Source organism: Rhipicephalus microplus, chromosome 5 (genome assembly GCF_043290135.1).
Source record: "Rhipicephalus microplus isolate Deutch F79 chromosome 5, USDA_Rmic, whole genome shotgun sequence".
In the NCBI taxonomy this organism is placed as follows: Eukaryota; Metazoa; Arthropoda; class Arachnida; order Ixodida; family Ixodidae; genus Rhipicephalus; species Rhipicephalus microplus.
Window position 1 is genome coordinate 129,832,911 of NC_134704.1, and position 144,179 is coordinate 129,977,089.

General features: G+C 45.2%; 2 protein-coding genes and 1 long non-coding RNA gene across 3 annotated transcripts; all 3 read left to right on the forward strand.

The window, feature by feature from the left end:
• The first annotated feature begins 4,964 nt into the window (after positions 1-4,964).
• On the forward strand, positions 4,965-9,394 carry LOC142817380 (uncharacterized). Its single transcript, XR_012895198.1, has 3 exons — positions 4,965-5,009; positions 6,307-6,411; positions 9,320-9,394. It is a non-coding gene; the product is annotated as an uncharacterized LOC142817380 (long non-coding RNA).
• Positions 9,395-19,986: 10,592 nt separating this feature from the next.
• LOC119173719 (uncharacterized) lies at positions 19,987-71,148 on the forward strand. Its single transcript, XM_075895942.1, has 3 exons — positions 19,987-20,489; positions 32,860-33,234; positions 70,808-71,148. Exons 1-3 carry the CDS (start codon positions 20,382-20,384, stop codon positions 70,907-70,909), a joined length of 585 nt encoding a protein of 194 aa, XP_075752057.1. The 5' UTR covers positions 19,987-20,381; the 3' UTR covers positions 70,910-71,148.
• A 59,054-nt stretch (positions 71,149-130,202) lies between these two features.
• Positions 130,203-140,166, forward strand: LOC119174234 (cuticle protein 16.8). Its single transcript, XM_037425063.2, has 3 exons — positions 130,203-130,385; positions 135,732-135,788; positions 138,345-140,166. The coding sequence occupies exons 1-3, from the start codon at positions 130,383-130,385 to the stop codon at positions 138,609-138,611; spliced, it is 327 nt and encodes a 108-aa protein (XP_037280960.1). The 5' UTR covers positions 130,203-130,382; the 3' UTR covers positions 138,612-140,166.
• Positions 140,167-144,179: the final 4,013 nt, after the last annotated feature.

Here is a 144,179-nt window from a genome sequence, read left to right on the forward strand (position 1 = left end):
GCTTCGTCGTTATCACTATAATCATTGGGCAGAAGAAGAAGACGACAAGGGCAAGGAGCAGCTGCCCTGGTCCTGCTCTTCTGCAGGAAGATCCAAACTGCCCTTCCAGCTCCCTATCCCGTCCAAGTGTCTGGCTTCGATTACGCGTAGCAGAACGCAGGCTGCCGGATACCCAGGTATTCCTTCTGCTCCGCTGACCTGTGGTTTGTCAACCACCGCACGAAGCGATGAACACCCCGGTACGCCGTACTCGCATCGCCATGGTCGTCACGTGCTGCTGTCTCGTAAGTACCGCCTGTGAGCCGTCAAAGTGTCATGAACCAGGACTTTAAAGCTTCGATTTCATTCTCTAATATAACCTGTACAACGGCTAAAACATTGGCGAGAATGCTGTAGGCCCGTGTGCTCAGATTTTGGTGCACGTTGAAGAACCCCAGGTGGTCGAAATTTCCGGAGCCCTCCACTACGGCGTCTCTCATAATCATATGGTGGTTTTGGGGCGTCAAACCCCACATATCAATCATTCAATCAATCGGCTAAAACGAAATGTCGTGTTAATACTTGATGACGCTTCTAACAATACAACCGAGTGTGCTCGCAACATAATATTATAAAAAATAAAAAACCACAGGTCCCGCATACCTTGGGGATTGATGTTATGTGAAGCATGCGGAGGGAAGGTGACCTTGCACTTTTTTTATTGAGCGACACGCTATTTAAAGACCCTGAGTATATGTACAATTGTTGCACGCAGAGGTGAATGTTGAAGTGTCGCAGATGTTTATATAGCCCATTGTTTGCCCTTGCGCAATGATGCCAGCAGGAACATGAGTGTTAGCAACACCAGGAGCGATAAGCTGATATGACGCGCTGGTGCTCGTGAGGATGAACACTGCTACATAAATCACCTTCAGCGGATAGCACCTAAGTAATATTGACGTCAACCCGATGGGACGGCTGCATCATATGAGTACATGTGTAATGTTGATTAAATTGGATAGTCAGAACTACAACCAGGATTGACGTTTCATGAACATTAGGGTCTATTCGAAAAGTAGTTGTGAAACATGGCGTGGTTCAGTGGTAGAATACTTGATTACCATATTTAATGCGGGGGTTCGATTCCTACTGGGCAGCTATCCAGTGAAATTGTCGGGTCAACGCTGCTGAACTCTCTTGCATTAAACTACCTATGTGTGTTCTCGCCGTTCGTGGATACATACTAAACGTCCATCACCTCTAGAGTATACCCACATACCAGTGATGCATACCCGCCCTCGGGTATGTGCCACTGTCAGGCGGAAAGTGTTTGACGACGCACGCGACGAGATTGTGACATTATTCGTCTGCTGACCATTGCGTAATATTCGTCAAACCAACTTGCCCTTCCATACCTATTTCGGTTCACGCCAAGTTAAGGGAGTGATCACGACAGCACCCAGACATAAGCGGGTATATAGATAGATAGATAGATAGATAGATAGATAGATAGATAGATAGATAGATAGATAGATAGATAGATAGATAGATAGATAGATAGATAGATAGATAGATAGATAGATAGATAGATAGATAGATAGATAGATAGATAGATAGATAGATAGATAGATAGATAGATAGATAGATAGATAGATAGATAGATAGATAGATAGATAGATAGATAGATAGATAGATAGATAGATAGATAGATAGATAGATAGATAGATAGATAGATAGATAGATAGATAGATAGATAGATAGATAGATATGGGTGGATGGATGGATGGATGGATGGATGGATGCCAAAAGTGATAACACGCAAAGAAGTGCTTCGCATTTTAAAAAGCAGAACCAAGGCTGAAGCGTTACTTTGTTATCCTTTCAAAGGTGCAGTATGGCTTTGCTTGACACATGCTCTTTAGCGAAGTACGCTTTTCATATTTACTCGGAGCCCGTGGCTCCTATTGGTGAGGGTGAGGATGAAGGCAAGAGCCTTTTAACCTATCTCGGCGTCCCGTAAAGTCACTTTGCATCACTGAAATTCTTCGTAACGCCTACCCACCAGTTTCAGACACTTAACGCAGAATAGCACACGAGCATAGTGTATTGAAGTCATGACAAGCAGCGCTCCGCTATATATATAGAGTCAGCAAGGACCACAGGTAGAATGGTTGTTTGTGGTATACCGTTGTCATGTGTCAAAAACAACCTAACTATCACCGCCCTCCCCTTCCTACCAGCAACCGCGCTCTCCAAGTATCGCGTTTCAATATTCTTGCCCTGTACTTTTGTCCCTTTTACATAATCTAGTTTTCATGAACAAAAAAAATCAACTGTCACAAACACTCTACTATTCAGAGAAAACGTTGTATTCCTCTTCGCTAGCTTGCTAACTTCGCACTCGCTAGTTTGCTTCTGTTGTTGCCCCCGCGATTCAGGCATGCATTTGGACGTAAAGCTGTGGTGGCATGCCACGCTGTCGTCTGTCTCAGTGATCGTCAGTGTACAGAGGCACCTTGTACAGAAATTGCGCTCTGCGAGGACTTACAGTTTGCTCACTGAGAAGTCACACGCATCTAACGCAGTGTCAGTGTTGTGGAAGCAACGAACACGATCCCACGAATGTCTCGTTGATAAAAGAGCACCAAGTCTGCCTCTCGCATTCAATTAAGCGAGCATTTCTCGGCTTAAGAAGGGAAATAGAGCTTCATACTCATACCGATAATATTTAGGCATATTTTTCAACACGGCTTCTCAGCAGTTTTTTGGTGCGCTTATGAAAACCTCGGTTCGTTGTATGTGCGCCAATTAGGCCAATGCAATTTCACTTTGAATGAATATTTTGTCGCAAACCATGTTAACATCAGGTACTTTGTGATGAAACCAAGGCCTACCTAAGTATTCCGACTCTATAAGTTCTGAGTCACGCTGGTAACGGTCACCGGGTACAAAGAAGCGTAGAAGCGAAGACATCGGTGAAAGCAGGTACAGCAGTTCTCGAGAACAAACAAGCTGATAAAACACGCTAAGAATTAAGCCTTTGTTGGTTTTTGCAGGGCTGGAACTGCCTCTGCCTCATCCTGCGCTCTCAGCCATGGAGCCGAGAAACCTTCGGCGTAGCTGAGAAGTCAGGTAAGCATCAATGCGTACACATGGGAAGTATATAGAAAAACCAAATATATTAGCGCATTCAATATCGGCTGCAGGTGGCACCGTTAATTATCGCACCCGAAATGTTTTACGTTAAATTCATTACCTCTATACTAACAACGCTTGAGTTGTATATTGTATATCTAACATCAAGACATTCATAAACGTCTGAGTAATGAAACAGTTTTATTGTGGAGTTTAACATTGAGCAGTATTATAATAGTGATAACGATCATAACAACTAGGTACAAGCTAAATAAATAAGACATTGAAATACTTAACTCGCCCAAATCGTAGGCTCTTGTACGTATAGCTGTAATCAACGTTGTACGGTTAAGCGTTTTGAAGAAGTATACTCACGTGACATAAGACGCGTCAGCAATTTTGTCACAGTCCACTTTTTTGTTACTTATAGAGTAGTGTATTTCTACCCTCCAATTGCGATGATTGTGTTAAGGTACATCTTGTTTGCTAATAAGGCTTCCATAAAGGGGAAACATGAAACTGTTCGTCCGTAACTGCTCACGTATTTGCGCAGATAGTTGAATTTTTTATTCAATATATTCTTTGCTGAAAAAAAAAATGGTGCATTTCACTCATCGACAGATTTGGTGAGTGTCAATGTTATCATTGACTTTGTGTACGCCACCAACGCGGCCAGCGACATTCTCCTGATATGGGTCATTTACTACGTAAGTGTCAAAATATTTCTGTCCCATAGGTCATGTAGATGAAATAGTGTTGTTCTTATGCTTGCATGTTCTCTCTCAATGTAATGTTTGGCACCGCGCCGGGAATATCACATGCGTTGTAAAATCTATGCCAACATGCAGTTGCCGGCACACCAGTTGCTTCGCTTGCATGCCGTCTTTGCGTGCTGTTTAGGGCCCAACTTGCAGAGCTTTGCTCTTGCCTGCTGTTAGTGTTTGGCCTGCTGTTGTCTTGTAGTCCGCCATTGGCTGCTCACTCACTTTGCTCATTTTCTTTTGGTCACTGACAACGTTTATGAAGCTCGCTTATTTTTTTTACCCGCCATCACATCCGTATACCTTGTCTTCGTTGAATATGATTTGCTTCGCACGTATAGCGAAGATTAATTAAGCGAACTATAGACTTGATGGAGTAAACAAATTACAGTGAGTTTACCACTTACAACAACAGTTAAGGTCACCGTTAGAGCATGTAGTTGAGTGTTTATTTTTTTTTGTACCAGTGACATTATTTCCCGCGGTTGCGCTACCCAAGATAATGTTTCGTAATATACGGTGATCTGGCTTACTGGTGCCTTATCGCCCTTTCATTTAGAATGGACAAGTTCACTGCAATAAGTTTAATGACATCCCTAAAGTCATTCGACATTTAGGAGGTGTATGCAATATCACTAGCTTGGGAAGAAATACTTTAGTTTGATGAATATTTTAATTTGGTGACCTACTTTGTTATTAATCACTCATCACTGTGCACAGAAATTTATCGCCTACATCTGTTGATCTACTGTGCTCAGAAATTTTATGCTTTTCTTTCTTTGTCTTGCTAGATTACGCCGATGAAAAAGGCTGTTTCATTAATCGGGAAAACTTCCGAACTGTCTTGCCGTACACTGGATAACGAAATTTGGCACATCGTAAGCGTTAGTGACGGAATACTGGGAGAATAAATGACTAGCGGAAATGTCGCAGTTCTTTCTCTGAAAGCCGATGTCATCTTACATGTAGTATGTCTGCAAATTCAGCACATATCGATAGTGTGAAAGCATAGACTGTCTTCTTTTAAGGCTGAGTCGAGAGTGTTTATGATATTTATATAGTAACAATAAACATAAACTTATTTGCTCGTAGTATGCCTGTCAACGCAAGGCGGATGCCATCACCGACTCTCAGGTAAGTCATTCATAACTGTCATCTAGCAACCAGTCAAGGACGTCAGACATTTATGGGGGGAGTGGGGTCTGAAATATACATTATGTATATTTGTGTATCTTATATATGTATGTGCGTATACGCATACATATACAAATTATGAAAGCAAGATTCAAAAATTTTCTAGGGCATTTGATTCCCCTAACCCCCCCTTGGCTGCACACACGCAAGCAGTCGTACACTTTCGCGAGTTTTGCAGCAAGCCAGAGGGGTCCCCTTAGCTTTGTTTTGTTTTTCAGCAGCTAAGGCATTGACACGTTTTGATGGCATTCTAGAAACAGCCCTGTCGTTTCAAGATGTCTCAGCGGTTTCAAAGCACGAACCATGAGATTGAGGGATGAAATAAATGTGGCAAAAACAATAAATGTTTGACCGCAATCATATGGTGGTTTTGGGACGTTAAACCCCACAAATCAATCAAATGTTTGACCGCCAACTGCCATAAGTTCTTTCTAAGGTAGATATTCGCAAGCTCTATCCATTTATGCTTGAGTACCCCAGGCAGACATGGGAGTAGTGCTGGAAGTTATGTAAGAGATGACCCAATGTCGGGCTCATACGAAATTACGCTTTTATTTCTTTTAACACTTTTTAACAGGCACATTGCGCAGAACAAAAAAGCAATCTAGCATACCCCTATACGTGTATATTCCAGTGCTTTTACATACTTGGCGTCTACACGCATGTCATGTCAGCCGTTTTATTTTACTTGACTGAAGAAGCATCTTACCACGCTGTGGTAAGATGCTCTGCTAGCAGACGCTCTGCTATTGCATCGTCTTCAGCATCAGCATATATTCCCAACGCTGTACAGCTGTAGATGGACCCAGTTTACGCTGTAATAACAATTAACGTTGTGTTTTTAACGTGCTCGTAATAAAGCAGTTGTCTCATCCCCTGCATCATCCAGCCGTCGTTTTATACATTATTCTCTTGCAGCAGTCATCGTATACACATTCGCAACGGACACACAAAAGCTAATTCTGCATGGACATCTCGGCCAGTGTAGTAATCATTTTCGAAAACCCGGACGATGCAGGGTAGCCAACTCTCTGCAAAGTAACATTGTTTCCCTGCTGTGCTTGTGTCAATGCGCTATCCTTTTTTTCGTTTTTTTTCTTTTTTTCGCATGCTTGTAGGCAATTAAGTAGGAGATGCCGCACAAAAAACGAATGTGTGGCTCGTAAACTTTAAATCACTGGCACTTGTACAATTTCGTGAACTAACGTACACTGATGTACACACTTGTTTTGCGCAGCTGGTTAGAGGCGTTCTGAAGCTGTTCATCGCGTGGAACAGCTTCTCTGTGTTCCTCCTCTGGTGTTTGTCCTGCATAACTACAGTGCAGACCACTTTCCCACAAGTGAGTGTGACAGCGTGTTGTGGAAATGTGAATAACTGAGCAGCTTTAGCTGTTGCGTCGAAATATTTAACAAGCTCGGCCTATCGGCTCAGAGCACCTTTCTCTGAGTGTCGTAAATTTTAGCGTTAAATGTCTTTTCACTATTGAGGGCTCCATTTTTTTACAATATTTTAGTTTTCAAACTAATGGTTACGTCTTCATGTATAATGAAAGAGCTGAGCAAACGTTAGAACGAAGGAATCCACGTTATATCAGAGGACATTGAAGAAGCCCACGTTGGTGCCTCAAAAACAACCTTGACCACCGCTTAAAGGGAGACTAAAATGAAATATATCAATTTCGGCAGATAAATTATAATTTCAAGGTTATATTGTCACTGACATCGCTATGACATGTGTGTTATTTGAAAAGACCACGATTGTCAAAGTTTCATTATCCTTAATTTCTCGCTGGAAGTTAAGTGAACGTCACAGTGATGTCATGAATTTCCGTCTCTCTGGGCATGTTGGTCATATTAGCTCAGCGAATTTTTCGAAACTTATTATTTTAACACTTTGGCTCTCGTAAAAGACAATGTGATCTATTTTCACCGACAAACAATTGCGTTGGGCTTAACAGTCGTCAAATTTTAGACAGCTAATGCAGGAACTTCCAAGGCGCCATTGCCCCCTTTCTATTCTGTTTGTGCGTTTTATTTCTTACCAAGCATCCCCTCGCGTGATGAGTGTTTCATTTTGTTCAGTTTTAATTTATTATACACCTCAGGGCCAGAGGGATTACAGAAGGGGAGTGGCACTTTGACATAAAAAAAACGAGAAAAAGAAAAAAACGTAACAATAAATTCAACAAAACAAAAAGTAAAACAAAACGCATATGAAACAAGGAGCGAAACGTCAACTTACATGTGTTTAGAAAAATCCTGAGTATACAAAATTAGCTACGAAATCACGAAACTGTTCATGACAACGTCCGCGAGAAGGTCATTTCAATCGCGAGAGGTTTCTGACAGAAATGAATGATAAACGTGCGCAGTATTACATAAAGCGAGTCCGACTTTATGACAATGGTCTGTGCTATGGGACACTCAAGATGGCTCAGGGATGAGGCGATTGCGTAGTGGAGGGTGATGATACGTTCTATGGAACAAGGCCATGCGCGTGACACTTTTCTGCACTACGATAATGCCGGAGGGAAAGGTCTGATTTCATGGAAGTTATACTGGCGGTGCGGCTGTAGTTAGAGTGAATAAAACGTGCGGAGTTATTTTGGACCATTTCTAGAGCAGAAATAAGATTAGCTTGGGTGGGATCCCATATCAGTGTAAAATATACTTCAGTTTCGTTCAAATTAGTGTTTTATAATGAAGGATCGAGTTTCAAAAAGGAGGAACGTGATAAAAATAATTTCAGTATTGTGCAATGGTAGTCCCTCACTAGAAACAGCGTTATTAGGAGTGGAGGCTTCTCAGTTTTTCCTTGCTCCGGGTAGTGCGAACAGGCATCGTGATCACCGTGAACCTACGCGAACTCTTCGTCTTCTGAACTCTTCTTTCACTCATATAACAAGTGCGCCAATTTGTGCGGCGTCGAATGCAAAAATATGACGAGCAAGTCTGTTAACCTGACTAAAACACGTGCCATCATGTAACAACTACCGTGACGGCACTGAAATCGCTTAATCACGTAGCAACTACTCAGGTGACCAATAGTCACGTAACATCAGGTAATAATTATTCCCATGATCTAAAATGATGTAACATCACATACCATCTAATCACGTGACACAAAAACATAACAGCAAGCTAATACAATCGTGTTACATCACGTAACTGATCGTGGTACCCAAAATTTTGTAACATGACTCACCATCTTGTAACCAAATCACGTGACGTTTGTAACGTTACTGAACTCGGGCAACATCTCGTAATATATAGCTAATCACAAGCCCTGTTCCCGGCATAAACCACGTGACCTCTAGTCACGTTACTTTTTCCTACTAAAAACCACGTAACATACAGTAACGTACAACTAACACTAGGTTGTGTAACCGGTAGTCAAGTCACATGTAGAGATAAGTCTAGTCATATTTAGTACATGCCAACAGGAAGTTAGAATGTCTATCAAAAGCTTCACACTATTAGCAAAACTTCGGTTGAACACTAGCTGCCGTGATGGTTCCAGCCTTGTGCCACTAGTGCAAGTGGCGCACTGTTTTATCGTTCACTTTGGTTTCCCTTTAATTACAGTTCGGCGCAGAGGGACAAGATTTGGCTCGATTAAGCCAAGAAGAGAGCTGTCTTGACTGCTTACCTGCAGTTCACGGGATCAAATTTCAGCCGCGGCGGGCCCATTTTTCATGGAAGCAGAAATTCTCGAGGCCTGTGTGATTATATTTAGGTGGATCTTTAAGAACCCCAGGTGCCCTAAATGTCTGCAACCCTCCACTACGGTGTCTCATTATCATATGATGGTTTTCGAACGCTTAACCCCACAATTATTAAGAAGAGAGCTGTACGTGTGACTGCCATCCTGAGATGTAACACTTCGCTTTTGGGGGACCGTGTTCGAAAGTTTTGAGAGTTCGATAGTATTGCGAGGCTTCCTAGAGTTTTGAGGATACCACTGAAATTCGCTCAGTTTCTTGAGGGGAGTATTTTTTGAAGAATCTTTTAACGTTGGCCTACGTTAGACAATAGTGAAATGCGCATCAAGCCACTTAGTCATGAACGCGCAACAAAACATCACTTATTCTACTGAAGGTAAGAAATGCAGGGCCATCTACTTATGTTCTATTCGATATTTTTTAGTTTACTTTAATTTCCCTAAAGCCGATATTGTTTTCTTTATCATAAACATGTAGATAGTGAATACGCTTGATATATATGAAGATATCGTCCTGTTTTCAGCAGGTTCCACTTTACGCTCGAAGGGATAGCGTAAACGAATCAACTGAAGTCAACATCACGCCACGTGCCCTGATAGGCTCAGAGGTAAGTTAAACTATACAGGAAATTGTGCCTTGACTTAAGCACCTCTTTCAAAAAGCGTCCTGGACACTCCTTTCAGAAGGCAACAGAAATGAAAGCAATAAAACAGATTAGTGACCTTAAAACTGCAACCTAATGATGAACCAAAAGCCCATTTTGCTGTCCTCGTTCAAACTAGGATTTCAATAAGTGCTCTGCACATTTCGTTTTTCACTACTGCATAAGTAAAGCTTGCGTGCTGTCGGAAGCAATGGCGATGCAACAGCGCTAGAGTTCTAACATCAATCGGCGGTTGTGACAGCTATTCATGAAATACTAGGAAGAACTCTCATTAGTTCACCCATATAATAAACTCTCAATGTTCATTATGAACTTTATTCCGAGAGAGATTGTAGAGTTTTCTAGGCGGTTCCGAAGTATTTGCGCCATTAATTTGGAAAAGGCTAGTATAGGAACTCCGTCCTTCCGTAGGCACTCGCAACAAGGCGCCTATCGTGGCGGTGGCATTTCAATAGACGCATAATGCTATTAATCCCCGTGTGGTGCTGAAATTTTGGTGCGCGTAAAAGCGCCAAAATTAATCTGGAATCGTCACTATGGCGTGCCTTATACTCATATCATGCTCTTTAGCACATAAATCCCGAGCAATATCATTAATGAAATAAAAACCAGCTGTAATAGTGCCCCACTACATAGCCTTTAACAGATGCCACCCCTAATTTTCGCCTCCATTCTTGGCTCCGAGTTACGTAAAAATCTTTCGTTTCTCCACGGGCAAACACAAAAATGAACACAAAATAAACTTACTATAAGCACGCAGATTGAACGCAATGTCACGTATAAACTACGTTAACCTTTAGTTGGATAATGCTGCTGATGTGTACATGGGATACTGAAGTCTCTAACTCTTCGACCTGTAACTGTCGGCTATCTGAGCCATCCATAAGAACGAGGAAAATATGTGATTGTTCACGAGGGATGCATGATTGAGAGTTGCATTTACGAAAAGCTATAGACACACATGGAAATGCAGTTGAACCTTCTTCGCACCTCTTGTAAGGCAATGCCCCCCCCCCCCCCGCATCCTTATTTCGTTAGTGTGTAACCTGAGCACGGGTGCTGACTCCCCAGCTCATCTTTATATATCATACTTTATTGCAATGCTTTATTGGTAAGGGGCTCTGAAAAAGGCTTCTAAAAAAACGTATCCAACCCTGAGCCAATAACGCAGTGATACATTCCCGGCACTTCAGTTCTCTCTTTCCGGGCCACTCCGTGGTTTGAGAGCGCATCAACGGACTCGCTTCATTTACTAATCCAGGAAACGACACGTCCTCTACACGGGCCTATACTGAGCGGCCCATCGTCTTCATTAAAGTTAACTACATATGCAATATCAGCACTTGTCGCACCTCCTGCTATCACTTTGAGGCATCCCTCTCAATAGAACAGTGTAGGGATATTTGCTCTTATCACAAATTACACTGCTATCTTCCTTTCAGACTCGAGGAGGCTTGCACTTTTGGACTCCGCTGGCTGTCTTTACAGCAGTAGCTCTCGTCAGAGTAAGTTTTGGTTTCTTGGCATGAGTTTTTCATTTTAGAGCACAGCTGTTAGGTGCACTTTCCTGTATTCAGTGGTGTCGGCCTTGTAGTAACAGGTGGAGGGAACGAGGACGAAAGAGAGTGTGAAGTTGGAGCACAGAGCCGGCTAAATTGTCAAAACATGGGCGAGGCATTTGTCGTGCATTCGGCGTAGTCAGAAGAACGGTGATGACCCCGAAGGTTCTTGAGGAAAATTTATTGAAGGCCATCCACATCCCTTCAGAAAGTAATTCTTTACTGACTCTCCCAAGTATATTTAGGATGTACTACACTGACTATGTTCACCTGTAATAAATAAGGTGCCCTGTATCCTGTGTCGCCGTCAGTGCAAAGTTCATTACTTATGCCTACACTCTAGAGTCCCAAGTCATAACAGAGTGGAACGAGAACATTTCGTAAATGCTTTATTGGAACTACCTGATACGGCAATGATTTAGGCACGAAGGTGCATGGTATACACTTATTATCTGTCCGTGGGATGAGGGAGTCGGTTGTTACTGAATGGAGGAGTGAGCTTTACTGCTGCAACGCTATGTAACAGCAGCGTTACCTTGGTGATGTCTACGAGATGACGCATGAGAGTAGTGTAGTAACAATGGTCTCCGAAACTTACACGAGTACCAGACCGAGACCAGTTGCTCACGTCTCTCAACTGACAGCCCCTTCGAAATAATTGAATTACATAGTCACAATCTATTTGGCAAACATCTTTGCACAGGTCGCCATACTGATGTACTGTTTCGTGGGCTACCTGAGCCTGCTTTCTGAGGCCACCACTGACAGCGTCTTCGATTCGCCCGTGGATATCATTCCGAGCTCGACCGCTTCTCTGTCGTCTGTGCCACGCACGCCATCCGTGCGCACTCGAGGGGAACGCGGGACTCCCTCAAAAATGTCACCCCAGCCATCGACTTCGCACGCATCTATCACGAAGATTAGCGATGCACAGTGAGCTCACAGCGCTACTACAGTTTTCATAGCGTGCCGTGACATTTTACCTGTAGACGCAGCCATTGGTTGTGTTGTACAGACCACCGTTCAATATCCTGTTTAGATGCGAGAAAGAAAAAAAAATACAGCGAAACTCAGGACGAGGACGCAGAAGAGGCTCATTAATTCACTAACCGCCACCGGACTTGTAAATACTTTACTGACACACCCTCATATATTCGAACACCCTATCCCACGCACGCGCACAACTTATAGAGTTCGGGGGGGGGGGGGGGGTCATCTGCCTCATAATTAGTCAGTACCTGAAAGCAGCAAACGCTTTTTACATCTGAATGTGCTTTTTCTGCGTCCTTGTCCAGACTTCGCTGTTGTTTTTTTCGTATTTTAATATGAACCAACCGGCTCAACTTTTGAGTATCGTGCAACGAATCAGAGTTGTGTTCGCCGTTTTATGTGCGATAACCCGCAGTACCGGCTTGTTTGTTTTTATTTTTTAACATTTTCTTTAAGCAACGAACAACAGAATCCCTTCAAGGTGTTTGCGTGGCCAGATAAGTATTTCAAAACTTCCAAAAGAGCATCATTACTTACAAAGCCTGTGTTCTCGAATGAATGAATGAATGACATGTTAAGGCGATGTTAGGGTCGATTCCGAGTAGAGTATCAACTTTTTGTTGGGAGTGGATTGGTAATTATGGCCCTTGTTTTCTGAAGTTTAGAGCAACGCAATGTTACCACATTCTTAGGGTCCACTATTTCCACACGATTTTCATATGCACGTTAGAACACTCTGGTTTGTCATCGCGCCCATGTGGAGAATGATCGTACAATTAGTTCGAAAAAAGCTATATCTTGTATTTTAAGTTTCTCAACACAGGCTGCTCGTCATGCTCGGGCTTCCATTTGTGTTTTTCGCCGTGCAGGACCACCACGCACTTCGACACCACAATGCCTAGCAAGCCTCGACGAAAGACGAAGCGAGGGGTTGCAGCTGCACCCACTCTGAGCTCGCTCAGCGAAGGGGTGGTGCTAACGGTGGTGCCCAGCCCGGTCTTCAAGAGGCCTTCCTACATCTGCTCAGTGTCGCCTCCGAACATACGGCACTCGCGGCAGGACGACGACACACCGTCGACAGGCATGCCGGGAAGCTTCGACGCTATTCAGGCGGCTACTATAGCGTCCATCTTTGGACACGCACCCTGGAGGCTCGGCGGAGGGCGCCTGCCAACACGCGCGGTTCCGACCCCCGATTCGGCCGGGAACCACTTGCAAACTGACGCTGCCAATACGAAATCCGTCGAACCACCACCGGCGCCTATCGGCGAACTGAGAAGAAACGCGTCCCGCGATAGGCCACGCACACACTCGGAAAACGACGTCGCTACGAAGCCGACCGCAATCGAAGCGCCTTTACCGTCGCCTGCCGGTGAGGCGGCCATGGCCGCGAAGCCATCCCGCGAAAGCGCGGCGAAGAAGCACAAGCAGCGTCGCAAGGGCAAACGCTTTGCTTTCGGCAGCCAATCGTGGCGTGGCCATTGCCGCAAACTCAAAGCTACTCCAACGTCCTCTACGCCCAACATATCCCCCATCAGAAAGAAGTGCAGTGACAAGGATATTGCTCCTCCCGGTGAGCTGCCGGTCGCTGTGGACGACCCACGACACCGTGTTGGCGATGACGATGACCTCGACAGCAGCAGTCCTACTCCCGAGAGCGCCACCTCGGTTTATGAAAGCAGCGAGTTGGGCTCGATGGCTGGTAGCTGCAGGCGCGCAACTTCGCCTTTAGTGACTTTCGTTTTTCGCACCCCTCCGTCTACGGTGATAACGACGCCGGAGAATGCTACCAAATCGACCGCTGTCACCGAACATGTGCGCGGGTGTTTCAATGTTGTGCTGCCTGTTGTGGAGAAGAGAGAACAAGCAGTGCAGACCGACATATGTTAGAAGGCCTTAAACACATATGAACTTTGTTTAATTCTAGTGCAGTTACGAATTATAGTCTGATAGTGTATTTTCTAACGAGCTTTTGCTTTTGAATGGGTGCAAATTTTATTTCCTGAATATATCACACTTCTGAAGCGTCCCGCATGCTTCTTAAAGGGGCTTTGGTTGTCTTTCATCGCTTTGCACTCATTCCAATAGGAGAAAAAAATCGAAACATATAGTAAAGCAGAGCATAAGTCTTCATTGGATGCTCTTTACCTTCTCGGGCTCAAAGCCACCTGCTTTATCTTCGCAGTGCCAGGTATTGGCTCCTCAGCTTCCACAATGTCACTGTTTTAGAGAAATTTCCTGCTGAGGTGTACTTTTCGCTCTTTCAAGAAGTGACCAGGTTTTGGGGTGCAGGCTTGAAACGGCCGCAGTCACCACTCGTTTTCTTCTCTACCCCATAGCACATGGCGAGACCTCTGCTTACTGCAACTTTAGTCCTACCACCAGAGCCGAAACCAATCGCTTCTTTCTGAATTGCCCGAACAAACCTAAGCCCTCGTGGCAAGGGTCGGAACAAGCGATCAAAGGCTGTTCTGCGCAGCTGGCAAGTGGCGCTACGGCTCCTTTTCCATCTCTCTCGTCCTATGAATTGATCCTCTCCCCATCCCTGACTTTTCGCTTAATGCTCCCTGGTGCAATATCGCTCACACTGCCAGCCGTGTATTTAATTGCGAGCCTCCTAGTTCTTTTTTTCCGCTTTGCGTCCACGCTCTTCCTATACAAATACCTGACCACCTTCCCAGCCCATCTACTCTCCTTCGTTTTCCTAAGCCTCTCCTCAAATCTAATTTTGCTGTGAGCTTCCCTTTGAACAAAGCCTGTCCATCTCATATCCCCCTTTACAGCCTCGTTCGTCGTCTTCCAGTGGGCGCCCAAAGCGAGGTGTTTCACAATCTTTTGATTTACATCCATTCCTGATTGCACCTTGAACTTCATGCACACAACTGAGCTCCCAAATGTAAGCCCCGGAACCATCACGCATTTCCACAGACCTCGAAACACTTCGTACCTAAGGTATCCTCATAACGCTCTGAGCTTTATTATTGCAGCTTTGCCATTTCATTTTGCTACCGATGTTTTTTTTCCTGTACCTATATATATATAAATATATATATATATATATATATATATATATATATATATATATATATATATATATATATATATATATATATATATATATATATATATATATATATATATATATATATATATATATATATATATATATATATATATATATCCTTTATTTACCCATACTCCGAGGTACTTGTACTCGCTTAGCCTGTGTATTTCTTGGCCCTGTATTAGACCACCCAGTATTCATGATCAATGAATAACATGAATCAATACACATTTCGTTGCAATAAATTCTAGTCTTAGAGCCCCGCCTTCCGCATATATCTGCTAGCTGCTATCGTCTTCGTCCGCAAATAGGACAATATCGTCTGCATAAACTTAGATCTGGAAGATTCTTCTCAACCATTGCGCCTGCCTGTTTGTGTGACAGAATAAACACAATGTTACCTTCTAGCACATTTTCCATCCTCATCATGCACAGCATGAATAACAGTAGGGACAAAGGACATCCCTGTGAGTCCCTTGCTGATTTCGACGCTGACATTGTCACTCATATTTCTTCCCATTCCATGCAAGCTGTATTTTCTCGGTATATTTCTCTCAAAAGTTGTACACAGTCGTCATCTATGACCACTTCCTTCAATATCTCACAAAATTTCCTGATTAACGTTGTCATACGCCCCAATGATGTCCAGATAAGCTACGTATAAGGGCCTGTTTTCTTTTTTTAAATATTTCTATACACTTAGTAAGAACAAACAGGTTATCGTCTTAATCGTCTACTCTACTTTTCCGCCAAGTGCCTGCTATTTCCTTTTCCTGTAAGCACTTTTCTACGGATTTCAGCAGTGCTCCTTTAGCGATATGTCCTAGTTCGTTAATGTAGCTGACGGGAACCCTATCTAAGCCCGGACTGATGCGCTTAGTATTATTTCAATCGGCCTTTTTCTAATTCAAATTTTCACGCACTACTTCTTCCTCGGTTGCACCTAATTTCGTACTTTACTCTCCGGGGAAATCCCCTGGGTGACCTTTTTATTTGTGAACGCGCTCATGCGTACAGCGCCCCTTGAGGCATACTTAGTGAACCGATTTCCGCGGACACTTTTCACACCTCCCCATTCTATAAGCCACCCTGACCTTTGCGCTGCATCCGTGATTGGCCCACATTTCACCAAGTGACCTCGGTGGAAGGGTAGACCGTGCAAGTGCGTAATAGGTCATGTAATGACGTCATAACAAAATGTGACAGTCTGTGACGTCTTCATGACGTCACATTTTGGCCACTTAAAAGGGTACTGTCGCAAAATTTCTGGGCCGAGATAGCCTAGTGGGACATGGATTCGCTTGAACATGCCTATATCATTTTTTAAAATATCAAGAGCGAACATAGCTTCTAAGGTATTTTAGAGCACTTCTGAAGTTCAAATTCTGAAGCTACTGACACTATCAAAAAATATGGGGGTCGCCTTCCCTCACGTCCCCATGCTGCAGTCAATGAAACAAGTTATGATGACATATCATAGCCGCATTGTTTTTTGTCGCGTTTGTTCCCGGTCTATACTTCTCGGAGCTTGTCGTGAGTACGTAGCCGCCGCGCACGCACAGAAAGTTTTGCATTTGGTGACGCTGCAGTCCCATTTATTATTCGAGAGGACCTCTTGATGCGGACCGTGCAGAAGTGTTGCACAGCCTGACAGTGCTATGTGCTGACATAGTCGACAGCTGCCCACGCTAGGTAGACGTGACGCAACGTTTCTAGAACCAGACTGTCTAGAACTAGGTAAGTTGCAAAACTGAGCGTTGTTGCGCGGCGCCGCCGCTGTCAGCGACAAATATAGCGCTGCTGTCGCACCCGGATTCACCCACCACATGCTCGCTCCTGTCACTCCCGTTACCTTCCCTGGCTGGGAATGTTGCCGCGCGTCACGCCACTATTCGTGGAGGCTGCTTTCAGCATGAATAGTTTTGCACGTCACCGTGCCCTATTGTGATCTGTATGTGTTGCGTGACATCATACCAACATGCTGCATCCCCAGCTGTACGAGTGGCTACAGGAATTCGGACACACCACGACATTTTTTTGTTTGCCCCGCGTGACCTAAGCAGCGAAGGGCTTGGGATCACGTTATTTCACGTGCGTATAAGAAACTGTCCAACACATCATGAGCGTGTAATATGCACTTTCCCGAGGAAGACATCATGAAGACTTTGACCCACGTCATCGGTGGTACGAAGCTACAAATCGCCAGGGGAAAGTTGGACCTCGTCGAATGAAGCGTTCCAAAGTTAGTATTCCCGAATTCGCCCGCTTACCAATTTCGAAGTCCACGACAAAGAAGCGAAAGCTGCCCGTTAGTGAGCAGAACCATGTTGGTGAGCAAGTAGAAGCAGGTATAGGAAGAAGTCATGACTTGTGTATATTGCCATTCATGAAGTCATTGGTTAATAATTTTTCAAGAGTTACAAATGAATTTACAAGGTGTTGCCTGAGACTTAAGTATTGTGCAGTCTGTGCGCATCACACATGTAAATATAATACTTGAAAATATTTTTCACTGCGTTGCATGTGCAAATAAACGTAACTTTTTTCAAAAAAGTGGAAGTGCATTATGTCACGAGATATTGCGCCACATATGTACAATTGTTTTTGAAGCTAGAAAACACAATCAGAAGATGGGACACGGGACATTGTGTGATAGTGTTTTGGCGCCTAAAGATAAATTGCGAATGAACCCCAACTAGCAACTAATGGACATACTCGTCTATGTTATGCTATCAAGCACCGTTTATCCTTGGCAGTTCAGAAAGCCATGATTATTTATACTGTATTTGCTTTACACCGCTAAAGATTACACACCATTACGTTGCTGTGGCAGCACAATGAAAAATAGCGATATTTTACTGTTGTCAAAGCTCTTTCTGAACGGCCGCTCCAGCGTCTTGCCACGGCAACTACGCGTTTTCGTCTGCTAGCGAAAGCTTGTTGCACTGACAGTGCCACTAAACCGAAAGCTGTCCCGTCGCCGCGTGACCGCGTCACAGATCGGTTGACGCGGGAAGTTCTTCAACTTACGAACATTGTCATTTTTGAAGCTCTTTTGAACCGAAACCGAAACAACAAATTTAAACCACAGTTAAACAATAACGAGAAGTTTGTAATTAATTATCTGGCAAGCGCAGCAGCAAACAATGTTTCTAGTGATGACTACTATAAGCCACCAGCAACATAGTTTGGCAAAAAAGTGCGAGGCCAACGTTTTTGTACAGTGTCTAGAAATATACTGCTTAGTGTGCTGAGCGTGGGCTCGGAGATGGCCCCGCAGCTGATGACTGCCGGCAGCACCCGCATGTGCGCTGCTGTGCGAGTGAGGGCATCTGCGTTCAATCCTTGCGCTCCGCAAGCGCTACGAAGCCTGCAGGAGGCCGAGCCACGCGAGGCCAACTATTATTTTTCTGCATTTTCGGACGGTTCTTTTACATTATGCTTTATTGTACAGGAACTACTCGACTGCTTTCACAGTACTGACGCTTTGCAATACCAAATGAAGATCATTTCGTGGCATACATTTCGCCATCCACTACTGCCCGCAAAAAAAAAAAAAAAAAAGGACGCAGATCCCACGTAACTTGCGAATCAATGCTATGCAAGGTGACTCTGTTGTACTTTTTTATTAAGAGAAACATTATGAAGTGGCGCTAAAAATACGCAAGAAATTGGATAGTCAACACTGGAACCAGCTTTGGCGTTTCACGAACATTTGGCTCTTCTTGCAAAGTATTTTGAAGACCCTAAGTTAAGGGGGCCGGTGATCGTGAGGGCACCCAGACGTAGGCGATTCGATAGTCATATAGATAGATAGATAGATAGATAGATAGATAGATAGATAGATAGATAGATAGATAGATAGACAGATAGATAGATAGATAGATAGATAGATAGCTAGCTAGCTAGATAGATAGATAGATAGATAGATAGATAGATAGATAGATAGATAGATAGATAGATAGATAGATAGATAGATAGATAGATAGATAGATAGATAGATAGATAGATAGATAGATAGATAGATAGATAGATAGATAGATGCTCAAAGTGATTGCAGTACGCAAAGAAATTAATTTTTAAAACCATTGACAGTATAACCTCCGGAGTTATTTTTTGAAATGTGCTTTGTTTTTGAGAGCAAGAACTATCACAGAAGCCCCGAAAACCTTTACCTCTTAGCCTACATTCCATTAGGATTCAAGTGAAAACAAAGAATGATAACATGCCAATGAATAATCTGACACTCACCGTATACGATACTCAAAACGTTGTTGGAAAAGGAGTCCGACGTTGACATTGGAGAAGAACTGTTTGAATGAGATTCGAAAGGGTATTTTCGATTTTTTAGATAAATATTAATATTTGAAATTTTGCCTAAATGGCGATTTCATTCCCGACACCGTTCACCCTAATCCGAAAAGATAGTTTGGTGTAGTCACTCTCAGGATGCTTTTCTCACACGACAGCCTTCGGATTCAGCCTTCTGTCTGCCCTCTTGATCCTGCTTTTTCATTTAGGAAACCGTGCTGGATCCGTTAGTGCGGGGAACAAGGCACCTTTTCCTTGTTTGACCGACAACTTCTTTGACACAGCGGCACAATACACTTCCTTTCTTTGCAGTGCCGCTTAGCTTCTAACATCTCAGAGTGTTGCAGTGTACATATGGCGCCGTCGAACTTCACAGTAAATCAGATGGCAACTGTCACACACTGATTTTGAACGTGGCGAAGCTCCAGCAGTAAAAGGACGAGAGGAATTTCGCGCGTTCGTGCACCCTCTCGACACGCAGCGTCGCTTGTGGCATCTGAGTGCAGTCATCACATGCGCGGCCACCCTGGCCCACCCACTCTCGTTCGGAATCAAGGATACATAAAAGTTTTATGTATCCTCCTTGTTCGGAATGCGCGCGCTCAGCACACTAGGCAGTATATTTCTAGACACTGTAGTTTTTGTGTCAGCAACCTTCTAAGCTATAATTTTTTAAACCTTGTTCATGCCGACGGCGTCGGTGGTCAGCTTCCGTGTTTTTGAGGCACTTAAGGCTTTCCGCCTTAATAAAGATAAGTTGTTGCTTAGAACTCACACACGTTTACCTCAACCCCCTCAACGTCCAAAACAATGTCCGCTAGGGTGCCATGTGCTAAACTGAATCGGACATTCATGACATACTCCCTGTTTTACCATTTCTCTATGGTTTTACTACTTGTCTATATAGCTGCATGTGACTTTTGTTTTGCTGCCGCGCCGCGTCTGTGGCCGCGTCCTGTCGGTCGCATGTGCTTCTCCGACCAATGCCCCGTCGAAGCTGATGCAAATTTTTAACGAAGCCAGGCGGTTTTTTAATGCAAAAACCATGCTCGAGTGCTGTTTGACCTCGTGCGAGCAGCGGGGGCGTGTGGATGGCTACGGAAACAAGGTAACTCCTCTCTGATTTAGCCGCGCTCTGTCAAAACGCCGTATGATATCGCAGTGATCATCGCCTAGCGTGGGTACTCCGCGAAAAACGTTGATTGCCATCACCTCAAGTCTTCGCGTTTTAGGTTTGTATGCTTGATTCCATGCGTTGTCTGGCTGACTTGAAATGTGACACATTTGGGCCGTGATGACAAGCATGGCAGTGACATCTGATGACATTGTCGTGCTTGGTAATTCGACTCGCTTTTATTTCGTGTTTGGTGCCAGGACGTCAGCTCCGTTCGTTATGAATGATTATGAATTTGGGATCACGTTCAAGGAGCTTGTAACGTGTCGATGCAAGTGGCAACATTTAATGAAGGTTTATTCGTATGTGTTCCGCAACTGCGCACCCTTTTGCTCAAGACTTCTGACTGACAGGGTTACGAAGTTTAAGTACAATCTTGATGCTTTTTCTTTCATTCACTGTCGTCAATCGAGTTCGCGTCTCCTACTAATGTGCAGTTTGTTCCGATACTGCGGCTGACAGCATGTCACACGCACAATACAAATGTATAAATTCACCAATGGTCGAATGTGCAAAGCAAATCAGAGTTGAGTTCTTTTACAAATTTTTTTTCTCATTTCGACGTGGTTATCAATAACTTGTATTGTCAATGGAAGTACGCAAAGGGCAACAGAGTTTTGCCTGCTTAACCGGTGAATGCGCAAATTTTAGCTTGCTTCTTTAATATTTCAGTATTTTTGTCATTCATTATCCAGTCTGTCATTTGTTTCTGAGAAATGAAAAGTTAAAGCAAGAACTGTTTACCCGCAGCTGATTACCCACATCGTTGTTTCACCCATTTGTCTTTCAGCATCACTGATGCCTGTTTGACTCAGAGAAGTGGCAAGATGACCTTGTTCTTTTGTGCGGCCATGATTGTGCTACTGATCTTCATCCTTTTAACTGTTTGCTCCATCACGAAGTCATGACGGGGCTAAGGTCATGCCCAGATTATTTTTCACATTGATACTGATGTCATTTTCTTCTTTGCAGGACAAATACTTACCTGCTTATGGGACGCCTCTTTGTTTTCTATATGTTTTGCTCAGTGTTGTAACACGGATTCTCCACATTTGTTTTCAGTCTGACACCTTTATTTCGTGTTCCTGAAGTAGTGTTCTTTTAGGGCCATTACTGTGCAAAAGTTTCAGGAATATGTTGCAACACTGTCCAAAGGAATACATGTGGACTCCACCACTGTTGGGATCAGCACACGAGCGCACAGCGGTGGTCCGGGAAATGCCAATGGTGCTATCGCAGCTGTGTATTGTGGAGGCCCTGCAACACTTTTCGAAGTAATCATGGGACAACTTCATTGTTATGCGTGGGCTGGTGCCTGGTTTGCTTGTCTAAATGTGTGAAAAGAACTATAGTGAGAGAGAGAAGACATATCTTGGGCAAAGCATGTGAGTTAAGGTGGGAGGGTCCCTTATTCCAGGAACCCTCCGGCCTGAACCACCCGTCCGAATTGAGCAACGAGTTGACACTGGTCGACCAGGTCCTGTTTGGCAGATTTCAGCCTCCCAGGATTCATTCAGTAGGTCTGGGTCTGCATCTGTTTCTGCTGCTTGTAGCCATGGGATGGGACGCTTACTTGGCACTGCAGTAGGAGGTGCGCCAAAGTGTCTACCACAGTGTAGTGAGGGCAGATGTAGCTATACAGCGTTGGTCTCATATGGTGCAATCGTACGCTGTGGGTGAACATGTTGCTTTAAAGGCGCCAGAGCTTTTGTTTCTTGTGAGCTTTGGATGTGGGGGACGGTATTACCTGCGTTCGAGTCGATAATGTTGCTGTAATGCATGGTACGTTGACGGTATGCATTCTCGTGCTTCTGCTTGTGTTGTTGAGTGGGAGGTGCCTTGGATCTCGTACGCGGATGTCCAGTTGACGCATTTCCGGACCGCTGTGTGTGCCGCTTCATTTCCCTCGAGACCTTCGTGACAGGGAACCAACACGATGCATGTGTAGGGGGAGAGGAGTGTCCTTGTGTTTTAGTGCCTTAATAGCCACCATGGAAACCCTGTCTTTCAGGTAGTTCTGTGCCTCTGTTTGTGTGTCGGTGAAGACCACAATGGAATCCTCACTCGCCTGGGCGTCGAGTACTATTACAGCCTCTTCAACTGTGTCCGTACGTTTGACGAGGATGGTCATTGACACCAGTGCCGTGTCCTCGTAATCTGTGATGGTAATTGCGAAGGAGTTACTGCCCGGATACTTGGCTGCATCCACGTATTGTGCCTTCGGGTCCAATGGTTATTCCTGATCATGTTAACCCTGGTGAGCGGCCGTGCTTGGTGATGTTGAGGATATATGTTGCGAGGGATCTGCTGAACTTCAAGGCATTCTTGAAGCTGTAACTGTCTTTTGCCTTTGCGTTCTTTGTCGGGTTCTAGGGTGGTTTCGTACCCTGTCTGTCGAAGGGCGGCGCACTGTGTCCGTGACAGCTTGAGTCTCTCAGCGTGGCTGATGAGGTGTGCTGTGGCGAGTTCTACCAACGTATTGTGAACTCCCATGCGAAGCCAGTGCAGGTCACTAGGGGCAGTCCTAGGGCAAGCTTTGTAGTCTTTCGTATCAGCAGATTTAGTTTTTGTTTCTCTGCTGTCTTCAGGTTCAGGTAGGGAGTTTCATACATTACGCGGCTGTAAAAGAGGGCTTGTACCATTTCTAGAGTGTCATGCTCTTTAAAGCCACTGAAGCGATTAGCTACCCTTTGGATTAAGTGATTGAGCTGTGTCACAGTGTGATGCAGCTGGGGTATTGCAGCGGAGCCAGACCAATCTTTATGTATATGTATATGCTTATGTATATTCTGGAGCACATTGGAGGCCGCAGGTCTGGAGATATTGTTCAGTGATGTTAACCACCTCCCGAAGGCAGTCCTCCCGTTCACCCGTGCTCGTGCCTCTTGTCGACATTGTGATATCCTTGGTGTATAACACGTGTTGTATCTCAGGAATGACGTCCAAGAAAGGTGGAAGCTTGAGGAGGGCCACATTGAAAAGCAGTGGTGTGATCAATGAGCCTTGCGACGTACCTTTGTTAGGCAGTTGAAAAAGCTCACTCTGGATATTGGCAATACCTACCATGTCTGTGTAATTGACAAGGAAATCCAGCATGTGAGCGTATGTTTTGGTGCCGCTGCCGATATCTTCAAGGTTGTGCAGAATGGCTTCGTGGCTTACATTGTCAAATGTGCCCTTTCCGCCCAGAGCTAGAACAGACGACCTGCTGCGCTTGCTCAAGCGTAGCAGAATATATTCCTTCATCTGCAAGAGGATGTCTTGTGCGCTGAGCATTTGGCGGAAATCAAACATGGTGTTTGGGTAGTAACTGTTCTTTTCAAGATTTATGGCGAGCCACTCGTTTACCATGTGCTCAAAGAGTTTCCCAGCATGAATGTGCTGGGAAACTCTTTCCCAGCACAGTTTCCCAGCAGGAAATGTGCTGGGAAACTCTTTCCCAGCACATTCAGCACTCTTTCCCAGCACAGTTTCCCAGCAGGAAATGTGGTAAACATTTACAATCAAGGTTGGCTTGTTTGGGTTGGGTACTATGGTCACCTTTGAATGTTCCAGGCTTGTGGTAGCTCACCCTTCATCCAGCAGTCATTGTAGTGTCGAAGAAGCACCGTCAACGCCCAAAGGGGTAGCTGTCGTAATTGCTTGTTGGTCGCTGTCTTTTCTTGGGCTCTTATTGCGTGTAAGCCTAGTGAGGGCCACGTGTAGCTCTGCTTGCGTGAGAGGCCCATCTAGCGCTTCGTTTGGTGCTCCTTGGTACTCCCTGGACATTGGAGTGCTGATGGAAGAAGGTTGCAGGTTAACTGAGCCACGCAGCTTCGTTTGAAGTTCTTAGAGTAGTTGGTGCTTAGTGCCCTCATAGTTGTGAATGAGCTGCTGAATTGATTAGTTTTGGTGTGGGTGTCGTCGATCAGGGCTTGAAGAATGTGCCAAGTCTTCTTTGTGCTCAGTGTTCCTTAAAGTTGGTCGCACAAGGACCACTAGTTCTGGCTCGCAAGGTTTTGAGCGTACTCCTGTGCCTGCTTGATGAGTATGGGAATGCAGCACTTGAGCTTGCAGTTGAGCTTTTGCCGTTGTCATTCCTTGATAAACGATCTTCAAGCTTTTCATAGGTAAAAGATGTGTTTATCGACTGTCGGATTGTCCTCATTCTAATGTATCATTTTGGTATAGTCATCAGCAACACTTACAATACCATTTAACCAGGATTCAATGTCTTCGATAGTCGCGTCATCATCAAGGTTACTCCTTTAGGTGGTCGAGTTCATGAGCCGAGCCTTTCCTGTCTTGAGCGAGTGGTGTGCCTGTTTGACCTTTATTTGAATGATGTGATGGTCACTCCCTAGAGTATCCGGCAGTCTTGTCCACGTTGCATTGTGCACGTCTCAAGTGAATGTGACATCAGGATTAGTGCTGTTGCCCACTCAGGTTGGTTGGAGCAAGTCATTCTACAGCGTCAAACTGTGTTGCTGTGCAGCATCGTGTGTACGTCCCCTTCTTGGTGGTGCTGTAGTAGTCCCAGGCCGCATGTGGAGCATTGATGTCCCCAACCAAGACAATTGGGTTGGTGTTAACCTTTTGAAGGAGCTCGTGGACGATGTGGTCATATTGGTGTAGCAACTCCCACGGAGGGCTTTAGAAATTGGCGACGTTTAAGCTCTGTTGAGTTTTTCGAACGGGGTTATACTGAACACAAACAACACAAACATGAACTTCATTCTTAGAAAATTCACACGCACAAAAAATAATGCACGCTTGGAGAAAAGTCACAGTTTCGGCACAAGACCAAAGCAATGAATGCAATAGCAGCCCATCGGACTGTTATACAAAGTAAGGTTAAGACATTTAGGAATCATACGAAATGTAGTGCACACGGTTGAATGTGCCTTGAACTGTAGCGTTTCTCGCACCAGCAGCAGCCTGTTTTTTCTGTGTCTGAGCATGTATTCGAGCCCGCCTTGCTTCTGTGCGACTAGCATTTTGTCGGAGCTGTTCCGCAGGTGTTTGTACGACACGAGGTAGCATCTGAAAAGCCTAACTACATAAAGCGTTTTCGTGAGCGTTCGCTCAGCATTTCCTTTCTTGGCGTCAGTTGACGTTTAAGATACAGGGGGGTCACTCCGAACATAAAACGAGGCTTCAAGATAGCTTGCTGCAACAAGCATGTCGAAGTTTTGCATGATTTATTTTAGAGGCAGAGCTCCTTATGGTCAAGGCTTGTCTTTTGGCGTTGTGTGCGGTAGCCCCTACCGACGATGGAGATGATACTGATGACAATGAAGAACGACATTCTCTTTCTTTCGTCATGGCACAGCAGGATGACACTGATGATGATAAAGACGATGACAACGGACAGTGATTCGCTTGTGAAGTGTATGACATCTCAATATGCTCTATGGTGTATTTTGTATGACAGATAACTACTAACAACCACTAGTGGAATGTGCACACACCTCGCCTTTGCCAACTTCAGGCTAGATTTGGTAGCACAAAGCAGTAATAACGCAGACAAAACGAAATTCACTACTAAACTCAACTTACCATTTATGAGCAATTAACATTGCATATAACTGTGCACTGCGTGGCACTCATTTACATGCACGAGTGTTCAATGTGACTGGTTATTTACAGTAACACTGTACAATCTGGCTGCTTTGCCCTTTCATCATGATTCACTTCATGGATATGTCATGATTTTTTGTATAGCATGTGAGTGAGATAGCACATTTCATTGAATTTCTTTGTGTTTGCAACGATGAAGTATATTAGCAAAGTTTTATTTCGAGATGAACCAGCTGAGAGTTTGGGCTTGCAGGTTGAAGTTGCTTGTGCCTTTGTGTTACACATGGTGCACGAGTCTGTACCCTTTCACCCACTTGTCAGTGTTGCTGTGTTTCTCAGCATCAATCGAGGGAGCAATGTCAATCCCAGAGCGCTGTTAACCTTTTGAAGGAAATGATTTGGCTTCTTTCATTTCTGTTGATGACGACACTGAAAAGGCAAGCAATCTTTATCCTATGTGACCTCTTCCTAGTCACACATATTTCTCTAACTTTTAAATAAGGCTAGAAATTTCTGTACGCAAGCAGTGGCTAACCAGTTATGTAGCCAGTGGGAGGGTGGGAATGTTCAGTTTTTATATGTATATTATGCATGCACATGTACACACTCGTGAACCTACAGTCGTACATAAAGTATGGTTGTGCCCAATTCTGAAAAAGATTTGTAGCTATGCTAATGGGCCAACTACTCACTGAATTTTTTTCCTATGAAAGCATGTATGCTCCAGGATGCTCTATGCTGCAAGCATTCTTTTTTGCGGCACACACTTACATGAACATGTGGCAGAACGACAGGTAGCTTCCAGTTCACTCTCACATGAACAGAATGTCATCCAATACTTGCACAGAATCACTTTCGAGGTCCCCTCACTGGTTTTGGATAAACAAACAGAAAAGCAGGCTTTGTAGATGCTTCCCTGACAGTGCTGTTTTCAGGCAGTTAAACAAAATTACTACGTTACACAAACTGTTCTGAAATTTAATATAAGCCTACCTTGTGCACTTGGTGCGAAAGGAGTTTGTTTAGCTTCCTGTAAAAAGAATGAGAGTTAGCATGCTGGAAATGCTTCTGCATCGGGCACACTGCCAACAGTGTCAACATTTAGGACGCTGCATGGAATTTTAGGCACCTATACAACCACTGAACATAACCATACTTCAAATTCATTATCATGTCTTGGCGCCCTTCGGCCATCAAATGGCCCGTACACCGTTGAAATACACATATCATTATCAACCAAATCTTTATTTTCCTTTTCCATAAAAGGATGGAGCGGCTGCAAAAAGCCACTGTGAGAAGTAGCTTGACGAGGCGGACGCCCCTGAATTGACAGCTTTGGAAAACACACCAAAGAATCACAGAGTCGTCAATGGCACAAAATAAACAGAAATAGCAGTACTGTACGCAGAGATGATCACGAATGACCCACAAAAATACCAAAAAACTAACACCACCAAGAAACACTGTTACCTACAATCAAAACGACCTCTCAGATGGGACAGTTCATGGTCAAATTAATTTCAAAACTGTACATCAACACAAATAATAACAATATACGGATCGCACAGAATTAAAAATAACATAGTCAGGCGGCAGAAAATACGCTTAGTAAACGGTTGTTTGGTGGGCGACATATATCAATTTTCAGAAATAACGCAGTCAGGCGTCAAAAATACGCTTTGCAAACGGTTATTTGGCAGGCGATATATATCAGTAGCATTATCTGTAAATTTATTCAATAGATGGGGCAGTGTATAAGTTATCGATTGAGAAGCATAGTTATTCCGCGGTGTTGGAACGGACCACGTTTCTGGGAAACGTGTATCGTGCCAGTGAGATTTATTTTGTAGCATCGTTAGGTCATTATAAAATGAGTTATTCTTCTTATTTGCCACGCAGTAAGACAACGTCAAACGGTAGTTGTAAAGAGGATTTACAGTCATTACTCGGTACCGAACAAACAATTCCTGGGTGTGAGAATAAAAAGAAGCATTTGCTACCACTCTCATTGCCCTTTTCTGTAAAAGTAACAACTTGTTAATATTCTTTTTTGTTGTTGTTTCCCAAATTAGGTGTGTGTAGCCAAGCTTAGGGGGGAATAAAGAATGGTATAACAAGAGATTTATGTGCTCAGGCAGTAGGTATCTATTTCTATTGATGAGGCCAATTGTTTTGCAAAGTTTTTTTTTTTTTGTGCCCCGCCGCGGTGGTCTAGTGGCTAAGGTACTCGGCTGCTGACCCGCAGGACGCGGGATTGAATCCCAACTGCGGCGGCTGCATTTCCGATGGAGGTGGAAATGTTGTAGGCCCGTGTGCTCAGATTTGGGTGCACGTTAAAGAACCCCAGGTGGTCGAAATTCCCGGAGCCCTCCACTACGGCGGCTCTCATAATCATACGGTGGTTTTGGGACGTTAGACCCCACATATCAATCAATCAATCAATCAAGTTTTTTGTGTACTTCATTAACATGGTAATCCCATGTGAGATTACTCGAAAAGTACACTCCTAACACCTTCACACATTCATCTATTTCTATTTTGCATTGACCAAGGCAGACGTGAGGCAGAACAGCTGTGGTATTTTTTGGTCGGAACAGTAGTGCTTTAGTTTTTTGAGTATTGATTACTGGAGAATTTTTCTCAGTTCAGGAAAGTAGAAGTGGTAGAACATTTGCGCAAATTTTTTCTATATCTTTGGTTTTCTTACTAGTCACTAACAGGGTTGTGTCATCTGCGTAGCAAATAAGGGATATTCGGGGGTGTGAGACAGCGTACTGCAAGTCATTCACATATATGGAGAACAGCAGAGGCCCTAGTATGCTTCCCTGGGGGACTCCAGCCTTAATGCACTTAAGTTCAGAGCGGAAGTCACCAAGTGAAACATACTGTTTTCGGTAGCTTAGATAAGATGACATGAGGTTATGAGCAACGACGTTTATACCGTAGGAATGCAACTTACTGAGCAAAATTTTATGACTTAATGAATCAAATGCCTTTGATAAGTCAATAAAAATTCCTATAGTTAAGCAGTGATTCGAGAAATTATGTAATATTTCTTTTTGTTTTAGCAAGGCAGTTTCAGTAGAGCAGTTTTTTCTGAAACCATGTTGAAAGTTGCCAAGTAATGAGTGTTTAGAAAGATAACTGGATAGCCTAAAGTGTAAAAGTTTCTCGATGACTTTAGAAAAAACTGGCAGAATTGAAATAGGCCGATAGTTTTTAAAGGCATTTTTGTCCCCACCTTTAAATATCAAGACAACTTTCGAAATTTGCATTCTTTGGGGAAATGTTCCACAAAGATATGTGTCAGCGGAAACCTGATGAAGTCTACAATATGTTTAACAGGTCTAATTTCCAAGCTATCAACATCGCAACTGCTACTATTGTTTAAATTTAGGATGGTACTGTGCACCTCCTGCACGTCGGTAGAAGATAAAAAAACACATGTAGCGTTGAAGTTTAAATCGATGTTGCCTTAATCGTAACATTCTGAGCGCGTGTCAGAAAATTGTATAAAAAAATTGTTGAAAAGATTGGCCAACGGTGAGCCCGATACAGCTTGACCTTCGTAATTAATGGTTGTTGTTTGTTGACAGTTTCGGGAGTGGCCAAGTAGGGAATTTATTTTCTTCCACGTTAGGTCAGATCGTTTGATATCTTGAGAAAATAAATTATAGTAGCTATTTTTAGCCTTTCCAACAACGTTGACTATTTGGTTTCGGACGGACTTAAATTCTTTGAATATGTTAGGATCTCGACTAGTGATGAACTTTTTGTACAAATGGTTTTTGTGCTTCATTTTTTACAGAATGTCTTTGGTAACCCAGGGTTTGCGAGTCTGGCGTGATTGTGTTACAGTTTGAGTTTGAAAGCTAACTTCATAACTTGTGCAAAAAGTTTTTAAGAAAGTTTCGTAGGCTTAGTCAGGGTCACGCTCATTGTAGACTTGTTGCCGTGTAAGTCCGCTTACAGCCTCTCTAAACCGTACTAGATTATTATCCGAGATATCCTGGAAAGTGCGTTTCTCCCTTTCTTTCTTGGGTTGGTCAGTACTAGCCACAAGCATGAAAACTGCTAAATGGTCACTTAAATCTGTAGCAATAACATCTGCTTTTATCAATAAGTGCAATGCATTTGTAATGAAAAAATCTAGGAACGTCGACGATGTTGCCGTAACTCTGGTTGGTCCGGTAGATATTATGTCAAAGCCATTCAACACAACAAGTTCAGCCAGGGACGTTTGCTTCAAATTATTGTCGGGTATGTTGGTATTAAAGTCGGCTCCAAGTACAAGTTCAAATTTGTTTTCAGTGGCAAAATTAAGAATCTTCTCAAGAAATGTACAAAATTGTCAAACGAATCCGTTGAGGGTCTATAGAGCCCTATGAACATACGTGCTGCATTACATAAGGTTACCGCTTCATAGTCCTCTGTTACAACGGTGAAACAGGGTTCAAGGCTACACTCAGAAGACTTGTGAACAAGTACTGATACCCCTACACCGTGTTTGCTCTGTCGTGTTAAGAAAAAGTGCGAATAGGCTGAGGGTTTGTACATTTCTGACCCTTCATCATACCATGTTTCTGTTGGTATAATTGCTGAAAATTGAAAACCTAGTGTCTGAAAAAGCATGTCTAATTCATCGGTTTTTGATTTTGCGAAGCGGCAGTTCAAGTTTATAAAAGAGAGAGGATTTTTACATGCCTTTGCAATCTCTAAGAATTGGTGTGACGCGATCACCATGTTGTACAAGCTTGCATATGCTAGCTTAGCGTGCAAGTTCGCTGAGTTGCATTTCTGACGCAACAACGACTGCACGATCGCCCTCCTTTTTCCTTAAGAATATCTTGCCGTTTGAGTGCCAAGAAAAGCGGAATCCGTTTTCAGTGGCCCAGTCTTTTGTTTTCCGAAGAAGGTCGCGGTTGTGCGTGGTCATGTTTTCGAGAATTGAAGCCTGCTGTTTAGCGGCCCTCAGCTTTTGGCGTGCAGTAAGCCACAGATCTCGGTCCGACTGATGGCTGTAGCAGATGATTATTCCCGGTATCTTATCTGGTTTTGATGGAAGCCAGTGGATCGCTGTAACGTCATTTGTTGAGAGGCATGGGACAGCAAGAATGGGCGTGAGCGCATTCAGCTTATCCAGCAAATCTTCAGCAGGCGTCACAGGGATTCCGTGTACTTCCAAATTTAGACGCCGGCTGCGCCATTCAAGGTCATGCACGGCATCTTGCAGTTTCTTTTGTGTTTCCACAACTTTAGCTTGTTCCACTGCATCTAGACGTTTTTTGATTGACTTAATTTCTTTGTCGTGTTCGTCTAGGCGCTTTATCGTGGCGTCAAACTTGTCAGACATTAGTTGTACTGAACGTTCCATTTCCGTCACCGTTGCTGGCAAAAGCATAAGTTGTTCAAGCTTTGCATTATCATTTATCGTTTATTCAAGCTTTGCATTATCATTTATGAATCTTGAATTTGGTTAACTGTGCCAATTCAATATGTGAAAATGTGAACAAGTGGAATTAGTAGTGTGTAACATGGCAAAAAAAAAAAAGAGGCAAGACTTGGAATGTACACATGACACAATCCTTGTATTCTAGCATGGGAGAGTACAGGGAAGCACTGTCAGTGGCAGACATTTGGGTATTTCATCCTTGTCCTCACCTTTGTACTTCAATGTAGAGACGCGTGCCGGGAAGAAAGTAAGAGAAGTAATTATCCGAGCAAGAATTAAGGTTCCTCGAAAGTAAAAGCGCGCACAACTATTCATAGTTCTTTTAGTTTTCTGTATAGTATTCATAGATTTTTTTATTAGGTTTTTGTCTTGTCTTACTCTTCTTTGCATCGTTCATCTTTCGTCACACAGTTTTTGTATCCTATATATGTTTTCACGCTCTGCACAATAAACTAATTTGGAAGTTAGCGCTCGTCTTCTTGTCCTTTGTCGTCGTTTTAAGCTCGCGCTATAACAATAGTTTTGTTACTGCCGTCTGTGGTGTAATTCTGACGTCATAGTACTTTGACTGGGAGCTGTTGAATCAAAAAGCAGCCTAGACAATGTTCAGTGACACATTGTTTAGCGGTTAAGATTACCGCTTAGTGATGGTGCATAAGATATGGGCTCAAATGCTCATGGGGACGAGAAGAAAGAAAGAGAAAAGATGGGAAGATTAGTGACTGCTGTTTAATGATAGGCTATTTCTTGGAATCTTCCTTGCGATCCCCCACGCTCAGAAGAGAAGTACTTGCAGTTGTTGTATCCTCTAGCATACAGTTAGTATATGCAGGAGGAACATTGATCACGATAAGAAAACTTTCTTCTGTAGCTTACCGTATCATTGTTCCAAAGTATTTCTTTTTCTTTTTTTTTCTGGTTGCATCGAGCATGGCTCACAAGAAAACGAAATTGTTAAACCTGTTTGACTGAGACCATGATGGGAACAAGAAAAGCCATGTTTTTAAAAGTCGGTGTAACTAGCCTGATTATATTTGCTCTGGAATTTCATAGTGAAACACACAAAGCTGGCTATACTGTATTTTCTCACAACTTTAGTCGCGGTTGACATTTGTCACATAGATCAATGTCTTGATCATTTTCTAAGAGTGCTTAATGCTGTGCGAAATCGGCTTTTTGCCTGCACCAGTGTCCTTGCTATGAGATCAAAAAGCTGTTTCGCTACTGTTTGCTGCAAATAGGCTTCACTACACACAGAATAATAATTGTTTTCTAACCAACCCTGTCTCCCAGGTGTCTTACCACGCTCTGCCCAAGAACTCCCGCCGCCGCAAGCTGTGGTTAGCTGCCCTTGGAGAGAAGCCCCCTTCAAACTGGACCAAAGCACGGATCTGCTCTGGGCACTTCAGGGATGAGGACTTTGTGCCCACTGTTCAGAATGGCCGCAGACTTCTCCCTGCTGCGGTACCCCGTGTGTGCCTCTTCAAAGCACATGGTAATGGTGCCATTAAGCGCTACCTCGATGAATCGACGTCACCCAGTCTGGATCCAAAGGCACTCGAGCAGAGAGATGAGGCGCAGGCTCCTTGTCCTAAAGATGAGGAGATTGCACACCTCAAGTGCCAGCTGCAGGCTTCCGACGTGATCATCGAAAACCTTCAGCAGCAGGTTGGTTTGTTTACTGAAGAAATGCTTAACACAGTTGGTTGTTGTGGCTCTCATCTTGATGTATATGGTGAAACTGATAGGGTTCTCTAGCAGTCCATTTGTAAGAGCCACAAAAAAACACATAAACAACGCAATGCTTCATTTGGCAGTACTTGTTAGACTATGGGTCAAAGGGGACGTTGGTGGCAGATGACATGCCATAAGGGCACTTTCTGTTGATTAGGTCTGCTGAGGTTGGTCCTACTAATTAGGAATTTTATTAAGGTAACCGTTTGGGCCTGTATAAAGCCCAGACACAAGTGCACGCATCAGGCAATTTTGAATGTTACCCTGAAGGCCATTCTTTCGATTGAAGCGGAAAGAGTTTATATCAATAGAAACGCAGGTGTGATGGCTGGAAGAATTTAGTTATCTGGTGAGCTGATAGAATTGAGCTAGTCAGAGCCAAACTTAAACGTTTAAGACGATTGTATGCCAGCTGTATGGGCATGAAAGTGAAGCTATGTTTAACCACACACACTGCAATAGATGGCTACATTTGGTTACGAGAAAACCAGAGCTGCACTCCTACAGGCTTTTGCTACTTATAATAGTTGTAACTCTGTCTTTTTTTGTAGTATTATGAAACTGTGCTCCACCCAAAACAGATTGCCATGTGTGACCACAGCAACCTCCTGTCTTTGAGATGGTGACTATAGCCACTTTTTCTTTTCTCATTACATGTTCCAGCCTATTTTAAATGGTGACTTTTTAATTCTTTTGATGCAATGCAGCATGCTCGACAAAATTTTGAATTTATAAAAAGATGTTAGCAAAGTCTGCAAGAAGTACTTGCCAAAGCAGGCCTGAACATTGCTTAGTTCAAGGGATACAGTAATGCCTCATTATCTCGAACTATGGTATCTCAAAAAAATTGGCTGAGTTGAAATTTTCTGTGGCACCAAACATTTTCCGATACGCCCCATGTACATTTTCCCCTTAATTTTCAAATTTTGGGGTCAGATTGCGGATAACTCGAAATCTTGACTGGAAGTGAAATGAAAATTCTGCTGCTGGACTATTTCACAAAATTCCTGGATGGTGTCACGCCTGAAGTTCGTAGGTTTTTTTTTTCTTATTTAGCCGCGCCTGCCACTATGTCGATGCTTTCGGCGAACGCGAAGTGCGCAAAGTCTCAGCCCAGTGAAACATCAGCTTTGTTAAGCAATCCTCTGGCATGTCATGTTACACATGCACTGAGCAGGGAGGCCCTCTGCCCACGCATTGTGTAGTTTGTCTCGTTGGCTTTGTGCAGTGCACATGATTTTTCCTGAGGTGTGATATCAGTTCATCTGTGCAAACAGTGCAGTATAGTTTTTTAGCTGACTGTGAGTGCAAGTCTCGTGGTTTTCTCTGATGTGTGATTTCCGTTCATCTGCAGAAACCAAGTGGTATGTATTTTTCGCTGACTGTGAAGAGCAACTTAGCTTGAGTGCAGCAAGCATTGCTTCTACCAAAATAGCCGAAAGAGCCTTCTCCACAGAATTTTGTGGTCTTATGAAAACAGCAAAGGCTACGAAATGAACCTGCTGGGAGCAGTACACCTTCTCAGCAGTGCTTGGCAGCAAGTTCGCACAGTGGTTATTTCCAACTGCTTTGGACACGCTGGGTTTTCATGTGCCACCAGTTTGCCCGAAACAGAGACAACAGAGACAGATGACTTTTTTTTTTAATTTGAGCATACTCCAGGCTTTTCACGGCCTATGCAAGAGTGGAGACAAGAAGATACATACTAAACATTGAAAGAAAATACAAAACGGAATAACAAGAAAGAAGATACAATGTCAACAGCTCATGATTCAAATTGGACACACTGTATTATTTATGATCATAAATGATTGAATGGTGTTACAGCACACAATATTGTTATCTAGTCTATTCTAATAGTGAATAGCTGATGAAAAAAGGGAATGTTTGCGAGCGTTAACACAACTGAAAGGTTGGCAGATAGTTTTAGAATGGTTCAGTCGCAAGGCGGGTCTAGCAGGTAACGAGATCGTAATATGCGAAATGGACCTTGATATAATGGGTAAAGCAATTTCAGTTGCGAGATAACTCTGCGTTGCGAAAGAGGTTTTAAGTTTGTCCTTGCGAGCAAGCCTGGATTGCTTCGAGAAATCTGCAACAAACTGTGAGGAACATTGTCAAGAGGTTATCAAGCTTACAAGTAACGGTGCCGCCGAAAGTGACCTCACTTTGCTGGAGTATGCGCTGTGTGAGCAGGATGTGGGGGTGGCCGGAGCAGTGGTGGATGCTGAAAGCGATCAAACAGCCGCTAACGTAGAAGGCGGTGGAGACGACGGGGACGACGATTCATCTCGAGAGGTGCTGCCATTTTTCGAAGACGAGAAATTTACTGTGCTTGCTTCAAAGCAGCCTCGAATGCAGCGGCAGGGAAGATAGACTGATGGGATGCGTCAAGCAGCTAGAGGACGCCTTCCAAGTACGACCGCAAAGCAGACGAGCATTAGGAAGTTGACTGGCTTGGCATCAACCCAGCCAGTCAAAGTCTCTTGATTGTTATTTTTTCTCTTTTAAACCTGCACGAGAAGAAAGATTAGAAACTGCAGCTGAAGAGGCGGTAGGTAGCTGTAATTTTTCTGACAAGGGCACTCATTTTTTTCCGGTGGTTAGCACAACTTTGCCTTTCTCAAAAATACACACGAAAGTAGATAGTGGTGGCGTTGAGTGTGCTTCATTGACGACTCCCTGTATCTTATAGGTGAAATTAGTGACCTTGCGCAGGACTTTGTGTGGTCCATCATAGCAAGATAAGAGCTTTTCTGTGAGGCCGACGTGACGAGATGGTGCCCACAAGAGTACTAGAGAACCGGGTGCACCACGGTGGTGACGATCGTACCGATCTTTCTCAGAGACTTGAGAAAGTATGAGTCGCTCTTGGGCAATCTGTTGTGCTACGGCGGCTCGTTCTATGGCATCGCGGATGTATGTGACTGGGGAGCTTGAACCAGTAGGAAGGAGTGTATCAAGAGGTATAGAGGGTTCACGTCCATAAAGAAGGTAGAACGAGGAATTGCCTGCAATGTCTTGTCTGGAGGAGTTGTAAGCGAACGTTGCGTCCCCGTCGCAGTGGTCTGGAAAAAGATACATCGACAACATGTCGGTGATAGTGCGATTCAGGCACTCTGTAAGTCCATTAGTTGGTGGATGGTATGTCGTTGTGAACTTGTGGTTCGTGGAACAGGAACGTACGATATCTTGGACGACACGAAATAAAAAGTATCAGCCTTGGTCAGTAGCGAGCTGTCGAGGAGCACTGTGACGAAAAATGATGTCATGCAGTAGAAAGTCGGCGACATCGGTAGCACAGCTGGGGGGGAGAGCGCGGGTGATTGCGTAACGAGCATAAAGCGGTAGAGGGTCTCTGCATGGAAGAAAAAGACTACTAAGTGGATAAAGACTGGTCCCAGCCTGCCAGTGTGCCAGCCATTGTCAACCTGTGTAAACATAGTAAATATGCGGAAATATACGTTTCCTTGTAAGATAATTCGTGGAGGTGCTGGGTACGTTTACCTGGCTCTGCCGGCAAACCAACACGCAACTACCAAGTGGTCGGCACTTTCATTTTTCTGCAATGGCTCAAAAGGCCAACCAACAAGAGCAACAGCAGCCGCAGCAGCAGCTGCCTCCTCTGATTCTCCTGCCTCCACGAGACCCCGAACCTTCTCGGGCACAAAAGGACAAGGTGAATGACGAAGATTGGGTCGCATTGTACGAGCGCGTGAGCGAATACTATAGGTGCGACCCCATGTTGATGCTGGCTAACGTTGTCTTTTGCTTGCGGGATACGGCACTCACCTGGTATGAGATGCGTGAGTCGGAGTTGACCAGCTGGGATATTTGCAAACTGAAGCTTGTCGAGTTGTTCAGCAGGTCATTTAGGCGACAGCAGGCTGCAAAGAAAGACGTGGAATGTTGGGTGCGGAGATCGACGGAATCGCACACGTCTTATATACAGGACGTATTGGGCCTCTGTCGAAAGGTGGACGAGAACATGAGCGAAACTGACAAAACCGCCCACATATTGAAGGGAATTGGTTACGACGCCTTTAATCTGTTGATCGTTGAAGATTGCGCCGCCGTCGACGCAGTTGTGAAGGAATCGAGCACGCCAAGAACCCTTCGAGCACGCCAAGAACCGTCAATAACCCACCAGTTTGCGCGTCTGCCTAATACTGCAGTCACTTCGACCTGCGAACTCTGCCCCAAGTTCACACAAGCAACATCATTCGAAAATGTCACCCTAATCGTTCGCCATGAACTCCAAGCAATGGCTGCTGCAGTCATCGCTTCCGAAGGCCCTCAAGATAATGCATCCTCCATCTCCCTCATCCAAGCCACTGTTGACCAAGAAATAGCAAATCTCGGCATCACACCTGTTTGCACTGTTCGCACTACCGAGAGTTCAGCTTCGGTTAATGAGATCCCTGTGTACCCTTCCCGCTACCCGAACCCTGCTGAATGGAGGACGTCGGATGATCGACCAATCTGCTTTCACTGCTCTCGCGCCGGACACAGTGCGCGCTACTGCCGCAATCGTTGGACGTCCAGTTCATCCTGGAACACTGGGACATGGCATCGCTTTGAAGGCAACTCTCGCCGGTTTTCTACTCTGTACGATCACCAGCCTGCCACTACTAACGTTCTGGGCCGAAATTTCCGCCGGTCACCATCACCCCAAGGCCGCCGATCTCCCTCGCCGATGATTCCTCGATCCAGGTCCCTTGCACGACCTGGGTCTTCAAACTCGGGAAACTAGACCATGCAGCTCCCTGAGGTGACACTGCATTAACGACCCGGTCTGCAAATTCTCTGTTGACGATTCCTACACGCCGCAATATTTTGGACCTTTTGATGGATGACCTAACATTTACAGCCGTCATAGACACTGGCGCACAAATTTCAGTCATGAGCGCTGCTCTCTGTATTCAACTGCGAAAAGTGATCACGCCTCCTCTTAAGTGTGCAGTAATGCTTGCCGATGGAAGCACATCTATCGTTCTCGGCATGTGCACCTCTCGCGTGTGTACTGCTGGTCGTCAGACCGTCATATTGTTCACCGTGCTTGAGCAGTGCCCACATGATGTGATTCTCGGTCTCGACTTTCTCTCTGCGCACTCCGCCCTTATCGACTGTTCGACGGGCCTTCTTCAGCTGGAACTGCATTTTGACTCCGCTGTTGCCCGTGATGCTCAAAATTGCCTTTGTGCCACCGAGTTCCTGATTTCTTCCGCCGCAAGCCGCAACTTACGTGCAACTCATGTCTGATCCGTCTGTGTGTGATAATGAATATGTCGTTCCACTCATTACCAACGTTGTGCTAAAGCATTGCTTTGCTGTCCTGCACACCCTGGTGGGAGCATGACACAAGCAGGCCTATTTGTCTCTTCTGAACTTTGGTTTCTCAGCGCACATGCTGCCTGCTGGTATTAAACTTGGCGTCGGGTCGTCAGTGCAAGAGTGAGATATCTCTGAATTGTCAGCTGAGCAACCTACTCCGCATGTCAACTTGCTCACTGCACCCAACCTTTCAAGCATTGACATTGCCGAAATGATAGCGCCAGATCTTTCGCCCTCCGAAGCACAAGACCTCCACCGTCTCTTGGCATTATATGCGAACATATTCGATCTTGGCAACCGCTCTTTAAGCCAGACATCAGTTGTGACCCATCACATCAACACCGGTGATGCCAACCCAATACATCGCCGTCCTTACCGTGTCTCCGCTGGCGAATGCTCTGTTATCCAGAAAGAGGTCGAGAAAATGATTGCCAAAGGCGTTAACGACACTCATCTAGTCCGTGGGCATCCCCGGTCGTGCTTGTCAAGAAGAAGGACAACACATGGCGGTTTTACATCGACTATAGACATCTCAACAAGGTCTTAAGAAGGACGTTTACCCCTTACCAAGAATAGATGACGCCCTTGACTGCCTTCATGGCACAAAGTTTTTCTCGTTCATTGACCTTCGATCTGGTTATTGGCAGATCGCTGTTGACCCATGGGACCGAGAAAAAACAGCATTTGTAACCCCCGATTGGTTATAAAAATTTTAAGTGATGCCGTTCGGGCTTTGCAATGCGCTGGCCACCTTTGAGCACATGATGGATTCCCTTCTGTGCTGCTTCAAATGGTCTACTTGCTTGTGCTACTTACATGACTAAATTGTTTTTTCACTGACATTTGTGAGCCATCTTGAGCAACTGTCCAGTATTCTCAGAGTATTCCGTAACGCTGGTCTCCAGCTGAACTCCTCCAAATGCTGTTTCGGCAGTCGCGAAATAACTCTACTTGGTCACCTCGTTAACGTATCTGGGGTACTGCCCTATCCGGACAAAATTCGCGCGGTCACTCAATTTTCCGTACCCTCTTCTGCTAAGGATGTCCGGAGCTTTCTTGGTTTGTGCTCCTATTTCCGCTGCTTCATCCAGAATTTTGCCGATATTGCCTGGCCTCTCACCGAGCTTCTTAAAAAAGACGTCCCATTTATTTGGGATTCCCCTCAAAGTGCTGCATTTTCGGCTCTCATTGCAGCCCTCACGACTAAGCTAATATTAGGCCACTTCAATCCGACTGCACCGACAGAAGTTTGTACTGACGCGAGGGGCCACGGAATTGGTGCTGTTTTAGCTCAGCGTCAGCATGGACCTGACTGCGTCATCGCCTACGCCAGCCACCTTTTGTCCCCTGCCAAGAAGAACTATTCCATCGCCGAAAGAGAGTGTTGTGCTCTTGTTTGGGCTGTTGCTAAATTTTGCTCATACCTGTTCAGCCGCAGTTTTACTGTTGTAACTGATCATCATGTGCTCTGCTGGCTTTTGTCGCTCAAGGATCCCACAGGACATCTCGGTCGTTAGTCTTTCCGCCTCCAAGAATACACCTTCTTGGTCGTGTATAAATCTGGTCACCTCCATCAGGACGCCCACTGCCTGTCACGGTATCCAGTGGATCCGCCAGATGCCACAGAGAGAGTTACTGAGGCTTGTGTCTCATCAATATCAGACTTTCTTGATATCACTCCTGAGCAACACCGCGACCAGGATTTACTTCCCATCATAGAAAGCTAAAGTTCCGCTACTCCATCCACTTCTCTGAACTTGTATTTCTTTCATGAAGGGGTTCTCTACCGCCACAACATGTGCCCTAATGGTCCTGACCGCCTTCTCGTCGTGCCTTCCCATTTGCGTGTAGATGTTCTCCGACAGCTTCACGATGAACCTGCCACTGGTCACCTGGGAGTCACCCGCACTTATGATCGCGTCCGGCGCCGTTTTTTCTGGCCACGCGAATATCACTCTGTGCAAAAGTATGTCATCAACTGTGACCTTTGTGAACGTCGAAAACGATCAGCATCGCTTCCAGCTGTCTTCCTTCACCCTGTTGAGATCCCTGCTGAACTATTCTACTGCGTAGGGCTCGACCTTCTCGGGCCATTTCCCACTTCTGCATTCGAGAACAAATGGGTTGCTGCGGTGACCGACTGCGCGACAATATCATGGCATATCGTAGGTTGACTGCAGCATACTTACTCGAAGCTCTTAAGCATACCCTCTCTCAATGGGGGTTGAAATTTAGTTGTGGTGTCACAGTTAAGCACGATTCTTCAACGAACACTTAGCTGCAGAAATATTTGAAAGGGCCCCGCAACAGCCGACGGCTGCATTTGTTTGGTGATCTAAATGAGTCCCTCGCTTGTGTTTCTCCTTGCTTTCCTGCCCATTTGTAAGCTTGTGCGTCTTCCTGGCTGACTGCTCATACATGCAAGGAGAAATAACAGGAAGGGCACGTACCTGAGGGCTTACAGACGCGTTCTATTTCGTAAATGACGGGAACAGATGTGAATTATGATGTCACGGCCAACGCTGAGAAATGTCACGGAAATGTCAGGGCCAACGCTGGGCCCAAAGAAGACAAGGGATTGTTTCTGAGAATTCGTGGTGCACTCACAGCTTGTAGCATCGCCAGATTTGGCATTGTCGATTGTGACAGAGTTCTGAATCCGATGCGTGCAAAGGCTGAAAAATTGTAGAAGTGTTTTTGGAGTTCTTCAAAAGCTTTTGCTTCGAGGTCGTTATAATGACATGTACTGTCACTCGTCTTACAGTTGCATTGCTAGGACCACACTATCTTCCTATGCCAGTTCCAGGAAAGGGTTTCTAATGTTTTGTAGGAAGCAGGGCAGAGTGGGCGCTATATAGTATATATTCGAACTTTCCATATTGATTGTACATCTTTGTTTCTGAGCATTTACTTAGTAAGGAGCTGCAGGGCTTTCTTAAAGAACAGTTTTGGTGCCTATCACTTCCTTTTATTAGCTCATGGTGCATTGCCTGCCTCGACTCTTGTTAGTGCAGTGAAACCTACTTACAACAATATTGGTTGTAAGTAGCGCAGTGAAAACAGCAACATTTTGGGGGCAAAGTGAGTTCAAGTGCAATCGATCCCGGATATATCGAACTCGAAGAGGATTGCAAAATAGGTTGATAAATCGATTACTCAAAATATAAAATATGCTTATTTAAGGCCAATATAAAGCATTTCAGGCCTCGGAAATCGTTACAAGTACTAACCTAATGACTTTCTCGCAGTATAATGAAGAACAAGGTGTGAATTGCAAGTTACCACACTTTATTTTGCATGAAAATAGCCCATAAACTTGTCTTACTTCTTGCGCACAGTAAAATCCAGGTTCTTACGATGTTCTAAAAAAATTGGCCCCGTATCTGCATGTTAATCTGCAGATGTCGTCAAAAGACGATAGTCTCGTGTGTGGAGAGAGTGAACAAAACATTTATTTGATGTTCTGCGCAAGAAAATCGGTTAATCGTGTTCTTGAGGTGCTGCGTGAGTGCCTCGAGCGTGCAGCGGAGGGGAACGAGCGCATCAAGCATGTCACGCGTGAGACATGAGCGCCATCTGGCAGTTTTTTCGGAAAACCAAGCACGTGGCTCTGAGACGGGTGTGCGCGCCCGTCTCAGAGGTGATAAGGTGTAGAACGCAAGATGACGGGTGGGTGCCACCACCGTCTCGTCGTAGCAAAGCCTTGGAAACACTCATCTTTCCGTGCAAGCGTCGCATGGTCAGCGCAGCGTGATAAGCGTTATGGTCCTTAAAATTACTTATGCATGCCTTTTCTAGTGAAAGGCGCACATACAAAATATATACGTGTTGTTATAGTGTCCCAAACATGCGCAATAATTGCTTTTTATTTGACAATGGCACAAGTATGAACGCTGAATCTTGAGCAACATTGGTGGGCGCTGCGGATGGGGTCTACCGTTTCAAGTACCCGGTGTCGTTAAGAGTGGACAGACAAATATACAGACAGACAGATAGACAGATCAAAATTTTTGCGTCGAAGGTCCCCAAGAAAGACTATCGTCTTTTAATAACTCTCACTACTCGGCGCTTAAGACGTACCACAGCAAAGTGGGAGACAAAACATGCTGCCGCTATTCTAATAGCGGCAATTGACTTGCTGGTCATTTGAAGATGAAGCGGAACGGCTGGAAAAGTTCTAATAGGCTGAGAAAAACTTGTATTTACAGACTCCACAAAATTTACATAAGTACGGACATCAACGTTACACAGAAAAAAAAAGAAAAAAAAAACACTTTGGAAGTGAACCGCCTTTTGTAGGGCTACCCTACGGGATTCGGCGGAGCCGACGGTGCCTAACATCGCAAGCCCGGTTCAGAACACTTGACAGAACTCCGGGACCTCTTCTTATTCCCTCTCTGCTCCACCCTTACACATTTCTCGGCGAATCATCGCCTGTTTATCCTCTGATGGGACAGTACACATGGTCGATCAAAAACTCTCCACAAGCACGCCACCTTTGTGCACATGGAGGGCTCATGCCCCTTGTCCCAAGTAACACAACAACCAAGACGTAAATAAAACAGAACTAGAAAAAGTCATAGAGGCATGGGCTAGCTCCGCGGTGCGCAATTATCTAGACAGAGCTACATGTACTGGGTATTGCGGCCATAGGACGACTTCCCTGTAACACGTCAACTTCTTGACGACGGGGCAATACTCCATTTGTTTCTTGTGCGCTGTAAAAGGAACTGCTTGCTCACCGCCCATGGTATCACTTACGAGCTCATTTGCGCAGGAGAAGTCGAAGACATGTCATTGCGACAATACGCTCCAAATTGCTGACTGGGTGTCCAATTATCGCGACATCAGCCATGCTCTCACGTGTCGCCAGCCTACCTGCTTCCGAGAGCTACTGGAGCCAAGCCGGACCGGTACAAAAGATTGTCGCTGACTTCTGAGTTTTCGCAACGCGCACTGCCTCGAAACGGCATGCGTGATTATAGCATGTGGCTGGGCTTCAGCTGAACCAAAGTGAGGAGTCACCCTCTGGGTGTGGAAGAGGCACATTGATGCCCCGACTGCCAGGTGCATGTGGCAATTAGGGGGATGTCACAGTGACGCTTATAATCCCACCCCTTTTATTGCCCACGTGACAGTTGGTTTCTTTTTCCTGATTTAACAGTAATTGGAAAGGCTCGACCCTCTCTGGCGCTGCCGAACTATGCGGCGTACCATGCTGGCGCTGTACTGTCTGCGGGGTCTCAGCAAATCCGGTTGGACACACTCGGACTGAGTGCCATTAATGCAATGCTGCCTGCCAATGGCTCACCTGGCTTCCCAAGCTTACAGCACAAAAAACTAACTGTCGTGTAACCAATTCTAACCGTGTTCCTACACGTGCCATCAAGTTTTATTCATTCTCAATATCATTGAAGCTTTACAAATAATCGAATTAAGATCCTTCGGTCACAACAGTATTGACTGACACAGACTGTTGATGCAACCATGGTATCGTGGCAAAAAATTGGTTAGTGGCGTTAGCGAAGGCGTTGGCATATTCATAACTGCACGGGTACACTTCCGCTACTTCAGCGGCACCAGCAACGGCAGTCATGATGTCAGTATTGATGCACTCAGACACAACTACGTCATCATCTGCACCGATGAAACTAGATGCTAGATGGTGCCTAGAAACGCTGATAAGTCGCAGAACTAACTGAGTTATAAGTCGTTGTCAGCGGTCATGATGCACCCGAAGTTGTCACATGGCCCGTATGGAAAGATAATCACGATGCTTGACTGATGTTGCTCCAAGCGTGTCATAATTTGCCTAGTCATAAGACTAGGAAAATCCGTGTACTACGTACCTATCATTCCCATGGTTGCTGAACGATTGCAGCGCCAGGGTCCCCTCTAGTTAATTTTAGAAAATTCTATGGCTTCAGCGAGCATGGGAATTATTGGTAGTGCACAGATTTGCCTGATGTTTGTACTTTATGTTCCTTTTGGTTTCGTGTGGCTTGAAGCTGCTTTGTCTCGAAGCAACAATCGGCAAATGTTCAGCAGTCGTGCTTCACCACCTTCAGTTTTGAGGCTGACGGTTTCAGATTGGGTCACAAAGTTCAAAAAAGTTTGTTCTTCTCTTCGAAACAAAACCAAAACACAGCAATAAACCAAGCCAAAAGTGCTATTTCCCGCCCACAAGTATGAAGACTAGGAAAATCCGTGCAACACCCATCATTCCCATGGTCGCTGAACGATCACAGCGCCAGAGTCCTCTTTAGGTAATTTTAGGAAACTCTATGCATCACGAGGTTGCACATTGCAAAAGTGATGCTTTTTAGGCTCGGATGTTATTGTGCGCTAACAAACAAGCAAGGGAATACAAAAATTGCAACGAGATCTCTGAGTCACTTCGCACTCTCATTTTGGTGTCCTCGGCAATCGGTCAGTTGAAAAACACTATGCACGCATGTTAGGACTTGCAGATCGCACATCAAACATATCCGTGCACTCGTTAGGACCTTGCAACAAACCAGATCAGCACAATGGAATAACACCGCATTTTCGTCACTTGCACACGAAAAGGTATTGGAACTTGCTTGAAAGCGGCTGAAAATCGATCAATATTTGCTAGGAAAAATTCACTTTCTGGGCTTCAGCGCGGCACCATCTTATGTCCCGCTGTGCGGGAGTTTGATACACGGGTGCACTGGTTGCATGCTTTTGCATGGGAAATTCAAGGGAATTTTTCAAGTGTTTGGTACAGTCAATAATTTGATGTATCTCAGTTCGATATATCCTGGATTGACTGTATTGTAGCGTGAGTGCAAGTCAAAAAGAATATCTTCCTAATATTTTTAGAACATATCTGGAGTATTTTTCAAACACTTCGAAGAGACATTGCAGCAGGAAGAGTTGGAGAAGGTTTCTAAGCAGCATCTTATGAGATAGCAAAATGAAAGTGTTTCTTTGGGCCCGGTTGATGAAGTGTTACACAGGTTTTTTTTTTTTGTAGTTGTCTTATGAAAAATGAGGCAATGCAAGGACTCTAACGTATTTATGTACATGATTTGATGCAAACAGAGTGTTGCCGACAACACTTTACATGCAAATGGCAAAGGCGCTCCTCAGCCTCTCCTCCTCTTTCAACTTCAGTGGAAGCCCCACTGATGCTGTGAACGGGGGTGTACTTTTTTCGAGGCCGGAGTTCCAAATCTGTCTCGTAGACATCAATACATATGAACATATAAATTTTGGGTGCTGGAGATCTTTAGCATCTGATATTTCGGACTTGCTTCCATAATTTCAGTTCGAAAACAGCATTAATTGAGTCCCCGTCTATGCCACATCTATCGTATTCTTGTTGGAACTAGGGTTTTCTGGAGTCAATACAATTGCAGCCGTAGCACAGTCCGTAAGGCAGCTTTGCCGCAGTATGACAATGTGATGAGGTGAAGCACAAAAGTTTGAAGGGGCCACTGTCAATTGGGCGTTGACTATTTGTCTGCGGGAAGTTCGAATAGTAAGATTCCAGGACAGATTAAATGGAATAGCAAAGGCTATTAGAAAAATATTCGGATATTCGTGCATCTCTGGTCATAAGTCCGCCAGCTCACTTATGAGTCGACTCACTCGAATTGTGATGCAAGTTTGAGCCTGAGTGAGTTCCATTCAGTAATCTTTCAATGTGTTTGAGTCCAAGTGGGCTTGGCTGAGAAAAAATGTGAGTGCAGATCGGATCAGATATTTTTCAAATAATTGTTGAAGATTTGTTGAAAGTGTTTCGTCTACATCAAAGTAACATTTCAGGCAAAAAGATTGCAGAGAATGCCTAAGCACATTATTATCAGATAGCTACATGAAGTGTTCTTTCGCTAGGTTGGTGAAGTGCTAGAGGCTTAGAGTTTCCTGAAATTAACTAGACGAGACTCTGGCGCTGCAATCGTTGAACCACCATAAGAATGCTGGGTAGCTCACAAATTTGCCTACTTTTCGGGCTTGCGGCTTTATGTACTGCTGTGTTTTGGTTTTGTTTTGAAGAAAAGAATGGACCGTTGGGACGAGGGTTGCAATGTGGGCTTGTTGGCGATGCCCAATGGGAACTTCGTGTCGCAATCTGAATCTGTGAGCCTAGTAAGGTTGAGGTGGTGAAGTGCAACTGCTAAACCTTCCCTAGACTTCATCTTGCAGCTAAGTGGATTCAGGGCACATGCAGTCAAATTAAGTCGAAAGTATGAAGATTAGACAAATTCGTGTAGTACCCATGATTCGAATGTCGCTGAAGCACCGCGCGTTGCAGCTCCCATAGAAAATAGCGCCAGAGTTCCCTCTAGTATATATTTAGAAAACTCTATGGCTGGAGAGATGGTGTTCGCAAGTTGTTTTATTAAATATGAGGCAGGGCAGCGACCAGATTTGATTTATTTACATGATTTGGTACAACCAATGTGGGGTCCAAACGTTCACATGCAAAAGGAAATTGTGCTATTTTCTCAGCCTGTCCTCTTCCAACTTCTGTGGAGGCCCAATTTATATAGCAGAAAAGGTCATGCTACCCTTGAATTCAGTTTTGCTAATTTGTTCTTCAGACGCCAATGTATAAAAACATCTAAAATTTTCTATGCTGGAAATCTTCGTCCGATTTTTTCCTACTTTTGGGTTTGGAACGGCATTAATTAAAGCCTTTACCTCTGCTGCACACGCTTGAACCAGTGCTTTTCTCAGTCAATTCGTTTTGCCTGGAACAGAGCAAAAATGGCCAGTTTGTCGCAACACTAGAGCATGCTGCAGTGAAACATACTAAAAAATATAAAGATGCTTTTGTGAAGGTTCAGTACGTCACGTCGCTAAGACGGCGCAACACACGGTAGGGTTCAAAGTATCGGCGTAGGAGTTTTTCCGAGAGGCCTCGCTGTCATACAGGGAGCCAAACACAAACTCTCTCCCTTGGTTGAAAAGCGACGAACCGATGGCAAACGTTGGGCATCAAGTTGCTGCAGGTTTATTATTCTGATGCGGGCAAGCTGCCTTGCTTCCTCGGCACTCTCGGTGAAATCTGCGGCGTCTGTCTCTGAAGGATTGCAATCACAAGGCAGCATGGCGTAAAAGCATTGTAGTAACTTCTCTTCCATGAATTAGAGTGAACAGCATCATTTTCGTTGTTTCCTAGTGCGCTGATTATAGGCGAATATGATATACGGCAACATTCGTTCCCAATTTTTGTGTTTCATGTCGACGTACGTGCGAAGCGTGTCAGTGATTGTCTTGTTGAGTTATTTTGTAAGCCCATTCGTTTGTGGGTGGTAAGCTGTTGTCTTCTTATGCGCTGTAAACGTGGTACCTTTGTTATGACGGCAGCCAGAGCGCCATGTCTCAGGACAATGTTCTCAATGAAGAACCTGGCTGCTTCAGCTGCAGCGCCACTCGGAATCGCCTTGGTATCCGCATATCGGGTGAGGTAGTCCATCTGTCGTCACTGTAACCCATTTGTTGCCGCTGTCCTATGTTAGAAATTCGCTCGGCAGATCCATTCCGATTTCAGCAAACAAAGTTTCTGGCACTGACACAGGATACAATAGTCCAGCGTGTTTGACAGGTCGTACCTTGCGTCGCTGACAGTCAATGCTTGTTCGGACGTTATCTTTCACCTCTACTTCTTGGCCAGTAGTATTTTTCTTTGACACGTGTCAATCTTCTTGTGAAACGGAGGTGGCTTGCAGTGGCTTCGTCATCGCTGGCTTGCAAAATTTCACTGCGGAGAGTTTCAGGAACTACCAGCAGATAGCTACTACCTGTTGATGAGAAATTCTTTTTGTAGAGAATTCCTTCCTGTTAACAGAATGATACTAAATTACTCGAAAACACTCTTGGTACATTGACGGCTTGTCCGTTCAAGAATTCTATGAGAGTAGAGCTCCCAATCATCTTGTCGTTGACGGGAAATGATAGCCGCAACAATAACTCCCAAAAACCTGTATATTTGTCATCCTCCATAGCCGGTGATTCAATCGGTGACCTTGACAAGCAGTTGGTGTCCGAATGTTACCTTCCAGACTTGTAAACTACAGTTGTGTTGTACTCTTGGAGCTGTAAGCTCCATCGTGCCAAACGTCCAAATTGGTTTTTCATGTTGGTCAACCAACAAAGAGAGTGGTGGTCGCTTACGGCTTGGAAAGCATGGCCATACAAGTATGGGCAGAACTTCGCAACTGCCCAAACGACACCCAGACACTTCTCTATTGTTGAGTAGTCGAACTTGGCGCATGTCAACGTTCTGTTAGCGCAGGGAACTACTTTTTCCACACAATCTGGGCACTGGACTAGAACAGCACTTAGGCCTACATTGCTGGCATCTGTATGGATGATTGTTGGTGCATCCTCGTCAAAGTAAGCGAGAACGGGTGGAGTTTGTAGACAGCGCCGCAACTCGTGGAATGAAGCATCTTGCTCTTCAGCCCATACAAATGCAACGTCTTCCCTTGTAAGGCGGGTGGGCGGAGAGTCGATGTGCGCAAAGTCTGCTATAAATCGTCGGTAGTAGGCCCAGCGACCCAGGAAACGCCTGACCATCTTCTGATCAACAGGACTTGTGAACTTGGCAACAGCTGCAGTTTTATCTGGGTCAGGCCTCACACCTTCGTGACTGACCAGATGTCCCAGTAACGGGAGTTCTTCAAAGCCGAAGTGACATTTTTCCGGTTTTAGTGCAAGTCCTGCGGACTGTATGGCTTGAAGAACAGATAGTAGCCACTTTATATGTTCTTCAAACGGCGCCAAAAAAACAATCTTGCTGTCAAGGTACACAAGGCATGTTTTCCATTTGAGACCGTACAGAACGGTATCCATGAGTCTTTCAAACGTGGCTGGGACTGAGGGTAAATTGAAAGGGAGTACTTTTGAATTCATAAAGCCCATCTGGCATCACAAAGGCAGTCTTTTCTTGGTTGCGTTCATCTACTTCTATTTGACAGTATTAACTTTTAAGGTCCATTGACGAGAAGTAGCGGGCATGCCGTAGCCTGTCCAATGAGTCATCGATCCATGGTAATGAATAAACGTCTTTCTTCATAACGCCGTTCAGCTTACGGTAATCGATGCAGAAATGCAAGCTGCCATTTTAGTTTTTCGCGAGTATTACCAGTAATTTCCAAGGACTTTTTGATGGTTGGATTACATCATTCTCTAGCTTCTTCTTGACTTGCTGCTAGATTACCTCACATTCTTTCTAAGCGATGCAATATGGGTTCTGTCGGACCGGTCTTGCTGTGTCTTCTGTAATGATGTGACATTTAGTCAGAGGTGTTTGACCTAAGGCCCCTGTATTTTTTAAAGGTAGCGCAAACTCCCTTCCCCGCGCCGTTTCCTACTCGCCCGCCACTCTCAGCCGCCATGAAGGAGCAATTTACGCGGAGCGCGCCGCCGGACGGTTTCGTGTTGTCGCGCTGAAGTTGTCGGTTTCGTGTTGTCGGTGTGTCGGTTTCGTGTTGTCGCGCTGTCGCGTTGAAGTAAGGCCCCTAGGGGCCTTACATTGAAGTGCTTGTTTAAAACGCGCCAATTCTTGGCGTAAATGCACAACGGTGCTCGCAAACATTGTGTAAGAACAACAGTGTGCGATCGGCCAGTGCCTTAGCTATGATCTCGCGTTTTGAGGGGAACCAAATGTACCAAATGCCGCCCTATCGCAATCTGCCTTTGCAGTACTCATCGTCGATTTAATCTGGGGCCTGCTTCACAAGATAGAAAAATGTGGGCTTTGTGTAATTTTTCTTGGGTTTATAATCTGCCCTTGCAGTACTCATGGTCGATTTAATCTGTTGCCTGCCTCATAAGATAGAAAAATCTGGTCTTCGTGTAATTTTTCTTGGGTTTATAAGTGTGGAAAAGCCCCTCAAAAGTTAATATGAGTGCTCTTAGAGCTCGAGTTTGTACAGGAACAACAGAGCCATACTGAAATTTGGGACATGCATGCCTGCTTTCATAATGGGACGTGTGTAAACGATTCATCCATAAAATACCACAAGCGTTTAGTGGGATGAAGGTAGATTTTATTGAGTGCACAAATAAAATGCGGGAAGCATCGAATAATCACGAACGCTGCAAAACATTCCAGTAGAGCGACGACAGGGCGAAACAATTTCGCTATCAAATCAGATAGCTTCTGATTTGATGCATGATGCAATTCATGCTTACAACTGCCAGGAGGCAGCTGTAAGCATGAATTGTAAATACAGAGGCTAGACGCGTGAACATTTGCCATCACAGTGCAGATAACTCACAAAATGGGCTGCCCACTGGTTTAGGGTCGCGGTCTATTGACGTTGCTGTGTTGTCCGAGGAGGCAGCTGTAAGCATGAATTGCGTAAGTACACAGTCTAAAGGCGCGAACATTTGTCATCACAGCGTAGTCAACTCACAAAATAAACTGCCCACTGGTTGAGCGTCCGGGGCCCTCCCCACTGACGTTTCTGGCTCATCCAAGGATACAGCTGTAAGCAAGAGTTGAGCAAGTACATTGTAGGGGTGGGGATGTTTGCTGCCACAGTAAGACAGAATTGGATGCCGAATTAATCAGGTTCACAGGTCACAAAGATAAATGCAGCAACTATGCTATCTGCCAGAGATCCAAACACACTGTATTGTCATATAAACCCCAAAACATAATCGCTTTCACAACACAAGAAAGGAATAGAAACTACAAAGGGGCCTCACCAGGAGACGTTTCATTCCTCCTTTTGCGGGGTGGCTTGCGCTCTTTCGGAAGAGGCCGATGTGCAAATATAGAAGGAACCGCATTTGGCTTGAGTTTCTTGATCCCTGTTTGTGCCAGAATTGCTGGCTCATACTGATCCATCGTGAAGTGTTTCTGAAAAATACCGACATTCTCTATCGCATTTTTGCAGTTTAACTGATGTGATATTGCCGAAGCAAAATATTTTGCTTCTTACGTTAAAAATGCAAACAGCCACAAAAGCCAGATGATTTTCTTGCGTTTAGTAGGTGCCTTTCTCTTTGTTAATCGAAAGTGTACAACTTCGCAAGTATGTTCGAAATTTGAACGAAAGTATCTATGCATTTCACAAATAAACAACTATACAACATTATATTTACCATACACTCTCTTATATTAGCTGTACAAGCATGCACAAAATTCGGTCATGGAAGTGCGCAAAAGTGAGATAAATATGAAAGAATACAAACTGAGAACACAATAAACCACAATAAAACAATAAACGTCGAAGTTTTGCCTACAGGTAATCAAAGTTCGAGTGAAAAAAAAGGAAAACACGATCAAAGACGTGGTTGATCTCTGGAGAAGCATAATTGCTTCCGCTGCAAATGGTTCCATTTAGAAAGCAAATCGCGAACGCCAAACATTCAACAGTAATTATGTTGTGGCCGTATTCGAATATTCGAGCAAGCTAAAAACGATCGAGCTGTCATCGTGGTTGAAATCGTGCGGGAAAGCGTCGACGGAAACTTCAAGCTGCTTTTGTTTAACATGAACCTGAACCAAGGATGAGCTTTATCTGAAAGCCTTCCGGAGGCTTGTCTACGCGAAGAAGTTCTGTAGGGAGTGCTTACTTCGCAAAGCCTCCCTTGGTGACAATCGAAGTTTTTCCTGCCGATGCGATGCAGCCATACCGCTCTCCGCTCCTCATTATTTTTCCCTCGTGGAACCTCAAAAAGCTTGTCGCCTTATGCAATGCTGCTGGAGCAGCCAACGGCATAGCAGGTCGGCATTGCGCTGCATCCGAGGCCGCCTTGCTAAAGGCAACACACGTGGGAGTGAGATGCAGTGCGCTCACTCATGGCCTCGCTGCCCGGCGGAGCCGAGGGGTCAACAAAGTTCATTGGTCACGTGTCGCGCCTGGTCCAATAGGGTAGCAGAAAGGCGCACCGGAGTAAGAAGAGACGTAGAGGGCGGGGAGGAAATTTTGCTCCGCTTTTTGTACAACGGTTTGCACTACCTTTGAAAAATACAGGGGCCTTAGTTTGACCCACCCATAAGGTCTAAGAGAAGCAGTCCTTGAACTGGTTGAGCAGCTCCATAAGACTGCATCTTTGTAGTCGGTGTTAAGCTTGGACCAATGTCGACTGGTGGTGTACGTAGTGCTAAATCAGCCGTGGCTTCCCCTTGCATAGCAAGACAGTTAAGAGAGTAGTCGAGCTCCTCAAGGTATGCCACAGCAGCGCCTTTACTGATGTGCCAGCGCTCAAGGCAGTGATGCATTCGACTATGGCGTATTCATCACAGTGCACGCCACAACACATGGAAACAAGACTACATGATAGGGGTGGCACGCAGACATCGTCGACCACACGTAACGCCCTGGGTTCTTGGTCTGGGTCATGGGTCACAGGCTTGTCAGCGACGAATATTATCATACCATCACGTATGTTGACCACAGCACCGTACTCTCTTGAGAAGTCCATTCCCAGTATCATGCGTTTGCAGCGCTCTGGTAGAATCGGGAATGTGGCTACAAAAGCCACATTGCTGATCTTCAGTCGTGCTGTACATTTTTCCCTGGGTGTCATTATCTGGCCTCTAGCGTTTTGTATATAAGGGCCCATTCATTTCGTCCGGAGTTTAGTTTGTCTATCAATCGTTCACTCATGATCGAAAAGTCTGCACCAGTATTGACTAATGCCGTCACTTTGAAGCCATCAATCGTCACAGCGAGGTCGGCAGTCACAGTTTTCTCGGCGGAATCCTTATAGTCGGCGCTAACGTGTTTTGGCAGCAGTGGCAGTTTTCTGGCAATTCGATGGCTTGCAACCTTCCCCCAAGAGGTCGCTGCTTTTAGTTTCCCCGCTGGGAGACCGACTTCGCACGGCGTGTAGCAAAACTACGGCGGCTTGGTGAAGCAAAACGAGCCACAGATGGTGAGTGCGTTTGGAAGGTAGCAGAGCAGTGTCGTTGGCCAGCCTGGTTGTTGTCAGTGGGGGCACGGCTTTCGTTGAACTGTCGACGCGTAGCGGCAGGTGCACTACTGTGGTATTCAGCTCAGCAATGTGGGCAAAAATGGTGAATGTGTCCTGGCCCTCCACAATTGTAGCACAGAGGTCGGCGATCTGCAGTGCACCATGTGTCGGTATTTCACATATAGAGTCGCCTTAGAGAATCCTGCTGGGCCCAGGCAGCCACAGGATATGGTTCGAGGTACTGCGGCGCTGGCATGGGCGTAGGTCGATGAAAAGCATCTGTATAGCTGTATCCGTTCGTCTGGTAGGATGCTTTTGGAGCCAATGGATGATACAGCGTCTGCATACTTATACGAGTTCAGATGGTACGGCCAAGTGGAATATTGCTCTGGAGAGGCAAACGCTTGTTGAAGATCGGGGCGAACGACTCAAGCGACGGAGGCAACCGAGGACTCCCGCTCTGGGGGTGCCTATGACGGCAATGTGTACCTTGCATTCTCCTTCGCAATCTTCTTCCGCACTATCTATTGCATTAGGTGCTTGAGAGAAAACTCATCATTTGCGGTAATTGCAGCGGCACCTGCAGCTGAGCGGGTGGCCGGGCGATCAGACTGGCGGTACCGTTGCTGTAGCACACACTCTATTGCGGTGGCCTCCGTGATGAACTTGTCCACTGTTATTGGGGGATTTCGCAAAAGACCAACAAACAGCTGCTCTCTGAAGCCCCTCATGAGATGGCTTAGCTTTTTAGCCTAGGACATGTTGGGGTCCGCGCGGTGGCACAAACCCAGCATATCCTCAGCAAACATGGTGACGCTTTCATGCAGCTATTGGATGCGTGCATGTAGAAGGCGTTGTGGGTTTTCACGACGGTCCACATTACGAAAGGTGTCAAGTAACTGACGGCCAAACTCCTCCCATGTCGTCAATCTTGCCTCGCGGTTGATAAACCACATCTTCGCACCGTCTTCAAGGGCAAAGTATTCGTGGAAAAGTTTTTCATCAAGACTCCAGTGGTTCGACTTAGCTACCCATTCAAACTGCTCAAGCCAGTCTTGTGCATCTTCGTTTAGGCGGCCATGAAACGGTCCAGGAATGTGCACATTCTGCACCATAACCTGTACAGGACTCCTTTCTTGAGCAGGGGTGGCTGGCGGAAGTGTTGGCCCTTCTGAAAGGCCAAATTCTAGTCCAAGACCTTGAAGGCGACGGCTTGAACGGTGCACAGGCGTCTGCACGCAAGGCTGTCTCGTAGGGCTGGACTCAGGGCTACTGATAGGTGTGCCCATCATGAAGTTGTGGCGAAACAGTTAGGCACTGCTTCTGCGCAGCTTCTACGCCTGCGCGTCGCGGCAATGCCTCCAAACACGGGCGTTGGTGATAAGAACACTCTCGCCCGAAAGAAGCAAGAAAACTGTGTGTGTGCCCCGATTGAGGGGCAGTTGTAGTAGAACCTTCAGTGTGGAAACATTAAAGTTATGTTATCCCACATCTGGTGACCCGGAAAACAAACGTACCGCACCGCCATGGCCGACGAGAAACCCTTGCTGCCCTTCAACAACAAGTACAACAACTGCGACAACAACTGCAGGCCCAGCAGCAAGTGATCCAGAACCAAGAGCAGCAGCTCCGGGAACAGCAGCAGCGCAATGAAAATGAAGCTCTCTCGTCTGACGACCGTGCACCGCCCCACTTGGGCCACGCCTCCCAAAACTTCGCTCTAGCAATCCCTGCCATCTCAGGCGCCTCCATTGCTGCGGCTGCCACCGACACGGACGTCTGTCGCGTCGCCGTCAAACTTCCACCGCTTTGGGCAGAGGCGCCTGACGTGTGGTTCGCTCAAGTCGAGGCGCAGTTTTCCACGGCACGCATCACCCAGGACCGGACGCGCTATGACTACGTTGTCGCCCATCTAGACTCTCGCTATGCGGCTTAGGTTCGCGATATATTTGCAAATGCCCCGTCTGATGACCGTCACCTACACCTGAAGAGTGAACTGACCCGCCAGCTTTCACCCTCACAAGACGAGAAGGTGCGTCACCTACTCCATCACGAAAAACTCGGTGACGGCAAGCCATCGCAGTTCCTGCGTTACATGCGTGACCTCTTGGGCAGCACCCCGGTCGACGGATCCCTCCTTCGTATCATCTGGCTTCAGCGCCTATCCTCACTTACGCAGGCCATCCTCTAGGTGCAGCCGAATCTGCCGCTGAACCAGCTCTCTCACATCGCCGATCAAGTCGTCGAGATTCCGTTGCCAGCATCGCCTCTCACCGTCAACGCCGATGACACCCGACAGTCCAGCAGCGAGCGAGCGCGCTGTGTCGACGAAATCACCCTGTCAGCTGGACTCAATTCAAAGGCACTTAGATCAAAGCCCGAAGCTGCGTTCACAAAAACGCTCCCAAAGCTAAGACAACAACGCCGTTTCATCGCACGGAAATGATAATGGCTCCTGCTGCTACCATGACCACTTCGGGGACAAAGCCCGAAAATTTCAACCATTTTGCTCAGGTGCACGTTAGGGAAACTTCAAAGGCAGCCCGTAGAGACGGTCGCGAGCTGCCAACTTAGAGGTCATCGTATATTTGTTACTGACCAAGTCACAAAGGGGCGGTTCCTGGTCGACTGTGACTCCGACATCTGTTGCTTTCCCCGAACCTTCCTGCGTGACAAGAGTCCTTGCGCGTCCTTTGAGCTCAGCGCGGCGAACCATTTGACCATCAAGTCCTACAGCTCGCTCCACCTTAACATCAACTTCAAAAACCTGTGTCGAGATTTTCCATAAAATTTCGTCATCGCCGATGTCGCAGAGCCGATCATCGGGTCCGACTTCTTGGCCAACTACAATCTTTTACCTGACTGCCGATATGACCAACTTATCGACGCTACAACAGGCCTCTCCACACCGGGCCAACGTGCAACCACCCAACAGCCTAACGTCAAGGCACTCACCATTGAGAACCAGTCGCCATACCATGACATCCTCGCAAAATTTCCCGACCTGACTCGACCTAGCGGGCAACCGCGAGAAGTGCGCCACTCAACCGTGCACCACATTTGTACTACTCTCGGCCCCCCCGGTCTCATGCCACGCCCGTCGGCTAGCTCGGACCGCCTACGAATCGCACAGGCCGAATTCGAAGCCATGCTCCGCGAAGGTGCTGCCCGCCGCTCAAAGGGACCTTACGCCTCACCGCTTCATCTGGTACCAAAGAAGACAAATGGTTGGTGCCTCTGTGGAGATTATTGTGCCCTCAACGCCGCACCGTCCCCGACAGGTACCCCGTCCGTCAAATACAGAACTTTGCTTACCGCTTGGACAGCAGCACTATCTTCTCAGTGGTGGGCCTCGTAGAAGCCTACACACAAATTCCTGTAAACCCGGATGACATCCCAAAGACCGCAATTATCACGCTTTTCGGCCTATTCGAATTCTCTTTCATGAGTTTTGGTCTCCGCAACACGGGGCAAACCTTTCAAAGTTTTATCGATGACGTCCGCGGCGTAGACTTCTGTTTCGTTTACCTAGACATCATCTTGATCTTCTCCCGCAACGAAACGGAACATTGCCAGCACCTTCGTCAACTGTTCTAGCGTCTCGACGAACACGGCTTACTCATAAACCTTCAGAAGAGCACGCTTGGCGCCCCCGTCGTCACCTTTCTTGGCCATGAAATCTCTTCAGAAGGAACTAGACCTTTGCCTGACTGCATGCTGGCGCTTCGAAATTTCGCCCTGCCTGCCACAGCGAAAGACCTCTGCCGTTTTCTGGGCATGTTCAACTTTTGCAGGTGCTTCGTGCCTAAAGCGGCCACATATCAGGCGTTGACATATCAGGTTCCATGATGCGTTGGCCGGCCAACGCGGCAACCATCCTGTCACTTGGACTCCAGCCTTAATGCAACCGTTCGAAGACTGCAAAACTGCCCTCTGCAACGCTATGCTGCTCTCTCATTCCAAGCCAGAGGCGCCCCTGGGTCTTGTTACAGATGCCTCTAGCACCGCCGTCGGAACCTCTCTCATGCAGTGTGTGCGCGACAACTGGCGCCCTTTGGCGTTCTTATAGAAGAAACTCTCTTCCCCGAAACCGCCCCCGCCTTCCGGCAGCATCGGCGATGCAAGCTCGCCCCCTGCAGAGACGACCTGGCCAGCCTACTACAAAGAGCTCCTTGCCATCTACGAGCAGTCCAACACTTTCGCCACGTCCTTGAGGCACAGCACTGCACCATATACACCGACCATAAACCTATCACTAAAGCCTTCTCCCAGTGCCGCGAAAAACTTCCACCGGTCCAGCAGAACCAGCTGTTCTTCATCGCTCAATTTTCACCACAGATATTCACTGCATCAGCGGAAAGGAAAACGTAGTCGCCGACGCACTCTCTCGTGTCTCAGCTGTCGAGCCACCAATCGTTACAACCGAAGCCCTCACCAGCGGCTCGCCACACCAAGCCGACCTTGTTCGTGTTTAAGGACATGGCAACATGCTCGCATGCCTTCCTCCGCGACGACATCGTACGCGCACCTTTCCAGCCGCCTTACTCCGGACCTTACAAAGCCATCTGTCGCGATGACAAAACATTCACCCTGCAAATCAGTGGAAAGGATGTACGCGTTTTCATCGATCGCCTAAAGCCATCATACATCCTTTCTCAGGAGCCTACCAACCCCCGCACGCCCCCCGTATTTCGCCGACAAAAGCCTGCAACGCCTAGGCTCGCACCCTACACTACCCGCCTTGGATTCCAGGTGCGGGTCCTCAAACCTCTTCAACCCTGACGGCTCCTATCTCTGTGGGGGGTGGTGTGCCGAAACGGTTCGGCGCTGCTTCTGCGCCGCTTCTATGCCTGCGCGTCGCGGCAATGCTTCCAAACACGGGGACCGACAATAAGAACACACTCGCCCTAAAGAAGCAAGAAAACTGTGTTTGTGCCCCGATTGAGGGGCAGTTGTAGTAGAACCTTCAGTGCGGAAATATTAAAGTTATGTTATCCCACAAAGTGATGGTACACAGCAGTTCCACCAGTGTCATGGGTTATAATTTATAAAATACAGGCGGTTCATTTACGAACACGGTTTACAGTCATACTCGTTGAGGCGCTCTAAGGGCCGTCAAGATCATCGTCTTCTTCACTCGCTTGCGGGGTGCCTCTCGAGCAAATCCGTGATCTTCATTGTTGTCGCCATCGTGCAGGTAGAGATAATCAGGGGGGAGTCGGTGTGTGGCCCGCTGGAGATTAACGTGCTCGCATTTCGTATGGCAATGAGCACAGGAAACGGATAAACTGCGTTGAATGACATCTTTTTCACCCTGAATATTTCACTGAAGTGCATGGGGGTACACAGAGACATATCAAGAAAATGAATCGTGCCTCGCGGAAGGCTGCCGCTCACGTTATTAGAGCGCAGTTATAACGCTGTATGCCGATCTGAACTATAGAAATTTCAGGTGTGCAATGAAAAGAAAGTGCAAGAAGAAGAATGGCGACAACTATACTTCTGGTGGCTTCTAGCGTCATTATTGCGCTGATTTACACCTTTTTCAGTTGAATATAAATGCTCACCATGTTCTTGAACTTCTTTTCTCGTTTTCTCAAAACAACACTTGTAATCACGTCCAAGGCCATTGCCCTCAGTATTTTTTGATCTAGCGGTTGGATTTTGATTGTTCTTGCAGAATTTGAAAGTTTCTAAATTGTTTAGTGCAAGAAGTTCATAAGATTATGATAATTTTATTCAGTACAATAATTTAATAACAATTAAATTAAGCAAGTTTAAAATTTCTGATGAGTCTACTTATGGCCATTACTCTTGAGCCAATGAAGCTAAAAATAAAATTATAGTTTTCTTGCACTCCCTGGTCTTTATAGAACGCTGTCATATCAAATTTTTGGCAGTCTTATAATGTGAAAGCAGTGTTTATGTAGACAGAATGTAAGTTTATGAAACAGCCAATATTTTAAAGTCGGGAAGTGACAGCCAAAATCTACTTGCATATTCGTTTTCAGCTGTGAAAATGCATACCGTATAAATTTTATACTCAAAAAAAAAAAAAAAAATTGTGGAGCAGTGTCTCCCCTTAAGGGTTGTGAACTCAGCGCACCAGCACATATTCGAGTGTGCGTGCATGAAATTTTGCTGGGAAGTGTGGTTACACTCAGAGAAATATTACAATCGTGCGCGTTGTGTAATGGCTACAAGGGGTGCACGAAGTTGCTGTTTTCTCAGGTGTGCTCGTTTCAAACAGGCCAGTTCTCATTTAATTATAACAAAAGTTTAAAAAGAGAGCCAAAATAAAGAGCAAATGATACGACAATCATTAAAGTGGTGATGATTCACCCTCATGCTTGGTAACGAAACACATACAGCAGAAAGCGGACACTGTTGTCAACAGCCTAGCCACATGCTACAGTCATGTGCAGCAAGAAGAGTTTATAAATGGAGCGCGAAGTAGCAACCTTCTTTCCCAAGTGCCTCATTTGCATCCATCAGCCTGTATTCAAGTTCATCCGAAGGCCATCATAGAGCCAATTTTGTGTTTCACAAAAAGACATCTGACATAAAGCAAGAGCAATGTTTGGATCAGTGGCACTTCTTGCCGTGGGGTGCTGCCACACGTCAGGGTCTACAGTGTGCAAAAGGGACGTAGCAGTCATGCTTGCACCTGCCGAAGTAACTTGGAGAGAAGTTGCCACAGTGTGGATCACTTTTAAGGGTGCTTGGCTCCTGACTCGAAGGTCGCGGGTTCCGTTCCGGCTAAGGCAGTCGCATTTGAATATAGGCAAAACGGCAGAGGCCCATGTACTGTGTGATATCAGTGCATGTTAAACAACACCAGATGGTCAAAATATACAGAGCCCTTCACTGCAGCGTCCCTCATAATTATATTGTGATATTAGGATGTAAAACCCTAGATATTATTAACCGTGGAGAGAGTGATTGTGTTTTAAGTACATGCACTTTTAAAGGAACATCAAAAAGATAAGTGGTTTTTCTCATATTAGTGAATTACTCTTTCACTTGGTAAGCAAGAAAAGGAGCAAGCAGAATATGCAGATGACGGCACCACTTTAAAGTCAGTGCATTGTTTTCTGTGTCGTCATATATTTTATGCCATCTACTCAAGCCTTCGTATTTCTCATTGGGTAAAAATTAAGTACACTGTCTTCAGAGAGAGCCAGAGGTTCCACATGCCAAGTTTCAGAAGGTTTCATTGAGCCAATGTGGCCAAAATATGAGATATAAAAAAACATTTGGAATTGGGGACATCGCCATCAGAAGTTCCTGGGGGAAATCTAAAAACGATACTTTTGACGTTGATTTTCTCATCTGGCAATAATATTGTGACAGTAAAGTTAGTGACACTAGAGCTTTCTCAGTATAATTTATTGTTCAAGACTAATTTACTGTTTCACTGAGTGCCCCTTTAGGATTATGACGCATGTGTGACGTACCTTTGTTCCACCTCGTCATCCCTCCTTGTGTAGCTTCCTTGCATGCTCGTCAATATAAAAGAAGAAAGATAGGGCTTACAGCATGTGACGAATTCTCGCAGCTCGGCTTGTTTCTTCCTATCTGACAGATAAAAAAGAGTGCCGCCATATCCACGAAGTGAATGATGATGAGTGGGCGAAACTCCAGAGGTAAACCTGGTAAACCATGAATACTTCGTACATTTTGCCCACTCAATTTTATTACAACACTCCCCCTAGCGTACGTCGCCGCACTAAATCGAACGATTGCCTTCCACCAATGACACGCGTTCTATCATTCCTATTTTATAACATCTCACATCTTTCATCATCAACTACAAGCACCGCCGTCTAGTTTATAACATCTTGCATCTTTTCATCATCAGCTACAAGTACCGCTATCTAGTGAACACTGCAAGAACTAAACGAGAGGTGGCTACATACAGAGGACGCACAGCCTTGCCTTAAGGAGTTTCGCCCCTGAAAATTTTTGCGGCACTCTATTCCTGAGGCAATATAGTCCAACACTGAGGTCAGTTGATCATTACTTAGAAAAGTGGTTTAGGATCCTTTTAGAGGAGCACTGGCTCGAAAATGTTGCTCCTTGTTTTGTTTTTGTTGTTGCAATAGGTGACTTGTGACCCACTTATGATAGCTGGAAACCTCATTTGGGCGAGTCCATGACGGTTACTTATTTAGAGATATTTTTAAAGTGCCAAGTCTCGGTTTCGGTTTGAACGAGCATTGAGGTAGCCAGGAGCAGTTCTGGGGGCGATGTAAACACAGGTGGCTGTGTGACCACAGAAAACTGTGATGTGGGCGTTGCTCGTGGGAGCATGCACGAGCGGTTACTGCACTGACAGCTAGCACATGTGAAGCCAATGGGAGGTAGGAAGAAACCACAGGTAGCGCAAATGCGAAGCTTTGTACCAGCAATTAGTTACATTGGCCCTGCATTGATGTTGGCATCGGGAGAGGCTCTGCATCTCATTCAGTCGTGCGGCATGCACTTTAAAATTGATTTCAGATACAATCAAATCTCAATATAACAAACTTGTATCTTACACCATAATAAGTTCATTGTATCAGAAAATTCATTATAAAGGCATATATCTAACACTGTTGCAAAACTTTGTATTTACTTTGTTATATCGGATGTCTCGCTATATCCAGGTTCGCTATATTGACGTTTGAATGTATGTTCTAGGCTATACAGTAGACTCTAGGCAAACCAAAATCTGTGAAACAGAACTGCTGCGTAAATGGAAGAATTCGTGCTTCTGACAAGATTGGTTTCCAGCTTGTATTCTACAGCCATGTTCACCTCTTAGTAAAATGCAACTCCTGTTAAAGGAACATATTTTTCTGGTCCCGTCAGGTTTTGTTTTATGAGAGCCCACTGTATTTGCCCTTGATATCTCGTAGATGTTGTGTATGTGTCCACATAAATCTATCTTGCTCATTATCTTGCCTTTGAAATTTTGTGTCACTGCTCCTTTAAGGCATGCTTAATGAAGCCACATATGCAATGGCATTTTGTAGAATTCGCAGAATTATTTGCTATTCTTACTTAGGTTAAAGATAAAATGTGCTACAGACGAGCCACCTCACAGATAATTGCAGCATCATCAAACTGGTAGTTAAAGAACCAGATACAATTTACCATTGGTATTTCATTTGTAAGAGCTGCATACTGTTGGCATCATTTGATAGTAAATTGCTGCTAAGTTTTTCGTCAGATTATAAAAAAAATGTTAGCTAAAAAATGTGAGACCTTAGGAATGGTAGAAATGAGAGTGGCGTTTTAAAGCATGGCACATAACTTGATAAAAATCTCTCACTTAAATAAAAATTTCTCAGCATTTCACAGAACTTTTCTTGCCCCCATCAGCACAAGCCATTTCACAAGCAAGTTCTCTTCCACATGGCTCTCGCCATCGTCACACGAGTGCACATTATATCCTTCATAAATCCAGTGCCACTACATTCGATGAGGACACCGATTCTGGCACCTTCTCCATTCTCTTCTCAACATTTTCATCACTTGTGCACCTATTGGTGCACCGAGCCACCGTATTGTTGATGGATGAAATTACGGAGATGACTAGAGCCATCTAGGAATGTGTAATGACATAATATTGTGCTTGCACCAAATTTCTATGGATGTGTCAAGTTCATCATAGTCTAAGAAGGCACCGCGAAGGCACTTTAGATGAGCCTATAATACAAACCGGACTAAAGGTCGAGTGGCAATATAGGTCGACCCCCTAAGTTCAGGTTACCGAAAAAAAAGAAGGAAAACAACTCAAAATTGCCGAAAGAAATTTATTTGCGAATTGGGCGCACTGCACCCTGATCGTCGAAGTTCCCCTCAACCACCATCGCAACTGTTCCTATTTGTCAGACGAAGCACCACTGTCTTCTGAAGACGAGAGTTTGTCGCTGGCCGCCTCCCATAGTGCGTTGTCTTTTGGCCATACAGCGAGTTGCTGATGGAAAATTTCTTAAAAGCGTTTTCCACCATGAAATCTGGCAAGGAACACTAGGCAGAAAGCATCCACCCACAAACAGTCGCAAGCGGAGGCCTCTGTAGGCGGCCCGTCGGTGTTTTTGGGTTGTCGCTGGACATGAACTTTTGGTACTCCAGCCGCACTCGGTCCTTGAACGGCTTGTTTAGCACAACGTCGATCGGTTGGAGGGTGGACATCATACCACCTGGTATCACGACGAGGTTCGTTTTTCCATCGCCCAGTGCACGCTTGACAGTGTCGGTTAAGTGACCACAAAACGCATCTAACACCAGCATGCTGCAAAGACGCAGCAGTGCATCTGGCTGACGGTTCCAGATTACTCGTATTCATTCGAGCATCATGGCCTCGTCCATGTGTCCCTTTTTGTTGATGCGAAGGACAACACCGGGCGGGAACACTTCCTTGGGGATTGTCTTAAGTTTGAAAATGATAAAGGGTGGAAGCTTTCTACCATCTGCCATGCATGCATGACGGTGAAGCGTGAGTGCTCATTGCCAGTGGACAACAGCTTCATATTCTTGGCTCCACTCTGCATGATCCTGGTCGATGAAGGCATGTCAAACCACACGGGGGGTCTCATCGGCATTGTCAATCTGCCCCATCATGTAGTTGTTTCGCTACCGAAGCCAGTTCATGAAACCCTGAAAGGTTTATAAGCTTGTCCTCGAACTCGTCTGGAAACTTCTGACAGATGGATGTGCACCACCGGAAAGAAAATCCTTTGCTTCTCATGAATTGACACACGCAAGAGATTGGTGCACGAAACTCTTCTTTTGTGAGCCCAGCTTCTCGAGCGAATTCCACAGCTTTCTTGCAATGGTATCCACGGTGATGGTATCCACGGAATGGTATCCACTGGCAGCGAGCACGCATGAACTTCCCATACAAAGTTCGCTAGCGTATTCTCCAGCTGCGGGTGAACCGCACTTCGCCCACGAAATGACATTTTCCTAGGATTGCACATCTGCAGCTTCGCTTTCTACACCCTCTAATAGCGCACGCTTTTTTCTGATACACCAAAGCGGCGTTGAGCAGCTCCTTCCTCCATTTGAGCAAACATATTCCTATTCGCTTCTGCAAACTCAGCAACTTCTAGTTCAAACACAGCTGAGTACTGCCTTCTCGTACCGCTACTCATATTCTGTGAACGAAAAAAGACCACTACAAATGAAACACAATGTTAAGCGAAGTGAGAACTTAGAACAGATTGGAGGCAAATGACAAACACAAAAAAACAGACTAGAGAGAAAAAAAAAAAAACCTGCTATTTGATTTGAATGCGAATATGGCCGTGTCCAGCTTCTCATGCATGGAGGCACGAAGGAAGAGTTGCCTGTCCCTCCTCTGTGCATGAAGGAGTTTCTCCTTCCTCCATGTTCTCATGCACATGCAAGCCACATGTTGCCAGACAGTGGTGCACTGTCGGCTAGACACCGCAATATAAGACGAGGGGCGACTTTAGCTTGTTGTTTTATTAAAAATATCTCGACTTATATTTCGGTTTATACGACAGCTCATCAGTGTGTTCCTGGTAAACACTGCTTAGATAAGCTCAACTTGTGTAAAGGCTCATTATTCTTGTTAATAGTTGCATTGTCTAAACAATTTGTACAAACAGTTGATATTTACTTTAGTTTCTTCCACTGCATGGGTGTAGCGCTTGCACCCAATAGCCGTAATTATACGTTCTTTGTACATTACTTGAAGTGCGTATAGCAGCAGATCACTTTCATTAGTCAAGAACTTTGCTTGTTTGGCTTTTGCATCCAGCTATATGAATGGCAGTGCTTTTTCAGCACTTGCAGACTGTACTTTTTGAAATTGCACAAACATTAGCCGAAACATTGCTGCAAAGATAAAAACGTTACTGTTAATTGGTTCATTAGCATGATTTAGTAGTGTTCTGAAAAAAGGGAATGTTTGAAAATGTGGTGTAAAGACAGAACTGAAATTGGGTCACTTTGGCATAGTGAAGTGAAATATACATTACCTTTTAGCATTCTTCAAGCAGTGCCTGAAAAGGCAGAACTACAAACATCTACAAACAGTAGTTACCTAATATGATGTTGGTCCGAAAATGCTTCGTTCGCGATGTTTCAACGCCCCGTTACCTCAAAGGCCATAGCAAGGTGCTTTGTGTTCTATGTTAAATGCTAGTAGATTCATTGTCATGTGTTGTTACCTCCAAATGGTGGTGGCAGCATTTCACTTTGTTTTTCAGCTTTTTTGCAGAAAGTGCCGCTTTCTGCAACTTTTGATTTGGTCTAGAAGCATTGCGATGTTTATGCAGCTAGAAACTATGTATTTTTTATGGTCTACAATTTTCTCACAGTTGGCCCTTAGCGGGGTATTATAGGGTGATTCCACGAGAGATCGACACGGGTCCAAAAGTTGATATTTTAGATTTCATTGAGTATTTTATATTTCGTGCACCTCTCACCAGGTAGCCCGAAAGTCAACTTCATTTTATGATTAACGGCATACCTTACGAGAAAACAAATATCAAACTTCATCAACACGGAGGCACCAATTTCGTCACCTGTCATTTTCGAAAATTGCAGATGCTATAAAAAGACAAATATTTTTGTTTCAAGGAAGATATTTTTCACCTGAAATGTATGTCTAATTAAGAATAAATTCATACGGTTTCAAGTTTTCAGAGCTTAAGAAAATAGCTTTTAAAAATGTCTAATTTTGCGACAGTTTAAAACAAGTTACGTATTCCCAATTTTTTTTCTCCGAAAGTAATGCAAGCAGCATTTTCAAACTTGACACGTTTGAAGGATTTAGTGTGTTCATTAGGTACATAAATTATTGCTGCCGTAGGGCAAATGTAAATTTTCATATATTGCCTCAAAGTTCTCACATTGGCAAAAGTGTACTCCACTGAAACTTGAATAAAAAAAAAAAACCCCGTCTTCGATTTATCTTAAAATCTCGTAAATAGACAATTGAAGGCCATCGTACAGTAATATAGAAAAACATGTTGCATTATTTTGTTTTTAGCGACAATATTCGTGGTACAAATCAGAGCTTTTTGAGAATGCGCTGGTAAGTTGAGAAATCTAGAAATCGGAACGGAAAAGCGGCAATGAGCTTCAAACGTGAGTAAACATGACCCCATTTGGTGAAGAAAGGCTGTTTTAGCAGATAGGAGTAACTATTTTGAACGCGATGTTCTACAGTATCTGAATTCACTCTTATACTTAGAGCACTGAGACTTCTAATATGTGGTGCCTCTCCATTACTGACTCAAAGATGGAGCTTCTGTGACGGCCATGTGTTTGCAACAGGTTGGGTAAGAGAATTTAATGTTGATTGAGTTCATAAACGACTCATAACAAATTTTTCTAATTTGGGGCACGAAGACTGCCGCATTAGACTGAAGAACATGCTTTAGGCCAAGTTGTCATCCGTCGTCTGCTCTACAGATGAATTGCTGTGCGCCGCATCTCAGAGGCAATGCTTTTGATCATATGGTTCAAAGTAGGGACAAAGATTACGCCTCCCGTAATTTTATCGACAAAAACATTGTGAAATTCATTTTAACGCACTATACTTCAGTTTTGCATTCGCACTGCGGATACTTGCGCACGCTGTTTTACGTCTGCTCTCATTAAAGGTGGGAGTCATAGGAACAGACGACGGATAGATCACTTTCATGCTGCTGGTTTCATGCATAGTTGCATTGCCAGTAATTTGAGCCTCAAGGAGTGTGGCGATGGCTGACCACTTCAGCCGGGATAGAGTTTTTTGTTCAGATTACCTCATGCTGCATAAAAAGAAAATACCTTATCAAGGAAACTTTCACAAGGTCGAAGACATCGACCTGTTTGCCCTCCAGAAGCTTTTGCCGAAAGCTGCCCGCCATGCACATAACAACGATCACGTCTGCCAGAACTGCTTCAGACGCCTCAGAAATATGCTGTCTTCGTCTAATGGCTTCTCAGCTGAAACAGCTGATGAGTTTTTGCCGGAAGAAGAAAAAGGCAGAAGTCAAGAGCGGTGCGTAAACACGCCTGAAGCATTGTCACATATGCGACTGGAGAAGCTGCATGCACAAAATAGCAAAGTTCATGCAGAGCCGAGACAACTTAGCAGCAATTCTACAGTAACCGTGAAATGCCACCGTAATGTGTGTAACCGCCACTTTCAATCATCAAATCTAAAATGCAGTGTGTGTGCCCAGTGGTTCAAGAACTTCAAGCAAGCCTATGAAGCGTGTTCTTCGTATCAAGAGTGCATGCATTTGTTGACACTGTTGCCGAGCGATATAGAGTGCCGAAAACTGCAAGCGCTTATACCAAACTTGTCAGCTTACATGATATACAGATCTTGACGCTGGCTCGCAAAACACAGGATATGGTTAGCACCAAATGCGGTAAAAAGGACAAGGCTGATACGAATGGAGGTCCAGGAATCTATGGCTTACTACTCCAAAGATGAGTATAGCTGCTCTCGGCAGAGTCCCAACAAAAAAGATGTAGTATCTGTTATCATTGACGGAAAAAAGGAGCTTGTTTGGAAAAGGTTTATGACCCGTTCGGTATGAGAGGCTTATCGTCTCTTTAGAGAAGCTAATGCGAATACGTCGATTGGGCTCTCAAAGTTTTATTCACTGAGGCCAAAGTGGGTTCTTCTTGCACCACACCAAGAAGTGTGCCTTTGTATTTGCTGTGCTAATGCCATGGAGTGCGTTTCTGCCCTACAAGACGTCACCGATGGTGCCTACACGGCGGACTTCTTGAAAGAACTATGTCTTTGCAGCTCCCCTACAAGTGATTGTTCTTTAGGCCATTGTGACTATTGTGCTTAGGAGGACGCTCTGACAGCCACATGTTTAGGAATCCATGAAGATATTGAGGTAGCCTATGCAGTATGGGAAAATGGTGATCTAGTAAAAAAAACAGCCCAGGCAAGTGCTTTTCTGCAAGAGCTAAGTCTATGGTTCGTGAAGTGGATTACCCATAATTACATAAGATACATTCAAGAATCAGCAATACGCCAGGCGAAAGAGAACTAAGAAAAAGAATCTTGCATTTTTCACTTTGATTTCGCTGAAAAATGGACAGCCATTTTCCCGAATGAGGTACAGTCGTATCACTGGCACAAAAGACAGGGGTCTATATTCACGTGTGTCATCTCAAAGAAGCAATCAATTCAAAGTTTGGCCGTCATCAGTGATGACACATGCCATGATGCTGCACATGCCTGTTTTTCTCTACAAATAATCCGCAGCAATATGAAGGAACAACTTAAGCCTGACACACATGTTACTTATGTTTCTGATGGTGCATGCAGTCACTTCAAAAACAAGTACCAGTTGTTCGAGTTATATCAGAAAGATCATATATCAACAAAGTAGATTTTTTCGGCCACAGGACATGGCAAGAACTCTTGTGACGGCGTTGGTGGCCTACTAAAGCATCGGGCTACGCTCTACAACCTCAGAGCGGCAAGCTCAGCTGTGATTATGTCAGCATCCCAAATGGTGGCGCAAATGAGCGCGAAGCTCAAGAATGTCAAGCTGCTGTGTGCAGCTTGACACAGACGAGCTAGAAACATTCCGTTAGTTTAAGAAGAGCCAGTGGAAATCGTTGCCACGTGTTCCAGGCATACGTTCTTGGCATGTTTGGCTTAGCACATCTGAGGGCACTGATCGTGGTCGTGTTGTGTTAACAACACATACTGCTAAATGTGATCTGCAAAAGATGCAGCCATTTTGAGCGCATCTCTTGTTTCACGCAGTCACCACCAAAATATCAGTGAGGGTACTTCAAGCGCATATGCTTTTTCTAGCGAGACCCAACACTGGGGTTGGAACATTTTCATGTTTGAGTTTATCTGCAAATATAGACAGATGTTTTGCAACTGAGTTACAGTGTCGAAGATTTCCTTCATTAGAGCTATGTTATCAGGAGCATAAATGTGCCTTCATGGGTACGTATTTGTTACAGTGCTAAAACAGCCTTTCTTCACCAAATGCGGTCACGTTTACTCGCGTTTGAAGCTCATTGCCGCTTTTCCATTCCGATTTCTAGATTTCTCAACTTATCAGTGCATTCTCGAAAAGCTCTGATTTGTACCACGAATATTGCCGCTAAAAACAAAATAATGCAACATGTTTTTCTATATTACTGTATGATGGCCTTCGGTTGTCTATTTACGAGATTTTAAGAAAAATCGAAGACGGGTTTTTTTTTTTTATTCAAATTTCAGTGGAGTACACTTTTGCCAATATGAGAACTTTGAGGCAATATATAAAAATTTGCATTTGCCCTACAGCAGCAATAATTTATGTATCTAATAAACACACTATATCCTTAAAACTTGTCAAGTTTGAAAATGCTGCTAGCATTACTTTTGGAGAAAAAAAATGTGGAATACGTAACTTATTTTAAACTGTTGCGAAATTAGACATTTTTAAAAGCTATTCTCTTAAAGCCTACAAACTTGAAACCGTATGAATTCATTCTTCATTAGATACGCATTTCAGGTAAAAAATATCTTCCTTGAAACAAAAATATTTGTCTTTTTAAAGCATCTGCGATTTTCGAAAATGACAGGTGTCGAAATCGGTGCCTCTGTGTTGGTGAAGTTTGATATTTTTTTTCTCGTAAGTTATGCCGTTAATCATAAAATGAAGTTGACTTTCGGGCTACCTGGTGAGAGGTGCACGAAATATAAAACACTCAATGAAATCTAAAATATCAACTTTTGGACCGGTGTCGATCTCTCGTGGAATCACCCTATAACTTTTGTTAGAAGAAAGGCTCATCTTAAAAATCAATGCTTCTTATGGTTTTTGGAATGGAACTATAGAAATCTTTGTAACATGTCTGCGTACATAACTATTTCTGTATATGTGCAGCTTGGCAAGGCTTGCTGTGCCAAGGATTAGCCTTCACGCGGAGGACATTTGAAACTAAGTACTAATATTTTGGGGATTCAGGTCTTCTGATTTTTCTGTTGTAACTTATTCTGGCGTAACATCGCTGCTTCAACCTCTTAGTTTTACCGCAAAAACTGAAGCATCTCAGTTTGTAAAAGTTCTACAAAGAGTTTTCTATAGTGTTTTACACATTGTCCTCGCCATACTAGGCAATGAGTCAGTATGCTTTCAGATGCACAAAGGAATAAGTCGTGCTTTGAAAGGGATTGATTGGGTACATTCGGCTCACCCATGCTGCTTTGACTTCAGTTGGCTTTCCTCAACGTCTTTTCCCACTCATGAGACCCCCACTATCTGTGTTTCAGATCTATCTTCTAGAGCACAAGTGTTTTAAACTAGAGGTGATGTCCAAGAATTTCTGCCTTGAAACACTCAAGACTCTGGACAAGTGGTGTGAGTTCATCTAGTCACCAACAGCTGTGCTGAGATATAGTTTTTCCTGAGAACTTTACAGTTATCTGATGTGTGAATGTGACAGACTGCACAGTGTGGTGCAAAGTTCAATGCCTTCATTGCCATTTCCATTGGCGAGGAACTTGCTTTCTTGCTGCCAGTAGTGGTACTGAGTGATTGCACTGGTCAGGAACGTACTCAGGATATTTCATTGTTACATGTCTTGGTAACAATAAATCATGTTCATGTTTCATTTGCTGTTTCCATCTGAACTCTTTCGGAAACGACACAAGAGCCACTTTCAAAAAACACTTTTGCTAACGAGCTCTCTTATTTAGTTCCAAGCCACATCCTGTGAGCCAAGTGTTAAGTAGCGTAGTCTTAAAGTAACTCTAGTTGCAACAATGCATTGCAACCTCATTACTTTAATGCCTGTAAAGAATCAAGCGCAGCCACAAGTTGCGCCATTAAAAAAACTCACCGCATTTCTTTGATATCTATGTTGCAGTATATTACTTTTTGAAAGCCCCTCATGAGGCCCTAGAAAAAGTTTTGTTGAAGGGTTAAATTTTTTTGTAAAAAACAATGGAAATCGGATGTACTTAGTCCAAGGGGAACAATTGTAGCTGCCAGTTATTCCACGTATTATCGAACAAATCATGGCTGGCCGGCCTCTTGAAGTTCTTTCGAAATTTCTTATATTGTTGCCTTATCAGTGGAAAGAGGAGACCTGCGCTTGGTCTTGCTAGAAAACATTTTTCGTAGAAAAGTAAATAAATAGTGACGAAGAGGTGGAGTGCCTTGCTCACCTGCTGTGCTGTTTTTAAATGCGAAGTATTTCTTAGTGAAATACGTTAACTTTGACCATATCTATCTGTCGATTTATTTAGCCGCCTACGACTTTTAGCTCTCCTGGCCGTTTCGATTATGGGATCTATACAAGAATTGGTATGGCATAACGTGACTGTATGATGAGCATGAGTGAATAGTCATAACACGAAAATTGTGACATGTATGCCACGAAAGTCACGATTTACATATCATGGTCTTGCAGCTCTTGCGGGGTTTCGTTGACATAACATATTGCAAAACTGTATGGTATGACATGACTACATGGCGAACATAAGTGACAGGGCTTAACGTGGAAATCATGTAATAACATGACTACATGCTACGCTCATAGTGCGCTCGCGGCCATTTCGCTGGCTATCACGTCTACCAAATTTGGTGTTACGTGACTTGAATGGATGACGAAGGTAAGTGACATGTCCAAACACGATAATCATGACATGCTTGGCAATAAAAAACTTGACTACATACCACGCTCATGATGCGCTCATGGCCGTATCACTAGCTTCGCATATATCACATTTGGTATTACGTGACACGAACGGATGACGAAGGTAGATGATATGTCCAAACATGATGATTAGAGGCTGGATTTTCAGGCACTAATTAGTGTGTTTTCGGTGCCAAAGACAGGCAGCAAAAACACCATTTCAGGCCTCAAGAACCATATATATAGGCACAATAAATTTCTACAAAAATTAGAATAATTTAAAACAAAGATGTTGGTGACTTGTATCTATGACAAAAAGGCAAGAAATGATGCGGTTTACCATAAGCATGCATTTGCCACGCGATTCGCAGATTACGAACTGTCGTTTTATTGTCAAACATTGTGAGTCAAGTGTCCATCGCCCAATCAGCACTCTCTTGGTCCGTCTCGTTCCATCGTGGCTGTGAAGGGCAGCAAAGGAGCAAATAACCAGACCAGTGGTACCCCAGAAGGAAGGGATGCCAGGTCTAATCGCGCAATTTCTCTCCCGTCGGTGAACACCTAAGAGAACTCCTCACTAGCTTTGGGCATTTCGAGCTGACTAGCGTCATAGATGCACTGGGAACTTAGAATCATGCCTGTGAAGATTTGGAGTGCTACGTGTCGCGTAAAGATGCCAAATTTCTACTGAATGTCACTTGTCTTTCTCCCAAGCGTGCGCCCCAAGATGGAGGGAGTGACATACAGCAGGGAATGGTCCTGCTTTTACTTCACTCCTTTACATTGACATTGGCGCTTTGATGTCACTCACTGTACACTGTTCATCATATATTGGTTAAATTCTGGCTATATATAAAAAAGAGACAAAAAATGTCCAGTCTTTTTATTATATCCTGTATTTCAAATGGTACCTCTTTAAGAGCATTTTAGGTGAAATAATCTAGTTGGCTTGTGTAATTTTTGTGTTCTGTTATGAAGCATGAATGAGGAATACTGTACTTTGGGCTAGCTGCGTATCATCATTTTGAAAGGAAAACCCGAAGGCAAAGGGGAAAACAAGGCAGTGCTCTTTCTCTATGTCTTTTCTCTGCATCTTCACGCTCCCCTTTCAAAAAAGTACAATGAATGAAAGTCGAGGAAAATAATAAAATATTGCCGCGAACCATGCATTGGGTTTGTTTATTTGTGTTTTGTTTTTCGGCCTGGCTGCGCCGGCCTGTGCTATCACTGTTTTCACAGCGTTTCGAACAAACGCTATCATAGCTTTTCGAACAAACGCTATCGAACAGCGTTTCGAGCGTTCCGAACAAACAGCGTTTCGAACAAACGCTATCACAGCATTCTCGATACAATTCGACTATTCGAGACACCCTCGCGCCGAGGGATATAAATTCCCGCACAGCCGATGCCGCGACATTCGATCGCCGATGCTCACTAGCGTGCACGTCGTTTTGCCGACCGCTGCTTTGCCGCCTGTGTATTCTTTCAGTTGTTAGGGGAGCACAAGTTTGCTCCAATAAACTTGTTTTCCTTATAGACAACTGCGTCGTCCTTTGCTGCGTAACAATATGCAAACAGAAGGTCAGTTTCTTATTATTTTTATTTTTGTTTTGAATGACAGCGGGATGCTTTACACTAATCCACCCTTCGTTTCGCGTCTACCTAGGTAGACCAGTTGCTAGGGTGCTCAGCTGCTGACGCGAATGTCACGGGTTTTATTCCAGCTGCGGCGGTCGCGGGGATGGAGGCGAAAAGGTAGATATCCGCGTACTGCGCGATGTCAGTGCAAGTTAAAGAACACCAGATGATCAAAATTTCCAGAGACCTCTACTACATTATCCCTTGTAGTCATAACTTGTTTTTTCCACATAAAACCGCAGATACTACCATTACTACTTGTACTCTTATTTACTAATGCTACTGCCCCATTTCACTTGAATTCGTCTTGTTGTTGTTCCTGCATCTTGCCTTCGCCAACCCATGACAACGCTTAGCTTATGTTTGGTGCATTGTCTTTGGCTGCAGTTTCAGAAGATTGGCGTCGTGTATCGCAGTTACGATACATGATCCATGCCAGCCTCTTCACTAGTACGTGCACTAACTGATTCATCCCACAGAAACGGGTAATACACCACAGAGAATGACGAAATGACACATCGAAGTTGTACACGCACAAGTGGGCCGGGGAACGTCATGCACGCATGATGTGCTTACGCATGATGTTCTTGGTGCGTATGGATCTTGGGATCCTCGAGCCCTGATACCAAAGAGAGTGGGGAAGGAATTAGGCTCGCGATGGCTACATGGGACGAGAAGCAAAGGATTCAAGCTAGCCTCTTCGCATCATGGTTTGGTGGTTCGTAGCAAACCAGTTTGAAAAATCACCGGGATAGAATGCTTTTCATTGGGCACACAAGAACTTTTAGTGTCTAACTACAACTTGTAGTTGTATAACATGTCAGCTAGAGAGGGGTGCTTAAAGAAGTAAATTACAAACAAAACAAAAGCCGCATACGCATAACATTTTTTACCTGAAGGCGCTGCAGCAGATGGGTTAAAATGTCAAAGAAAACATGCCTTCCTTGATACAGCACACTCGGTTTTTTTATATGCCATTTCATTCAGTCATAAAACTGACAACAAACAAATTAATATAAAAATTAGATCTGATACGACATTTTAAAATCTTGAAACAATTATACCATTGCGCGAAGAGAACTGTTGAGGTACAATCATTTTTGAATGTCGGTTTTACCACGAAATGCTAGACATAGGAGCTTTAACCACAGCCTAATTCGACGCGATGATAGCACTTCCCATTGTAGTTCATTTTTCATACTGGTATAGCTGTCATTTCTGAGTAATGGCTTAGGACAAACCTTGTAGCCCTTTCTGGTATTTTTTCATGTTTCTCATTTAAAGACATATGCCAAGGGATCTCATGCGGCACAAGCGTATTCAGGCATAGGGTGAATGTATGCTGAATGCACCTTTGATTGCAAACATGCGGGCGCCTGTGTCAGGCTTCGCTGTATAAAGTATAATGATTCGGGGGCCTTCGCCACCACTGAATCAACATCAGCATTCTATGAGTGGCCCTTCATGGTTTTTATTTCATTCTCCACCCACCCACGGCTGCACAGAAGGACCCGCTGTTCTTCTTCAGGACCGTGACTGGACAGCTGTCTGTAGAAGACGGCCTCGGCCATAGATGCTCTATTATTCCCATCTTTCATTTTCTATCATGATTCCCCTGCAGATGCTGCTTCCAGTTAGGACTGCAGAAATAGCGTCTTTTGAACTCCTCATGCTCTTCCTCCAATCACTCGTGCATAGTGGCCAGCGAGTGCAGTTTCACTGCGGTTAGCGGTTGTTTTATGGAAGTTTATAGAACTAGATGAACTTCATAGTGTTTGGAAATATTAATGATGCCTTCTTCTTCATCAATAATAGTTTGAAACGGTGCTCAAAAACGAAGTATGGTTTTTAATAGTGCTCATATAGGCACTGATTTAGAAAATAAGTATTTATAGGCACTTATAGGCATTTCATTATGCACAAACACCTAAAATAGGCATTTATAGGCAACATAAAAACACATTAAAAGTTATTCTTAACCTCTAATTTATGCTCATATATCGAAATAGCACCCTAGGAATGCAAGGAACAAAATAGGCATTTGCCTATAATCCTGTCCCTAATGATGATCATGATATGTGTGTCTTGAAGAATATGACTACATGCTACGCTCATTACCTGCTCGCGGTCGTTTCACTAGCTTTATATGAACCAAGTTTGGTATTACGTAACGTGAATGGACGACTTAAGTATATCACTACAGAAACGTGATATACATAATATGCATGTCATGTAAAACAAGGCTACATTTTACACTCATAGTGCACTCGCAGCCGTTTGGCTAGCTTCTCATTTACCAAATTTAGTGTTTCACGACATAAATGAACAACAAAAATAAGTGATGCATCCAAAGATGATAATCATGGTATGGGTGTAATGTAAAACATGACCACATGCTACGCTCATATTGTGCTTGCGGCTATTTCGCTAGCTTAACATACACCAAATTGGGTATTACGTGATGTGAATAGAGGTCGAACACAAATGCGAGGCACGAAATTGATAATCATGACATGTAAGTCATGTACGGCATAATTTACATGCCTACCACTGCTGGGGCTGGTATTGCAAATGGTAGTGGTGCCATCGTAACGGGACTATAAACAACATACTTGCATCTTATCCAAATACCTGAGTGCGTATAACATTCCTACTTGTGTTTACCGTGTACTAGATCTATGCTCCTCCTAGCGTTGGTGTTTATCTTAAGGTGACATGTCAACCTTCCTCATTCGTGCTTCACATATCATCGATTCCAACTGTATGTGGAATCTGCCAATTTTTTTTTAATTATGAATTGCTGTTATATTCATGCAATGTTATAGTTTTTGCTTAATAATAATTCTCGTTGACACAACTTGTTGAGTGCCTGCTCTGTTTGCTGCTAATTTTGAGGACGTCATCATGCAATCCACTGTATAAAAGAGGCCTATTAAACCTGGTAATGTTGAACAACAATTAATGGAGCTCTGTTCATTAGTCTGGTTGATTTCAAGGCCAAATTCAATGATGGCTCATTAATTGACAGTAACTTAGCAAAGTAGTTATCTATGCCAAAGAACAAGAGTTAGTGTGCTGCTGATATAATTCAGATCTCTGCCATAAAGTTAGTATTGATTGTAAAATAATAACATGCTATAGTCTACCAGCTTTAACTATTTCATTGTTAATCTTATGATTATAATATTGAACTATATCATATAAGACTATTATGCAGTAGAGCCTAATGGAATACCTATGAGCACCTAGCCAATATTCTATGTATCTGGTACGAGTGCAGCTGTACAAATGGTGAATTTTAAACTGACGGGAACACAAATCGAATTGTGATGACACCGAATGGAACACAAATACAAAGCGAATGCTATTTAAATAGTTTCAATTTATAGGACAGCAACGTCCAACACAGGCCTATACTTGTAAAATGACAAATTTCAAACAGCCCACGAATACCATAACATTTTATTAACAAATATTCACAACCTTTAACAAAAGAACATTAAGATTGCTTTTATTGAACAAAAAGTACTATAAAAATTTAAGCTGAGCAGCAAATATAGCCTACAAGATACCGTATTCACTTGCATAATCAGCGCACTTGCATAACGTGCGCAGCCCTAGTTTGGTCGCGGAAAATTCGATTTTTTTAATTCCGACATAATAGGCGCACCCCTAACTTGGTCGTGATCAGAAACGATTTTACCCCCCAGCGGTACAGTTGGAACGCGGTCCCCGTACCATGAAGAAAAAAAAAAGAAGGCGCATCGATGAGCAAATAAAAAAATTTGAAGTGCAATGACCTAAACAACGTGTTTGTCAAAATAAAACCTAAATAAAAGCGTCCATGAGCGAAAAAAAAAAACGGCTGTTCCATCAATTACTGATACCCCCTAAATCGCCGCACTCCTTGGAGGTCACGTTTTAGTGCCTAGTAAAAATGCACTATAGTCACGTGCACAACGCCGGGGGCTCGATCGCCATCACTGTCATGAGAAAAAAAGAAAAATGCCATTTTGCAAGCATTTTGCAAGTGGTGTGCGTATGTTGTGGTCGTGTATTCAACTCTGGTTCCACCATGGGGAAGTACGCAAACTACACAGCTGGATTTAATGAGGGTCATGACATGGTCATACAACAATTTGCGGTTTTCGGCGAAAAACGAAGATATAGGGTCGAATATGCTTGTTACACGTGTGAAAACTGGATTGTGGAAGATTATTTCAGTCCAAAATAAGCTGTAGAAGTCTTCAGCTGTAAACTCCTCCCACTGACCTCCACTAGGGAGTGACTCCTCCCACCGCAGGCGACTGCCATTTTGCCGTGGCGTGCGTGACGTCACAAACCGACGGGAGCAGTGCCGTCTACTACCAAACGGCACCTTTGGCACCCGGTTAGTGTGCTCGCTGTGTTGTGAGTGTTGCTTCCTGCGTGGTCCGCACATGTCGCAAGTGTTGCAAAATGGTACTGGTACCATTGCCATGGCGTCGGCACCATCATCAGCTCACTATTCAGGCAATGATTCATCGAGCAGCAGAAGCGGTGACGACGTCGTGTACGCTGCGCATTTTGATCTCGACCCCATTGCCACCAGCTCGAGCGACGAAGAAAGCGTCGAAGACAGGGCGAACTCAGATGCCGAAGACCTCGGTGTTGTGGCAGACGTTGCAGACAACCTTCCCCAATGGTATGTAGCTTTATTTCAAGCGTGCCAGGTTGACAAGTAACGATTAGAAGATGCTGCATTCACTAGCACACGGTCGGCACAGCGTCCGGCCGCAGCCTCGGATATTTCACTGGTATACCGAGCTCGCCGAGAAGACGCCGGTCATCATTGTAGCTGTCTGCCGTGAAGTGCGCTGAGCACAAAACAGATGCGACACTTGTGCACCAGTCCTTGCTGCGCACGTTTATCTCCCACGCCTTGAGTTTGGCGGGCTTTTTAGGGAACTTGAAGAATGACACAGTACTCTCCCTGCTCTGTAAACTCTGTCACCCCACGGCGCAGCATGGGTGACGTGGTGGCATTGCTTCAACCTCTGCGAGTCATTCAGTTCCAGTAGCACGTTGAATAACGTTGAAACAACTCGATTGCGAGCACAGCTGACCATGAAACGATTGCCCACTGTACTGCACACCATCCAGAAGCTCGCGGAACAATCAGTTCGTTATGTCACGGATAGTGAGCGCACCAGTGTTGCTGATTATTAAGCCGTTCGCTCGTTTATAAAAATATTTGATTATAAATTACCGGCACGACCGAATGTGCTGAAATTTCGCCAGCTTGTTTGGGAACGTACAAGGACCAACCCACACAACATAAATTATGGTCGAAAATTAGTTGTCATGACCCCTTTAAGCTGAAGCACGGCAACTGGGCTGCAAGCAGGCATTTCGGTGTTGGAGAAACCGGTATTTGGTACTGGAGGAATCAAGAAGAAAAACTTGAGGCGACGAAGAACACACGACGGGCTTTCCGCCGTGCCGAAACCGGCAGGGATCCGAACATCGAAGAGCAACTGTTTTGGCATATACGGGTGCTACGACAAGATGGCTGTGCTGCGTCATTGAATATTGTGCCGTCTGTGGTGCGCAGAATAACACGAGCGCCGAGCAAAAGAGTTTAATGCCAGCTCCGGATGGTCAACTGGTTTCATGTGGCGCCAAGGCCTCGCACTGCGTAGGCCATGCCTTCACTTGTGCCAGCACTTCCCCGCAGCATATGAGGACAAAGTGGTGGACTTCCACCGTTTCGTTGGAAAGCTCCGACAGCAGAAAGACTTCATTTTGTTCCAGATCGGCAACGCGGATCAGACCCCCCTTTGCATTGATATGCCGCGGAACACGACAGTGGAGGAGAAAAGTGCACCGAGCGTCATCGCCAGAACGTCTGGCGCTGATAAACAATGATGCACCGTAATGCTGGCGGTGACAGTGGATGGGCTCAAGCTACCGCCGTACGTTATTTTTAAATGTAAGACGCTCCCGAAGGCAAATTTTCCTCAAGGCATCTACGTCAGAGTCCAGGACAAAGTCTGGATCTGCGCGGAACTCATGGTGAATTGCGTGAAAATAGTCGGGGGTAGGCGGTCGGGTGGTCTGTTGTTCGCGGTCATGCTTGTCCTGGACAGTTCTCGGGGCCACCTAGTAGACCGCGTACAAGATGAGCTAATGGAGCTGCACACAGATCTGGCAGTGATTCCTCTTGTCGCTAAGGTACTCGGCTGCTGACTCGCAGGTCGCGGGATCGTATCCCGGCGGCGGCAGGGAAAAAAAAAGGATTATTACTACAACATTTCCGCCGATGGAGGCGGAAATGTTGTAGGCCCGTGTGCTCAGATTTGGGTGCACGTTAAAGAACCCCAAGTGGTCGAAACTTCCGGAGCGCTCCACTACGGCGTCTCTCATAATCATATGTATGGCGGTTTTGGAACGTTAAAGCCCAAATATCAATCTGGCAGTGATTCCGGGCCAACGCCTCCTAGATATCCCGTGCCTGCCGGATGAGCGCGAAACGCCGGTCATCTATGGCGGCGCTGCCTACGTAGGGGTACGGCGCTGCCTACTTTGTACTCGGCCTTTGAGATCGGCAATTTTAGTGTTTGCTACTAATTTTAGAGGATGCATTGTATTGAAAAAGTTGCTTGCTGAATGACGGCGTCACTTACGTAGGGTTAATTATACTTAGGTTTACGCCTTAGAAAATTTTTAGGTTTTTTTGCATATAACCTACAAAAAACGTAAAAACTTATTTGAAGACACCCCTACTTGAGTGGCGCCACCACCGTAGTTCCGACGACCGCCGCTTCCCAAGTGACCGCCGATAATTCGGCAGGCACGGGAAATATAGGAGGCGTTGTTCCGGGCGGCCTCACATCGATACTGCAGCTTTTGGACGTCTCCTTGAATAAGCTTTTCAAGGACAATATTGGAAGGCTGTACACCACCTGGATGGCTGGAGGACAACACCAGCTGACTTCAGGTGGTAAGATTTAGAGGCCGCCTGTGAAAATGCTGTGCGCTTGGATTGTTGAAGTGAGGCAGGCGATCGACGAAGTCGTCAGGAAAAGCTTCAAGAAGATGAGTATGCCGAACGCACTGGATGCGAGTGAGGATGACATGCTGTGGGGTGTGGATGATTCGGACACCGAAAACGAATTCCCGCTCGGTAATAATGAATGTGTGCTCTCCGACTTGGACTCCGAATAGGGAAAAGGGGGAACACCTATGACTTTTGTGTAAATAAATTTTACGCGTGTGTGTGCAGTTGACGGCTCTCGCTTGTTCAATAAAAGGTACGTAGGTATGTTTGTTTTACGCTCAATTAATTGGTAAAAGATAAAGTCGCCTTTTACTTGACAAATGTGCAGATTTAAAGTGCGAGAACCAAGTCGAAAACATTTTCGAGAATTTAACCTCGCGTAATTGCCGCGCCCCCAACTTGGAGCCGGATTTTCTGAAAAAAAAGAAGTGCGTCTAATATGCGAGTAAATATAGTATTTTGCAATGGGCAGGGACTATAGTATTCAAGGCCGTACTATATCATAATAGCACGCTTCAAACAAAACTGTTACTTAAATATCAAGCAACTTCCACGAGTTAATCATCCTAATGAATTTCTTAGCGAAGATAGTGGATTGCTGACAGTTGTTTTGGCGACACTGGAGTTATACCAAAACATTTTTAAACTGTGATAAATATGCCTTTTAAAGGACCATAAGTAGAGAGGATGCGTGAATCTGGGTAATTCAATGGCGAAATTAAAGAAAAGTTACCTCTCGTTGTTCTCACGTCTCATTTTTTTCAAATATTCTTTGCCGTTGATGACTATTCGGAAACTATTTGAAAAATATGCTGTATTTCAAGTATGCCCCATTGGATTCGAGTAGCGAATCGAATATTTGCGCACCATAGGCAATAGCCAAGGTGAGACGATGACAACAACAGTCGTATTGCGGTGGCCTGTTCGTACCAGAAATTTTCTGGGCGTAGCCAAAGATTATTTTCGGGAGGGGGAAGGGGGGTTCACACCGACCCTACTTAGGAGAGGGGAGCGCAGGCATCAGTTTTCCTCTGTGACGTGACTATTGGTGGTAGTTTGAGCAGATTGTGTACATGTATATGAGTTATGGGACTTTCCCCTCCCCATGCATATTCTTTTGAAGAGAGTAAGTAAAAGTAAAGTAATCGCAGTAAAATGCAGTAAACAACAAGTACAGCGCTTGTTTGCAGCAACGGCCTCTCTTCACACCATTGAAAGGACTAGTCTTCAAGACGCATCACGGCGACGACCTGCCCGATCGGGAAAGACATCGTTAGTCGTTAATTTTTGTTAAGCGTAGATGGGGTAGTCCTCGTCAGGGCGAAGTGAATTTCACAAGTCAAAGACGGCTCCGCTTACAATGTTGAATGAGAGTGACTGTGTGCCTAAAGGAATGATCGTTATGTTCAGCTCCATATGTCAAGCAGCCCTAACGCAGTGATAACTTTTAGTCTACATTTTTTTTTTACTTTACTGCGGCATTCAAGCAGGTTTGTGATACGCAATGTCACTTTTTTTTTAAGTTATGCTGCACGTTGGCAACACGATTTCGCAGGCGTTCTTTCTCAGGCAGACTTTCTCACAACCTTGGTTGACACTACAATTGCTCTGTGACTTTCGATAGCAATGAAGTACTCAAATTTAGCGTGCAATCTGCGAGGGCAAGGTATTCATTGTTGATTAATGTTCACGTGGTGTCAATCGAAAATGCAGCTGGGACCAGACTATACTTACTCTCATAGAAATAGCTTGTTCGCTGCGTATATTCACTAGAAAACTAAAATATGCACAAAAACGCGTAATGTTCTCGCTTTTTTTTTTCGTAGATTTCGTCGCTTTGATCCCTGAAATGATAGGGTTGTGGCAAGGTGTCTTCCTTTCTTTGAAAGCGCGCACCCGTCATTTCTCTTTACGCCAACAGATTCAAAACTGTACAGAATATTTACCATGCAGCATCGACATCCCATGCATACACTGTTCTAGCTAGTACGTGCTTTCATGTTTGCAGCACTTGCGCTGGCACGAACAGGAGCAGCCTCGTAACACAAAAAATCTCGAGTGATCGGTTCACTAGTGATCAAGGAATGAATTCCAGTTTTGTTTAGAGCATAGTTCACCATAATCAATTTCTCAAACGCGTGAGCTTCGACGGGAACTTCAAGCGCATGCAACAAGAGTTTACTTACGTTGTGCTGTGTCTGTCGGTTGTCGGTATTGGGCATTCTGATGTGAGTTACTGAAATTTCACTGCTGGTATCATTTGCTTCGCGTTCATTCACATTTGTTTTATGGGATCACAGCACAACAGAAGCTACCAGTTTTCCGTAGGGGCGAAATCAGAAGCGCAAGACGTTTCGCGTGCAGGGTTGGATACTCGGTGAGCGCCACCTTACCGGCACCTGAAGGGAAGCGGAGGAAATGTATACTCGCGAATCTTTCCGCCAGAAGAGAAACGAGCGCTAGTGCTTAAGGTGGAACTTTACCAGTTGACGTGTATCTTCGCTAAAGTTCTCATTCCTCGCATACAGTGTCACTTCCCCAAGTTTGCTGAGTGCTTTTCTTCCTAGCAATGTGAATTCACCCCCTTGAAATGCGCTGCCCACACATATTGCTGGACCGTTAGTGTTCTGTCAATAAGCGGCCTTCTATGAGACTCGATGGCCGCACCGAAATGCCGTAAGGGAACGCTTTCTGATTAATTCTCGAAAGGTGTCGCTGCTCCCAGTGCAGACTCGACAACTGGCGAACAAGCCACAGCAGCCGAGTTCTCAGCTGCAGTTCTGCACTGTTTGAATACGACTCGTGTTCCAAAAGATCTCCTCAAAAACGATCGGAGCACGATACATGCACGTAAACTACGATTGCTGACGATGACATTGGTATTTAAGTGTTTAACGAGCCAAGACGCCAGAAGTTGCGGGATTAGACGAGGGGACGTTTGCTAATGATGACATGGAAACCAGGTGCTAAATACAGCTTGAAAGTAAACATTCGCCGGAAGTCTGACTGGTTGAACATGAAACTGGGAGATGATTTAGACGCCAAGCAAAAGTTTTGAAGAAACCCGACGTTTCGGAACCGACCTGGTTCCTGCCTCAGGGGTGACTGCGGAGGCTATGTAGCAGCGTCGTCTTCAAAGCACTCGCGGGATCACAAAATAAATTTCGAGGCGACGGTCATCCTTGAAAGCGAGCCGAGCTGGAGGAGAAGGTTGTTACTGGAGTCGTGGCACATACAGAGGACAGCCCATAACATCAACCACTCTCTCGGAACCCTTCCCCCAGTGTATTCACATGGACTGCGCTCCATGGCAAAACGAGAGAGAGAGAGGGGGGGGGGGGGGCATTAGCCATCCCACGAGTGCTTTGAAGACGACGCTGCTACGTAGCCTCCGCAGTCACCCCTGAGGAAGGAACCAAGTCGGTTCCGAAACGTCGGGTTTCTTCAAAACTTTTGGTTGGCGTCTAAATCGTCTCCCAAATTATCTCCCTAAATACAGCTTTTCCTCAGTAAGCGAAAACTAAAGTTCCAACCTCACTGACAAGAAATGATTTCCTGGCTGTTGGGGTATCTCAATTATCAGGAGGGAGCAAGACATGTGTGCCTTTTGGAAAAGATAGTTCAGGCAAGGGAACTGGCCAAGTTTTTGTTGCAAACTTGGTCCTCTCTCCGTTCACACATTTGAAAAACGCGCTGGAAAATTTCAGAAGCCACAACGAGTGTGACAACCACAAGACCGCTGCTCTATACTCGACAAGTTTTGTAAAAGCTGTCAAAAGTCAGTCAACCGCTTAAAGGGCGGAGTTGTCAGTGCAAGCACAAAGTGAATTAAACAGAAAAAACTGATCTTCATTATAGACACTGTGATCTTCTGTAGGTGAAAAGGTGATTATGAGACGATTACAAGAACAACAATATGAGTATGAGAGATGCAGTAGCGGGGCGCTCGGGAAATTTCACTACTTTCGGTCTTTAACGCACGCCTATATTTAAGTGCACGGGGCTCGAACATTTTCGGCTACATCGAAAATACGACACGGATTTGATTCCACGACCTACGGGTCAGCAATGAAGCACCATAACCAGTGGATCACCCTGGCGGGTAGTAAACAAGATGGTTTGGGTAAAATCACTATGCGCCACTTTTGTTCCAGCTGTAAGGGCGCAAGTATAACTGATTCAGATATATATTGGTGCAAATCATTTTCACACCTGGCAGAGGAGTGATTCCGTTCTCTCCTGTTGCCTACTCCTTGCTTTTTGGTTTCACCTTTCATGTGCAGACGTGGTTCGCATCTACGAAAGGTGCGAACGGCATTTCGACAACCCAAGCTTGCATGTAACAATTTTCATAAATTTTGGGTAACATATGTGGCATATAATATGACATGTAATGCGCAGGATGAACTTCGTGCCAATTGTAAAAAAAAGTGATCAACAGTATTCCGCTGTGTCATGTGTATGTTTGCTTTGTGAAACAGTGCTTCCACAGAGTTTATTGCATTTCTTATAAAAAATTGTGGTTACTATGTATATTGTTCTTAACTTTACATGATGACATGTCGACTCATTTTTTTTTTCATTCTGTGCATTTCCTGTGCGTTATGTAGCTAGTTGCAGGAATCGCTCGGTGTGCCCTTCTAGCCATGTCAATGTAAAGGGACGTGCAGTACTTTAGTAGGCCTTTCTAAAGTTGTGATTGGCGTGCACGATTGCCTATGTTGCACATTCGTCACTAGACAACACCTTGGAGGGCATCTAGCCATTAGGGCATAGTAAAGATATGTAGAAAGTGGCGTACAGACTCTTTCGCGAGCGGGGGGAGGGGGGCAAACCTACCACACTCTTCAGTATATATATATATATATATATATATATATATATATATATATATATATATATATATATATATATATATATATATATATATATATGAGTTATTATGCCGTTTAACCATCCCTCGTTTTTTCCTTTCGAAATAGTTGTTAGCTGTATATGATTGGTGTAAACAGACTTTGTCATGTCCACAGCACCATCTTGTTACGCGAGGCGACAAATGACGCGAAAATTATACATCGCGTAATGAACACTTATGTACGACCACGTAAAAAAATAAGCTAAATTATTTTCGATATGGCATCTTTGCTATTGTTTCTTTGGACTTAAATTTTTTTGTGAGCCACAGAATTGCCTGCTTCTTACATCACACCACGAAGCCGGAGAGGATCTTTTAAGTGTAATTCAAGTAGGCTAGCTGGCAATCACGTCAGAAGGGGCTACTTATAGCAGCTGGCGAGATAAATTATAAGTATAACAAAATATTTCCACTTGCAGCATAACGGTGTTCAGTATAGTTTGTGTGTGTATACATATCTGAGGGCTCATACTTGCTGAGAGAAAAAGGAATAGAAAGAAATAAGCAGGGCGGCACGTGTGTGCTTTTTTGCTGTCAGGGATGTTTTTTGAGCTGTAAAAGACAATTCAAGTTGAGGGAAAACTAACTAGCCCGCCTTTTAACTAAAGCTTCATAGTGGTAAAACCACGGTCTTTTACTTTCTCCCTGGTCTGGTAGGTCAAGTTGTAGGGCTAGCTTAAAAGCGGACCTTCCTATGTATACTGAGGTCGAGTCCACTGCTTTATTCGTCGGCACTTTGCAAGGTGCCGCTATGGCTCCAAGTTACCATGAGCAAGGTTGATCAGGTTTATCAGACTAAAGCGGAAAGAATTTTTGGTGTCTTAGTACGCAAAAAGCTCATAAACGATTCGTCTCATTCATCGGCTTGCAACAGCTTCGACAGAGCAGCGGTGATGATATATTCTTTTCGAAGAAAATTCTTTTCCGGAAGCAGTAAATGCTTTTAACGGTCCATAAAAAGATTGCTCGTTGCCATACGTAACGCATCAACAACTCACAGCAGAATAAAAGCATGAACTAGTGATGTAATATTCTGCCGTGTCTGTTTAGCGCTTACCTGCTCTGGAATACTACAACACAAAACGCGAAAATGTCGCATAGGCAACTCGCATTGCAAAGAGCCTACAAGGAAAATCATCACTCCGTAAAGGATGGAAAACTTCACTATGTTGTAACATTGCCTCGTAACATTTTGATTCTCCCTTAAGAACATAAGTGTGCGATTACTGTTGCGATGGAGAACTTCGGCTTACTAGCTGATTTCCTCTGCAGCGTGCAGTGAAGAGTGGCCACTGTTGAAAGGCGGGGTCTCAGCCCTCCCCTTCCTAACTTTTTTCAGTGGGAAGGCTCGCGCCCCCCTTGCCCCCCCCCCCCCCAGGTTGATATATGTAGAACAATGTAATAAAATGAAAGTTGGGCAAGTTGACAGCGTTTAACGACATTCTTGGTAACATTTCGGTCTCCTAGCCTTCCGTTCTCCCGTCGACTGTGTGCACGCTGAAATGTTACCACGAATGTAGAACAATATATTGTAAACTCGCATACAAGGGAAGTTCAGTGGATGGGTCGAATATTCTGTCGCGCGCGTGTTTGTGCTTGTGTGCGTGATTTAATATGCTAGCATAACGTGCGAAGGTTCAATAGAAATGTTAGTCTCTGACTTGAGTACATCTGAGCACACGTTCGAAGAGTTGCACTGCAATAGGCTTGTACGTGGTCTATCAGACCTTGGAACTGTTTCTGTCTTTTACCAGGCATAGTGAAAGTCGTCGTAGAGACCGACTCCGGCGAGAACCCTTCCGGTGGGCACAAGTATGACCACTGCTGCAGCATTCCCGCCGCTAAGCGGCCGAGACGCCTGCCTAAAATGTAACAGTGTGTCTAAGCCTTGACAAATACCGCGACACGTTTCTTCGGCAGATTAATTCTAAAAGCGCCCAGGAATGATACTGTCGTAGTAGCACCGCTTATAGTTTTTATAGTTTATAGTTCTATGTCAGCCCAAAGCAATGAAAAAAAAAAAGGTGGGTGAATTGCGGGGGGGGGGGGGGGAGTGTCGCAAAAATTTGGGGGAGAATATTTGAACCCCCCCCCCCCCCCCCTTGGCTACGCCACTGGTTCGTAATACGCTGCCGTAGTGAGTATAGGATGCATGGCGCTGTTTGAACTATTGAAGCCCTGCGTGCATGCACGCATTCGTGTTCTGCATATACCAAGCAGTCTTTCCTAACAAAATAATTGCTGTACACGGCGCAGCGTATGCGCTTGCGACAACCCCGAGGATTTATAGAAGCTGCATTAAGCTATGTTCACACTACGGTCGTAACGTGCGTAACAGCTCGTTCGGCGTATCGAACGCAACGGCTATAAAAAGCGTTACCGCAGTTATGCCGATACCTTTGTTCACATTTACAGCTACGTACATTACGATTTTTACGATAGGCCAATCATATTTGTCCCTGTAGAATCGACGTCACTAGCGGTCCAATATGGCTCCCATCAACACGCGAGCGCTGGCCGAGTTGGAAGAAATTCACGCTCAAAATGAGTTTATAGTCGTGTAATCAATCGCCCGAAGACGGCGAAGGCGACAGAGAAGAGTTTGGGTGCGCCAAGTATTCCTCGACAGGGCCGTGGATGGCGACTTTCACAACCTTCTCGTCAAGCTCCGACTTGGAGACGCTGCGATGTTTCATAATTTCATGCGCATGTCGCCCCAGCAGTTCGACTTCCTTGAGAACTTAGTGAGACCACTCAGCGCGGAACAACTTTTTACGCACGTTGCGAGCAAACAAAGCCAACCCAATCGTCACCGCGGAATGGCGAAGTAGCACCTCCCGCGCCGGCAGCTACCGCCATCGCCTCCGCGATGCTGCTGCAGCCGGGAGGACGGAAGTCCCGTCAGGTCTCGTGACCGGTTGTTGAAAACCGAAAGCTGATCGGTCATTGGCTGTGTCGTAACGGTCGTAGTATCGCAGTCGTAAAAGTTGCCTAGCCTTTAACACTCTCACCCACGATTTATGCGTTCATTGCGAACGTTGGTACCTTTACGTTCACAGTCTGAATTAGACGCATACGCTTGTTGTGCTTCCGCTTACGCGTGTTATGAAAAATCGACGCCTTACGACCGTAGTGTGAACATAGCTTTACACGTTTCTTACGTAACAAACCACATGCTACCACCACTGCACATCGGGTTACCACAGGTTGGCGACGCGTAACTTGCGTGACGTATTGGCTGGCTCTTACGTCAGCAGCCCGTCCATACGTACGGTGTATAAGCATGCACCTATCCGTGGTCGTGAAAGCCTTCGCACCATGCAGTCAGTCATTCGAGGTTACATCGGCAAGCCAGAGCGTCACCGCGTGCTCGTAATCATCACTCACCGCGGCCTTAATGTCTCGAGCCGGACGCGAATATGCGCACCGGCGCATTACGTAAGCGTCGTTCGTTAGGCCTAAAGCGTTCCGTTATGCCGCGAAAGCAACTACAGAAAGGAAACGCGCTGCGAAAGAGAATGCTGTACGAGGTGTGTTCGCGCTACACTGACGATGGGTAGAGATGCACGGTGATGTTCGTGGCAATCGTGAAACGCTTGCTGCGCCAAGATAATGTTCGCACGCGTTAGGCTTATATGGCAATGCATGTTGATGACCAGTGACCAATGGATTTGTGCCGGACACGTAGCTACGTAAGGCAGTGTGGGCGTACGTGTCAAGCAGAAGTTTGTGCGCACCACCTTATTTATTTATTTGTTTGTTTGTTTGTTTAGTACATACCGCAGTTCGTAGACCAAGCAGGAGCTGGTGGGGAGAGAGACTGCTGGGCGCTTTAATGCTCATTTGATCAGAACCACATTTGTCAGATTTGATAAGAGCCAATCGACACAGTGATTTCACTTAGCGTAATCTAATGCTTTAGAACTTGAGCCTGGAGAGTTGTGCGTCGTGTACTATACACGTGAGCACGCAGTCTTGCGATGACGGTGAAAAAAAAAAAGAGGCGTGTAAGAAACTTGTGATTCCCTTGGCGCTAATTGGTCTTTGTGCGCGCCACATGCATCATCGTAGCTTCTGGGTGTCCTTGAAGGCGTCGTGCTGCCACGAGCGATCTTGCTCGATCACGACTCCAAGGAGACAGGAGTTTGCGCGGGAAAACTGCGACGAAAGAGTGAGAAGTCGTAGAAGAAGGAAAGTGAGAGACTGTTCTGTGGAGCTTTAGAAAAAATAAAATCAACAGAAAGCGATCTGGCATACGTCCGTAGAAACTGACCGCTGGGGACTGGGAAAGCCCGGAAAAAAAGGCGTGCATAATTTTAGTTCTGGAGCGCGCGAAACAATCACGTGCTGTAGGTTTATCTATTTGTAAATTTTTCGCTTACGTGTGTGTGTGTGTGTGTGTGTGTGTCTTCTTTTTGTTATTTTTTCTTCTAGCGAGCCACTGCGTACGTGCCCTCGCTTCGAGGCGGCCACAGGGGTCACACGCTCGGCAGATGCATCCTTCTCGCTCTCCTCGCTTTTCTATCGTGCCCGCCTGTCAGCAACATTTACGGATAGCTTCCTTCACAAAAAAGGCGCTGCATACGCGCCGGAGCCAAATGATGACCGAGGGGCGCTTGCGAAGAAGAGCTGATTGTTTTGCCCATAGCGCCGCGGAAGACTCGCTTTTCCGGTGCCACCATCAGCTGTTGCGGCGCCGCGGCGGCACCTTTATTTTTCCCCTTGGTCGTTTTTTTTTTCTATTTGCGATTACTACGCAACCCATTCTGCAGCTGGTGCTTGAGTAAGAGAAAACAAGTGAAAGGAGAATTGCGCGTCCCGGCTAAGCCTCATGCGGTGATGGCGCTTGCTTGGCGGCCGAAGGGATACGTGAATATATATAACCTGCGTCAAACACTCGCAGCATCGGAATGTGCCGCGTCAACACGAGTAGAACATACCGGCATCTCTCACGTCACAACATTGATACAGTACGACAACCTATGCGAAGAACGACGAGCTGTCTCGAAGGTGCAGATATGGTTACTTGCTAGAATAAGCGCGGCATTCTTTGTTAACAAGGCGTACGCTGCTGTGGTGTGTGGCGTTGAGGTTGCTCTCTTGCTGACCAGAAGGTCACGTGTTCGATCCCGATCACGGCGGTCGAATTTTGATGGCGCCAAAATGGTAAAGACCCGTGTACCGTGCGATGTCAGTGCGCGTTAAAAAACACCTAGCAGGTGGTCGAAATGTCCGAGGCCCTCCACTGTAGCGTCCCTCATATTGATATCGTGGTTTTGGGACGCTATACGCCAGATATTATTACATTATGCTTAAAGTCGGGTACAGTAACTCATTTAACTAAGAAAAAATTTACTTTTGAAAAAATTCGTCTAAATTTTTTACTCAGTACATTGATAGGTCCGCACAGTTATTGCTGTAGCGAAATTAACTATTTTGAAACAATGTCTTTATGTTATTTCGAACCAGATCATCGGTCGTTAACGTCCTCGTGGTTTGAGAATCAGTATCCGCATAGATAGCCTGTTTTTCTCAATGCAATGGACAGCAAAGCATCTCGTAAACTCGTCGGAACTGCAAGAGAATCGTCCAATTCCTGACGTTCCTTCCCATCTATGGACTTCTTGTGTGATCAAATAATACATGGGTGATTAAAAGTTATGCACGTACCTTTATCTCTTCTGAAATTTTCATGTAATTTTTAATAAAAAGTTCATTCCGACAAAACGCATTGATTGATTGATTCATTGATATGTGGGGTTTGACGTCCGAAAACCACCATATGATTATGAGAGACGCCGTAGTTGAGGGCTCCGGAAATTTAGACCACCTGGGTGGGGTTCTTTAACGTGCACCCAGATCTGATCACATGGGCCTACAACGTTTCCGCCTCCTTCGGAAATGCAGCCGCCGCAGCCGTTATTCGATCCCGCGACCTGCGGGTCAGCAGCCGAGTACCTTAGCCACTAGACCACCGTTGCGGAGCCGACAGAACGCAGCAAACGCAGTAACAAAAAAAGAAAGTAAACGCGTGATAAGGATAGAATGACATAAGCATCAACGTGAACTATATAACATGAATACAATTTCATTGGTTCTCGAATCGGTCGCGGCCAACCTGAAGGCCTGGTACCTCCGGGCCGTGATAATTTCTAGTAACACAACTCCATTGATAAGTGTGTCGCTCCTGGCCCACAGCCCTATTCGAATTGTAGCCCCTGCATATTAAATATTTGAAGCTACATAGAAAGTTATACGGGACACGGCTGTGCCAGCGTTTCTGCTGCCAGACTTTATCCTGTTCAAGGAAAAAAAAAAACGGAAAACACTAGCCCTGCGCGTAAGGCGCAGCACAGTCACAGCGAAAGCTAAAAGAGCGGCCTTTCAGAGTCTTTTCTAAACACTCGTTGGGTAACTGCTGCAAGCGCACTTGCTTTATGCCCACTATGGCATTAATAATAAAAATTTTAGGGTAGTAGGCTGGCATTCGCTATGCTAATTTTCGTCATTCTTCTGAAAAGTGTAGTATCCGCTAAACTATTGCAAGGAACTGTGTGCCGATTGTTCATGCAGTGGCTGACGATGATGAGGAATTTTGCCCGAAGTGGGTTTGCGCCACAGTTAATAGGTGATCAAGAACAAGCTTTTGTAATGGGTTGGGGCATTAGGCGACCCAATCGTTACGCTATTCACATTGTGGGACGACTGGTTGTTCTTTTACTGTTCTGAAACACTTTATTACTCGTATTAACGTGATCCTTTCCCGACATCAAGCCTGCCTAAGGCAAGTTTGCGAGTAAATCTTAAGCACCGACGTGGCTCAGTGGTAGAATACTGGGCTGCACGCAGCGGACCCGGGTTCAAGCCCTACTGTATTCTTAGTACTATACGTTTTTTTTTTCTTACTTCTGCGATGATGGTTACGGACACTGGCGGCGGCAAACAAACAAACTCTTCCATGCAAACGAATCATGCTGCGTCAGCTCTCCTGTGCCACGGTCTTCGGATGCTTCCACTCCCAGATGTGTGCATTGTCATAGAGAAATTCATTCGTGAAGATGATGGTGACGATGATGACTCGTGCGTATGGTTCACACCCACTCTGGAAGATTGGCTGGGAGATTGGCTAAGAATTTATTCGTTTCTCGGCCAATCCCCCAAAGTGGTTGTCCCCCAAAGCCACCAGAGTGGTTGCATTCGTCCTGCTCTGGACATAGAATACGCTCAAGGTGATGATGATATGAAAAAGGTTTTCATCCTGCAGTTAGTACATACAAAAACTACCGTGTTGGTGTTATGATGTTCATGTCCTTTACAGGGGGGTGCACTTTTGCTGCTGAGCTGAAGCTTGCTAACCCACAGAATTTCATCGTGCGTCTAAACGTAAATTATACCCAAATACCCCATGTGGATTCCTGCGCAGATGAGGGAAGTAAATATCCTAGACATGACCATTCCTCCCAACCTCAATAATAAGGCTGACCGAAACGCGCGAGAACTAACCCACCACGGCTCGGACTGCGACGGCCCGACAGCCCCCATCCACCACTGAGGGAAGGGGGGGGGGGGACTCCGGCGGAGGCGATGTAGGTGGTGCCAATGACGAATATGCCATACAAGACGACAGACTGGTCACGTACAGCGATGTGCTGGTACACTATGAGCAACGAGGAGAAGAATACCCACCACCACACAAACAGCTAGACAGGTCTCAAGAAACAAATTGGCGACGATTGCTATTTGCAAACCCGTACCTTTTGAAATTGAGTACACATAAACAGGGTAAATTCCAGACAATACCCACAAGCGAGCGGTGCGTGACCTCGGTAAGCACGAACACGCGGATATTGCACGTATCTATATGACAATGCACGCAGGTCACGGTAATGTACAGATAGGACAGTATATAGATAGATATGTACTGTTTAATGTCCCAAAACCACTATATGATTATGAGGGACGCTTTAGTGGACGGCTCCGGAAATTTCGACCACCTGGGGTTCTTTAACGTGCACTCAAATGTAAGCACACGGGCCTACAGCAATTTCGTCTCCATCGAAAATCGTCTCCATCGATCTGTGGGTCAGTAGCCAAGTATACCTCAGCCACTGGACCAGCGTGGCGGGGAAGAGGATAGTATATAGGACCGGACCTTCTCGAGGAGCGCTGGCACAGATCTTCACGACCAACTGTGGGCAATCCAGTGGGCTCGGACAGAGGTGGAAAGGGTATGCTTCCCGCACGTAATACGTTGCTGGCCGGAAACTTTGCAGGTGCTTTTTTAATAAACTTTTTTTAGGGGTGAAGTTCCTTGGGGCGTGGGTCTGTCCTTCCTCCGTTGGTGTATGTAGCCACATTGCAAACATCCCACAACACCCCATCACCAATCCACCACTTCAGCGACCATAAAGCCAGAGCTATTGAGAAGTAGCCAATATGAAATACAGGATGGTCATGTACCTATATCCAGGTGTGCGTTAAAGAACCATAGATTTTTCCACACTTCCATCCCTTGTTTCTACGTGACCGCCAATAGTTCCACCTTTGGAAACTGCCCACTACTTTTTCCTCGCAAACATTCCGCTGCATGCGCCCCAACGCCGTTCCATTACTTCACCGGCCATAAAGCCGTTATAATGAAGGGGGAACGGAAGCGACGTATAGCTACCACTTCCCAATAATAAAGTTTCTTGTATAAATATATACAGTGTTTGTCACGTCTTTGATGGTTCACAGTTAAGCGATGAAACCCTCCAGTGCTTCGCCCTACTCATCATCATTGACTCCGTGGATATGCTGTGATTTTTTTTTTCGTCCGTCTATCTCCGTTAAGGCATGTAGATACCACTCAGTTGAAAAACATGGTTTCATCCGGAAGCACGCGTACTTATTCAACATATTAAATCAAATGGCGTACCTAACCTGTTACGATTCTGATGACGCCGTAGAAGTGTTCACAGTTTGAGCCCACCTGCATACTTCAAATGCTTCTTTGCTGCTTCTGCAGTGCCAGGAAATTCGTATCGTATATGATAAGGGTAACGCATACTAAATGAACCATTCTTGGGAGACGTAACTAAAATGAAATGCCTCGCAGCATGAGAACTTTGCGTTATTATTGTTACGCCATTGGTCGTGTTGGTGTACAGGCGTGCTACGCAACGACTATTGCGGCTTGCGCGTCGTTGCACGTCATTACGATTGTAACATTGTTTGAGGCCAGCTACACTATTCGGCGAATGGTACAAGTTGTCTCCCAATATGCCTCGGTTCTTCCTGAATAGAATGTTCAGTACCATCGTCGCCTTTAATGATAACAACTCTTCGGGTTTTACGTCCCAAAACCGCGTTGTGATTACGAAGGGGACGCCGTATATATAATATACTGGTATACTGGCGGGTTCCGAAAGTTTCGACCACGTGTTGCTTAACGCGCACCTAGGTATAAGCACACGGGCCTGTAGTATTTCGCATCTATCAAAATGTCACAGTCAACCGATATTTCATCCCGTAACCTTTCCTCGGTCAGCAGTCAATTCAGCATCGCAACTACTATACCACAACGGTGGGTCATTATCGCCTTTACTCTAGAACCCTTGCTGGGTTGCGAAGCGTTCCCAAATCAGTAGACGCTCTCAGATGGCATTTCACATGCCGGGAAGAGCGACGCGCCACCGGAAAGGTGTCGCATACGGGGTGGATCACTATGCCGCGGTGGACACGTGACCTGCTGGAGCCACGCAGCTTTCGCGTCCTCCGCGCTGTCGTCATAAGCGTTTCGCCAATGCCCGCGCGACCCTTCAGTCCGATAGATTCATTTACTCGCTCTGTCTTCAGCTCTACGTCGCTTTCCCTCTCGACCGATATATGCCGGGTCCCGAGCGTTTCTCTCCGGCGTGTCCAGCGAGTAGCCCGCATGACCCGCGTGCGTGGCTCACCTCTGCGCGCCCCTAGAAGCACGCGCGCGAGCTTTTTCGCCCTGTCATATACAGCTAGGCGTCATCGCAGGCGCCTTTGAGTGGCGCCAGCGGGCAAGGCATCTCGCTAACGACCTGCGCGCCGCTTCCGACAATGGACGGCAACACACAGAGGGATCATCCTCCCTGGTGCCGCGGGAGTAGCTGTCGCATCGTTTAGATGCGGCCGTAGCACGGAGAGGCCAGCGGGGCTGACCCCTGCGTGTCTACTTTCCAACCCGTGCAACCGCGCTAGCTCGTTCGAGAATGCGTTTTTCTTTCTTTTCCCAACATCGTCTTGTTCCTCTTACGCAGTCTCGTACAATCGCCCTGGGCTGCCATCCTGGCCGTACATTGTCTCCATCTATCCCGTTCTTCTTTATTTTCGCGCCGGCTCGTCATATGAAAGGCACGCATTGCCGGCGTTTAAGTTTTGTTTCGAGGATGCATGGCTATGGCGGCTTTCCGTCTCCCCGCGGCTGTTCCGTCACGCCTCATTCAGCTGCCAGAGGCTGAGCCCCCGGAACGAAATACGTGAGTATAAATGTGTACAAAAGAAAGAAGCAATCTGGTGTCTCTGTATACGGCGGTCACTGAGCATAAGGTTCAGGAAGTGACGTTTCCCGCCATGTCTGTTTGTTCTAGCAACGTTTTGTCGTGACGGGAAAGAACGGTGGATCGGGGGCAGTGTGTGGGTTACCGGTCACTTGTGCGCGTCGGGCCACGTGGATCATCGGGCTGAAAGTGTTTCTTTTTTTTTCGCACAGTCAATTCCCGTCCCACAGCGAGAGAAGAACGTCTGAGTATATCCACTGTTCATGTCGCGAATCCACGTACCTAATAGTAGCATACAGGTGGTGCAGAAACATGGTAATTACTGGCGTTCTGTGGCGCTTCGAGTTTCTGGATGGCCCTGTAAATTTGGTCTATTAACGAGATAGCGTTAAAGAGCTTGTTTCGAAGGCATCCCTGTGTCGGTGTCGGCGGCGTTGATTGGTTGATTGACTGATATGTGGGGTTTAACGTCCCAAAACCACCTTATGATTATGAGAGACTCCGTATTGGAGGGCTCCGGAAATTTCGACAACCTAGAGTTCCTTAACGTACCAAGCACGCGAGCCTCAAGCATCTTCTTCTCTATCGACAATGCGGCCGCCGCGGCTTGGGTTTGATCCCGCGACTTGCGGGTCAGCAGCCGATCGCCCTATAGCCACTAGACCACCATGGTGGGTAACCAGACATGGTTGGCGAAACACCAATGTGTAAAATGAAAACCATGGTATGAACAAGGCTTGCAAGCGTGTGTATCTCAACAATGTTGGGAATGTCACGAGCATAACAGGGGAACTAGGCCACCAAAAAAAAAAAAAGCTAAGAAAACGTTCAATCTACAAGGTTACAGGCGAAAGAGTGGGGTGACGATGGCAAGAAAAATAATTAAGGGCTCAGGGAAAAATCAACGCACCCTACAGAAGAGTCTGGCTCGAGGTGTCTCGCAATAAAGGAATGAAACAAATCGAAATAAACTTTGTGCTATACGATCATGTAGAAGTAAGTTTCAATGTCTCCCAGCGATGGCTATGCTCAGTTATGCTCGTTATAAAATGAACAACTGCAGTACAGCTCCTATATGATTAAAAAAATGTCGAAGGAGCGTTTGGCAAGACATACGAATAAACGGTCGTATATGGAGAGCTGCCGTGCGCCAAGCATACTGCGTTCACCGAACGTGCCGAGCACTTTCACGGGTTGGCGGAACTATCCAGAACACAAAATAGCGAAGGAAGACATCTTCACGGAAATGTTGCCTCGCGAAGGCTGCCTGCGTGATGTAAAGTGCCTCTCTTTAGCTCTTGTCTCCGCGGCCTTGTTCCTGGTGTGAACGCAAGATGGCTGACTAAGGATCATAATAAGGATAATAATGACTATAGTGATGGTGAGACCCTTCGTGCGCCTAAAAAAGTGCTTCAGTTTCTTTCGCAACGTCTTTCTTTCGCTGCTCGTGCGCAGGAAATGACCTTTGCGTCATCTATAAACACGAAAGAGAAAAAAAAGTTCAGTGTTTTGTATCTGTTCATACGTGAGTGCAAGTGGCGTGTGCGTTTCCGGTGGTGCGAATAATGAGCGCTTAAACTTGCGCCAGAAAAAAAAAAAACTGGCATCTACAGGACGAGAATATAGCCCCAACTGCGCACGAAACTTGTTCGCCCAGGACGAGAAATGTAGAATAGGAGAAAAATATGTATATTTGGCGATAGTGAAAAATGGCAAAGGGACACGTTAATACACTCGAGGTAATACACTGAATAGTTGCATTAGCAACTAACAATTTCAGGAGCGCGTTATTCTTCTTAAGTAACTGTACATCAGCAGGTTACGAATATAATATTTACAAAACGTATTGCAAACATATGAGCAGCTTCAACAAAAGCTGATGGTCCGAAATCTGCAAAGGTCCGTTTGCTCATGAAAAATACGCACGGAAATTCGTTCGAATGTTTTTTTCTTTAGTTCGCATATTCTTTTGAATTTTCGTTTTTTGGCTTTCTTTATTTTTAGGGGGCATACACATATATAGGGTTTTCCCGCAAGGTATAAGGCTAAAGTAAGACTCAAACCTCCTGAAGAGGCCTTACCACACGGGGGAAGCAGAAGCAATGGATTTAGAAATATAAATCACTTTTGTAACATTAAAGATAAACAGGGACATGATCATTAATATAGCAATCATGTAATCGCCAGTTACAGTTGCAAAATAATTCCAATAATGAACATAATGTAATATGGCAATCACAGTAAGAACATAAGTGCAAACGCAAGAAAAACAACAAAAGCCACAAAAGAAGTAATTTGGTATGCTAGTAGCACAAGTGATTTATAACATTATGATGCAGTCAGGTCACTTTTACGGCGCGTCTGTAAACGAAATTTCTACAACATATCCGCGTCTGGAACAAAATTATTCATTATCACTTGTTTAAACTTCCGGATTGTTTTACACTTTTTGATGATTTCAACAACGGTTGGATACATATTGCATAAATATGTTGTTTGATACTCGCATCTTCTTAGCTTTGGATAATCAGCGATAACCAGAACACTAGCTCTCTGGATTTCGTGCCGGCCGGTTGTGCCCCCGCGATCTCCGACGACAGCGCAACTCTGACCGACTGGGCTCGCCCTACGCCATCTCCTGACGCCGACAAGAGCTCTCGCCGAGTGGTACCCCGTCCTCGAACTCCTGCGACCGTGTTTATCTTTCCTAGCTTCTGTTTACTTCCGTCGTTTTCTGTCGTTCGCTGTCCCTGTGCCACGCTCTATCTTTATACCTCTAATCCTATTCGTTTAATCCCTCCTTACCCCCATCCCTCGTGAGCTACTGTTGAGGTGTCGCACTCTGATGCATACAGTTACGGGGCTCACTTTTCTCTTCTTTTCTTTCTAAGAATCACAGAAGTAGAACAAAAAGAACCAGAACCGGAAAGGCATTGCGAAATTGTACCTCGAAACTCTGAAACAAAGACCCCAAGCACCAATGAACAAGTATTGTGAAGACCGGCTTATTGTGAACAAATAATGTGGGCAAATGTACACAGACTGTTTTAGATGCGAAGCAGCACTTTGACTGACGCGTGTAACGCCGTACGTACGTGTGTCCATACAAACGCGCCGCAACGCGTTCCCCCCGACGCAGGTGTCAGAGTGGTGTCAAGCAGGTCACGCCCCAACTGCGCTTTGACGTCACGCTACCTTCGCGTGCTTCCCTCGCAGATGCGCGCTTACGTCACTCGCTCCCTAACCTTGTGCAACCTTGTTAACCTCCCTGCCTTTACTTTGCTTTTTTTTTACCACCCCTCACAAACACTAGGTGAGCTCCTCATCGCAGAATCCCATTGGCGTCCAATGCGACTCGGGCTCGGTTGAACAGGGCCTTCTGGCTCGCCAGGTTGGAGCAGCCGAGCAAGGCCGCCTCCCAGTTCTCCCGGCTAGGGTTCGGTTTTTGGGTGAGGTGAGGGGTTGACAGGCACGCCCACACCATGTGTAAGATGTCCGAAAACTCCGCACAGTGCGGACATTTTTCTGTACAGACAGGATCGAGATATTTAAGAACTGCCGGGCCCAGCAGTGTATTGTGTTTACTCCTCCGCCTTTCTAAGGCTCTTACAGGGTTTAGGAAAAATTGAATGGCCAAATCGGTAGAATTCAGTAATTGCACGAAATTTTAAGGCCGAATCGGGTTTAAGATCCATTCGGAAGGGTCTGAAGGCGTTACCAGGAGAGTGAGCGCGAGGATGGTGGCGTCAGCCGTTTCATTGCCTTCGAGGCCCATGTGAGCTGGAGCCCATATGATCCTTCGGGACGTGGGGGCCCCGACGTAAATGCTGTTTTGTAAGATGCGGTAAGCCAGGTGTGGGGCCGGCGTTGAAAATTTCTGCAGGCCCCTCTCGAGTCTGTAATGATGACGCGCGATTCCAGGTCTGCGGCAGCTAGTGCGATGGTGACTTCTTCCGCATATGTTTGTCCTGTGCTTTGAATGTGAGGCCATTCACCGCGACAATTCGGTGGACGACTGCAGTCGTGTGCCATCCCCCATGGTAAGCGCCGGAGGCGTCCACGTAAAATATGCCGTGTTTGTTCCCATAGTGGCGGGCCAGTGCCTCCGCCCGCACAAGGCGCCTGCTACTGTGGTCGTAACGTGTCATGCTGGCCGGAAGAGGGTGCACATGCAGGGCGTATCTCCAGACTTCTGGAATGCGTACGCGCTCCTCCGTCTCTGTTGGATGGTGGATGGGTAGTCGGGCTAATAGGCGGCGACCCAATGGAGTCTTTGAAAGTCTCGCGTATTGATTGGTCAAGTGTGCCTCCCGGAGCTCTGCAAAAGGGTTTACCATCCCCAGGCCCATAAGGCATTGGTTGGACGTGGTGATTGGGAGATCGAGGGCACGGTTGTACATGTTCCTGAGAATCACCTCAAGGGCGTTCTCATCAAACTTGTGCAGGTGGAAGTAAGGAGCCGAGTAGAGGACTACGAATGCATGCGCCAGCTGCAAGGCGTCTCTACAACGTAACCCCTCGCGCTTGTTGGAAATTCGGCGGACCACACGGCCCACCTTGTCCCCAACCTTATGCAGTTTTGTCAATGTTGTATCGACTTGGCGATGTTTGTGAATAAACAGACCCAGTACTCTGATCTCATTGTGTTCTGGGATGGTGTATGGGTGTGGGGGGATAAAACAGTCAAAGCTGTATATCTCCCTAATGTAATGCTTTTATTCAAGTTTTCTGACAGAAAGAAGTTCGTAAGCTTACTTTTTTATACTAAGTGTATCTCCTTGTGAAATGAAAGTTGTCACGCCCGCCCTACGCTGAGTCGCCGCCGGGAAAACAGCCGCCATTGTTGGCATCTGCTTTGCCCTAGTCACCATTGAAGATAGAAGCACTGTCGTTCTTTTCGCCATTATTGAACGTTCCCTTCACGAACTCAATCTCGGTATGAATTTCCTAGCCTCTCACTCCGCTCTCATAGACTGTTCTGGTGGCTCTATCGATTTCTATTTACCTCACCATTCCTATCCGACCAACCTACCTCAAAGCCATCTCGGCTGCATCAAATTCATACGCTTCCCGCGTAACTCTTTTACACACATCGACGTATCCTCCACAGCACGTGTACTTGATGGTGATTACATTGTCGCACCGATTCCGGCTTTCATGTTGTTTCCACTGTTCCTCACTCGATTTTGACAAATATTGAAAACTGAACTTGCCTCCCCCTTGTCAATTTCGCGATGACTGCACAAGTTCTCTCACGGGGTAGCTCCCTGGCCCAAATTATCGCTCTTCAAGACCACCCTGTCGAGCTTGTCAGAGTGAATGATTGCTGCAGCTCTGCCCGTGGTTCAACTTCGTCACCTTCTTCGAACGTCGTCATCTAACGGATGGTGTGATCGGACCTCACCTTTGATCAAGCTGAAGCCCCTGCCACGTTTTTGAGCTCTATCGCGACAATTATAATTTTCACTTCTAATTCTTCTAATTTATAATTTTGCCTGCATACCCTTAAGTAAGCGACCAGCTTTAGCGATCGTATCAATATTGGCCATGCGAATTTGCTTCACAGACATCCATATCGTGTTTACGGGTTAGAGCGTACAGTAATACGACAGGAGTCGATGAAATTCTTGAAAAAGACATCGGGCCCTCGTGCAGCCCTTGGGCTCACACCGTCCTTGTCAAGCCCCGCCGCGGTGGTCTAGTGGCTATGGTACTCGGCTGCTGACCCGCAGGTTGCGGGTTCGAATCCCGGCTGCGGCGGCTGCATTTCCGATAGAGGCGGAAATGTTGTAGGCCCGTGTGTTCAGATTTGGGTGCACGTTAAAGAACCCCAGGTGGTCAAAATTTCGGGAGCCCTCCACTACGGCGTCTCTCATAATCATATGGTGGTTTTGGGACGTTAAACCCCACATATCAATCAATCAACCGTCCTTGTCAAAAAAATGGATGGAACATGGCGCTCCTGTGCTGATTATCGGTAAGCCAACAAGACAAAGCACACCCACGAAAAAATTGCTTACTGTTCACTCGAAACCCCCATCAATAATGTAACAAGTAGCTTGTTTAAAAATGCACAGCGCAGGATGTTCAAGATGGTACCAAGTACCGGTCCTTCAAGAACCAAGAGGAACGTAGTCGTCCTCCTGTTTCATTCAGCCACACTGCTTTGACTGTTCTTTGTCATTGTAGGCATCCTCCGGTGGTTATAAACGGCAGGGAATGATTTATTTTTTTTTTCAATTGAGGCAACTACGCATTTGTGGTGACACAACTAAATAAACAGTGGAGCTGGCGGCCTTCTCTTTTTGCTTCTTTTCAACCTCACTTTCCTTTACACCCATAGAAGACTAGGCTATGCTTCATTCACCCCTTTCCAGTTTTCTCGCATTCAGATCACTCTTTCCACCCTCACCTCCATTTCTCACTTCTTCCTAGTTAAGTGTAGTACATGGCTGTACTACGTTTTACCATTCTCTCTCCTGCTCACTTTCACTCCCCTAGTTATACTGCACTATACTATTCATGTCTACGCTATGCTTGACCCTTTCTCTGCACCATCGCCTCACTCTTCCTCATCCTCGCCTCCTTTTCTCACTCTAGACATCTATCCTCCTTTCTTGAATTAGCTCGCCTTGGCATAGCTAAGTGTGGCTGGGCTCCTCCTCTCTTTTTGTTGCTCCTCCTCGCTCAGCCAGTTGGTTCGGGACGAAAACAACGGAGCATTGCGAAACCTAAAACAACACCGCTGTTAAAGATTTCGTTAAAACTGGCGAAAGCTGAAACAGAGGAGACTGGGACGCTTATGTGCAGTGATAAAAGGCCGCTACACGCCGAATCCAGGCTGTAGGTCTGGACCACCGCTGCCTATTTCCCTCGCGTGACCTTGCTATAACGGACGAGGTCGAAGAGCGTCTGTGTGCGCAGGGTCATTGCTAAATGCGTGTACGTACCTTCCTTCGCCTACCACAGAACGTGGAGGAGCAGTGGAAATGTAGCCCTGTGCACTTTATGGCGTTCATTTGCATACTTCAGCGTGTAAAACGTGTCGGCAAACGTACCAAAATCAGCCAAGATTAGTCAGTAACGTATCCTTCAGGTCACCTTATCGTCGTTTAGCCACCTTATCGGACAAGTTATACCGGAATAATTGTTGTAAGATACGCTCTCATATTTCTATTTTATTTCGATAAATATTTGCTAATTTTGTTCTAAAAACTCTACAAAATGATGACCAATTGTGCTGCTCTCCAAAGCAGTAGAAAGATTCCGCTGTCAAGTGGATAAGGTGTTTGTGAAGAGCCGTCGTCTGATTTCCCCCGGTATTTAAACAAACGCAGTAAATTCGACATTCAATAGTTCCAAAAATTGGATAATCTGGACGTGTTCTTCGTTCCCGGCCAGCATATGTGTTGTTTATTTCCATGAAAGTATTGTTATTGCAGTCACATTTGACCGCAACCATGGTTGATGCGGACACCTTTCGGAGCGCGCCGAGCGTGAAGTCGCGCAAATGTTCCCTGCAAAGGTACAAAACGCACATTGCCGGACAGCCGGAACGGCCACTGGCTTTAAGAAAGCCGTGCTCACCAACCACAATAGTCGGGGACAACTTTCTGTAGCAATGAAGGGAAGGCTACGGAAACAAAGTGGGCGTGTGCCACCGCTGAACAATGTAGTCCCACAAATGCGTCTGTGTTTCGAGCGCGAATATCATAAAAAAAACATCATTGCTTTATTTTCTACAAGATGGTGCTTATGAAGAGACACTGAATGAAACAAGAATATATTAATATTTGTTTTGCTTTATGAAGCATAATTTCGCGTTTTGCACGTCTGAAAACGTCGCTCGTATTAGGTGCACCTCATAGTCAAAATGGCGTCTTCGCTTTCGGGGCAGCGCGCGTCGCCCTCAAGCTATTTCGACGACTCACCGAAGGAACTTGTGTCGAATTTCACTCACAGATGGCCGTGTAAGCAGACGTAGTAAATTCTATGCATTGGTATTATTCGAACACGGCCGTCATTTGAAAAGCTAGTCTAGCCGGACATTTTCGCGGAAGAGTACATGTACAGTATAGCACCACCCCCGTAGCTTTCCCTTCATTGCCACAGAAAGCTCTCCCCGATAATAGCTGGTAATAAAGTACTGGTTGAGATCATGTTCCGGATGAAAATGCGGGAGTCTTGAGCTGCGTTCACTTTGTGACTTAAGCCGCAGATGGCGAAAATTGTGGCTTTTGCCGTGTAATTGTAATGAATTAATGAATTTGAATAACGGATGCTCTGCTGGCAATGAAGAAGACGATGATGATCGGTGGCTGTTGTAGTAGCTCGCGCACGCCGCTCGCCATTAGCCAAACCTGCCTGATAAAGCACATTTTGCCAAGCTGCGTCTGAACCTTTTTCGACGTACAACACCTCTATTTTAAGTGGTGGAGGTGGGCATTCATTAGGCATAAAGAATTATTGCTGGATTTCCATATTCTTAAAGCATTCCTAACTACAACCACAATCGCATCTACCCAAGAGAGTTTCCAGACGCTAGCTGTATCCTCCGCAAACACTTGCATTGATTAACAGGCATTTATTTATTGTTTTTCTTATACTCTTGATGGGTGGCATTCCGTAAATTCGGAGTTTGTCGGGTCCTGTGAAATCTGAATTAATGAGCTGTTAATGTATTTCGAACGATATGTTAATGCAACGCGAACGATATATATATATATATATATATATATATATATATATATATATATATATATATATATATATATATATATATATATATTGTGGGCATTTGTAACTTACATCGTCCTCATTCCTGCATAATCACAATCACCATCATCCGCTTGTCTCTTTGCCCTCATTGCCACTCTGGGTCATCTTCATCGTCATCGTCTGTGTGCTGGCTCTGCCCGTTCGTTTTGCGAGGTCTTTCCTCAAGTAAACGCTGTCGCAGCCAAGACTACCAAGACTTCATACGTGGTGGAGGTGGATTTTCGGTCCTCTGACCTCACGCAGCCCGCTATACCCCCTGGAGCTTCGTTCAGGCCGCCGCTTACGCCCACAGTCAGGCAGAAAACATCAAGACGCCGATGCTTTATCTCGTTGCCCGCTTTCAGCTACACATATGAGCGTTGGTGAGAACTCAGCCACCACATCTACCAAAGTTCATACGTTCGCATCAATAACACAACCCTTCTCGGACGACGAGCCAACATTTATCTCCCGCCAGCGGTCCGATTCATACTGCAGACGCATCATGTACCACCTTTCGAGAGTTTCTCATCCACCAAACGCGCGACTCCGTCGTCAACTCCTGCACTTTAAGCTGGACAATGGGGTTCTCTACCGCCACGTCTACCACCCTGACGGTCAGCGCTGGGTTCCTGTACTGCCACGCTCTCTTCGACTTCAGGTGCTCGAAGCCTTCCACGACGACTTGACTGCTGGCCATCTTGGTTTTAAAAAAAAACTCTTGACCGCATTCGATGTCGTTTTTTTTTTATTTATTTTTATTTATGGTACCCTCAGGGCCCGAAGGCATTACAGAGGGGAGTGGCAATACAAAATAATACAGCAAACGGCAAAACGTAAAGGAAAAGAAGGGAAAATACAAAGCGGTTGGCAAAAACACACAGTAACAAAGAATTAAATGTAGCAGCGGGAATACATGACAACGATTTTGAAAAAAAAAAAAAACGACATATATAACACGAAGCAAAATCAAACATCGCAAAACATGTTTTGCAAAAAGGCCCTAAAACGTGATGTGTCGGTAATAGCCGTAGCTGATTGTGGTAGTAGATTCCATTCGGATGTGGTTCTTGGAATGAAGGCATGCGAATAGGTTACGGTTCTGCAGCGGGGAACATGAACTTTTTGTAGATGGTCCAATCTGGGTGATATGAATGAGGGGGGTTTAATAAACTGTTCACGAAGATTTTTGCTATGATAAAGTTTATGAAGGAGACTGAGTCGGGCTATTTTACGCCGAATGGCGAGTTCAGGAAGGTTGAGCTGGGACTTCATTAAGGTAACACTGGCCGTGCGGTTATAATTGGCTAAAATGAAGCGAACTGAACGATTCTGGACTGCTTCTAATTCATGTGTAAGTGTAGTGCCACCAGGATCCCAGACGGATGATGCGTATTCAAGTGATGGACGAATATAAGTAGTGTAAAGAAGTTTCTTAAGGGATGAGGGCGCCATGTAGAAGTTCCTGCGAAAATACCCGAGAGAACGGTTAGCCTTGGCGATGATGTGCTCCACATGGTGGTTCCATGACAGGTTACTGGAAATATGAACACCTAGGTATTTGTAAAATGAAACAGACTCGAGGTGGGTATCATTGAGATGATAATCTGGATACGCAAGTGAGGTGCGGCACACACGCATTGCTTTGCATTTTGAAATGTTTAGTTCCATGTTACATAATTGACACCAGGTAAATATGTTATTTAAATCCGTCTGGAGCGAGGTAACATCATTTTGGTTAGTTATTTTCCGATAAATTACACAGTCATCTGCGAATAGGCATACCTTTGATGAGACATTAGTTGGCAGGTCGTTCATGAAAATTAAGAACAGTAAGGGTCCCAACACAGAGCCTTGGGGAACACCCGAGAGCACCGGCTGGACGGGGGAATCAATATTGTTAGCAGAAACAAACTGTGTTCGGTTGGAAAGAAAGGCTCGAATCCAGTTAAACACGTTAGGGTCTAGGTTTAAGTGTTTCATCTTAAGAAGTAGTAACTGATGACTGACCTTATCGAATGCCTTAGAATAATCTAAAAAAATACAGTCAATGGTGAATCCAGAATCGAGTAGGACATGCAGGTCGTTTGTAAAGACTAAGAGCTGCGTTTCGCAAGAAAAATTCTTGCGGAAACCGTGTTGCGAGGGTGTGAAAAACTGGTTAGACTCGAGAAAGTTAACAAGGTGGGTGAAAATGATATGCTCAAGTATTTTGCACGGGACAGATGTCAGTGAAATTGGACGGAAGTTTGATGGATTGTGTGTTAGCCCTGATTTGTGAACTGGCACTATCTTACCGACCAGCCAGTCTTCCGGAAGGCTAGAATGCTGCAGGGACTGTGAAAAAATGCATGACAGGATAATAGAGGAGTATTCAACAGTGTTCTTCAGGAATTTAGCATTGATACCATCAACTCCACATGATGATGAGTTTTTAAGTTTCTTAATGACCGCACGAATACCTTCCGAGGTAACGAAGATAGCGTCCATAGGTAGGTAATGGGGTGACGGCAAGGAGATTTGGTTGTTGATGGTCGCCTGGTGAGAGAAAGCTTTTATGAATGTGTCATTTAGTACAGATGCGCATTCTACGTCGGGCACGGGATGCCCTTCAGCTGTCAGCAAGGCTATAGCGCGGCGCTCGCTGCCACGCACGAAATTCCAAAACTGTCTAGGGTTATTTTTCAGCATAACCGGTAGAGTGTGACTAAAAAAGGAAGACTTAGCTCGTTTCACTTCAGATAAATAGGTTGTGGCAGCAGATTTGTAAGTAGACCAACGTTTATCAGACGGGGATTTGACAGCAGCACGATAAAACCTTTTCTTACGGTTTGAAAGGCGGTTTATGTATCTGTTGTACCATGGAGCACGTGTATTGGAAAGAACTTGTTTTATAGGGATATGTTTAACGGTTAGCTCTGAAACTTTAGCTTTAAATAAGTCCCAGTTGCTCTGCACCGATCTTTCAGGGTAGTTGGGTAAGAACTCATCTAGGAATGTGCCCAAATCCTTGTTAATTGAGTCAAAGTCAGCCTTTCTGTAATCCCGTATAGTTTTAAGCTGCTTACGCATGCGTGAGAATGGCAGCAATATATTTGCTTGAATAATATCGTGATCACTGATACCAGGTACATTGGACACTGAAGATACAATATCTGGTTCTGATGTCAATATAAGATCAAGAATGGATGACGTAGTATCGGTAACGCGCGTAGGAAAATTAACAAGCTGCGTCAAACCAAAATCTGAACAGATGCGAATAAAATGCTCCGCTTCCGCTGAGTTAGGCAAGGAATATGAATAAGAATTTGACCACACAATGTTAGGGAAATTGAAATCGCCTAGTAGAATCACAGCTGCGCGAGGAAACAAAACCTTCACATGGCTCAGACAATCATGTAGGTCATTGCAAAAGTTTGCACTTCCTGAAGGTGGGCGGTAACATACGCCAATGACAACTTTTCTAAAAGCCACGTTGAGGCAACACCATGTTGCCTCCAAAACCGAGTCTATTGCAACAGCGTAGTTTTCAATGCTCTCATTCACCGCAAGAAGAACACCACCGCCACATCTATTAGGTCTGTCGCAGCGATATATTTTGTATTTTTTATCACAGCACAGCAGCTCTTCGTTTCGTATTTTGTCGCAAAGCCACGTTTCAGTTACCGCAATAATATCGGCGTTTGAATCATTAACTGCTGCACTCATTTCATCTTTCTTGGACAGGAGGCTGCGAACATTAGTAGACAGCACGATCAATTTTCTGTGGTCAACGCAAGTGCCACCACCCCTTGCTTCTTCCTAGCTTCCCGAGGAAGCATTAAATTGTCGACCAGAACGAAGTTGCCGAGAAGAGGAGTTGGCGACACTAGCGTTATTAGTTACGCGTCTGGATGGCCCGATTTCATGCACTGTATCAGTAACGTAGTCGTAGCCATAACATTTCTCATTTGCAAAAAGTTTGTTATAGCGCACACTGAAAGGGCAATGAAGCTCTTTGGCGAAGTTGGTCAGCATTGCTCTAGTACGGCGAGTGTTAGCAGAAAAATCCTCCCGCATAACCACTTTGCTTCCTTTGAGCATGTGACGTTTTGAAAGAACCATTTCTTTCGTTTTGTAGGTGGAAAATTTTACTATAATCGGACGAACTTTATTAGTGGAAAAGCGGCCGATTCTATGTGCGCATGCAACGTTATCACCAGATAAAGTTAGATCAAGGGACTGGCGAAATAAGCTCAAGATAGTTTCCTCAGTCTGCTGCGTAGTTTCAGAGGCATTGTCTGCGATACCAAAGAATACTAGATTATCCCTCCGAGAGCGATCCTCAGCCTCATCGAGACGCGCACGTAGACCAAGCATGTCGCCCTGCACTTGCCTTGTAAGTTGACTCGTTGCCGTCAGTTCGCGCTGAATGTTGTCTATAATGGATGTCCGCTTTTCAACCGTTTCCAGGCGCGTCAATATGTTGGAAATGTCTTTAGTAAGCGAAAGCTGATGTTGCTTAAGCTCCTGGATGTCACCTGACATTACCGCTTGCGTGGTTTCAATGCGAATCGAACGTTCTTGCATATCTTTCACCATTTTATGTATTTCAGTAATTTGATCATCCTTGGGTCCCGGGTTCTGCTCGACATCACCACATATTAACAACAAAAGGTCACAAAAAGGCTGTAACAGGGCTTCTGGGCATGGAAGCACCATAATAAAAGGGTTGTCAGATCGAAAGCTCCTACACGGTAGTCTGTTAAAATAACTGACCTGCAAAACGTAGGGAAGCATGAATGAGTACATGCTTCTGCCGATGCTTCCATGCCCACTGCCGGTGGCATGCGTGCAACACGGTTTTAAAGGGGCCAGTGGTGTCGCTGTCGTCGTGGCCGATGACGATTTTGCTGCGGCACGTGCGAGATCCCTCCCCTCGAAGAACCAGCTCTGATGAGATAAAGTGCAGAGCACCGGACCCTGGGTTGCATCCAGGTAGGCGCCGTTAGCAGTCGAAGGGAAAGTCACGCTGGAACGTACGCTGAGCGGTAGCAATGCTCCGGCGCTGGCTGTACTCAGGCACTCAACGAGAAACTGCAAAACGTAGGGAAGCATGAATGAGTACATGCTTCTGCCGATGCTTCCATGCCCACTGCCGGTGGCATGCGTGCAACACGGTTTTAAAGGGGCCAGTGGTGTCGCTGTCGTCGTGGCCGATGACGATTTTGCTGCGGCACGTGCGAGATCCCTCCCCTCGAAGAACCAGCTCTGATGAGATAAAGTGCAGAGCACCGGACCCTGGGTTGCATCCAGGTAGGCGCCGTTAGCAGTCGAAGGGAAAGTCACGCTGGAACGTACGCTGAGCGGTAGCAATGCTCCGGCGCTGGCTGTACTCAGGCACTCAACGAGAAACTGCAAAACGTAGGGAAGCATGAATGAGTACATGCTTCTGCCGATGCTTCCATGCCCACTCGATGCTTCCAGTTATTACTGGCCTGGCCTTTCTTCGAGTACATGCTTCTGCCGATGCTTCCATGCCCACTCGATGCTTCCAGTTATTACTGGCCTGGCCTTTCTTCGAGTGTAGCTCGGTACGTCGGTTCCTGCTACCCATGCCAGCGTCGTAAACTCCCCACGTCGGCACCTGCTGGACCTCTACAGCCACTTCCGTGCCCTTCAATGCCGTTCGAGGTTGTAGGTGTTGACCTCTACGGGCCTCTCCCCGTCACATCTGCTGGCAAACGATGGATAGTGACTGCCGTGGACCACCTGACAGGCTACGCTGAGACTTCCTCTGTTATTACAGGCTCAGCTGTGGAAGTTGCAGACTTTATTCTTCATGCAATAATACTGCATCATGGGGCTCCTCGTGTACTGCTTAGTGACCGCGGCAAAGTGTTCCTGTCACAAGTTGTAAATGAAGTACTGCGCGCTTCTGGAACTACTCACAAGACAGCTTCAAGCTACCACCCTCAGACAAATGGTCTCAAAGAAAGATTTCACCGAACCCTTGCAGACATGATAGCCGTTTACGTCCAACCCGACCACAAAAACTGGGATACTCTTTTACCATTCCTGACATTCGCTTACAACACCGCTGTTCAGCGAACAACTTGCTACTCACCGTTTTACCTCGTGTACGGACGCACCCCGACTACCTTTCTCGACGTCTCCTTCTTTAGCAGCCATGGGAATTCATGTCAGTCTTCTAGCGAAGAATACATTTCCCGCCTGGCCCAGTCTCGCCATCAGGCTCGCATCAATACTGAAGCGAGACAGCATGAGCGGAAGATCATCTATGACGAATCCCACCACGTTGTGTCTTTCCAACCTGGTGACGAGGTGCTGCTTTTGACACCTATTCGCACTCCTGGTCTCTGTGACAAATTCCAACCACGCTTCATCGGGCCATACATTGTTTTAGAACAGACTTCGCCGGTTAATTATCGTGTGACACCACTCGTCGCCTCAACAGACCGCCGCTACCGTAGCACAGAGATTGTCCACGTTTGTCGCATGAAACCTTTCACGCGACGTTCCCCATCACTTTGACTTACGGCGGCCAGGGTGTCCGCTTCCAAGTGGGGGGAATTAGTGTGGGCATTTGTAACTTACATCGTCCTCATCCCTGCATAATCACAATCACCATAATCCGCTTGTCTCTTTGCCCTCATTGCCACTCTGGGTCATCTTCATCGTCATCGTCTGTGTGCTGGCTCTGCCCGTTCGTTTTGCGAGGTCTTTCCTCAAGTAAACGCTGTCGCAGCCAAGACTACCAAGACTTCATAATATATATATATATTGTACCGAAGCATAGTGGCGCCAGCTCTGTGCCAGCGTGAAAGAAGACGTTGACGTCCGTGTGTGGCTCGTGCTTGCCGGGTTCCTGCCTGTACCAGCTTGTTGCGGCTAACGTTTCTCGAATAATAACCTGTGTTTTTACACAACCTTGCTCGTTGCGTTTGGTGGAAACGTGCTGGGTAACGTCCTGGAGCTCCGCAGCAGTAAGCTACCATCTCAGTCTGTGATGACCGAGCGCGTCGATCCCCCACAAGGCTCTTCCACACTGCCACCTGTCATGTATTCTGGTGTACTTCGTCTGCGTGACCCACCAGTATACAACGGCACTGAAAATCAAGTTGTCGAGGACTGGCTGGCAGAGTACGAGCATGCCAGCGCGATTAACAAACAAGTGGGATGACCCTGCGAAGCTGACTCACGTCATCTTCTACTTGACGGATTTGGTCAACCTATGGTTCACCAACCACCAAGGCGACATCCCCACCTGGTCGGTTTTCAAAGAGGCCATCACCTCGTTTTTCGGTCGTCCAGCCATGCGTAAGCTTCGTGCTGAACTGCGACTGCGGGGACGATTTCAGCGAAATGGTGAAAGCTTCACGAGCTACATTGAGGATGTGATCAGCCTCTGTAGGCGAGTTGATGCCAGGATGACGGAGGCTGACAGAATAAAGAATATAATGAAAGGCATTGATGACGACGCTTTTCATATGCTTGTGGCCAAAGACCCACAGACCGTCACGGCCGTGATTCAGCTATGTCAAAGTTTCGATGAGCTGCGCAAGCAACGAATTTCTACACGTCGCGCTATTGCGCAAACAGCTGATATTTCGGCCTTGGAGTGCAGAAGCAGTGGCCCCGACTACAGCGTGTTAATGCCTCAAATTCAACAGCACATCCGGGAGGAAGTTGCTCGACAGCTCTCTCTTGTCACCACCATCAACGAGACCCCCACAACACAGAACCACTCACTTCGCCGTGCTATTCAGACGCCAGTTGCCGAGGCTCTCCCTTCGCCCGCATCCCCATTATCAGTGGCTGCACCGCTGACTTATGCAGAAGCCGTCCGCCGACCTCCTGCCCAACCGCCGCTCCCTTCATACAGTCCAGCCACCAACTACTACAGGTCACCAGTTTCGGTTTATCCGGTAAATCGGCCCTTTCCACCACCTCGAGCACCTGTAAACTCTGTAAACCTGTAAACTCGAGCACCTGTTCTCCGGATAACCGGCCCGTCTGCTACAACTGTGGTATTCCAGGACATGTCGCGAGCTACTGTCGTCGCCGTGCATTCTATTTTAATGATGTTCAGCATTCCGGCAACATACCTCGGCAATCAAAATCGCATGTGACACCTTATTCACATGACCCCCACTCACGTCGACCAGACTTCAGCCGACGTCGATCTCCTTCAGCCCGTCTTCGGTCTCCTTCCCCCATGCTTCGTCGTTCCAACCACGCCCAGGAGGAAAACTAACAGTCGCAGTTCCTGAGGCAAGAGCTGCGCCACCGACTAAATTTGCAAGGCCTCATCTTTCGCCCCCTAACGAGATTGCCGTGTTTGTGGACGGTTTCGCCACAACTGCTTTTGTCGACACAGGTGCCGCTATTTGTATAATCAGTGAAGTGTTATGCCGCAAACTGAACAAATGTAAGTGATGACTCCACTGGTTGAAATTTCTTTACGCACATCGAGTTCGCAACACGTCCAACCTTCTGCCACATGCACTGCTCGTGTTGTGATTCAAGGAGTGCTTTACATCGTTGAATTTGTCGTCCTTCCGCATGCGTCTCATGAAATCATCCTGGGATGAAACTTTCTTTCCGCTAATCATGCGGTTGTTGACTGCGCTCGGGCTGAACTCGTTTTGTTTCCATTCAGCACGACATTCATAGACCTCCCTCGCTCACCCAAAAGGGTGAACGTCGCCGCTGACGTCGTCATTTCTGCTTTTTCGGTCGCCGCGGTATCTCTTTTGTGCGACTCCGTTTCCGATTCAACTGCCCTATTTATGCCGTCACAAGAATGCGCTCGTCGCCGGAACTTTGTCGTCCCGTTTGCCGTCATAACACTTGCCGATGGCTGCAGTGCCGTGTACGTGTGCAATCCGTTCCCTTGTCCCGTTACGTTATTGCATGGCGAATGCATTGGGAGTCTTGACACTTATGATGACATCTTTCCTTTCGATGTTGTAGGCCCGTGTACTCAGATTTCGGTGCACGTTAAAGAACCCCAGGTGGTCGAAATTTCCGGAGCCCTCCACTACGGCGTCTCTCATAATCATACAGTGGTTTCGGGACGTTAAACCCCACAATTCAATCAAGTATTTTCGATGCCCGTTCTCATACGACACCGATGTCCGTGGATGCTGTCACAGCTGGCACCGCGCCCTCACTACCTGACGAAGACGTTCGGTTGCGCAGCGTAGACAGCGGCCTTACGCAAGACCAGCGCAATCAGCTCATTCAACTACTTGACCGTTTCCGCGCCTCCTTCGACCACGGACAACCTCACTAGGGACGCACGTCAGTTGTCGCTCACCATATCGACACCGGTCATCATACTCCACTTCGTCAGCTCCCCTACCGCGTCTCGCAGGCTGAGCGTGACGTCATCACTCAACACTTCGACGAGATGCTGCAACGTGGTGTTATTCAGCACTCACACAGTCCTTGGGCTTCGCCAGTGGTCCTCGTGGAAAAAAGAATGGTTCCATCAGGTTTTGCGTGGATTATCGTCGACTAAACAACATCACACGCAAGGATGTTTATCCCCTGCCACGCATTGATGACGCCTTGGATTGCCTTCAAGGTGCGGAGTTTTTCTCTTCACTAGATCTGCGCTCTGGATATTGGCAAGTGCCAATGGCTGAACCAGACCATCCAAAAACGGCGTTTGTGACCCCTGACGGCTTATATGAATTTAAGTAATGCCCTTCGGTCTTTGCAATGCGCCTGCGACTTTTGAAAGAATGATGGACAGTGTCCTTAGGGGACTTAAATGGCACATCTGTCTTTGCTATTTAGAGGACATAGTTGTATTCTCGGCGAATTTCGAAACTCATCTTTCTCGTCGTAAACAAGTTCTCCAGTGCCTTACGGCAGCCGGGTTGGAACTAAACTTCAAGAAATAACGTTTTGGCGCCCGCAAACTCACAATTCTTGGCCACGTCGTTTCAAAAGAAGGAATATCGCCAGACCCTGCCAAACTGCGTGCCGTTGCCGAGTACCCCAAGCCTACTGCCCTAAAGGAGCTTCGTAGTTTCGTAGGCTTGTGTTCCTATTTTCGGCGTTTCATTCGCAATTTTGCCTCTATAATTGCCCCTCTGACTCAGCTTCTCTCCCGTACGGCGGATCTCTCTGGCTGGAATTCCCACTGCGATGAGGCATTCATGGCGCTGCGCCGGCAACTCACGTCTCCGCCAGTTCTCCGCCACTTCGATCCCAATGCACCACTGAAATTCACACGGATGCAAGCGGTGTCGGCCTCGGTGCCATTCTCGCTCAACGCAAGGATGGCTGTGACGAGTACGTTGTCGCCTATGCCAGCCGTACACTAACGAAGGCAGAGTGCAAGTATTCCGTCACGGAAAAGGAGTGCTTGGCTATCATTTGAGCTATTGGAAAATTTTGCACCTACCTATACGGACGCCAGTTTGATGTTGTCACAGATCACCATGCCTTATGCTGGTTAGCGTCCGTGAAAGATCCTACTGGCCGCCTCGCTCGTTGGGCTTTACGCCTTCAGGAATACGATATCCGTGTTGTTTATCGCTCAGGGCGCAGACATTCAGACGCCGATGCACTATCCCGTTCTCCACTGCCTCCTGACCTTGCCTGCTTATCAACTGCAATTTGCGATTCGTCATCGTTGAGCATCACTGACATGCCATCCGAACAGCGCAAGGATCCCTGGATCAAATTTTTGCTCGACGTCCTCTCTCACAGTTCGTCAGAAACGACTTCACGCTCCCTCTCTCGTCAAGCAAGACGCTTTGCTGTCCGTGGAGGCTTGTTGTATCGCCGCAATTACGTGACGGATGGCCGTAGGTGGCTCCTTGTCATCCCTCGTCATTTGCATTCGGACATCTGCGCTGCCTTTCACGATGACCCCCAGTGTGGCCACGCTGGAGTATTTAAGACTTACTCTCACCTTCGTCTAAGATACTACTGGCGCGGCATGTATCGGCACGTTCGCCAGTACGTTCGGTCATGCACCACGTGTCAACAACGCAAGACGCCTTCTCACAGCACTGCTGGCCCTTTGCAACCCTTACCCTGCCCAGCGACACCATTCGACCGCGTCGGAATTGATATCTATGGTCCTCTACCCAACTCTCTTCGAGGCAACCGGTGGATTATCGTCGCCGTGGATCATTTGACACGCTACGCTGAAACATCTGCGCTGCCTGCTACCACTGCGAAAGACGTTGCGTCCTTTCCTCTTCACCATCTCATTTTGCGACACGGTGCACCTCGTGAATTACTGAGTGACCGTGGACGCGTGTTTCTCTCGAACGCCGTCGACGAGCTACTCAAGGCATGTCGCACTGTCCATCGGAAAACCTTGGCATACCATCTTCAAACCAATGGCATGACGGAACGCTTTAACCGTACCCTTGGAGATATGCATGCCATGTACGCCTCTGACGACCACACTAACTGGGACCAAGTGCTTCCTTTTGTCACGTACGCGTACAACTCTGCGCCACAAACAACCACTGGCTTTTCTCCTTTCTTCCTCCTGTACGGACGTGAGCCATCATGCTCCATGGACACCATTCTCCCTTACAGGCCTGATGTTTCCGAAGCGACGTCTGTTTCCGAAGCAGCTGCTTATGCCGAAGAGTGTCGTCAACTCGCTCGCTCATTTACCGCATAAGACCAATGGCGCCAGAAAACTGACCACGATTCCTCTGCGTCTACTGCACACTATAACCCAGGAATGCTGGTTTGACTCTGGGTCCCGTCTACCCCTCCCGGTCTTTCCCCGAAGCTTTCGTCGAAATACCATGGCCCCTACCGTGTGGTGCGGCAAACATCTCCTGTGAACTATGAAGTTGAGCCCATTGATCCACCTTCGGACCAACGCTGCCGTGGGCGTGAAACAGTACACGTATCACGCCTCAAATCATGAGGCATTCATATATATATATATATATATATATATATATATATATATATATATATATATATATATATATATATATATATATATATATATATATATATATATATATATATATATATATATTTATTTATTTATTTATTTATTTATTTATTTATTAGTTTTACACACTGCAGCCCGAATTGGGCTATCGCAGGAGTGGGTTTGCCATACATCAGCACACACAAGAATACAACTCTTAACAAACAGAAATATAACTCTTAATAATAAAACAAATTCCGAATCAATACTTTGATGCAAGAAATTACAACTCTTAATAAACAAATCACGAATCAATACATACATGCAAAAAAATCTTCGAAAGGCAATGATCTAGTTGACCCAGGCAATATATTCCATTTTTCTACAGTGTGCTGAAAAAAGCTGAATTTAAATAGGTTATTACGTAGATGGAATGATGTCAGGTTGAGTTTGTGGCTATTCCTTGTGGGTTTCAGTTTATCAGGAGACAGATAATCGTTAGTTATAGCGTAGCGTGGATTATTAACAAGAATATGCACCAACTTTAGGCATTCGAGCTCGCGTCGCTCGGACAGGGTTTGCAGACCTAGCGTAGCAAGTTGAGAGGAGAGTGAGAACTTCCAGTCGTAAAGGCGGAAAATGAAACGGATGGCTTTCTTCTGAACGGATTCTATTGTGCTGATGTCCGATTTTTTATGAGGGTTCCAAACGGGGCAGGCATATTCGAGGATGGGACGGATGAGCGATTTATACGTTAGCAACTTTGTTTCGGGTGGAGCATCCTTTAATGTACGATTTAGGTAGCCCAGTTTCTTTAAAGCTTTATTGCAAAAGTATTTGATATATTTAGACCAAGACATACTGGCTGTGAGGATGAGGCCTAGGTACTTATATTCGGATACACGTGACAGAGAGGAGCCATTGAAGGGGTAATCGAACAACGAAACGGAGCTGCGTTTACAGAAGGAAAGAACATCTGTTTTAGTAAAGTTTGTGCCATTTGCCATGTGTCACACCATCTGTAAAATTCTGCAAAACAATCATTAAGTAAATTGTGGTCATCATTGGTATTAATTACATTATATAGGACACAGTCCTCAGCGTAAAGGCGGATTTTCGCAGACACATGATTGGGCCAATCATTTATGTACAGTAAGAACAAAAGTGGTCCCAGGACTGAACCCTGGGGGACTCCGGATGAAACATTCACAACAGATGAGTTTGAGGAATTAAAAGAAACAAACTGAGAACGGTTGTTTAAAAAGCTAGCAATCCAGTCAACTAAGGAATAATTATTAAGAACAGCGTGAAGTTTGTGCAGAAGTTTAGAATGTGTAACAGTGTCGAATGCTCTTGCAAAGTCGATAAAAATTGCATCAATTCGGTAACCAGAGTCTAGAGCGTTCAAAATGTCGTGAGAAAATTCTACAAGCTGGGTTGTTGTACTGAAACCTTGGCGAAAACCATGCTGGGCATTGCTTAGGATGTTATTATTTTGAAGAAACCCTATGACATGCTTAAAGATTATGTGCTCTCAAAGTTTACATGATTGAGACGTTAATGAAATCGGGCGATAGTTTAATGGTGACTGCTTGCTGCCAGATTTATGCATACGAAGAATTTTCGCTAATTTTCAAGCAAAGGAACAGTTGAAGTGCTTAAGGACTTTTGAAAAATTATGGTTAAGTAGCGGCTGGTCCGCTCGCAATATCTAAGAAGAAAAATATTAGGAATGCCGTCAAGACGAAGACAATTCTTATTTCCCAGGTGCAAAATTAGGTTCATAGCACCGGCGAGAGATACGGAAAGGTCACTGAGTGAGTTATTTCAACCATGGTGAAAGCTAAGGATGTCTAAGTTGTCAGTTGTGAATACTGATTTGAAGTGTTCGTTGAACGCGTTAGAATTGGTTGAGGGTCACTGCAGGGGACGTTATTTATAACAACTGTATTTGTGGCAGCTAAGGTGGGTAAAATAGAAGCCCAAACCTTTTTGCGGTTGCTTTTCATTAAATCTTGCAACGTAACTTTGAAATAGAAGTCCTTCGACGAATTAATTTTGATCCGAAGTTCTTCTTTGGCGAGGTTAAATTTCTGTATTTTAAGGGGGTCACCATTTTTTTTAAACGTCTCAGTCTGGCAACTTGACGCGACAGGTGAAGTATATCACGCGATATCCAGGGAAGGGGGGGGGGGGTTCTTTTTCGTTTTTATTGGGACGAAGCGCTCAATACATGTTGCCACAGTCTTTCCAAAAGAAGCCACCAAGGAATTCACATCATTACATTCGCTGAGGCGTTCGAAATTATCAAAAGAATCTGACAAAAGATCAAGAACAGACGCGTCATCGGCTCGTGAAAAATCGGGAAATGTAGAATAGACAAAGTGGTTGGCATGTACAGGAACAGAAATTGATCTAGAACGGCCTTGTGGTCTGAAATACCATCAACAACTTCGCATTCATAACCATGGTCTTAGAGGAAAGGACGAACAAAAACTAAATCTAAAACTGCATCACCTCGTGTGTTAGTTTCAACAATCTGTTTTAAACAAAAATAGAGCGAGAAGTTTAACAGAACTTTGCAGATTTCTACGTCATAGCCTGTGAGCAATAGAGATGGCCACAAAATACCTGGAGTGTTGAAATCACCCAGGCAGATCAATATATATATATATATATATATATATATATATATATATATATATATATATATATATATATATATATATATATATATACATATATATATGCAGAAGAATAACTTCGGTTGTTGCCGCAAGGTTATAAATATGAAAGTAGATGCGCTTTCACATAACTGTTTATTGTGCCGACGTTTCGATGGGAACCCCGTCTTTTCCAAGGCATAATAATGCCTTAGACGGGTTCCCGTCGAAACGTCGGCACAATAACCAGTTGTTATGTGAAAGCGCATCTACTTTCATATTTATAACCTTGCGGCAACAACCGAAGTTATTCTTCTGCATATATATATATATATATATATATATATATATATATATATATATATATATATATATATATATATATATATATATATATATATCCTATATATATATCCTATATAGACAACGCTCCCGTTGTTGACAACGGGAGCGTTGTCAACAACGATAAATATATTTATTTCCCAACAGTTTCGGGAGGGGTCCTCCCTTCATCAGGGGAGTTATACTAACATGAACTTCCAAACTTCGTTGCTGCCGCGTCCCTCTCGCCTTGAAAGATGTTTGCGAGAGTTAGAGGGAACTAAAAAAAGAAAGAAAGAGAAAAAGGAAAGAAAGAAGACGAAAAGAAAAAAAGAAAAAAAGAAAAAGGAAAAAAAGGAAGAAAGTAAAAAAGAGGAGGAACTACTGTCAACACTGAGAACGAAACCAACTGTCCGTGTACGTCTACATTCGGTTCTTATCACGTGCTGGTCAGTTCTCGACGTGTGTCGGGCCACCCAAGATTGTCACCACGGTGGCGGGAGGAGTCCGTGACGGCATGCGTAAAGAAAGGGTTTCCCCTTAATGGGTTGGTCGGCTCTTTACCTTTAATATTCGTCCGTTTCCCTTCAATGGTCATCAAGTGGTAGGCGAACGTTAACACTTTGTATGTGCATGTGAAAAAAAGAAAAAAAGGAAAAAAGAAGAACAAAAAAAACAAGAAAGGACAGTGTACACGTACGAGTCAGTCAGAAAAAATAAGCATGGTCTCCAGCTATCAATCTTTGTTCCTAGTTTCCTCCTGGCTTACTTCTCGGAGGCAGGAGAGTCTTCCGGGGTCCTCGTTGATGCCGGCTACTAATGTTCGAAATTTGAAAATGAAATATGCCTCACGCTGCTCGCGCTCGCGCCTGTTTGATAAACCAGACTGCAAAAGAGTTACGTTGATATTTTCAAAAGTGTGGTTTGGCAGGCGCAGATGTCTAGATAAAGGTAGCTTCGGCAGTGAAGTGGCGTGGTACCGGTGATTATTGAACCGCTGCCGAAATGGCGTGTCTGTTTGGCCGATATATTCTCGTCCGCAGATGTTGCAATGTAGCATGTATATTACGTTACTGGAGTCACAATTAAGGCTTTCAGTTATGCAGAATTTGAAATCCGAGAAGTTCGCTTTGGATTCACGTGTTGTGACCATCTGTGGGTATACATTGCACCGAGCTTTTCCGCAGGGATGGCACCCTGACTGAAATTTGGGGTAGTTTGTTTTTGCTCTGACAAGAATGTCCTTCAGATTTTTATCCCTGCGGTACACCACGTGAGGTGGCTTCGCGAAAATAGAAGTTAGCCGTTTGCTTTGCCTGATTATGTTGAAATGGCGGGAAACTATGTAGTTGATTCGTGGCGCTGATGAGGAGTAAGTTAGTACAAGGTTCGTTTGGGAAGTCCTTTTAGATACTCTGTTTGGTCCCTTAATTATATCATTCCTGTTCACGTTGCGAGCACGTAGTATAGCATCGTCAATAATGTCTTCCGAATAATTTTGTTTCAATAAGGAAGGCTTTAGGTGTTCCGCGTGTCTGTCAAATTCCCGCATATCGGTGCACATTCTTCGGTACCGGTAGGGCTGAGAATATGGAATACCCGTTTTGCAATGCTTTGGTTAGCTGCTGTTGAAATGTAGGTACATTTGATGGTCTGTAGGCTTTTTGTAAAGGTTTGTTGACAAGCGGTCATTTTTGACCGTGACAGTGACGTCCAAGAAGTTAATGCTAGTTTTGGAAATTTTGTGCGTGAATTTAATTGACGGGTGGCTCTTGTTACTTGTTAAAATCCTCTATCAAGCGGAAAAGACTTCCCTCATCATGGTTCCATATCATAAAAATATCGTCTAAGTATCTTCTGTAGTAGAAAAGTTTCAAGGTGCGTCCCTTAATGAATGGGATTTCAATTGAATTATTACTCCCACTATATATATATATATATATATATATATATATATATATATATATATATATATATATATATATATATATATATATATATATATATATATATATATATATATATATATATATATATATATATATATATATATATATATTTATTTATATATATATATATATATATATTTATATATATATATATATATATATATAAATATATATATATATATATATATATATAGAGAGAGAGAGAGAGAGAGAGAGAGAGAGAGAACATTTATTTAAAAAAGTGGTTCATCCAGGTGGGGCCCTTCTTCTAAGGCTCCACTGGCTATAGCGGCTCGGCGGACCTTACCCAGAGTCGCCAGTTCGCTTCCCAGGGTACGTTCAGCGAGTCACGCCTCCTTTGACCATGTATGTATTGGGTGCGTATGTTATATGTCGACTGTGGCAGGTTGCTCTGGACAGCTGTAGGTTGTATGCGTTAGTGTAGGAGTATCGGAGAACTGGACTCTGGCGTCCTCCAAATCTGCCGTGGAAGACAACACGTAGCGCTTGAGCTAGGCGGTAGCAGAAGGCCCATCTTTCTAATGATGAAGTGCCCGAAGTATTTTGCATACACTTATTTTGTTGCGGTGCTGAATTCTGTGGTATCTCTGCTCAGACGCGGCAGTATCAAGGTCGCTGTCACAATCCAATAAATCAATCGTGCAGGAACACTTTTCCGACTTGGAACTGTCGCTATCAAGTAGCGGAAAAGTGTTTACCATTACCACCACAACGAACGACTATCGGTGGCGCCTCGAGCAGGCAATCGTGTTACAGGAAGTACGTCACACCGAGTTCCGGTCCACTCCACAGATTTAGAGAGTGAGGGCAAAAGCCGAATTCTCGACTTTTGCCCTCACTCTGTCATTGGATTACATTTGCTCCAAAATGAGCAGAAAAGCTTTCTCCGACTACGCCATTGGAATTGAATACAATAAAATTAAACAATCGAGAATTTTTATTATGTGGTAGAAAACATGACGTGTGAACACTTGCGAAAATTTTGTGCGTGAACTTGATCCTCGGAAACAAATATTTAAAGCTTAAACACGTAAAAATTCTTGTTGGTAAATTTATTGTTTTCTGCTTGGTTGTACTCGTTTTTATCAATTTTTGGCGTTTATTTTCTCTACAACTGCAGATGTACTAACTACTTTATGAATATGAGGTCAGCATCTTCATGAAAAAACTAGGAGGTTGATGTTCCTTGTTTATTATTACGTCATTAATATCCATGCCACAAACTAGACTGGTGCATGGTCTCCGTATCGAGGTCATTTTCCCGAACCGCCATTCATTTTAAATCATGGTTCAGTGCTGAAAGCTCATCGTTCATGCGTGCTATATGCCTACTAATATATGTATATTTGGTATAAAAACTTTCTTTAATGATCCGGGTAAGTGCCACTGCTAAAGTGTTTTATTTCTAGACACATTTGTGCCACGACTGAAGAGCTTCAGGATGTCCCCAAAATATGCTCTTTTTCTTTTCTTGCAATATAATGGCTCTGTTCATACATGCGCGCTTCTTTCGTTTACGGCATTGAAAATTATATCAAGGGCTGGAAAACCTGGACCAAAGAAGGGTGAATGAGAAGCGCAAAACACCGAAAACAAAGAATACTATGCAGAATTAAAGCATAGAGATGGATTACTCAATCACTGCGGTATCGTTGCGCTCAGTCGGACGCGCCATGTTTTTGTCGTGCCACACGCGGCGTAATAACGAAGATCGGTCAAACCGTGTTCTAGCGAATGCCCCGGGGCGCGGCGTGTCATCTTTTCCTCCCGTTTCATTTCTGGAAGGCGCACTTACGAAGCGTCGAGGAAGCCGAAGACGCATCATTAGGAGCACTTGTTTTTCTCGCGAGGAAGACAGCGTGCATGTCTTTCGCAACAGAATCTGCGGCCAAGCGTCGTTCTTTTCGGGGCGTGTATAGTCCTAATTAAGTGGACGGCTTCGATTACACTCGCCATAGTGGTTGAAGGTAAATCTCTCTTTGTGGTTGTTTACAATTGATACCACGGGGAAGACTCCTTTAACAACCACATAAAAAAAGAGAAAAAAAAGGAATTGACCCGCGGACCAAAAGTGATGGTCGTTAACGTTCAACGATTCCGCGCTAAATTGAGGCTTCGGGTAGCTGCCAACAGAACTTGGAACGTGAGGGATAGTATGTCCTCGTGTTATGACGACTCACGAAACGACGTCGTAGGCACGAGGAAGGACAGAGACGGGGCGTTGTGAAGATCCAAGCCGACGCGCGCGAAGCTAGCACGCGACGTTTACATGACGAAGGGTGACGTCGGAAACAATCTTATCCACTTAGAAACCTATAAGCATGTTGAAATCGCTCAAGCTCGTGGCATAAGAGTGCGCCACTTTCCTTTAGGCCATACGAGCTGCCACATGACCTGTAGCTGAAAGGAGGGGCTTCCGGGGTTCCCCTAAAAGAATCTGCACGAGTGCAGCATAGATACATGTACTTACCTAATGGTTCATGATCTGCTAGGTGTAAGTCCGCGAAAGTCCAAGCGCCTGTCGCTCTTGCTTGTGGGACCTTCGTTTGAGGAAGCAGCAGCTGCAGATTTCAAGAGCCACTTTCATCTTGCATGGGCAACTTTACACGCATTATATCAGTAATAGACGCTTTTGGTGTTGCTCAATGGTTACCTTCCCCAGATGTGCGTGTTTTTAGCAGAAAATACAAGGCCGAACACCTGTAAAAACACAAAAATGCAATTAATGACTCGAATGAAACAGATGCCATGGTATGGGAAGATCAAAAAGAAATGAGGGGTTAGGAAAGAACAAGTGAAAGCAAAGATGCTCGATGAAACTGTGTACTATTTTATGAAAACACTAAATCATTGGTCAATCTCCCACAGTCGGTATGCGGCACGGGCAGTAGGTGAAAAAGAACAAGAACGCGTGAAATATTCCTGCCGTGTTGGCATTGTATTAAGCAATGATGTGCCTCAACTCACTTAACAAGCAATTCCCACGAAAGATATTGGGGAAACTCACGAATATGGCAGATCGGTCGATGACAACGGCAATCACGGTGCCATTTAGCGTCCGCTGCTATGTTTTGGTTAACTTTACGTAGTGGTTGTGCTCTGCTATTAAGAATAAAGCTAATAAGAGCAAACGCCTGGGTAGCATGTATGATGCAGGCTTCTGGTGTAATGATGGCACTAAATCGCCAGGGTCGCGGAACTGGTATTAAGTCTCAGATAACGGCAACTGATTCTTCGTTGTTGTTTCGGGCCACGCGTCCGATGCGTACTGGCATGAACGAACTGCGCATAAAAAAAAAACAAGGCATATCCACGAAGTAAATGATGATAAATGGGCGAAGCTGTGGGATCGTTTGGTGTTATTGAAAACGGCCCGTGACATTGACCACTCACGAATGTAAATGAGTGCCAAGCGGTGTACATTTATATGTAGTGTTTATTGGTCACAAGTGGTATGTTGTGTTGAGTTGTGAATTTCCTTTTGCGGAGTGCTTTGTGGTATCGGATGTAACCTAAAGTTGGCTAAGACGAGGTCAGGACACGTACTGGTGGTGGTTGTTGGTTGTTTCCAGTCATACGAAATGCATCGTTGAGCACATAGGGACGTGATATGCTGCAAGAGCTAGTCGTTGTCCGTGATGACCATCGTCATCATCGTCGTCGTGGCTTACAGTGGGAAACCTTGCATGTGCTGTGCCATGATGGCAGAGACAAAAAGTGTGGTCAAGAATGCCCTCGTTCTTTGTCTTCATTAGCATCATCGTCATTGTCACCTAGGCGATGATGACGACAACAACGCGAACGGACAAGCCTCGATCTTAAGGAGCTTTGCTCCTAAAAGAAAATAAGTCAATCACGCCAGGCATTGCCTGTCGCTCCTAGCCGTCGGCTGGTCTCAAATCATTTTTTTTTTGTGAGGCCCCTATTGCAGTCATGATATTCTGGAATATAACCATTAAATAAAAGCTATGTACACAAAAAGCTCACTAATTCAGATTTCAGTGGTTTCGAAGATGTGTTAAAACTGACTATGTTTCGGGCTACTAAAATTATAATAATATATTAGGTTTAACGTTCCACAACCACGGCATGATTATGCGAGATGTCGTAGTGGAGGGCTCTAGAAGTATCGGGCATCTGGTGTCCTTCAACATGCACTCATATTGCTCTGTAGACGGGCCTCTGACATTTAGCTTCCATCAAAATGCGACCGCCGTGGCCAGGATCGAAATCGTGACCTTTGGGTGAGCAGCTGACCGTAATTGCTGCACCACCGCGGAGGGCAGCAGTTATGGGCAAGACCGGGTGCGCAGGCCCGATAAGGGAGCACGTTCAGTCTTGCACAGAAAAAAAGTTATTTGCCTTCCAGCAAAGCGAAGAGTGTTCCCGAAGAATTTGAAGGCAAGTGCCCGTCATAGTTTGGGGCACACGGATTTGCCGGACTGCTAACAGCATCGGTGACGCTCCAGTACTCATTTTTCCCTAGTGCGGCGAAAGTTGAGGTCATCATACTGAGTCTTCAGGTATCGGCCGGGAGGTAAACCGACTCAAAGCCACGATCCTGGAGGCAGTGCAAGGTCTGATCCTGGAGGCAGTGCAATACTTAAAGGAACACTTAAGATAAAAGCGATTTCTTGCTAGTATTTAAAGTACAATTTCACAATTGCGAAAACACCACTCTTACCGTGACACGGCGCTTGGTAGGTGACAAAACGCGTGCAAAGAAATTAAGGGTGGAAGCACCAGCTCGAGATTCCCGCACCAAATACCGTGACGCCATAGATTTTGAAGACGTACACTAGGCTTCTATGTAGTTTCTAATCGGTAAAAATGAACTATATTGTCAACTGTCGGTTCTATAGACCTAGCACACGAAGTTTCAGATGATTTCATTGCGACCATGCCACGAAAATATACCAAAAAATACATTTTGAAATATCTGGTATCACGTGCGGAAATTTTGGCTCCAAATTTAGAAATTGAACTGCAGCCTTGATTTTCGCCGCTAATAATGAACGTAAGACAGTGAAAATTACGGCGTTAAAGCTTTAAGAGCTCTACTGCCGTAATTTAGGATGATTTGCTACGAAAACAGCGCTGGACGTTAGATAGTGACAGAATGACAGAAAAGACGCTGAAATAAAATTGTTCTTAGTAAATGTAATTACACGAAGTCAGTGACAGTCCGTAACTCTGGTGTTGTACGTGACATCACTGTCGCAGCCACCCATACATCTCCATTTTTCTTAAAAAACCTAATTAATGCCTTCGTCGCCTTGATATGTGGTGTCTTGACGTCGTGTAAAAGTACTTTCAAGGGACGTTTGTCTATTATCACGTTGCGGTATACGGACGCCATTGACTGTCTCTGAACATATAATGGCAATCACACAGGATGAGCCGTAGCGTCCCAGTCTTCTCCGTCTTTCACTCTTCCCCAACCCTTTTCCACGTGTAGGGTAACAATGTCACTGTACTAAACTGGTTAACCTCTATGCCTTTTCTTTTCCCCTGTTTCTTTCTTCCTATAGTAAACGCTCTCAAGGGCGCACACTTCGGTCTTGATATGACGTGTAATACAGCGGAGCAGCTTGGCTTGAAATGCTTCAACCTAATGATCAGACTCGAAAAAAGAAAGTGCCAGCTAGATTCCAGAGGTGAAAACGGACTCCTCAGCTCCCTATCAAATAAAGAAAAATATAACAAAAAGTGCACTGTATACAGATTCAAGGGAAAGTCAGGCACTTGAAAAGTTCTGCTACATGTTTTGGAAAGCACTGCAGCCTCAGCCAAGAAGAATAAAACACAGTGGCTACTTTGAACACAGGATTTTAGCAATCAACAAAGCATCCATAGTCTTGCGTTACTCGTATAGTATTTCACATAGCATCCATAAATGGAAACAAACGAACACACCTGGTGCTTCTTTTTAGTAACACCCAAGTTTAAGGGATCCGGCAAAGCAGCAAACGACAATCGGGCGGAGAAGATGCAATGTATGGTGTATCATGAAAAAGCATTTATGTAACGTCTTAATAAAGTTGTCTATTGTACCACTTTGACTCGTGATAAACAAAGCATCGGCCAGGCAGGATGCGGTATGGATGTTCTCAAGAACTTCATTATGCGTGTCAATAAATGCAGGAAGCAGTTTATCTTGATCGCGTGCACCTATTTTCTATGACGCCGAGTTACTTGCATGCGGTGAATTTCAAGGGTGCCATAGATATCGAAGAAACACTGCTCAGTGTCGTGGAAATGGGACCATGGAATGGGAACTCGCATTCAAAGCTCACACAAGCGCAAATTGCATCCATGCAGCACAATTCACAAATATTCATTTTGTGGCAGGCTCACTGAGGCATCAATTTATGAGAGTTAACGTGTGGCTAGCCTTGTGAAACGATTATGACACGCCTATGTGTGTGTGTGTGCTTGTGTGTGTATGTGTGTGTGTGTGTGTGTGTGCGTGTGCGTGTGCGTGTGCGTGCGTGTGTGTGTGTGTGTGTGTGTGTGTGTGTGTGTGTGTGTGTGTGTGTGTGTGTGTGTGTGTGTGTGTGTGTGTGTACTTATATTTCTTCACCTCTGCAACAACGAGTGAGTGCTTTTTTTTTGGTGGGGGAGAAGCAGGAAGGCCGGGAGCTCTTCGTTGCGTTTCACAGTTCGCTGTGGGAGGGAGGAAATATGGTCGGTCGAACATTCTGAGGGGGGGGGGGAGTCAGCTGGCATTTGCTTAAGACATGCTTTTTCTTGAAGCATTCAATGCATACTTAATCGACAATAACGTAGTCATACTCGCGGCATGGCCATAAACCTGTTAAAAAAGAAAAATATAAACAGCAACCAGCACTTAAATTTGAAAGTGTGGTTCCGGGCCTTTGAACCTTACAGATACGGCCTGGTTTATACGCTGTGATAGAACATGACTCTTAACACTCTAATGATTGTTCTTTACCGTCGTACTTCGTGCCGCATGTGTTACGGGCAACTGCCTTGAACCACTATTTCCTACATGTTCAGCTTATTCAGTGACCCATGCGAAGTATCTTCACAATATGCTCAGCGAGGATGTGCGTATCAGAATGGAGGACCTTTGCGGTCATTTCCTGCAACTGCGTATCTGTTTAGCCTGTTTACGCTATATTCCAGTCCTCTACGTAGGAGAAAGTTATCATTAAGTCGTCGCACTCATCATTGCCATCAAGCTCAAGCCATGACTTGAAGCGGCTCGTGAAGCCGATGCCGAAAATCTCGTGTAATCAAGAAGGAAACAACTGATGTTTCTCAGGGGAGAAAAGAAGAAAGTAACGTTCGAATCTTACGCCCCGGCAGTTTTCTGTCTGACATATCGCAGCACAGTGAATCGCCATCAGTCCTGGTGCCAATTAACAGCTCGCCCTTTAACCCCACCGCCGGTCGGTTAATGCTCGCGCCTGCCGGGGCAGCACGCTTCAACAGGTTCCCATTATGCAATGCAATTGAGCGCGCCTCGATCGCGTTCTGGAGGTCTTTCCCAGCATCGGTGATTGAGGCCTGCCAGCCGGGCTTCGCCTTGACCCGGCGCGCAAGTAAGAGTGCGGAGGTGGCGTTGGCGTTCGCCTCAGAACAAGTGGTGCACCCTTTACACTCCGACTAAAGCGCAGGAGGCTACACGCAAACTTGAAACGCGTTTAGCCCGCACGTGCTTTCTCCTGGCTAGTTGTTTTCGCGCTCGTTCGCGCTACTCCCGTGTTTATAGGCAAGCGCGCCGGTTGAAGGTGAAGGCCACACCCCCGTGAGCACGCGATGACTGCCCGAGCGCATACGACCGCGCCGCCAAGGAAGCGGCGTGAGTATAGTATACAAGGAGCGTGTAATTCGGGTCCGGCCATGGCTGTAATGCATGCAGCTGATAGCGTGCATTGTCGAGGCTGGCTCGTAGAGAAAGGACGGTGGCGGGGGCTACTACGTGTACGCTAACACCTGCCATCCTTGAAGCTTGGCGACCGAGGGCACAGCGCGAACGTCTTCTAGAACGGACACCATTACGTCCTCCTTCTTCGTCTTCTTCCTCCCGCACTCTCGCTTCGCGAAATGATGCTGCACTCTCTCTCGATGCTCTTCACTGCCTCCTTCTCACCCCCATTGAGATCACATGATGCACGAAACGGGGCTGTGCTTGTGTGTGCGTGCGTGTACTGCGCGTTAAGAATGACGTCTTCGTGGCCGGCGATGGAGGGGCGGAAAGAGAAAGTGACAGTCTATATGTATAGGCTACCGGGTGAACAGAAGGGGTTCAAATAGGAGCCTCGGCGAGGGGGCGCATAAAGCTTTCCCGTATAAAGGCCGGTGATCCTCCAGGCCACGGCGTCACTTTGTTGAGAGCTCTGTGCGCAGGTACCCGCAGTCCAGGAAAGGCCCCGTCTTGTGCGACACGCTTATCGGTTACACTGCTGCATCGTCACGCGAAGACGTTCAAGAGGAATATGGTGAGCGTCGGAAGCGTCGATGAGCATTGTGCTGGATCATACTGCAGTGATGGGGATACATCGTCGATTGCAGTTATGCGCATCACTAAAGTCCGTAGCATAGGCGATATCCAATAGATTTGTAGGTCGCGGATATCGCTGAGGGTTGTAGCCTGCGCTAGAAACAGGTCGACGCACATTGGGAAGGTCATGCCAATCTCGGTTCACGAAAACTGGAGCGAACGATTCCGAAACCCTAGGCTGCCGCCTCGACTTATCCTTGTTGTAATAGACCATATACACAATATAGTTGTAGTACGCTGTAAAGCTGCCCAAGTGAAACTGCCGTGTACGGTAACTGCCTGAGATTTTCTCAAATTATTCGTCTAGGAGAACTTTTATAGAGTGTAAGCACAGTCGCCATATCGGCTTTTCTGTTGATCTGTTTGTCAGCAAGTGCGCTTACCATATAAACTCAATTATTAGCAAGTCAGCTAGCTGCAAAGTGTACATCATGACTGGGCACATTAAGAATCTACAGTGACGCCCAAAGTGTAAAGCATAAAAACAACAACTGCGGTCATTTGTGGGACGGTACAGAAGCATAGGATTCAAGCTAAGCGACCGTATTCCTGATCTCAACAGGAAGTCTGACACGTTCAGTGAAATGGCGCGATGTTTCACTCCGCTTGCACAAAGTGGATCCACGTTCAACTACTTTAGCCTTGATTTCGGTTTCGCTTATCTCCCATAAAACCAGTCTTCGGAAAAATAACTTGTCAACGTTACCCTCATTTAAGCATTTAATAACACACTGAAGGCTGGCTTCAAAGCCTATTTTCTGTCACTCTTTGGCACTGTGTATGGCATATAACAGTACCTTAAGAAACCTGCCATATTTTTCACATCCACTAACAGTATATAGTAATGTGACGGATGTGTGGCATCCATCATTGTTCTTCACTTGAAAATAAGCATACCGAAATGTGGTATACCCGCACGAAAGGGACGGCTTAAGGCAAGTCCTTGTAACTTTATTTAAGTGATCTCGTTTATGCAAACATAGTGAGGGTGGTCCAACATAATCGCTTGTCAGTGGCTCGGCGAGTTGCACCTATCAATGTCGTCGTAGATGCGCCTTATTGTTGTTAAGGCTAAATCATTCGCTTCAAACAGTTAAGGATGAGAGGAAGCAGCTGTGGACACGGACCAAGAAGGAACGACAAACGAGGCTGCTGATCAGTCCTGTGACCACCACTGCTTGTTGCCATCCCAATCATGGAACAAACAGCCCAGTTAGGTGCTCTCCCGCTTCAAACAAGTATTTACGTGCGTACGATGTCAACGTCGTTCACTTGGCTGAAACAGCTTAATTTTACGCGATGGAATAAAATATACTTTAGAGCTGTTAGTTGAGTCACAATTAAGGGAGTCAACAGACCCCTCCCTTCCCTTCATCCTCGACATTTTTAAATTGCCAAGTATGAAGATTCTCTCTGAACTTGACTGCGACAACATAAGCAGACTTGACTCGATGCCATTACTCAGTATTTATTCCGCCCCAAGATGTCACACTGCACCCGGAGGTTGTGCTTGCGGGCAGCCTGAATTTGAATTTCCTTGCCTCACATTTCGCGCGCAGCTTTGCAACAGCTTTATTATCCCTTTGACAAAGTAGAAAGTTTCAAATTGTTTTCACCTGGCTCTGAAATTGAAAATTGGGTATACCAATGCAACCAACATTCGCTTCGCTGAACTATTTGATGAGCAAACCTCGGATCAATAACTAAGCACAGGAATAAATTGCATTTACCATGAGCTGGCCGTCAACATGCTTAACTACCAAGGTAGGCCTCGTACTGAGATCAGTGTGCTTCGTTTACAACGATATGACTTTCACGCGAAATCTTCTTTGTTATCTTTGATGATTTCTATGCTCGGATTGCCCCGAAAATGAACATTACATTAGGAGAAGATTACAACGCTGAAGCTGTTATTTCGCAACGTTGCGCGGCGCATAGCCATAACAGCGCATCAAGGCTTTTCAAGGTTTCTCAACTCTTTCATCATTAGCACGATGCATCGACGGCGTAAAATGCCTTAACGAGCTATAAATGCTGTTTCGTCCTTTGTGAATAGCGAAGGGTTATTGCGCAGTAAATAACAGAGAGCAATTGAGGGCAATTACTAGTGATTTTGAGATGACATGCTTGACTCAGTGATAGAAGCGAATGCAAGTGCCCTTTTTTTTTCACTAAGGAGATTACTTTGTAGACACCAAATACAGATGGCAGGGTATCGGAAGGTTAGCGACGAGTCAGGCCACCTCTACATATTTCGGGCAATTATAAACTTGGAGCACGCTACAGACCTTCGCCTTCAAGTGTAAAATGCGATAGCCAATAGCGTAGTCTATAGCGTAGTCAGCAATTATTTTTAATGAAGGGTTCAGCCATCCTTTATATATGTTTGCTCTTGCGTTTGTACGTGTGCGCGTGTATATACATACGCTGAATTGAAAGTTGCAGAGGTTCTAAGTGGTAATGAGACTCCTCGCGCTACATAACATTCGCATAGCGTTTTCTCCCGATACAGACGTGGCTCTAGGGTAGAACAGCTGCTTGCCACGCACAGGTCTTGGGCTCAATTCTCACGCGAGCAGAATATTTTTGTGTTTTTTTTGTTGCTTAATTACCTGTATCTCGAGTGGTCGTTCACGAACAACACTTATTTTGCGCTCGCAACCTATGATGCCGACACTGGAATCGAGCTCTATAAGGTTATCGTGTTGATACTGCTCTTTGTTTTTATTGGAAGTAAAAATTATTAGAGGTGTCTCACGTGTCTGTGTATAATAAGGAAGTTGTGTCTTATTGTTCATTCGCATTTTTTTTGTGCACCTAGCGTATACAAAGGTTAATAATGTTGAAGTCTTAAGAACTGACCAATTTAACGCTGAACAAATCTTCCGCTCGTACCTTGTGCGAGTGCACTATGGGTATTTTCGCGAATTTTTTTTTTGTTGGAGATGGTGGAAAAATATTGAAGTGCAATGAAGTCTAACAACCTCTCATGATAAGAACAAATTGTTTACTCTCAAACGAAAGCTCTTCCTCTCTTTTTTATTGTGTTTTTTAAGCAAAATCGGGACTCCTGAGATCTGTTATAATTGTTTTTTTAGTAGCCCCGTAGAGAGTGAAAAAAAGTTGGTGTAAGTTTAGATTAGTTAAAGATATCTTGAAAGCTTGAATGCTTCAAAGTGTGAACGTAAGTCTTGGGATTTATGAGTGCTTAAATATTACAACGCCAACAAATCAGTTCGATAAACACTATACTATAAACGTGAAGCTACAACTAAAACCATAAAAATAACCAGAAATCGCCAAGATGACATTGCAGTGCGTATATAATTCCTGGTATTCAACGGGTTAGTAGAACGAGGCCCCGGGATTACGCAAGCGCATGGCCTTTAGAACACTGCTCATCAATAGTTGAAATATAAGCTGACGTGTCTAGCGCTCGAATTCCGTGGTGTTCAAGGAAGCTGACAAATCGCGCAATATTCCGCGTTCATTTCCCATCGGGTGTTCGTGGCACTTGAAACTTCAATCGCAACGATAATAACTAAAAAAAGCATTTTAACGCAGATGAATTTAACAGGGATAAGCTCAAGTAAATCACCTCTTGTCATGGGGTAAACGAGTGTCACCTTTCTCTTCCTCTAAAAAGAAAGTGTCTGTGCTCCAGAGCGCGTTGCTGCAGCAGTGTTTCCTAAATTTACCAAAAAGGGTAGTGAAACAGCGTTTAAGGCTTGGCTGTCTACCTATTATCGCACACGTAATTTGATCGGTGGTTTCGGAAATGAACGTTGGTGCACTCAATTTATGCGTTTGTAAGCCAATTTTTTTATAATCAAAATTACTTTGAAACATCTGCCATGGCATGTCTTATAAATGATATGGTGGCTCTTGGTACTTTTAGAAAATCTGCCGATGTCAAAACAACGTAACATAACCAGCTGTACATCTGCTGTTAGTAATGTTTGTGATAGTATAACACCGCTTGCAAAGGCGTTTGATTGCGATCATGGCGACGTAGGTTAGGCTCAAACCTGATACCGTGTGAATGTGACAAACTATTTATTGTGATCAAGAAGTTTGATACAGATGTGCTCTGATCGTGATCGATATTGTCCTCGTGGTACCGTATTACATTAGGGTCTTCAAAAGCCTTTATCTGCTTGTCTTTTTTTTTTGTGATTAGCGTTCACACTTTAGTGTTGTTTTAACTATTCAATGTAGATACACTATTTTTGTATTTATTGGGATATTGGCTATTGAATTCGTAAATGTGTGCACAATTATTGGCCTTGCTGTATGCCTTGCACAGGAGGCGTAAATTTCCCTCAGCTGGAGTTTATCATTCCTAGTTCGTGCCTTCATCCATTCTTTTGGGAATAAAATTGAAACTGAAAAGAGATGCGATAGGTAGGACTCGACTTCTTCGTATAATAGTGATCGCTCTCTTCCTGCCATAGCCCATATATATCGACTCGAGAGCGGAAAACCATCTCAATTGAGTTATGTGCCATTGACAGTATTTAGCTACAAGCAGTCGAAAGTTCACCAACGGTTCGCATTTCTTTAAAAACTTGCATTCTCCTAGAGGAGACGCTCGCAGCTATTCCTATATTGGCAGTTCTTAGTTCCGTCAGTGTTTAATGACCCAACTTTAGAATCGCAGTATCACACTGGAACTGTTCGAGAAAACTCTCCAACTAGCACAAACATGAATGGGTATGTAACTTGCACTTCCAAGGAAGAAGTATGTGTGTGCGTATTCCGAGTGACGACACAATCAGTGCCTTTTGAGTCGATCAATAGAGATTGACTATTGGTCGCGAGACATGTGTACATTTCCCGGAATAACGTCACGCTTTAATAGGTGTTTGTATGCGTGCTCTTTTATGTGAAACTGTAGCCACCTTTGCTGATTGCGTGAAGGGATTTTACGTCTCGTAAGACAGCTCCAGCGCCAGACGAAGCATCATGCCTGATGTCACGCAAGATAATGTATTGCGAAATAAAAAAAGTGTTTGTTTTTCTTTCGTTTCTGCTTGGCAAGGCGCCTTAATGTATCCTCACTGTGGCAGATACGTTGAGACAGGACATTTATCAGAAATTCAAGCAGGTTCTCTAAATCGCCTTATTATATGTTCTTCAGATGCTGGTGTTAGTAGGAACCACCTATAATTGCTTATATTTCAGGCCGAAAAAAAAACAGTTCATTGCAAATATGAAGTACGAATGAATGCTAAATGAACAAAAGAGTAGGCTGTCATTTCTTTTCTTTACAACTTTTTTTCAGGGCCCCATGGTGAAGCTGTTTCTTCTAGCCACTCTGGCAGTGGCGTATGCGCAGCAGGTAAGATCCTTGACGACACCTGTGCAGGTCAACGTTTTCAACAGACGGTTAATATCGCACGGACAATTAAAAAATGAAAAACTTTTAAGAGCACTTTTACTTTTACCCTACCTTTTTTCTTTACCCTCCATGGTGGTCTAGTGGTTGAGGCACTCGGCTGCTGACCCGCAGGTCGAGGGATCGAATCCCAACCGTGGAGGTCGCTTTTTCAATGGAGGCGAAAAGGTGTGAGGGCCGTGTGCTCACATTTAGATGCACGTTAAAGAATCCCAAGTGTTCGAAATTTCCGGAGCCCTCCACTACGGCAGCTTTCATAATCATATGGTGCTTTTGAGACGTTAAACCACAACAATTAATATTATTACCTTTTTCTTTCACCACTTACCGCTTAAGCCACGAGTCAATCTTTGAAAACGAAGGAAAAAGTCGCATTTGTTAATGCGCGACGTGACAAACACACTAGTTTGCGCTTAATTAGAGGACCATATAATAAAGGGTAGTATTGTTTTATTTTATTCTGCCAGCTTTCTACAAAAGAAATAATACTTTTAATAAATAATACTTGTAAACACTATAATATTTTGCTTTTTTTAATGCACATGCCGATGAAAACCTCCTCTGAACGTGTCCTTGTAATGTTAATTCTCATTTTGTATTATTAATCTTTGAATATCGTGCCTATACCATCGAAAGTATCGAATGCGCGCAAGAGGAAGTTGCGAACTGTGATTACGGGCTTTGCTGGAACGGAATTATTACGGAACGATGGTAATTCCCTCGGGCTATTACACGCGTTGCCACAGGTGATGGCCATCCTTCATGCAGTTAATTGTACATAGGTATGAGCAGGCTGAATAATCATTCACCATAGAATTCTTCTGCCAGGGCAAAACAAATTACAGAGTTGAGCAACCTTTGCTATACCTAATGAAGAACAGAGGCAATCGTGCTCAATGATGGTTTAAACTGGACTTCAGTATGTTTTTCTTTCTTATTTTCTTACCTTTTGTATATAAGAGCGTTCTAATTTTTTCCCCAGCCCGTCTCAATTAATTTATAGACAGTTTTACACGTGTGTGCTTTCTTTTGTTTCTGGATGTTTTCTTTTCTGCACCATTAGCGACGTTGACTGAAAGAGTCCATAAATTTGAAATTTGAGGGACGCTGCCCTTCTGTACGTGTTCATGTATATGCCCATGTTCTTGTCCAAATTTTCAAAGTTGTGAGCAGAAACTTCAAAATGCCTTTCATATTGCGTGTAATTTACACCTTATACGAAATAGAAACTATGCCCGCCGCGGTGATCTAGTCGCTAAGGTACTCGGCTGCTGACCCACAGGTCGCGGGATCGAATCCCGGCTGCGGCGGCTGCATTTCCGATGGAGGCGAAAATGTTGTAGGCACGTGTGCTCATATGTGGGTGCACGTTAAAGAACCCCAGGTGGTCGAAATTTCCGGATCCCTCCGCTACGGCGTCTCTCATAATCAGATGGTGGTTTTGGGACGTTAAACCTCACATATCAATCAATCAGCAATAGAAACTAGTCTCAGTGTGCAGCAGTTGTACATTTGACAGATCAAAAGGAGCATTGCGTGACGTTGAAGGTCATACATCCACGAAAATGGCATATGCTACATGCTTTGTAGAAGAAAATTGCAGTCAGTTGCAATGTCATGTGAAGTCATCAGTGAAGCCGGCTGGGAAATATCTTAAACATCGTCTAATTGTCTATGTGGATTGGGCCGAAGATCTTCACTTGACGTATGTAATGTGCAATACACGATTACAATGTACAGCCGTATGTATGAATGCACATCATCCTGCTTAGATGCCGCTCAATGAAGAATGGACAAGGTGTTATCTCTCTTCTGAGATGACGCCGCATTCCGCTCATAATGAGTTTCCGCATTGCTGACGCAGTTATGAAAAAAAAAGTATTAGCGAACCTTTTTTAGCCCAAAATGCCTTGAGCTTTTGCTGCATTTGCATCTATCAATACCAGTCGACACTGATAATCTAGGCTGTCATTTGTATGGGCTCTGTGCCCAGGTCAGCTGCAGTATACCCTTAAGGTCCAGCAGCAGATTACTTGAAGTTCTGTGCGGACCTCCGTCTTGTCAACAGCACAATATTCGAGAAAGCTCTGGGCATGCTTTCTTGTGAGACGGAGCTAGATAACACCTTAGTTTTGCGGCATTTGTTTCAACGCTACAATCATGCTAATAATCAACGCCTTGTGTCTTCTCTCTTTCCCACTCCTTCCCCTTTCCTAACTCTGGGTGTCAGGTCAAAAATTTTTTTTCAGACCGACCTGTCAGTTTTTCTGTCCTAATAAGCATCTGCCCCTTTCTCTGTTAAGCTCTACCTAGCCGATTATACCTAGTGACAAAGTTAATTACAGCAGTGTATCGTATAAAAAGAAAAACAAAAACACGATAAAGTGTGGGAGTCCACTCACCAAGTTTTGCTGTTTTTCTCTTACCGTCATTGACGTTTGCATAGTTTGCGTACCTTACAAGCTCGTGCTGCAACGCTCGTTCTTTGTGCATCCGCAGGACTACGACAACGCTCCACCGGAGCCGTACCAGTTCAAGTACGATGTGCAGGACGAAGAAGGCAACACGCAGATGCACGAGCAATCCAGCGACGGTAAGACCGTTCGAGGCTCGTACGGCTACACGGACAAGGACGGTCTGTTCCGCATCGTAGAGTACATCGCCGACGAAAACGGTTTCCGGGCTATGATCAAGACCAACGAACCCGGAACCAAGACCGGAGGCTCGGCTGACGCCCCCGTGGAGTCTTCAGCACCTGATCAATAACCTGCCGCGTTGACAAAATGGCTTGTCGGGAAATGTCGTAAAAGATTACTGTAGATATAGAAGGGATTGCTATGAAACAGAAAAAAAAGAGAGTAGGGTAGACTTTTATGAAAGCCAGCCTTGCTAAATGGTTACGCAGAAAGCGTTGCCATGAAAACCCGCCGAGTTGAATTCATCACTGCCGCCTGCTTGAACTGTGTTATCATGGCTGCGTTTCCATAAAGTGGTGGGGGAAGAGCGTTACCGTGTGGTTGAGAGGCCTCCCAGTACTCGATGCTCCCGGTATCGATGTGTTGCCATCCAGCTGAGGTGGCGAGGAATCGGGAGGTGCCGAGTCCGCGTCTCGCTAGTAAAAGCTTTTGTAGGTTGGAAAGTTGGTCACTGCAGTAACCACATGGTACTGCGTTGTCTCATCCGCTTACGGCATATTTTATTATCGACACATATTAAACAGACAGGAAGAAATTGAAGGCTTTAGTGCCGCTTCACTCAGGTATGGCAATCAATGACTGGGCTATCTTTTCTTCATAAAATGGCACAGCACTGTGACAGCTTTGTTTGGCGTCCAAATGTAGACAGTTATTCATTTTCAGAATAATGCAGCTTTGAGCAGCCGCTTCAAACCTTTGTAGTTGTTTGAAAGCGCCTTCGCTGCGTCTTCTCACTGTAAATGCGAGAGGCTGGCGTATTAATGGTGTGGTCAGCGCTTCTGAGTAATCTGCTGCGCAGAGCTGTCACATTAAAGTAACTTTTCAGACAGAGATATAAACACGCTACTCAAGTTGGCAGGTGCCATTAAACTGCTAGTGCCTGACGTATTGACACATGTGTTGTTGATTGTTCTTTCTTCGCTTGCAAGACTTTGGCGCTAATTCTTAGCTGATTATATTTTTGTCATGTTTGTGCTACGCAACACACAAAAAATGTGCGTGGTCGCCCACTATGTCCTCTTTGGTTGTAGTAGTACTTTTTTTTCATTAACCACGTTCGTTAACGGCATTATTCTGCGGCGACATGTGACTAACCGGGCAACAGTGCAAAACATTTTATGGCTTCTTGTGTGTGTTGTGTATTGTCCCGTCCAAAGCGTGGGTGCTTTCGAGGGAAGTGTGTTTATTTATTACTGCTTCTGTGATGTCAGTGTGAGTACACATTGTCGCTTACACATCTGTGATGTGCGTGCCTTCAATGCAGATAAAAAATGTTCCTGGAATATGAGTTTATACTTTTTGCCTACGTTGTAGTTGCTTCAAACGTGGTATGCGATTAGGGGTTCTTGCGGGCACGAATTTCGACTCTTGGATATTTCCGAGTGGCATTGTATGTTATGCATGCTTTCGCTGTGGTAGTTTGCTTGCTGCGATAAAAAAAAAAAAGCCGAGCATAGCCAATTTTCTTGTTCCTACATCGTTCCTGTAGATGCCTTGGCCAAGACGATGAACACTGCTTTATTTTCTTATGCTGCTGTGTCCACTTTATACAGGCATTTTTTGGATAAGTAGCGATCTGTGCACTGACTGGTAGTACGCCTAATAAATCGTTTCTTTGTGGAGTATTACTTTGCTCTTCCGGGAAATTCGAACACTGCTTCAATAGCTCCCTGCGCTAGGTATGATCACAAAACAAAATTAACCGTAGAAGGGCATGGTATTCCAGAGTTGACGACACTACACATATTTCTCGGACGTTATTCTCTGCGGACATCTCAAAAATGAAGAGCGGGGGGAGTTAAAAAGTGATCAGCACGCGTGTTTCTCATTGAGTCTGCAAAACGAGGCAGTCTGCGAGCGCCTTAATGGCAAGCACAGTACTGCTGATTACGAATATACCCACGTTTTTTCCACATACTGAAACTGGACGTGCGCCCAGTGCCATGGCCGTGGGTGGGAGGGGGCATATGGTTCTCATAAAATAACACATATTCCAAACTGTACCGCTGTAATTGTATCCGTACAAACACATGTGATGTTCACAGTTGTGTTGTTAAAAGTATACATATCATCATCATCATCATCATCATTATCACATCATCATCCTGACGACGTCCACTGCAGGACAAAGGCCTCCCCTACGTTCCGCCAGTCAACTCGGTCCTGGGCTTGCTGCTGCCACCTTATACCCGCAAACTTCCTAATTTCATCTGCCCACCTAACTCTATGTCTCCCCCTAGCCCGCTTGCCTGCTCTGGGAATCCCGTCAATTACCCTTAATGACCAGCGGTTATCCTGCCTACGCTCTAAATGCCCCCTCATGTCCATTTCCTCTTGTTGATTTCAACTATGATATTCTTAACCCCGGTTTGTTCCCTGATCCACTCTGCTATCTTCTCGTTTCTTAAGGTTACACCTACCATTTTCCTTTCCATCGCTCTCTGCGTCGTCCTTCAAATTACGCGAAATTCTCAATGTAAGCCACTAGGTTTCTGGTTCATCGGTAAGTACTGGCAAGATGCGACTGTTATATACCTCCCTATTAAAGGATAGTGGCAATCTAGCCGTCATGATTTCAGAGCGCTTGCCGAATGTTCTCCCCTATCCCCCATTCTTTTTCTTTTAGTTACTTCAATGTCGTGGTTAGGCTCCACAGTTATTACCTGCTCTAAGTAGATTTAGTCTTTCACAACTTCAAGCACAATATTACTTATATCGAAGTGCTGGTCTTTTCCGAGGCTGTTGTATATTATACTTTCGTTTTTTGAGAATAATTTTAAGAGCTACCCTTCTGCTCTCCGTGTCTAGTTCAGTAATCATGAGTTGCAATACGTCCCCTGAGTTACTCAGCAATGCAATGCCATCGGCGAAGCGCAGGTTACTAAGGTAAGCTTCATTACCTCTTATCCCTAACTCTTCCCATTCTAGGCCTCTGAAAACCTCCTGTAAGCACGTGGTAAATAGCATCGGGGAGATTGTATCCCTTTGTCTTACGCCCTTCTTGATTGGTATTATGTTTCTTCATTTATGAAGCACTGTGGTGGCAGTTGATCCTCTGCATATTTCTGACAGTATCTCTATATACGCTTTGCCAACACCCTGCTTCCGCAGTGTGTGCATGACGGCATATGTTTCTGCTTAATCAAATGCCTTCTCGTAATCTATGAAGGCTATGCATAGTCTTTTCTTTATTACATGGTTGATAGTATTAGTGTGGTCGATTGTTGAGTAGCCTTGCCGAAATCCTGCTTGTTCTTTTGTTTGAGTGAATTTTAAAGTTGTCTTGATTCGGTTGGCAATCACCTTTGTAAATAGCATGTTTACGATGGAGAGCAAGCTGATCGGCTGGTAATTCTTGTATGCCTTGTCATCTCCTTTCTTATGTATTAAGATGATGTTACAGCGAAAGCTGTTGTGTGATCACAACTCGGGTGACGTGCAGTTGCCCGCCCCCGCCGGTGTCGGTAACCGCATTGCACGTCCACCAATGGCACATCGTGGCTCGAACCCGGATCTGCTGGGTGCCGGCCTAGTATTCTACCACTGAGCTACACCGGTGCTTATGACTTGTTGAGAAGTGCGTTCGGGCGTAATTATGCCTTGAAAAACTATCGTTTTTTCTTAAACTGTCAGAATTCCTGACTTTCTCTGAACAAGCGGAATGGAAGACGTCACCCCCCGGAATGGGGGACCATCCATCCAACGAGACAGCGGGCCCTAGCCGTTTGCATAAGGATGGACCGAATGTGGGTGACCGCGTTGGCGCATCTGCTCCTTGTGATGATTCTACCGAGAGCTCATCAGTGGAAGAGATGGAATCGGAAGCCGATTTCAGGACTTTCCATACCCGCCGGCTGAAAAGGAAGCTTCGCAGGACGTCATCAACGGCGGAGCCACAACCGGCGCTAGACAAAGGCAAGCGATGTTTCACCATCTCGTATGTACCCATGTCTACATCAGACAATCTGAACTCACTAAACAGGCAGTCATTGACTAATTATTTCGAGCGAGTACCACCTGCTCAAGTGAATGAAATTCGCATAAATAGCAGGAAAAACATATTGTCAGTTGATGTGACAAACAAAACCATTCTTGACAGACTGAAGGCCGTCACGCAGCTCTGAAGTATTTCAGTTCGCGCGTTTCTCGCTCACGGGAAAGGAACAACGACTGGCGTGATAAATGACGTCAACGCTGATATCACAGACGCTGACCTCCAGAATCTTGTGACGTCGACTATCAGAATCTTGACCGTACGCTGCTTCGGGCAGCCTTGCTGCATCAAACTAGCATTTTATTCTGAGACTCTGCCTCCTAGCGTGAGGGTTGGATACGTGAGACATCCCGTGCGCCCTTACGTGCCAAGGCCTTTGCAGTGTCACAAGTGCTGCAAGTTAGGACACGTCAGCGCAGTGTGCAAAAGTGAGACAACTTGCCAGCGGTGCGGCGGGTCTCATAAGGTGGAAAACTGCGATACTGCTGTTCCATTGAAATGCCCGAACTGCTCTGGTGCACATGAAGCAACGTCGAAGGAGTGCCCGAAGATCAAAGAAGAAATTCGCGTCCTGTGGAAGATGGTCAGAGACAACTCGACACACAGAGAGGCTGTCACGTCCATCCGCCGACACAGACGTCGTCCAAAACGTAGGCACCAGCGAAAGCATAGTGGACATAGGAGTGATGAATCAGCATCAGCAACAGATGAACATACACGTGCGCATTATCAGGCCGCTACACCCATGTTGTACGCACCACGTCCCAGGGATGCAGAAAGTGGACCAACGCCCGCGTTGCACGTCGATGCTTCAGATACTGAGTGGCCTTCGCTACCGACCGGAGCAATAAAAAAGACCACATCATGGGCTGCAACTTCAAAGAGGGCGGAAAATGATAGGCCAGACACTGAGAAGAGCGAAACTATGCTGAAGCATCTACTAAAATCTATTCGTGCGATTCTCAACGAGCTACACACACCAGGAGCGAAAACAGCAGTGCAGATCCTCAACGTGCTGGAAGCGCTACTGCTGACCCTTCCATAAACAATATGGCGAATTTCTTCGATGAACGTGTGCGCACCTCTGCTATAATGCAGTGGAACGCACGAGGTTTGCGAAGCCGATTGTCTGACTTTCGACAACGGATGCTTAAAAACAAATTTCCGTTGGTTGTAATATGTGAGCCGAATATGATGTCGTTGTTTCGTATTTCCGGATACGTCACTTTGTGGTCACGTGATGATCGAAATGCGAGCAAAGAAATTATATGCGTACGTCAAGATTTAACGTACGTGAGACATGCCGTGACTCCTCATGCTTCTAACGACTATATTTGCCTATCTATAAAGCACAAGCGACGTTCAATATCAATCATTGGTGGATACATTCCTCCTAGAAGCCACGTGGACTGTTCCCATCTCTTGTCTGTGCTCCAAGCTTGCCCTGGACCACATGTATTAGTTGGGGATTTTAATGCACATCATCCCATGTGGGGTTCTGCCTCAATGAACAACCGCGGTAGTGACATTGCCGATTTTGTGCTCAATCAGGGCCTGATGTTCATTAACAATGGCTCACCTACTTACCTCCGTGGCGCATCGTATAGCAGCTGTCTAGACGTATGTTTTGTGAGCAGAAGTTTC

Bases quoted from the DNA above. Each gene is read 5' to 3' on its own strand.
- LOC119173719 (XM_075895942.1), top strand. From the start codon at position 20,382: ATGCAAATTTTTAACGAAGCCAGGCGGTTTTTTAATGCAAAAACCATG. The intron at 20,490-32,859 runs GTAACTCCTCTC...CCTGTCTCCCAG, and splicing joins TGGATGGCTACGGAAACAAG to GTGTCTTACCACGCTCTGCC. The intron at 33,235-70,807 runs GTTGGTTTGTTT...TCTGTGTTTCAG, and splicing joins TCGAAAACCTTCAGCAGCAG to ATCTATCTTCTAGAGCACAA.
- LOC119174234 (XM_037425063.2), top strand. The intron at 135,789-138,344 runs GTAAGATCCTTG...GTGCATCCGCAG, and splicing joins CAGTGGCGTATGCGCAGCAG to GACTACGACAACGCTCCACC.